The sequence below is a fragment of the Diabrotica virgifera genome, chromosome 6 (assembly GCF_917563875.1).
Source record: "Diabrotica virgifera virgifera chromosome 6, PGI_DIABVI_V3a".
Lineage (NCBI taxonomy): Eukaryota > Metazoa > Arthropoda > Insecta > Coleoptera > Chrysomelidae > Diabrotica > Diabrotica virgifera.
Window position 1 is genome coordinate 200,472,984 of NC_065448.1, and position 144,179 is coordinate 200,617,162.

The following is a 144,179-nucleotide window of genomic DNA, read 5'->3' on the forward strand; positions in this document are numbered from 1 at the left end:
GTAAACATTACTAGAATGTCATTCTACTTGAAAATATCATCATTAATTTAAAGAGATGGCTTTTGAATGTTCTTGAATAACTGTTATTTTTATAATTGCAAATTATTAATTCAGTTAATAAATGTGATAATTTTTTCACTAACTATGTATTCAGTGATTGTAATAATTTATATGTACAACAAAAACTAATACTCAATCGAGAAAAGAGGAAAAGTGTTAAAGTGATTTTTTAATAATATATTGTTAATTACTATGGAACGCTTACAATTTTGAACATCTTTAACAACAAAATACTTGGATCACAGAATATATTATCCTGATGTATTCTCTGCTTGGATCTTTCACAAATAATACACAATAAATAACTTTTTATTAAGTTCACGTCTTAAATCAATTATTTATCAAATACACTATATATCAATATTATTTAATCAACAACTCAAAATATTCCCGATGCCATGTCAAATATTTAAAATTGTCACTGATTGTCACTGTCTGACTGACAGTATGCTGACAATATTCCATTCGACTGAGTGGGTTGTATGACAAAGATAGATTTGGAAATATTACCACGAACATTGTGTTCATTTTTTCGAATCCTGAAAAAAACCAATAAATATTTTTGAAAAATTTAAACGCAGAATGAAAGACTATATTATTACCGAGAGCCGAAAGTCCCTTCGAATAAATAAAAAGTTTATTTTGAATGAAATATTTTAAATTGAATATCACACTAAATTTTCTCTTAGTTTTTCACCCCTGTAACTTATTAAAATAAACATTATAGAAGTTCTCAGGGACTTTCGGCCCTCGCCAATAACGTAATCTTTCATTCTGCGTTTAAATTTTTCAAAAATACTTATTAGTTTTTTTCAGGATTCGAAAAAAAATGAATCCCCATTTGAATAGCATTGCAGCCGAAAATACGTACCCATCCTCTTAATCTGCACTTTTTATGAAAAGTTTAACTCACTTTTAGTCTAAAACAAAGTCTAATACAAATTATTGTTAAAACAAGACTATTATTAGCTTACATAACAACTGTCACTGTCAAACAAGGTCCACAGGCAACTTTTCGTACAGTAAATTATCAATAAATAAAGATTGTTGAGAAAAATATGAGTGGTGCGTTAATTTTGTCCAGGAGTTTATATATACTTTTTATAGTATTTGGTAACGTAATCTTAAGGGAAAAAATAGGTTAAAAACATCATTACTCACAGGCACAGAAAATTGTTTGGCCGCCAAGGCTACTGCATGTATTCCACTAGCTGCTCGTAGTCCTCCGTTTGCTAAAACTGTGTGCGTTCCTATAATTACTTTGTTAACTCTGGACATCATGGCAAAAACTGCAGAATCTGGTATGACGGTAGTTTGAATGTTGCTTTTTGCCAAACGGGTTGCCATTATGTGGCCCTAAAAATAATTTACATATATTACTCTATAAAGATTGTCACTAGTTTTACGAGAATTATCAGATTTTATTGTAATAACATCATTGTCAATAGTGTGTATTAAAATTATAAAAATTCCGTAACATGCAAATTAAAAGTGGTTGACAAAATATTCAGCAAGAAGCTGGGAGAATTTTAACTATCCGGTGGGAGGGTTGACATGGTGGGGATGTGACATTTCGACAGTGCTTCTTATGGTGGCATAATTTGTAAGCCGTAGGGGACGGGCGATAAAGTCAGTTCTTTTTCTTTACTATATTTTCTTACCTTAGTAATGAAATCTACCTCTTTTCTTCGACCAGATTCTTTGGAAACACAAAGAATCTACATATCCCTCTTTCACTATAGTGTTTATTTTTATTATACAAAATACAATGGTTCACAAAAGTTCCTAACCTTTGCTTTGTGAATATCACTAAAAATTATATTATCTTAAAAGCACAATTTCAATTTTATAGGAATTAAAAAGGCTTGTGAGTGAGCCTTGAGTGAGCTATGAGTGAAAAGAGTGAGCAAGTTCTGGCTTTTCAACCTTTGTTTACAAAGTGATAATAACAATATGACAGTCGTGACGTCACACTTCGGCTGTCAGCCTTAAAATCTCTTCATACTTTTCTATATTTAAACCATATTAATACCTTAGCACAAAATTATAGTGAAATTTTAAATGTTCTCTTGTTTTTGTAAATCACACATAAAGCATACACATAATTATCCCCTTGTTGTCAGAATGTACCACGTGACCTATACAATAATCATAATTAACGCTCCCAGCGGATATCTGGATAATCTGGACATCCAGTAAGAAGGCATCCGAAGATAGAACAGATGCAATCCTATCCGTAAGGTAGTTTGCTAAACTTGTACTAAATTGTCAATACGGGTATGAGTGAATTTAGGTTTTGCAGCACTTATGTGATCTAACGAGAAGGGACTGTGAGTTACCTACCAAAACTAATTATAATATAAGGCAACATACAAGAAAAAAGGTGTCCACGAATCTTTACTTTGGAAGGAAAAACATACAGTACTTACATCATAAAATGGCGCCGCTTCAACAACAACCACTTTAAAATGTCGTTCTTTTGCGGCAGATTTTAAAAACTTTTCTACCGTATTAGATTTCCCCACTGTCATAATCATCTCATCCATGTGAATATGCTCTGATGCTTGTGCTGCTATATTCTCGGAACTAAAAAAATAAATAATAAAATAAAAAAATGCCAAAATATCGGACGTGTATATAAATATCTTGAAACTTTAATAAATGAGAAACATTTTTCAAAGGAACTAACAACCAAAACTCAAATTGCACGAAACTCATTTATGAAAATGAAACAATTTTTTGCAATAGAACTTTCGAGTGTCAATATAAACATGTGCATGCGTAGATGTTACATATTTAGTATCCTACTGTACGGTATAGACGCAGCTACTCTGAAAAAAGCGATGATGAGAAAAGTGGAAGTTTTCTAGATGAGACTGAAAAAATCTTGAGAATATCTTACATAGACAGAGTCACGAATGAAGAGGTCTTATGAAGACTTTCAAAAGAAACAAAACTGAATAATGAAATAAAGATACAAAACTACATACTTTGGGTACATGAGGAGATGAACAAGGAAACAGCTTGCAAGGAAAGATTTAAGTGTAACATTGGAAGGCAATGAAAGTCATGGCTACGCAATCTTAAAAGAGTGGTTTAATTGGTCGTCTAACCAGCTTTTTAGGATAGGTAATAATGAACGTACATAGGTCAAGTAATCATGATGATCTCTAACATTAAGACGGTACTTTAAGTAGAAGAAAAAGAAATGCTGGTCATAGTGAGTAAGCTTAGTTGGTATGCAGCTGGGCTAACCTAATGGTAGGGGAGCCCAAGTGGGAATTTTTGAAGTTACTCGAACGCGTCAAAAAATTACATGGTGACAAAAACCTTGTTCCCTGTAAATGTACCATATCTACCATATATGGACTCTTAATACAGGGAAGTGCGGTAAGGGGGACCCAAAAAAAATCTATTCTTATAAAAACTCGAAATCTTCAGATTAAGGTAAGGTAAGTCAAGTACATACAGAACAGTGTATATGGGGGCGTTTAAGTATTACGTAACGAGAATTTTTAAGATTTTTGCCACCCCCCTCCCCTTTATGTAACGCACCGTAATGGGGCGTTCAAGTATTACGTAATGCAATTTTTGAAGATTTTTGACCCCCCCTCCCCCCAACCTGCGTTACGTAATACTTGAACGGCCCCTATTTCAAAAATCTGACGATTTGAACGGGGCGAAATGGGAAATGGGAGACTGAAAACATATTGAAAAACTGAAAAACACATGTTGAATATTTTCAAAAAGCTATTGAATGATACCAAACAAGACCCTCCACGAAGAGGGGTGGGGATAACTTTAAAATTTTAAATAGAAACCCGGCGATATTTTGTAAAACTGAACATCAGATCAAAAAACTGAAAAATATGTGTTCAATATTTTTCAAAAATCTATAGAATGACATCGAACACGATCACCCACGGGGATCGGGTGGGGGTTACTTTAAAATCTTAAATGGGAGCCCCCATTTTTTAGTGCAGATTTGGATTCCTTACGTGAAAATAAGTAACTTTTATTCGAGACATTTTTTCGAATTATGGATAGATGGTGCTATAATCTGAAAAAACGATTGTTGGAAATGGAAAATTACATTAAAAAATGGAAAGTCCCCACTAAAACGGAAACCTTTTTTTGGTTTTAGGACCTAATCTTCACAACCCAATAGGTCCCCAACTCTTGAGTAACTGCAAAGGACACCGCACTCATCTTATGGAAAATATAATGTAATGAGTATAGATTCATCTCGAAATTACGCTCGTTTTATAACATTGCGTCAACTATGTATTTTGTATGTCAAAGAGAGAAAAAAGATTTTTGGAATCGCCACTTTATAAATTTTTAAGGCACAGGATTATATATAATAAAGTAGGTATAATTTGACCAGGCGTACAAAAGTATTAGTTCCTCTAATCCTCTTAACTCAAGCACGGTAAACCCTTGTGAATAGCCATTAGACTAATATTATTTATGAATGACACTTTTATGGACTCCAAAAATGTGATTTCGCTAAACTTTAAATACAATTAACGCCCTAATTAAGCAAAATACAGAGTTGGCGCAATGTTATAAAACGAGCGTAATTTCGAGACAAATCTAGTCATGTAAATTTTATTGAATTTGAGTGTCATTATATTTTCGATAAGATGGGTGCGGTGTCGTTTAGCGTCCTTGCCTCCCCTATTATAAAATTCGACCAGATCATAGTCCTGTTGAATCCAAAAGTATCTGCGTGTCCTTCCCAGACCTTTGAAACTCTAATCCCAAAAAAAGCTAGTTTGTGATATATCACAAACACAACAAATGAATAGCTGTATTATTTTACCTTGAATCTATTTCAACTTTATACTCTCCTAAATGATCCAATAAATTTGACCTCAAACTGCTGTGAGCTTCAGAATAGTCCAATATATCACTAGGATGAGATGTCACAAGCTGATGCAAGGATTGTCCTTCTCCCTTTTTCTAAAACAAACAAAGTAATTAATTTGGGTATTTAGCAATCTGAATGGTGTGCATATTCACACTTCAAGGCACATTCCTTTTGAGAGAATGTAAAAATGCATCAATAGTAGTGAAGTATTAAAGAATATATTATAAATGAAATACTTTATTAGATACTTTATTATATTAATATTGTATAGTTTCAATTTGATAATATGATTTGTACAAAAACAAGAAAAACAGGTTTACCTACCTTTAATGCTGATTCATATTCTTCTCTAATTATTTTCAATATATGTCTCATAATATTGGTGGCTGTAGCTTCAGTAGGTACATTTTCTCTAATAAATTTAATTCTCAGTTTAATTAAATTCATTAACTCCCTTGCACTTTTCCATTGCTGCTGTGAAATAAGTTTTTCTAGTAACTCTTCTGTTTTCAACGCTATATCTAGAGAATTGTCCAGCTTTCTAAAATAATGTAGATAAAAAAACATTAAGTATATTACATAAGAGTATTGGCTTTTGTTGTCTTCATCCACACAAATCACAAACAAACAAACAAATCTATATTTATTTAAAAAAAATGTATTCAAATTTTGGATTGATCATTTTTGAGTTTTATTTAAGAGGATGGGTATGTATTTTCGGCTGCAATGCTATTCAAATGGGGATTCATTTTTTTCGAATCCTGAGAAAACTAATAAGTATTTTTGAAAAACTTAAACGCAGAATGAAAGATTACGTTATTGGCCAGGGCCGAAAGTCCCTGAGAACTTTTATAATGTTTATTTTAATAAGTTACAGGGGTGAAAATCTAAGAGAAAATTTAGTGTGATTTTTAATTTCAAATTTCTCATTCGAAATAAACTTTTTATTTATTCTAAGGGACTTTCGGCCCTCGGTAATAATATAGTCTTTCATTCTGCGTTTAAATTTTTCAAAAATATTTATTGGTTTTTTCAGGATTCGAAAAAAATGAACACAATGTCCGTGGTTATATTTCCAAATCTATCTTTGTCTTACAACTCAAAATATTCCCGATACCATGTCAAATATTTAAAATTGTCACTGTCTGACTGACAGTATACTGACAGTGGCTACGGCCACAAGGCCCACATTTTAATGCTAATGAGGCAACTACAGTGTGTCAAACAGCTGTTATTGAAAACAACATGTAACACAACAGTTGTGTCTCACGGCAGCCAACGTGTTAAATATGATGAATATTATGTTGTACTCTTTGTATTTTTTTGAAGTCTTGTTTGTTGGACTAGACAAAACAAGTTCATTACATGTTTTAAATGGGTTAACCATACTGAATTTCACTAATTAAACACATTTATTGTAATATTCCCTGGCCCTATTTGTTTTCCATAATATTTATTAGAGATGCCACATTTTAACACCTCAGTTAACAATGCATCAAACTCCTTAAAATGTTTGAAGATTTTACTAAAAAAACAAGCACAGGTATTTTCTGCATCTCTGAAATAATTCCACATATCCACATTGTTAATATACCTACTAAAGAAGGAAGAGAGTACAAATAGAACACCAAACTTATTGAGAATGAAATCTTCACTACATGATGAGTTTAAAAAACAGTTCAGATTCAATGAAAATGACAAATATCAGATTTTTTGACCTACATTTAAAACTATTTTCCTGGGATTAGTTCAAATGGAATGAGCAAGACAGCATTCCTTTAGAAGATCTAAAAATGCCTTGGTGATCAGTCAAGCAGTATCAATGATGAATTTTGCCAGTTCATAACAGAAAAAACCAATGAAACTGATAAAAAAGATTAATTGTTATTTGAAAACTGTTGGCATAGATTGGATCGCAGACAAGATTATATAAAATAATAGACATTTATGGAAAGTAGGTGAGACATATAGAGTTGGGATCTTTGAAGAAAATACTACTTGCACAGGTGGAATAATGTGAAGAAAGATACACCTATAATTGTAATTGTAACAGAGAATGAGAATAGGTAATTCCACACAACTTTATAGTCATTAAGCTGTGATATTAACGATATACCACTTTGTATCATAATGAATAAACTACACTGATATTTTGGATTAATTCTGAGGTTTTAATGTTAACATGTTCACTACCAAGCGACTCATGAGCCACATCCATTCTTCGTATAGACCAGTGTCTCACCCGTGAGCCTGGGATCCCACTGCATATACTGGTAATTTAAATAGCTATGGTCTATAAGGAAGAAACTTAAGTACTCCCTTGGTAGCGAACGTGTTAAATAGTCTTGGTGACTCTAAAATATAGTTTTGAAAGCTCCTCAGACTAACCGTTAAGTAATTAAGTTCCAATTGATTTTCTATTGTACTTTTGTGTTTATAAAGCTAAGGAAATGTTGAGGTTGAGTAGAACTCATAAACTGTTTACTCACAAAAGGGATAAAAAGTTAGAACTACCAAAATTGCATCATATGGTTTGTCATTACGATACCATATTTACTTACTTGTGCTTTATATCACTAACTAAATTGTTCACATCCAGTAAACTGTCTTTGTCGGGCATTTTGTGTTTTAAGTTACTTAATTTTCTCAAAATTTAATAATAAATGTAAATTCTAAAGTTAGGTTAGGAAAAACTGTCACTGTCACTTGCCACTTTAATGCAACTGTCACTTTAATGCAACTTCTTGTTCTTTTATTATAAACACTAAGCTAGTTTTGATTATTCAGGCACGTACATTATTTGAAAAGTCGTCGTATTAGATGTGGCAACACTGTGATGCTGTCAAATAGAAGACCTATCTATAAATAACGGAATATGTATTAATTATCACTTGAGTCGGTTTGCCTTTTGTCAAATTGTATTTTAAATCTCGAATTAATTTAGTATAATTATTATTAATATCAATAACATCTTCAGTTTGAGGTTGATTAATATCTCTTAAATAAATTTTATATAAAATTTATATTTTCTTTTAATTATTTAGTAGGTACCTATTAACTAATCATAATTATAATTACATTTAAAAAAGTTGTTTTTCAAGTCAGTGCATTCAAATTAATTGTACAGTAAACATTTGTGGAACAGGTAAACGACCCCTGTTAAAAATCTCAAAATAATTTTGTTCTTCTGTATCTTTACCCTCATTTTTAACAATAACATAGGGAATGTACATATGATAATTTTGATGAAACTTTACAACTGACATAATATGTCAGTTGTTCATTCAGTAGTTGAATTGATTTTCTCCTTATTGATTTTATATAATAAAATGCAAATAGATCGAGGACGTTCAAAAAAGATACGATCTATTTAATCTACACACTAAAGTTAAAGAAATGTCAGCACTAAAAAAACATAATTTCTCTGGTGCACTTCTGAATAATCACGGCATTACTATAATATAGTCCTGTCGCCAGGGGGGGGGTACAACGGCCTTCTTAATTCAGATGGACTTACCCAAGTTTTTTTTATGTATTTTGACCCGTAGAACACGAATTTTTTGGGTAACAGTTGATCCGGATGTCGATAAGATTGTTATAAACAAAGAAGTTGAGGAATTACATAACAGCGATTTCTCGCAAAACAAAACATTTTTTTGTATTTTTTGGGTCATTCTAACCAAAAAATGTTCCTACAAGTTTTTTCGTACGATGCATAGTTTTCGAGATAAACGCGGTTGAACTTTCAAAAAATGGAAAAATTGCAATTTTTGAACCCGAATAACGTTTGAACAAAAAATAAAATAGCAATCCTGCTTACCGCCTTTAAAAGTTTAAGTCAAATTATATCTGTTTTCAATATTTGCATTGCTAAAAATTTATTTTTTGATTGTTAAAAAAAGCTATAAACACATACTGTTTCCCGTGCCTAATACATGCGTTTTAATGCATGCTACTTACAAATAGCCCCGCTTGCACTTTTATCTCCTCTACGTACTCGTTCGATTTTAAATGAGAAATCATTGAAACAACACTCAAGCACTAGGTGTTTATAGCTTTGTTTTAACAATAAAATAATATATTTTTGGCCATACAAATAATTAAAACCGATATAATTTGACTTGAACTTTCAAATGCGGTAAGCAAAATTGCTATTTTATTTTTTTAATCAAAAGTTTTTCGGGTTCAAAAATTCCAATTTTTCGATTTTTTGAAAGTTCAACCGCGTTTATCTCGAAAACTATGCATCCTACGAAAAAATTTGAAGGAACATTTTTTGGTTAAAATGGCCCAAAAAATACAAAAAAATGTTTTGTTTTGCGAGAAATTGCTGTTATGTGATTCCTCAACTTCTTGGTTTATAACAATCTTATCGACATCCGGATCAACTGTTACCCAAAAAATTCGTGTTCTACAGGTCAAAATACATAAAAAAAACTTGGGTAAGTCCATCTGAATACAGGAGGCCGTTGTACCCCCCCTGGCGACAGGACTAAATACAGACATTATGAGAAAGTACAAGGCTGGGCAGAATAACTACATCGACGAACTGTTTGATGACGCAAGGAGGGGACCTGGACAATATCTATAGAATTTACTTCAGACGAAATAGGTATAGATATTACAAAATAATGAATATTACAAGCATTAATACAATGAAGAGTGGTAATTATAAATGCCCTGGACCTGACATGATCCCTATCGAAATACTAAAAAGTATATAAAAGAAGTACATTGATGTTTTAGTGACACTTCTGAACCAATGTTATAGCTCAGGCGAATTACCTAATGATGAGAAGGTAGATCTTTATTTTCTGTAAAAAAAAAACGCAAGATAATGCGGCGATTACAGCACTATTAGCTTGATGCTTGATGTCCCATGTGCTAAATTTACTAATAAAAGTCATCCAGAACCAAGTATATCATAAGCTGGACATAGATCGGAAGTCAATCAAGATAGGTTTATTGACCATACTCAAGCATTCGATATAGTACGGTACGAGCAAATAAGAAGATAGACTACAATGACCTCATACCAGGATCATATCGAATTCATAATATAAGCAGTGAGCAAAAATACGTGTTAAAAATCAGCTGAAAGAGGAAATTAAAATTAGATGTGGGGTGAGACAGGGATGCGTACTGTTGCCATTCCCATGGAATCAGCTGGAATAAAGGTAAATGAAGTTTCCATTAACATCATTAAATATGCGGATGACGTTGTCATTTTATCCGAAAATATTGAAGATCTTCAGAGATTGGTGCCCAGAATAGCGAAGTATGGGAAAAATATAGTCTAGCAATCAACGTCAAGATAACAAAATTTATGAGAATACTTATCGAAAATTCAAAAAAATGATCTAGAATCTTCTAATAAACGGAATATGGAACTAATATCGAACGAGTGGACAAATATGCATATATTGGGACCATGATTAACTCCACAAATTATTACTTCCAAGAAACAAAAAGCAGAATAGAACAGAAGAGAAAAATTCTACAAAACGAGAAAAGTGTTCCGTAAAAGAGATTTAGAGTTAAGACAGATTACAACTTGTTTCAATTATTATTATGCAGAGAAAGATCCAAGGAAAGGGAAGCATACGGAGACGTAGACTTGGCTACGGAACCTGAGAGAATGGTATGGATATGCACCACATGAACTTTTTAGAGCAGCCGTCTTTAAAATCAGAATAGCTATGATTTGCCACCTTCGTGACAGAAGATGTGGCAACAAGGTTCTTTGTATTCTTGACGTGAACGTCAAGAAGACAAAGTTTATGAGAATATCGAAAACTCAAAGAAATAACGAGAATTTCACGAGAATTCAATTATTACACGTGGAGAGAGATACAACTTGCTGCGTGATTATGCAGGGAAAGATTCAAGGAAAAAAAAGCATATGGACACGCAGAATATCGTGGCTGCGCAACCTGAGATAATGGTATGGCTGTATATCAAATGAAGTTTTCAGAGTAGCCGTCTCTAAAATCCGAATAGCTCTGATAATTTCCGACATCCGTCGCGGAGATGGCACTTAAAGAAGAAGTCGCGGAGGTGACATTTAAACAAGATTTAAAAACTTATTCGTAAACTTTTCAAAAGCGAAAAATATTAGTATTTTATAATATTTTCTGCATACAATTTACTACTACTAATCTTATTTTTAATTTCCACTGCGATGTATAAAGAAAAATAAAAAAATATGAAAAAAAATTTCTAAGTAACGCTTTTCTTTAGTTACGAATGACTAAAATTAAAAATGTTATAAAAAAATCAACCAAAAAACGAAAAAAATAGTCAAACTCGAAGGATTATTCGAAAAACAACTGTTAAGACATATTAAATAAACAAAAATCTCACATATTCGTTAAAAAATTGAAAAAATCTAACACATTCGTAAAAGAAAAGGTGGGGCGCATCTTCATCGAATAAACGGTTTGAGGATAGCGCTCCACGCTTTTCTTTAACGAATGTGTTATATTTTTTCAATTTCTTAACGAATGTGTGAGATTTTTGTATACAGTGAACTCTCCCTTGAACGGACAGTAGTCGTTTCTCAAAAAGTGTCCGTTTAAAGGAGGTGTCTGTTGAAGAAAAAAAAATATGTTAACTTAAATGTTTTAAAAATAAGTGCATGTATGTTTGTATATTATAAAAAGAGATACTAGGTTTAATATTACGTAACACAAGTTGTGGATGACCACGCATCATTGTCTATGAAGAATGAATATTGAACTTTTCGATTTTCTCTCTGCATTCGTCTATCAAATGTAAAGACTGAAATAGTTTACCTGTATTTTTCTATCAAAATATTATATTGGTACAAAATAGAATTGTGATACTATTATCTTTAGAAGCCTTGCCTCCAATGCCCCTTTCTCCTTTCAGGGTATAAGTTTTCTTGGGTAATGCTCTAAACTCTAAAAAATAATCCCGTCTCATCTGCGTTAATAATAGGTTTGTTCCAACACAACGAAAACCGTCCATGTAACGATCATCGTCCTGCTCAGTGAACAAAATAACCCATGGAACGCACGATATACAGACACAGAATGCATGGAACGTATTATTTTATAGTAACCTGATCGTTACATGATGGTTCTTCGTTGTGTTGGAACAAAATTCAACGCTTAGTTCCCTTGCAACTTCTAATGCCTTTTCTTGAATACTTTTACCAGAAACAGGAATATTTTTAGACCGCACTTCACAAAACCAATCGAAAACAATTATTTATAGGTCTAATGCAGTACCATCGGTTTTCAAAAATTTTCTTTTCACTTCCAGGTGACCGTTCTCAGAAAACTGATTGATTAAATCACTTTTATGTTTCAAAATTTCACTGGCTTGAGGATTTCCAATTCCAAATTTTCAGCTAACTGTTTAACATTTAACTTATGCTTCTCTCCATAATGAACCACATCGACTTTTTCTTTCAAATTTAAAAAAATCTAATAGACACAAAATTTATTATGAAATTTAATCCAAAAATAATTTTTATAAGGAAACATAAAAATAGACCGACATCTATTGCATATGCTTAATCAGACATTCCGGTTAAAATTCTTAAATCCTTGTTCAAAAATTTCCTGGTATATTGCATTTCGTTCACCGACCAACAAAAACATTACATTTTTATTACTTTGTAGTAATATTTACTACTTTTTACATAAATATCGTGTTGATAACGTGAACAGTATCAAATATCATTTCGTGGACATCTCTATTGATTTGAAATAATAAATGTATTATATACTGAAGTTTTATATTGTAAAATATTTGGAAAAACATTTTAATTTTTTTCATTTACTGTCCGCATTTTCACATCATTTACTGTCCGCGTCCGTTGTTAAGAGTGTCCGTCGAAGGGAGTTAAAGGGTACAGATTCATATATGGCCGAATAATTTTTGTTTTAAAAATCGTCCGTATAGAGGAGGTGTCCGGCGAAGAGAGGTGTCCGTTAAGAGAGAGTTTACTGTATTTAATCTATCTTAACAGTTTTTTTTCGAATAGTCCTTCGAATTTGAATTTTTTTATTTTTTGCTTTTTAGTTGATTTTTTTATATTCTTAATTTTAGTCACTCGTAACTAGAGAAAAGCGTTCCTTAATATTTTTTACATCTTAGTCTTACACTTTTCAAACACTAAAATATATCATCGTCATGCTTAAAAGAAGCATGTATATGATAGACACATTTTTTGCATTTATTTCATCATTTGATACATACATTGTACATTTTCTGTAATTTCTGCAAACATTTCTTAAGTCAAAATTATTATTTACACCTATTACAGTTTTCGCAGTCGTTCCATCTCTTCTAATGTTTTACTATTGTAAACACAATGTACAAACATGAAAAGTAATCGGAATCGGCAAAAAGTTTGAAACTTTATTGTCCTGTCGCCAGGGGGGTACAACGGCCTCGTTAATTCAGATGGACTTACCCAAGTTTTTTTTATGTATTTTGACCCGTAGAACCCGAATTTTTTGGGTAACAGTTGATCCGGATGTCGATAAGATTGTTATAGACCAAGAACTTGAGGAATCAAATAACAGCGATTTTTGGCAAAACAAAACAATATTTTGTATTTTTTGGGTCATTTTAAGCAAAAAATATTTCTACAAGTTTTTTAGTAGGATGCACAGTTTTCGAGATAAACGCGGTTGAACTTTCAAAAAATCGAAAAACTGCAATTTTTAAACCCGAATAACTTTTGATTAAAAAATAAAATAGCAATTCTGCTTAGCGCCTTTGAAAGTTCAAGTCAAATTATGTCGGTTTTGATTATTTGCATTGCTAAAAATTTATTGTGTTATTGTTAAACAAAGCTACAAACAACTAGTGCGTGAGTGATGTTTCTATGATTTCTCATTTAAAATCGAACGAGTAGGTAGAATAGGTACTAGTGCAATCAAGACTATTTCTACGTTACATGCGTTAAAACGCATGTAAAAGCACGGGAAACCCTACGTGTTTATAGCTTTGTTAAACAATAAAAAAATAAATTTTTACCAACGCAAATAATCAAAACCGATATAATTTGACTTAAACTTTCAAATGCGGTAAGCAGACTTGCTATTTTATTTTTTAATCAAAAGTTATTCGGGTTCAAAAATTGCAATTTTTCGATTTTTTTAAAGTTCAACCGCGTTTATCTCGAAAACTGTGCATCCTACGAAAAAACTTGTAGAAATATTTTTTACTTAAAATGGCCCAAAAAATACAAAATATTGTTTTGTTTTGCCAAAAATCGCTGTTATTTGATTCCTCAAGTTCTTGGTCTATAACAATCTTATCGACATCCGGATCAACTGTTACCCAAAAAATTCGTGTTCTACGGGTCAAAATACATAAAAAAAACTTGAGTAAGTCCATCTGAATTAACGAGGCCGTTGTACCCCCCTGGCGACAGGACTAGTTTATTTATGAAGCATAACGTAAACAATTAATGTATAAAGTGAAATTATGTATAGTCAGAGGCGGCTCTAGCCTATGTAGCGCCCGTGTGCAGTCGATGCCCTGGCGCCCTTTGGTAGACGCGCAGTCAAAATTAATGGAATAGTTGAATAGGTATTACCTACCTAGTACTAGTACATAGAGTATTAGAGGGTATTAGGTACGCTTATAATGCAAACAAAAATCCAGATGCAAATAATGCAATATTAAATGATGTCGGGAGCCAATATGTATTCACGGCATCAGAACAACCTACCCAAATCTGTTAAAAATATTTAATTAAAAAAGAACTTTTTAAAATGAACCTTTAAAAATATGATCGGCTAAAAAAGTGCTTACATGAAGCTGCATTCGAAGCGTTAGGAGAAAAATCCTCAAATAACACTCATCACCCTTGGTTTACAGATTCTTTAAAACAAAAGACGAGGGAAAAAAGAAGTATATCAAAAATGGCTCAATACCAATTGCTCAGAAGACCGAAAAACCTATGCAAGAATAAGAATGGAAACAAAAAAAGAAGTGATTAAAACCAAAGAATATATGTGGCTGAAGAAATGTCAAGAATTAGACACTCTTATGGGAGGAAAAAAAGCGGAGAAGCTTAGAGAACAATATCAAATACAAGACAAAACGTATAAGACAGATGCCAGATATCCCTTATAAATATAAACGAGTGGGAAACATACTTTAAAAACCTATTGCAAGAGAATAGACAGGAATATGTAAGGCAAACTATCATCGACCCAAACAACCTGGAATGAAAAAACTGGAACAACTAGAAGATATAACAATTGAAGAACTAGAACTAACGTTAAGAGAAATGAAAAACGATAAAACTCCTGGTCCCGAAGGTATTCCAATTGAACTCATCAAGCACAGCACGACACAAGCAAAAGAAATTTTAGTTGAAATATTCAACTCATGCTTTTCAGGCAATAGTGACCTGCCCTCTGAGTGGAAAAAGTCCATAACTACCTTTACATACAAAAAGGGTGGTAGAAAAAATTGTAGTAATTACAAAGGCATTGGTGTGACCAGTTCAGTTGGAAGACAGTACGGACGTATAATAAAGAAACGGATAGAAAAGGAGTCGCAAGAGTCCGGAGATCAAAGTGGATTTAGGGCAGGAAGATCATGCACAGATAACATTTTCTGCATAAGGCAACTACTAGAAAAACGTTCTGCTAGAAATCTGGAAGCTCACATGGTATTTGTAGACTTAAAAAAAGCATACGATACCGTTCCCAGAGAAAAAAATGTTTAAGGTATTACAAATAACCACTTTAAATAGAAAATAGATCCAAACAATAAAAGATCTCTATGCTAATGCAACAACAGGAATTGGAACGGAACTTTCAAATACCTTTAAAACTTCGAAAGACCTTTTACAGGGATACTGTCTGTCGCCCACTTTATTTACAATTTACCTTACACATGTGTTAGAATATTGGACTAGGAAATGCCACACAATGGGCATACCAGTAGGAGATTCTTATTTGTATACATTGATATTTGCTGACGACCAAGTTGTGATTGCTGCTGATAAAGAAGACGCCAGTTACATGATTAGAAAATTGAAAGAGGAGTAACGAAAGTGGGGTTTGGAAATGAGCATTGAGAAAACTAAATACCTTGTAGTCGGAAGTGATACTGAAGACTTAGAATTAGAAGGGGAATACATAAAAGGATGTGAAAAATTTAAATATCTAGGTTCTATTTTTGACAAAAACTCCACATGCGATCAAGATATAGAATATCGAATAAGTCAAGAAAGAAAAGCTATAAAACAGCTGATTGGCATTTGGTGGAGTAAAGGATTGCAAAATCAGACAAAGAAAAGAATCTACCAAACTATCGTGGAAGGAATTGTCCTGTACAACTCGGAAGTGTGGGAAGTAAAAGACCGACAAAATAAAAGACTTCAAGCTTTAGGAATGGACGGCAATCTTTAATCTGGACGGGCGAGTGGCAATCTATAAATCGCGCTTAAGTGTCAATGTAATTTTTCATTAATCGTTTTAAAGCATATTTTATGTTGAAACAAAGTAAAGGACCCGCTCTTTGGCGCTCGGCGCCCCCCAACATCCCGGCGCCCGTGTGCACCGCACACCCTGCACAATAGGTAAAGCCGCCTCTGTGTATAGTTCATATAATTAGCTACAACCTGTAACAGTTTCAAGTTTCTATATTGTAAAAAACAAGAGAATTTAAGCATTTTCCATTAAAATCGTTTTTTTATTTAAACAATTAATAAACATAAAAAAATTATTGGCTATTTGTGTATTGTTCCCGCGAATGCACATGTCTGCAAATTTTCATTCATTTGAATTTAAGAAACGGCAGTCTAAAGATTTGACCCAAACCATTGAACTAAAGAAAAGCGTTTAATAATAAAAGGATATCTAAAAAAAAAAAAAAATATGGAAAAAATTTTTTTTAAGAAACGCTTTTCTTTAGTTACGAGTGACTAAAATTAAAAATATTAAAAAAAATCAACGAAAAAGCAAAAAATAAAAAAAGAAATTGAAAAAATCTAACACATTCGTCAAAGAAAAGCGTGGCGCGTCTTCATCGAATAAACTGTTTTCGCCCCACGCTTTTCTTTAACGAATGTGTTAGATTTTTTCAATTTCTTTTTTTTATTTTTTGCTTTTTGGTTAATTTTTTTTAATATTTTTAATTTTAGTCACTCGTAACTAAAGAAAAGCGTTTCTTAAAAATTTTTTTTTCATACTTCTTTAGTTTTCACTTTTTAGTCTTACACTTTGCAAACATTAAAATATATCGTCATGTTTCTTAAAATATGTATAAAACATATATGTACTAACATGAAAAGTAGTCGGAATCGGCAAAAAATTTGAAACTGTATTGTTTATTTATGAAGCATAACGTAAACAATTAGGTAACGTAAAAAGTGAAATTATGTATAGTTCATATCATTAGCTACAACACGTAAAAGTTTCAAGTTTTTACATTGTAAAAAACAAGAGAATTAAGCAAATTCCATTAAAATCGTTTTTTTTTATTTAAACAATTAATAAACATAAAAAAATTGTTTTATTGATTATTCGTGTATTGTTCCCGCGAATGCATATGTATGCAAATTTTCATTCATTTGCATTGGAGGCACTCAAATTAACATCTAAAGATTTGACGCAAACTATTGAACTAAATAAAAGCGTTTAAAAATTGACTTCAATTTATGATCTGAAAAATATTTTATTTCGTAAATAACACAAAAAAGAATAATTAACTAGTTATTGTACTTATTAAACACAGCTAGATATTTCCATTCCAATTATAACTCGAATAATTTCAAGGGTCCTTTAGGCAAGCTAGGTAATTGTAAATTAAGTCTGCTGCAAAAGCAAGAGTCTTTTGTATTCTGTAGAATCCAAGGCAGGTGGTCGACAACACTCGCATAAGTCGCCAAATTTATTTCCTCGCATTCATTTTTATCCCCAAGTACACCTAAAATTAGATTAAACGTTAAAAAAAATTAAATTACAATAAAAATATAATTCAATACTGTACAGTGTAGAGAGTCATTGCGTCATTCATACAAAGTGTATTGAAATCAAGTGTCCGTTGAAGGAAATAGCTATTTGTATAACAAGGGAGGAAAGTGCTACTTTTCCTCCCGAGAATGAAGTTTACTGCCTGACGCGTAGCGGAGGGCAGTTATCATTCAAGGGAGGAAAAGGCACTTCGATATCGATATTTTAGATAATATATATTTTAATGGCGCGCTATGAGGCTTAAGATCGGCTCACAGTCAAGTAAGTGACGAAATTCGTAGCCAAAATATTGATATCTTGGCCAAAAATAAACTTACGAACATTTTCGTAAGCTCAAATTGTTCCATTTGAGTTCTTATATCATTATTGTTAATTAAAGTATAAATGTTAAAGCTCAAATTTGCTTGAAACCCTTGTAAACAAATTAATGTATAATTTTTTAAGCAAATTATAACTTCAAACGGGTATAAATTTAAAACAAATAAAGATAAAATAATTTAACAAACTTTGTTTGGAAGCCTATTAAATAAGCTTTAAAATGAGATTTCCTAAGGCTCATTTGCATTTGTAGAAGCTAAGTTGCGATTGATAAAGCTTCGAAAAATACTTATTTTGCAATCTGCAATTTGTATTGAGAAATGATATTACAATATCCTGAGTAATAATTAATGGATTTAAGTTTAATAAACGCTTTTTTCTTCGTTTTTTAATAAGGAACAAATTTTTTTAAATCTTTTCTCTTTCTCTTTTAGTTTACGAGCCAGAGCCTTATAAACAATTAAATTGTTTATAACAATTTTTTGACCACTCGGACCGAAATCCACCCTCGAAATTCGTAATCAGCAGCCAAAAATCCATAAGAGACCATTAAGATTGACCATCAGAATTGAAAAAGACACGGTGACCTCTATTTGGCACCTAGACTATCTGTACTCTCTGAGTTGTAGAGCTTCATATTGTCAGTTTTTGGTCCACGTTTCAAAATCATGAATTTGGAAACGTACCGTCTTCTTCTTCTTTATGTGCCTTATCCTCCCAGAACATTGGCGATCCGCGCATAATATTTACTTTGTCCACAATCTCCACAGCTGACCTAAATAGTGTCGTGGTGCTCACTTCATACCAGTGGCGGAGGTTCCTAGCCAGGATGTTTTTCTGCAACCGGGGCTGCGCTTTTCCTCTATCTTTTCTTGGAAACAGTCCCGGATTAAGAATCTTGAGGCTGATAGGCACCCAAGCTAGGGGTCCCTAGGCCCCTTAAGAAACCTCGGAAAAACCTATCCATCTCCTTAAAATATCTTCAAATTCCAAATTTTCGAGCAAAACATTCTCAATAGAAACAAGTAAAAGAAATGCTAGTCTATTTTGCGCCATTGTCGAATGGTGACAGTTTTTAATAATTTTTATATTCGCCTGTTGCATTTGTAATCATTAGCGGAAGATATTAAAAGCTACTGACATATTTGCAAATGTCGATTCGAGTTCTCAGAAATAACCCAAAATGACTGCGAAGCAGGAATAAATTGTTTTCCCTGCAAGTCTTGAAGCTGGGCTATAAAATATTTGAACTGTATTAGTTTATCTTCAATTTCAGGTTCAATATCAGCTGTATTGTTTTCATGTAGTTTTGAAGCATAACCCTTTATTTGAGTATCACTCAGTTTTGAAAAATACACAAAAACACCAAATAGTGAGTTGACTGACTCGTGCGTTCTCAATCGACGACTCTGGTCAGTAATCAGCTTATCAAAAATTAGTACATACGTTTCAACTCGTAACTTTTCTCTTACCCTATGAAGATTTTGATGATGCTATTTCCAATGAAGTTTTTCTTGTTCGCTTTCGTTTACTCTCGTCGAAATATTCAGATTGTAGATCGCAGGTCTGCTCGTAATAAGCAAAATGATCTCTTTGGGATTTCAAGAACTCCAAATGCAAATTTGGAAGCTGAACTGGAGTTGGAAGGTCAAGCTCTTCTCTCTTTAATGATTTACTAAGAGTATTGATGCGTTCTAAAATTGTTGCCCAAAATTCGTTCATTATGAATATTTATTTTTTTGATATTTCTTTCAACAAACACTTATCATGAACTGTTTCAGCTTTTTGATTAGTATCTTCAGCAAGAGTACGAAGAGCAGATTTGAAAGCACTGTAACCTTTAGACAAAGCTCTAGTTGCATCATTACTTGCACTTCATCTAGTGCTGCCTGTACCAATAAGGACTAGATCGTGGCGAATGGGATCACTTAGTGGAGTTTCATTTAAGAATTTGATCATAACTTCCCAACGGTGGGTAGAGGCTGAAAAAAATATGTACACGGACTGAAAAAACCCAAAATACGATATTGCTCTAACTCAACTTTTCGCAACACGTGTGGCACAAGGAATGTAAATTGCAAGTTTGTTAATCTTAGATAAATGAGCCTGGAGCCCAACGTATTTGCCTGATATGTTTGCTATATTGTCGTATAATTCGCCTTCATGTCATTTAAATCAATGCCACAGTCGTTTAAAAAGGTTAAAACAACAGAAGAACCGTCATTCTTTTCCAAAAAACAAAACCAAACTAAGAAGAAATAAGAGACTATAAATAAGAATGATAAATTCTGCGGGAAACTAGAGCGACAGGCAAGGATAGTGTTGGAGAGGGTAGAGAGGGGGCCCTGACTCATTTGTTCCTCTTACTTTTAGTATTTTTCTAAGAAACGGTGCAGACTCACAGGCAGTACTGTTCCTTCTACCTGTTCCTTCTACCAAACAGTATTCATTAGCGACTTATTGTCACAATATAGGCTTTCTATGTGAACAAAAGTATGCAGTTTTATAATATAAATACTACATAAATGTAGTTTTGTAAGTCCACCATCACTGTTATGGTATTGCGCGATATTTGAATTTTTCGACAAATTACAATTTTTATTTAATTCTGATTATTTTTGAGTTTTGGTCCCTGCGAGGCCCCCATTGGGGTCGAGGCTCCTAGGCAACTAACTACTTTGCCTAATGGTTAATCTGGAACTGCTTGGAAATACGTTCCGTCCTACACATTTGATATACAACATCTGAATTTCAATAAACACGAACATGGGACGTGAACGACTTTTTTTTGACAAAGAAACAATAAGAAATGTTATTCCAATATTCTATTATTATCATAACAGTAAATTAACTAAAATTTTAGTTGAAATCACGATTATTTTGATGCTCCTATTTTCACTTCGGAAATCTTTTCTAATTATAGCAATATTTTCCCTAGTTTTTACACCAAAATAACTAAGCAAGCTTACCTACTACATCGTAGCTCCCGTGTTTTGATCTGTACATTACCGGAGAACCTGAGTCACCCTAAAAATATTTCAAATTAATTTTTTAATATTAAGACCAAAACCATACAATTACTATGTAGAAATGTAAGTATTAGTTTGTAGAATGGTAATTTTTCTGATTTATGCGTTTTATTCACTTTGTAAAGATTTTCATTATAGTATGCAAACCCTTCTGAGAAAAGATGAAAAATATTATGGTATTGTTTAGTCACACTGGTAGGTATACAGTGCAAGCAAAAGATATCTTTACAAAGTGAATAAGAAGCATAAATCAGAAGAATTATTATTTTAATTTTACAAATTTACACTTTGTCACATCAATTTACTATTTTATTTGTGAAGAAGACACACAATTGCCTTATTTTGCACACTACAATAGATAAAGACAGGTAGACCGCATACTATAGTAGCACCTTATATTCTTCTCAAATCTTCCGTATTTCTGGAAATCTAATGAACTTTCTTATTTCAAATGGAACACCCTATATATTTTTACGTTTTGAAGTTCTTGAAGTTCTCAACTGAACTTACAACTAAGTTCCTAAAATGTTATGTATATCCTGTATAATAGTCTAAGAGCTAGAGCTGAAAAATCATCGTCATAAGTAATATGGAGTTTGGCATGTGAAATGTGTCTATTGTATATTGATAATTATGACCCGTTTCAGGCTGACACCTCAGTGGATACAGGAAGTAGCAATAAGGGATGAAAGGGGAAAGTTAGTGTAGTCTTTAAAGGTTTTCACCTCCTATTTTGTTAAACCTCCATCGATTTGCATGAAAATTGGTGACTAGTTAGAGCATACCCCAAGAAATAAAAATGATTTGGTGCCAACTTGCACTTTTACCCTGGGAGTGGATACCACCCCTTCTCGGTGGTGAAAACTATTTTATTAAAAATAACCCCACAAATCGATAGAGGGACAAATTATAAGTAAAATTTATAAAAAAGTCATTAAAATAAATCAATAATTTTTGAGTTATTAAAGATCAAAGATTTGTCTGTTTAAGAGCACATGCGTGAAGTTACGGATGATAAAAAGAACATATTAATTAATTTTATGTTACTAAAATATTATTTTTATATTATTTCGATATTATAAATTTCGCAAAAGTGTATTCGAATATGTCAAATGTACCCATTATTGGACACCCCAGTTTCTGGACATATTCAGTTTATATTGATAGAAAAAATTCAATTAAATATCGAAATAATATAAAAATAACATTTTACTAACATATAATTAATTAATATGTTCTTTTTATCATCCGTAACTTCACGCATATGCTCTTAAATAGACAAATCTTTGATCTTTAATAACTCAAAAAGTATTGATTTATTTTAATAACATGATATGTATAACAAATTTTACTTAAAATTTGTCCCTCTATCGATTTGTGGGGTTATTTTTAATAAAATTGTTTTCACCCGCGGGAAGTGGTGGTATTCACCATCAGGGTAAAAGTGCAAGTTGGCACCAAATCAGTTTTATTTCTTGAGGTATGCTCTAACTAGTCACCAATTTTCATGCAAATCGATGGGGGTTTAACAAAATAGGAGGTGAAAACCTTTAATGACTGCACTAATTTTCCCCTTTCATCCCTTATTGCTACTTCCTATATCCACTGAGGTGTCAGCCTGAAAGGAGTCATAATTGGCAATATACAATGGACACATTTCACAGGAAAAACTACATATTACTTATGACTAAAGCTCGGATAGGCAAAATGTCTTTTTTTTGCCTATTTTGCCTATTATAATTGTTTTTTGCACTTTTTGCCTTTTTTCGTAAATACCGCCTATTTGTGCCTTTTTTAAAATTTCATGGTACTACCCATGATATTATTCTATTACTAAACCATTCTATAATAAAATTTTGGGTCAATAATAAAATATCAATGGTTTGTTTATATAACAGATTTCTAGGAAAATGTACCTGATCGAGACTTGAGGGTTAACTATTTGGAAATCCCTAAGCTTTATTAGTTTATTATCAGTTGTACAGTCGGTTACTGTATCAGAGTTTAGTCACAAATTGCTATATCCTCGTTTAGTTTTGTTGCGTATACCGAAAAGCAAAGAACACGTTTTAAAACGTTTTAGACATTTGTGTGAAAAGATGACATCTAAATTAAGGCTATGGATCGCACCTTATTCGGAACTTTCTCTAGAAGGAGATGGAGCATTTTGTAAACCATGCGGCAAATCGGTAAGTTTTATTTTTTCTTTTTTTTTCTCGTCCCACAACATAACTAAATTCTAAAGCGGTTTTAGAATTCCAATTATTTTTTTTTAAATTCTCAGATTTCAAGTAGAAAAAAGTATTTTATTGACCAGCATTGTGGAACCCCACTTCATAAACGTAATTTGGAAAAATTAAATTCCTCTAAGTTAGCCCAAATATTTCTGCGGGATAGTTTAAGCAGTTCAAAAAAAGGAGGAAGTCGCATTTAAATTTGACTTATGCCAGATGATGATTGCATCCAACATTCCTCTATATAAAGTTAATAACCCTAGTTTTAAATGCTTTTTCGAAAAATATCTTAATAAATTCTTACCGGACGAGAGTACATTGAGAAAACATACTGTGGAAAAATGTTATGTGGAATGTATTTCAAAAATTAAGCGGGAGTTAGAGGGCAATTTTTTGTATATTATCGTGGATGAAACGACAGATGTATGCGGCAGGTATATAGCTAATTTAATGATTGGAATTTTGAACGAAAATTTTGCGAGAAAACCTTATTTAGTTGCCGTTAAAGAATTGGAAAAACAAACAATTTAACAATAAGTCGATTCATACAAGATAGTTTAACAAACCTCTTTTTATCCAACCCTATATCAGTGAATAAAATAGTTTTAATGCTTTCAGATGCTGCGGCATATATGTTAAAAGCTGCTGTTAATTTAAAGATTTTTATCCTAATTTAATTCATTGCACTTGTGTAGCCCACGGAGTAAATAGAATTGCTGAAGAAATAAGAAATCTGTTTCCGTTGGTAAATAATTTTATAAATTTTATGAAAAAAGTTTTTGTAAAGGCTCCGTTGAGGGTGCAAATATATAAAGAAAGACTTCCCAGTGTCCCTTTGCCACCTAAACCAGTAATTACAAGGTGGGGAACCTGGCTCGAAGCAGTTTTTTTTACTTAGAACACTGCAATGAAATATAATTAGTTATGTCAGAATATGATGATGATATTTCCGAAGCCATTCGAGAAGCAAAAAAAAATATTAAAAAATCCCAAATTGAAACAGGAACTCGCTTATATCAATGACAATTATAAATTAATAGTTATCACAATTACCTTATTAGAAAAACAAGAGATAAATTTATGTGTCAGTAAAATTAATAGATAATTTAAAGACGAAAATTAAATCGGCACCTGGAAGTAACGGTCAATTAATTAAAAAAAAAAATGAAATATGTTTTCGACAAGAATGAAGGTTTTTCGTTTTTATCTAATGTTGCTAAAATTTTGAATGGGACATTTTCCGAGGAATTACAAATTATGCCAGATTTATTATCCGCTCTGAAATATGCTCCAATTACATCTGTCGATGTCGAACGTTCGTTTTTAATGTACAAATTAATTTTAAGTGATCGAAGACATAGTTTTAAGACCGAAAATATTGAAAAATATTTAGTTGTTTCTATTAATGATAAAATTTTAAGTGGTTACAATGTTTAGTTATTAATTAACAGTTATTTAGTTACTAGTTTATTTATACTAATGTGTAAATATAAATACCTGCCTTAAGTTAATATTACGTTAATTCACTTTGTACAATAAATAATAAGTTATATTCCTTTATTGCCTATATTTTGCCTAAATGTTAATATTCCTGCCTTTTTTAATAAAATCTTTGCCTATATAGGCGCCTTTTTCTTCAATTTTTGTTGCCTATAAATCCGAGCTTTATGTATGACGATGATCTTTCGGCTCTAGCTCTCAATCTGTAAGAATGTGAAACCTGAATCATAAAGGTTAATGTGATAAACAAATTAGAAGCCTTCGAGATGTGGTCATATCGTAGGATGCCAAAATATCATGGGTTCAACGTATTTCAAACATAAAGGTCTTAAACAGAATAGGTCAAGGCGAAGGTGACTTGATGTAGATCATTAAAAAGAAAAACTTGAATATCTGGGGCATCGAGGAAAAAACAAAAAAAGAATGTGTGTGTACTTTGTATGCACGTAAGAAGTTATACTTCTATTATATGATTTCTTAAAAATAAATATACTTTAAACAGCTTGTTTTAATTTTGTTTTAAACACCAAACTAATTTTGTGCTTACCGCTTTCAAAAAAAATAAAAAAAAAGTATAGGATTGCACTGGATTCGAACTCACGACCTCTCGCTCTCTGGCCGAATTAGTCGAGGCATTGAAGCACAAAAAAAAGGACTTACTCTCGATTTTTGGCGCAGTAAGACGGATTTTAATGCAGTTTGGTGCGTTGGATTCGTGAGAATGTCAGGAAATTTTGTCAACTATTGTAATGAATAAGAAATCTGAAATTGCATTTGTGCATAAGAAAAATTCATTTCAAAAGTGCATTTTGAAATAGGCAATTATTATAAATTTGCAACCCGGTAAATAGTTGGGCAACATCCCGATTAATTATTTTAATTATTTTTAATCATTTATAATAGGTCTGGCTCCCGCGTATGAAAAAAAGTTGATTAATAGCAAGCTGAAAATTTGTTAATAGTTTAAGGGTGTCTAGTCGGATAAACTTTGATATATGGGAACACTGGAACAGGGGCAGTTTTAATTGTGGAAGAGGTTAAAAATTTGGAACGGTCAGACCACGAAAACGGCACATTTATTTTGTCCGACAGAACAGACTTAAACTCTTCGAACAGAGATTAAACTCTCATGGAAAAATCAGACTGGTATTTATCACCAAATGGACGTTTTAATGAGTGGAACATGTAGAATATGTCAAATGACAGGAATTATGATAGGTGATAAATAGCAGTCTGATTTTTGCATGAGAGTTTAATCTCTGTACGGAGAGTTTGAGTCTATTCTGTCGGACAAAATAAATGTGCCGTTTTCGTGGTCTGCCCGTTCCAAATTTTTAACCTGTTCCACAATTAAAACTGCCCCTGTTCCAGTGTTCCCATATATCAAAGTTTGTCTGACTAGACACCCTTAAGCTATTAACAAATTTTCAGCTTGCTATTAATCAACTTTTTTTTCATACGCGGGATCCAGACCTATAAGTCCATATAATAATAGTCTAAGATGTCAATAACCATTAATAATAAACAAAAAAAATTTCCTTATGTGGGAATCGAACCAAGTACTAACGGGTCCGTAGCTAAATACACATACAGCTATTCTACGCAGACACTTGGTAGACAACGGCGATATTAGGTATAAACGAAACAAGTTGGTAAGTAAAAATTGTAAAGAAAATTATTACATACTTAAATGTATTATAAAATTAATATATTCCTAAATTTTAGAAGAAACATTCGTAAATAGGTATTATTAATATCTATTAATGTTACTATATCGGAACCTATATTGGAACCTTTTGTACCTATATCGGAAAGAATACTCCTCCTTCAACTTAATACCTACCCAATTACAACTAACATTATCCAGGTATATGCCCCTACAGCTGACAAACCGGACGAGGTAATTGAAGCATTTTATAATGAACTATCCAACACCTTAAAATGCCTCCCCAAAAAGGATTTAACTTTGATTATGGGTGATCTAAATGCTAAGATTGGTAGGGGACAATCGGGAGAATTCATAGGGCAATTTGGACTTGGAGAAAGAAATGAGCGAGGAGACCGACTGGGTGAATTTGTGGCAGAAGAAGAGTTTGTGATTACTAACACTTACTTCAAACTCCCTTACAGAAGATTATATACATGGAAATCACCTCAAGACACTCCAGGCCGCATAGTGAGAAATCAAATAGATTACATCATGATTAATAAAAGATTCCGTAACAGCATAACATCAGTCAAGACATACCCAGGAGCTGATATCAAGTCAGACCATAACCCACTGATTGGCAAAATTAAGCTCAGGCTAAAGAAGGTTAGACGTAGTGTCAATCCAAAATTCGACATAAGGCTATTAAAAGACCAAAACACAGAACAGAGTGTAAAACGGTATATACAGAACAACTTGAATACCGTTATTCAATCGGATGTAATGGACCAGGAGATAGAAAAGTTGCATACAGTTTCACAAGACATACGTGAGAAATTCCTCAAACCACCAAAAATAAAGAAGAAATCGTGGATGACAAACGAGATTTTAGATATGATGGAAGAGAGGCGAAAGTCCAAAGATCAGGACATGTCATTATACAAAAGAATAGATAAAGATATCAAAAAAGCAATTAGAATAGCTAAGGATACACGACTAAGAGAACAGTGTGCGGAAATCCAGCAATTGCAACATAAACACGATTCATTCAATATGCACAAAAAAGTTAAAGAAGCTGCAGGCTTATACAAACCTAGAAGAGTTGGGTGTTTGGCAGATAACCAAGGCAAACCACTGTTAAGTGTGGAAGAAAAACTAGACACGTGGAAGAAATATGTGGAAGTAACTTTTGCAGATGAAAGGCAGAATACCATTGAAGACATTGAATGCCAAACAGGACCCCCGATTACCATTGAAGAAGTCACGTCAGCTATTAAAACAACTAAAGATGGTAAAGCTGTAGGGCCTGACCAGTTTTATGTAGAATTCCTAAAACTTATGGATGAACAAGGAATAAAATGGATAACAACCGTATTCAACAAAATATACGTAACTGGAAAAATACCCCAAAGCTGGTTAAAGTCGACCTTCGTAACTTTACCCAAAAAAGTAAATGCCAAAACATGTGAAGACTACAGAACAATTAGCCTAATGAGCCACTTACTCAAAACGTTTCTGAAGGTGATACATGGCAGAATATATAAAAAATGCGAACAACAGATATCATGGACGCAGTTTGGATTCCGCGATGCCTTAGGCACCCGAGAGGCTCTATTCGCTGTCCAAGTGCTTATGCAAAGATGCAGGGATGTTGACTGTGAAGTGTATATTTGTTTTATCGACTACAAAAAGGCGTTTGATAGAGTAAAACATGATAAACTCATAAACATCTTGAAAGAAGCGGGAGTAGATGATAGAGACTTGAGAATCATATATAATTTGTATTACAACCAAACTGCCAATATTAAAGTGGAAGACCAATTAACAGAGGCAGTCTCCATAGATAGAGGAGTGAGGCAAGGATGCATCCTGTCCCCGGTGCTGTTTAATATATACTCTGAATGTATCTTCGAGCAAGCGCTGGGAGAACTACAGGAAGGCGTATTAGTCAACGGAGTGCGTCTGAACAACATTAGATATGCCGACGACGCTGTAGTTTTTGCAGACAGTCTAGATGGTTTGCAAAGAATAATGTCGCGCATATCAGATATAAGTAGAGAATACGGACTTGATCTCAATACGAAAAAAACAAAGTATATGGTAGTCAGTAAGCGCGAAATATTAAATACACAGCTTTTGGTTAACCAACAACTAATTGACAGGGTCGACAGCTACGCATACCTTGGTACCAACATAAACAGCCAGTGGGACCACTCAAGTGAAATAAAACAACGCATAGGAAAAGCGAGATCAGCGTTCATAATGATGAAGTCTCTTTTCAGAAGCCACGATTTACCTCTTGCTACCAAAATCTCTATCATCAGATGCTATGTATTTTCTACGTTATTATACGGAGTAGAGGCCTGGACACTTTCCGAGGCTTCTTTGAGAAAACTCGAGGCATTTGAGATGTGGTGTTACAGGCGCATTTTGAGAATTTCGTGGGTGGATCGTGTGACTAATATTGAGGTTCTACGTAGAATAGGCAAGGAATGCGAGATTATTAACATAATCAAAGAGCGCAAACTAGAATATCTTGGCCATGTTATGAGGAATGAACAGAGATATGGCTTGTTGCAACTCATTCTTCAAGGCAAGGTATTTGGAAAGAGAGGACCAGGGAGAAGAAGAATATCTTGGCTTCAAAACCTGAGAAAGTGGTTTAATACATCGACAACCGGACTATTCAGAATAGCAGCAAGCAAAGTTAGGATAGCCATGCTGGTCGCCAACATCCGGAACGGATAGGCACCTTAAGAAGAAGAAGAATGTTACTAAATGAAATATAAATATTTTGACGTTTCATAATTTGACAATTCACTTTTAACTGCAGTGCCTTAAAATTTTTAAAGCACCGGTGCTTTAAAGTAGCATTTTTAACGCTCCTATGGAATGCTATAAATTTCATTTTTAACACGTTTGTAGAAAAACATATTTAAAAACACTAATATATTCTTTCCACACCTTTTCTGGACTGATAAATACATAAATTAAAACATTTAGTAACGAACTCCATACGGCCTGTGTGCGCAGATTACTAAAATTTCACCCTCAATGAATTCGCACCTAAAGAAGTATAACTTCAAAAAGGCAGTATAACTATTAACTAACCTTTGTTGTTTCTCTTCCCACAAATTTTAAAACGCAACAACCATACATTACATAACCAAACCGTCAACCGTCCACACCACAGCTGTGCTACAGCTACCATATTGTGCTGTTATAGGTGCTGTTATAAGTTATAATGCGCATGCGCCCAGATAATAGGTTTTAACATATAAAAATTCACCCTCAAATCGCGCGTAAAGAAGTATAACTTCAAAAATTGGTAGGAAGAAATATTCATGGCTCCGAAACTTTCGACAATGGACTTTTTTATCAGCAGATCAATTGTTACATGCCCTCAAGATCGAAAAAGACATACACGGTACTCAAAAAAGAAGTTCCCTATATCTAAATGCCATAAGTTTGGGCTTCAGACTTATTCAAAATTATAAACAATTTTTTGGCTTAAATAGAGTATCTCAGTACCTAAGTATTAGTTTAAATTAAATTTAGAAAAGACTCGGGGAAAGACGCTTCCTTTAAAAGAAAAATGTTCAATTAGGAGAAGTGGAAGTAGGATGGTAATCTTTAGAGCCTTACTTTTCTCTTTCGAAGCTCTTTCTCGATAATTCTTATTTATGTACCAAGTCAGTAAAGTTACTCTTTATCGAACGAGTCTGATATTATGAGCAGAGCGAGTATAGCGAGCGAGGGGAATAACAGACGAGTTCGATAAAGGATCTTTACTGACGTGGTGCATACAAAATTTTATCGCCAACAATTTGATGTACTTACAATTTAAAATTTAAGAATTTTTTAAATTTTAGACGTAACAAAATTTTTATGACAGTGATGACAGATGACTTTTGCATGATGGCCGCTTTCGATTTTTAATCGATAGTTATCAATATTGAATAATTACTAAATCGGTCAAGTTTTGATTTATTTTATATGAATATAATTACAAAATACTACAGAATTTCACTTTTTGGCATAAATTTAATTATCAATGTCGTAAATTTTGAACAATATTTTTAGTAATTAAAGTACCTACATAAATTGTAAGTTAACTTAAATGAATAATCGATTTCTGCCATCGACCACTTACATTCAATCTCGATTAATCGCGGCAGACAAAGTAAAATTCTTCTTTAAGTATGTACAGTAAAGTGTTACTTTACTGCCACAAATGAGGGCAAATGAGTACAATAATGAATGACTTTAGTGACGGTTGGCGATAATAGTTTTTTATGTACCAAGTCAGTAAAGTTACTCTTTATCGAACGAGTCTGATATTATGAGCAGAGCGAGTGTAGCGAGCGAGGCGAACAACAGACGAGTTCGATGAAGAGTCTTTACTGACGTGGTACATACAAAATTTTATCGCCAACAATTTGATATTGGTTTTAACACTTACTTGTAATTTACAATTTAAGAACTTTTTAAATTTTAGACGTCATGTCATAATAATATCATGACAGTGATGACAGATGACTTTTGCATGATGACCGCTTTCGATTTTTAATCGATGGTTATCAATATTGAATAATTACTAAATCGGTAAAGTTTTGATTTCTTTATATATACTTCAAAATACTACAGAATTTCACTTTTTGACATACATTTAATTAGCAATGTCGTAAATTTGGTACAATATTTTTAATAATTAAAGTAAATAAATTATGAGTTAACTCAAATAAATAATCGATTACTGCCATCGACCACTTATATTCAATCTCGATTAATCGCGGCAGGTAAAGTAAAATTCTTCTTTCAGTACAATAAAGTGTTACTTTACTGCCGCAAATGAGGGCAAATGAGTACAATAATGAATGACTTTAGTGACGGTTGGCGATAAAAATAATTATCATATCGTTAAGGTATTTATAACCTATTATAAAAAATAATAAAACTATTATGATACCTATATTAAATTGCCAGAAGAAATAGCTTAAAAAATATTTGTAAAATAATACCAATAAAAAAACTCTTAATAGTGGAGTCACTGAAGGTTTTCACCTCCGATTTCGTTGAACCTTCATCGATTTTCATGAAAATTGGTAAGTAGTTAGAAGATACTTCAAGGAACAAAGGTGACATGATGTTAACTTGCGCTTTTACCCTGGGGGTGGTTGCCACCCCTTCTCGGTGGTGAAATTTTTTTATTAAAAATAATACCAGAAATCGATAGAGGGGCAACTTCTAAGCAAAATTTGTTATATAAAGTTATTAACATAAATCAATACTTTTTGAGTTATTAAATATCAAAGATTTTATTTTTTCTTAAAAAAATGCATGTTTTAAAGCTGTTTTTCACGTATTACTCAAAAACTCTAAGCTTTTGTAAAAAAAGCTATTATTACCAAAATGAAAGATAATAAAAAATTTAATACACTCCCTACTTAAATAACTAAACTAATGTTATTTTAAAGTAAGTTATGGGTAATTGCATGTATATTTTTTTCGACGAGTACTCAAATCTAAGTATTCAAGCTTACATAACGGGAAAACGATGCATTTTATAGAATAAACTTGTAAAACACTTGTCAAAGTACTTCGGAATACCTATCAAATGAGCTTCAGTAGAAGTTAATAGCATCAAAATTAAGCAAGTTATGAAGAAAATAAAAGAACCCTTTCGATTTTTTTAGCAAAAAGTTAAAAACTAAACATACGCCATTTCCGCAAAAATTAAAATTTGTAGTAATCCTCACAAGAATTTTTTTATGTTATCATAGTTAATTATTTCAACAAATTTGACCGGTTTAGAATGCATATTTTTGAAAAAAAGGTATGATTTAAAAAAATCAGAATTTTTAGAATTATCGTACTTTTCATTTTCTTTCGATAATAACTCCAAAAATACTCAATATACGTAAAAAATGATAAATAACTAAATTTTAGTTTTTTCTGTAGCAAATACTTTACCCATTTTACTATTTTCGTAGAGTAAAAAATAACCGAGATAGAAACGTTTAAAATTTAAATTTTGCTGCGAGAACCATGTAACAGGGGCCATTTAACCTTTTATTTTTAAAAAAGTAAGAGGCATAAATGACTATTTTGACGTTTGTTAATAGCTCTTGGAATAAAATTTTAACCAGTTATTAGATGAACTTGCTACTTTAAAATTTAACGGAGTTATTTACAAAAAAACAATAACATTTTTTAGAAAAATTTTTAAAAGATACATTTTGAAACATTTTTGGTGCATAAACTTTAATGCTATCAACCTGTTCGAGCACTTATTTGATAGATATTTCAATGAGCTTTGACAAATGTTTAATAAGTTTATGTTATAAAATGCATCATTTTCCCGGTATTTAAGCTTGAATACTTAGATTTGGGTACTCGACGAAAGAAATATACATTCAATTACCTATAACTCACTTTCAGTTAACATTGAAAGGTTTTTCTAGTAAGGAATTTATTTAATTTTTTATTAGCCTCAATTTTGACAATAATAACTTTTTTGTAAAAACTTATAGTTTTTGAGTTATTTATGAAAAATCGGTGAAAAACATGTATTTTTCTCACGAAAAATTAAAATCTTTGATCTTTAATAACTCAAAAAGTTTTGATTTATTTTAATAACTTTATATAACAAATTTTGCTTATAATTTGTCGCTCTATCGAATTGTGGGGTTATTTTTTATAAAATAATTTTCACCCCCGAGGAGGGGTGGCATCCACCCCCAGGGTAAAAGCGCAAGTTGGCACCATGTCACCTTTGTTCCTTGAGATATCCTCTAATCACTCACCAATTTTCGTGCAAATCGATGGAGGTTCAACGAAATCGGAGGTAATAGCTCATATTCACCTTCAGTGACTGCACTATAATGAAAACAATAATTTTCTTATTAGACTAGGGCATTTAGCACTAAAAACACCCGAATAAATAAATTTTTAAATAGAGGGCCCAGAGCACGCCAAATAGAATTCTATTTTGCTGACGTCACAAAATGAAATTTCATAATGGGAGAATCGACGGTTGCTAGGCAACGTGACGTCACTAAAATAGAATTCTATTTAGCGTGCTCCCGCACCTAGAGACTTGCAGTTTTTTGCATTATGTTCAGGATGACGTCAGGAAAAAGTCTACTATTAAAAAATGGGTGGAAATGCATAATTGCACTGTAAAGTGCATAAAATGCATCCAAAATTGCATAAATATAAAAATAAAGTCAAAATCAGTATACTAACGAACAAAATTTATTATTTGGAGAGTTTTTGCGGTCACTGAATACGATTACGCCATCAGAACTGATTCTCGGATCACGTGCTGCCCAAGGTCACGGTAAGAGACGTCATCTTCTGGAGTTTCGATGGGTTTCGGCATTAAATCGATGCAAACGGATTACTCAAAAGGCTTTTAGGGGTCGCTAGATACGAATATGATATTAGAATTGACCTCCGGAGTACCTGGTGCCCAGGGTCGCTATTAAGGCACGTCATCTTCTGGAGTTTCGAGGGATTTCGGCACTAAATTAATGTAACTGGACTACTCGGGGGGTTTTTGAGGTAGTTAAACACGAAGATGCCATCAGGATAGACCTTAGGATCACCTGGTGCCCAAGGCCACTATAAGGGACGTCATCTTCTGGAGTTTCGAGGGCTTTCGGTATCAAATTGATGCAAACGGATTACTTACGGGTTTTTGAGGTCGCTAAACACGAATATTCCATCAACACCGACTCCCTCTGCACCTGGAGCCCAAGCTCAGTGCAAGGGGCGTCCTCTTCTGGAATTTGAGAGATTTCGGCAGCAAATTGATAAAAATGGATTACTCGGGGGTTTTTGAGTCATTAAACATGAATATGCTATCAGAACAGACCTCTCGATCACCTGGTGCCCAAGGTCACTGCAAGGCACGTCATCTTCTGGAGCTTTGAGGGCTTTCGGTATTAAATTGATGCAAACGGATTACTTACGTGTTTTTGGGGTTGCTAAACACGAATATGATATCAGAATTGAACTCCGGAGTATCTGGTGACCAGGATCGCTACTAGGTCACGTCATCTTATGGAGTTACGAGGGTTTTCGGCATAAAATGAATGCAAATGGATTACTCGGGGAGTTTTTGAGGTCGCTAAACACGAATATGCCATTAGAACAGACCCACCGAGTACCTGGGGCCCAGGGTCACTGCAAGCGACGTCATCTTCTGGAGTTTCGAGAAATTTCAGCATTAAATTGTTGCAAATGGATTACTGAGGGGTTCTTGAGGTCTCTAAATACGAATATAACATCAGAACCGAATCCCGGAGAACCTCGTGCCCAAGGTTATTGCTAGGGGCGTCATCTTCTGGAGCTTCGAGAGTCTTCGGTACTAAATTGATCCAAACGGATTACTCATACGTTTTTGGGTTTGATGAACGCGAATACGCCATCAGATCTCACCCTCATAGCACCTGGTGCCTAATGCAGGTCATCTTCTGTATAGTTCCGAGGATTTTCGGCATTCAATTGATGTAAACGGATTACTTACTAATCGAATTTTGTCGTTGTTGAACACGATTGCGTCATCAGAACAGACACCAGAGCACCTGGTAACTGGGACACGTCATCTTCTGGAGTTTCGAGGGTTTTCTGTGCTTAATTAATGCAAATGTATTACTCACGGATTTTTGGGTTTTCTAAACATAAATACGCCATCAGAACAGACACCGGAGCACCTGGTGCCTAAGGCACGTTATTTTCTCTAGTTTCGATAGTTTTCGGTACTAAATTAGTGCAAACGGATTATTCTTGAGTTTTTGGGGTTGCTGAACATGAATATGCCATCAGACCCAACTCACGCAGCATCTGGTGCTTAAGGCAGGTCATCTTCAGGAGTTTCGAGTGTTTTCGGTGCTAAATTGATGAAAACGCATTACTCATGGGTTTCTCAGGTACCTGAACACGAAAACGCCATCAGAACAGACAACGAAGCACCTGGTGCCTAAAGCACGTTATCTTTTGGAATTTCGAGAGTTTTCGGTACTAAATTGATGAAAAATGGATTACTTTTTGGTTTTGGGGTTGTTGAACAGGAATATGGCTTACATGAGGAGTTCTGGAGTATCTAGTGATTACGGTAATCACTAATAATGTCAACACATAATAAAACTCATGTAAAAAATTAAATAGATCAACATAGTAGAGTTCGTATTCCGTAAACCCAAAAACCAATGAGCAATTCGTTTATATCAATTTAATACCAAAATTTTTCTAAACTCCATAAGATGATATACCTTAGGAACCAGGTGCTTCGGTGTTTGTTCTGACGGCGTATTTGTCTTTAACAACCCCAAAAACCCATGAGTAATCCGTTTGAATCTATTTAATGCCGAAAACCCTCGAAACTCCAGAGGATAACATGCCTTAGGCCCAGATGCTCTGGTGTCTCTTCTGATGGCGTATTTGTGTTTAGCAACCCCAAAAACCCGTGAGTAATCTGTTTGCCTCAATTAAGTACCTAAAACTTTCGAAACTCCAGAAGATGACGTGCCTTAAGCACCAAGTCCTCTGGTGTTTGTTCTCATGGGGTATTCGTGTTCAGCATCCCCAATAACCTATAAGTAATCTGTTTGCATCAATATAGTACCGAAAACCTCGCCTGGCGGATGACGCCCCTTGCTGTGACCCTGGGCACCAGGTTCTACGATGGTCAGTTTTGATGGCATGTTATGTTTACCGACCTCAAAACCCCCGAGTAATTTATTTTCATCAATTTAATGCCGAAATTCCTTAAAACTTCAGAAGATGCCGTCCCTTGTAGTCACCTTGGGCACCAGGTGCACAGGGGTTGTTTGTGATAGTATATTCGTGTTTGGTGACCTCAAAAACCCGTAAGTATTCCGTTTGAATCAATTTAATACCGAAATCCCTCGAAACTCCAGAAGATGACATTCCTTGCAGTGACATTGGGTACCAGGTGATCCGGTGGTCTATTCTGATGGCATTTTCGTGTCTAACACCACAAAAACCTCCGAGTAATCCATTTTTATCAATTTAATGCCAAAATTCCTCAAAACTCCAGAAGAGGACGTCCCTTGCAGTGACTTTGGGCTCCAGGTGCACAGGGGGTCGGTTCTGATGGCATATTCGTGTTTAGCGACCTCAAAATCCCTCCAGTAATCCATTTGCATCAATTAAATGCCGAAAACCTTCGAAACCCCAGAAGATGACGTGCCCTAGTAGCGACTCTGGGCACCAGGTACTCCGGAGTTCAGTTCTGATATCATATTCGTGTTTACCGACCCCAAAAAACCCGTGAGTAATCCGTTTACATCAATTTAATGCCGAAAACATTCGAAACTCCAGAAGATGACATTCCTTGCTGTAACCTTAGGCATTAGGTAATCCGGTGGTCTATTCTGATAGAATATTAGTGTTTGGCGACCTCAAAAACCCCCGAGTAATCCGTTTGCACCAATTTAATACCGAAACTCTCGAAAGTGCAGAAGATGACGTCCCTTGCAGTGACTTTGGGCACCAGGTGATCCAGAGGTCTGCTCTGATGACATATTAGTGTTTAATCTCCTCAAAAACCCCCTAATACTCCAGTTGGATCAATTTAGTGCCGAAATCCCTCAAAACTCCAGATGATGACGTCCGTTCAGTGGCCTTGGGCACCAGGTGATCCGAAGGTCAATTCTGATGGCATAGTAGTACTTAGTGACCCCTAAAAACCGTGAGTGATCCGTTTGCATCGATTTAATGCCGAAAACCATTGAAACTCCAGAAGATGATGTCTCTTGCACTGACTTTGGACACCAGGTGATCCGGGGATCAGTTCTGATTGCGTAATCGTATTCAGTGACCCCAAAAACCCCACAAATAATAAATTTTGTTCCTTAGTATACTGATTTTGACTTTATTTTTATATTTATGCAATTTTGGATGCATTTTATGCACTTCACAGTGCAATTATGCATTTACACCCATTTTTGAATAGTAGACTTTTTTTTCTGACGTCATCTTGAACATAATGCAAAAAACCGCAAGTCTCTATGTGCTGTATTTAAAAATTTATTTATTTTGTGCTAAATGCCCTCGTCTTAAAATCTGCTGTATAAGTTTCAAACGCACAACGCCTACCCTGCGATATTTGGATAAAAAACTTGTTTACGTCTGTGTACAGAAAATTTTTTGTTAGGTTCGGTCAAGATTCCTATGACTTTTTGAATGTGCATTAACACAAAGACAATAGATAAGTAAACAGGTAAATGTCATTTTAGATTCGCCATTTAGAGTAATGTACAAATAAGTCGGGCGTGGGTTATAAAAATTTGCAAAATCGTGAAAATAACTGTGTAAAAGTGTAGAAATTACTGATCTAATGGGTGGAATGCATAAAACGTAGTAGATGCTATTGCTTCAGCAAATAGTATCTAATTTGTAGCATTTTCTTTTACATAAAAGTAGGTGCTTTGTTGAGAAGACCCTATTATACAACCGAAGTACCTGCTACTGACCTGAAGGATCTACTACTAAACGTAGCGCCAGCCGTAGTGCCCTTGTGCGCATCAGACCAATGGTATTAGAACTATTTATATAGTTTTTCATGTGCTTTTGTGTTTTGTGAATTCACATTTTTACATACCTAATTATTATTAGAATAAGTGAATAGTGAGTAAAAATGAGTGGTTCAGATCCCGAAGCAACAAAAGGGTTAGGCGAAGATAAAAATGAACAAGTATTGTTTGCTAATCTTCTTGAAAACTTTCAAATTTTATTTGATAAAAAAATGATCCCAAAAATTAAAAATGAAAAGGAAGCTGCATTGAATAAACTAACTGCTGCCTTTAATGAAATAATTGAAAAAAACCTAGATTTAAAACAGATTTTGAAGAAATTCAACAACATGAAAACAAAGGTTAAAAAAATTGTTGAAGTAAAAAAAACTGGTAACCAAAAAATCGTACTGACTGGCAAAGAAAATTCTATGAGTTATGGAACGTTGGAGAAAATCAAGTCTTCCACAGGATACCAGGTGCTTGTCAGGCCGATGTAACAGAGGAGATTGGGGTTTCATTATAAAAAAATAATGATGAAAACGTTCTTTTTAGCTCCAATTCTGGTTGCCAAAAGCTAACAGGCAGAGCTCCCAAATATCCTAGTGCGAAAGAGGAGTCGCTGATTGAACTACAGAAACAGAAGACCTGCTTCCGAAAACAAATTGAAGCAGCCGAAGCTCAAACTGAAGGGCCAACCATTCACTTTCCCCCGTCGTACGCCTCTGGTAACAGCCAAAAACGTTTGTTTAACATAATTTAGTAGTTTGTACAGTACTTATACTTCCTGCCAAGTATGAAAAGGATACGTCGAATAGTTTTAAAATGCTGAGCAAAAATAGTTTTTAAATGTTTTAGGTTAAATCTTCGTATTTTGTGCTAAGTTTTCTTCAGTTACTATATGGACAATTAGTAATGAAATACCCTGTATATACCTACATATACAGTGTGCTGAAATAAGTATTACCCCCAGGTTAACTTTTTTATTTTTAGCACATAATCAAAACGCTCGGACATGTCGATTTTTAAAATAATCATAGTATATTATAGCATCAATGTTTCGAACTTTACGCGATCCCTCTTCAGATGCCAGTCATAATTTTGATTTTTTTAAATGGGAAAGTAGGTACATCATGTGACAGATCATTTAAAAGCTTTTGAAATACTGATTACAAAAATTTATAATGTGCAAAATTTCGGTCCAATGATTGTTAAATGCATTAATTTTTTTTTAATCCTGAAAAACTAATAAGGAATTTTTGAAAATTTTAGACGCAAAATGAAAGATTACATTATTACCGAGGGTCGAAAGTCCCTAAATATTGTTTATTTAAATAAGTTATAGGGGTGAAAACGAAGAGAAAATTTAGTATGACTTTGAATTTCAAATATATCATTCAAAAGAAACATTTTGTTTATTCTAAGGGACTTTGGGCCCTCGGTAATAATGTAATATTTCATTCTGCGTTTAAATTTTTCAAAAATACTCATTAGTTTTCTCAAGATTCGAAAAAAGTGAATACATTTAAAAAGCATTTGACCGAAATTTTGCCCAAGTATTATACATTTTTGTAATCAGTATTTCAGAAGCTTTTAAATGGGGTGTCACATGATGTACTTTCCCATTTAAAAAATCAAAGTTACGACTGTCATCTGAAGAGGGATTGCGTAAAGTTCGAAACATTGATGATATAATATATTATAATTATTTTAAAAATTGACCTCTCTGAGCGTTTTGCTTATATACTAAAAATAAATGAGTTAATATGGGGGGTAACACTTATTCCAGCGCACTGTATGAATAAAACTGCACGACTCATGATAATTACCTAAATATTTTACGATGAATATCGTTATTGTATCTTCTTCCTGGTTTGTAGATTTTTCTACGACGAACATTCATAAATGCTGCCATTTTTTAACAAAAAACACCTACGCCGAAGTCGTTCATCCACCAACTTCACCTAAACTGAAGCAAATTCTACTAAACTAGCAAATACTTCAAAAGCGTAGTACCTCCTTCTATGTATCTGGTAAATAGTAGCAGGTGCTACGGAGGAAAGCAAATGCTTTGTAAGTGTAGCAAATTCTTCAAAAATGTAGTACGTACTTGAAGCATTAGCAGGTACTACGTTTTATGCATTCCACCCAATGTGTAATCTACTGTTTTGTGTGGAAGTTTTCTTCAGGTATGAATATTTTTGCTAGTAGGTAAGTAAGTCTTATTTTTGTATATCTAACATGCTTATTGCTTATATGAAATCCCTATTATCTGGGTTACTAAAGGATCATTAAGTATAACAATGTGTGTTTAATATAATACATTACATCCAGAAGATATTTAATTGTAATTTGTTGAATTACTATCATTTGATTGCAAATTTATTATGCTCTTGTAGAGGTTTTTTTTATTTTTCGTTCATACAAAGAGTTAGCTTCAATATAGTCTATCCTTTCACGGTTTTTGCTCTAAATTTTGAAGAACCGCTTGGATTGACATGAAATTTGGCATGCTTATAGCTTACATGTCAAAGCAAAAAAGTGATATTGTGCCGATGTGTGCTTTTGCCCTGGGGGTGACTTTCACCCCCTTTTGGGGGTGAAAAAATATATGTCCAAAATAAGTCCAGAAATGGGTAAACTGACTAATTTTAAGTAACTTTTGTTCTATGGAGTTTTTTTGCGAAGTCAACACTTTTCGAGATATTTGCGAGTGAATATGTTCATTTTTCAACAAAATAACCACGCTTTTAGACGGTTTTGCGCAAATAACTCAAAAAGTAAGTATTTTGTCGAAAAAAATGTTCTTAGCAAAAATATAGCTTACAAAAAATTTTAAAAAATGGTGGACGCGTTAGGTCTCTGGATCTCGTAGAACCAGAGTTATAGCCAATGAAAAATAGATTCATATTCACCAAATTTCAAATAGAATATTTCGACGTGAAATATCCAAAAAATTAAGCACTTTTTGGGGAAAACCCATTATAACTTTTTTAAATTGTTTTAAAAAAGCTTTATTTCTGTTTTTACAAAAAGTTTTTAGCATTAAATTTAAGCAAGTTACGCTCAAAATAAAGTTGGTCCCTTTTGTTTTTGCAAAAAAAATCGGGAAGACCAACCCCTAATTAGCAACTGAAATGAAATTAATCGTTACCGCTCCACAAATTATTTTACTTATGTTGTGTTTATAAGATCTGTAAGTGTCATCGATTCAAAGTGCTTATTTTTGAAAAAATTTGGTTTCAAAATAAAATTTTTAAAAATATAAATTTTGAAAAATATGCTTTTTTCAAAATAACTTAAAAATTGTTAGAGATACCAAAAACCTTAAAAACAAAAAAAGTCAGATTTGCTTTTCTTAATATCATGTATTTTTTTGTTTTTCTGTTAGACAAAAATTGATTAAGATTTGGTGTTTCTAAATTTGCATACATTCGTGATCAGTGACTCGTTCAACCCCTTTTAACTACAGCCCTTTCAATAATAAGGACTTTGAACCGATTAAACTTACAGACCATATAAACAATATATACACGAGTCAAGAAACTTGTGAAGTCGTATTAAGTTCATTTAAGATACTAATTAGGGGGTGATTTTCTCGATTCTTTTACCAAAACCAAAAGGGACTAACTTTATTTTGAGCGTAACTTGTTTAATTTTGATGCTAGAAATTTTTTTTATAAAACAAAAATGAAGCTTTTTTTAGTCACTTTAAATAAGTTGTAATGAGTTTTCCCCGAAATGTGCTTCATTTTGGTTATTTCAAGTCAAAGTATTCCATTTGGAATTTGACGAATATGAGCCTATTTTTCATTAGCTATGACTCTGCTTCTACTAGGTATAGAGACGTGATAGGTATAGAGACGTGATGACCATTTTTTCAAATTTTTTGCAGGCTATATTTTTGCTAAGAATGTTTTTTCGACAAAATACTTCCTATTTGAGTTATTTGCGAAAAACCGTCTAAAAGCGTGGATATTTTGTTAACAAAATGAACATATTCACTGCCAAATAACTCGAAAAGTATTGACTTAGTGAAAAAACTCTATAGAACAAAAGTTACTTAAAATTAGCCAGTTTATCCATTTCCTGACTTTCTTCGGACGAATATTTTTTCACCCCCAAGAGGGGGTGAAAACCACCCCCAGGGCAAAAGTACATATCGGCACAATATCACTTTTTTTCTTTGACTTGTTAGCTATATGTATGCCAAATTTCATGTCAATCCAAGCGGTTCTTTAAAATTTAGAGGTTTTGCAATATTTTACCGTTAAAGAACGGACTAATAAGCGTCTATGTTTTCTGAGATTCTGAGAGATTTAAAAATGCTATTAACTTGACAAAATTATGTATTTTCAAACATATAAATGCTACTGCTAAATAAAAATAATAATAAGCATTGCTAATTAAAAATGCCTTTAACACAAAGGAGAATTAAAAAAATATGCAAGAGTGATTACAACTAATAAACTGCTCGTCAAAAGTTAGGGATATATAAAATTATGCTCAATTTCATAGTTTGTTTTTCCTTAACAGATCAGGGATTCCGCAAATTTTTTTTATTATTTTAGATTTTTCTTTAGTATTTACACGGTTGTGCAAAGCAGTGGCGACGCGTGAGTTTTTCTAAAGTGTTACCAAAACCAGATGTAAAAAAATCTTATTTAAAAAAATATTTTGAACCGCCCAAATATAAGTTTTTGTCTTCAATCCTGTGGGATAAAATTAAACAAATCACTATTCCCAAATTATATGTATGTAATTATGTATATGTAACAGGTATAACAATAAATAATAAACAAACTAAACATCTTATTCTACCATAAAATTAACATAAAAAAATGAACAAGTAGGAAAAAGAACAGATTTTGAAAACTATTGTTTATATTTTAATTCTTCCATTTTCAATAATATCATTTTTTTCTTTAAAATAATATATAAAAAAATATACAAGTAGAATGAGTTTTTAAGTAGTTGATCAATTACGCAATACGTAGCGACAATCTTCCATGTTTAAATGCACGCACACTGTAATCTGTAATAGGTACTAAACTAATGTTACCAATCTTCAAAATGGTGACACTACTGATATGCACAGCGTGCCCGCGCGCCGTCTCTAGACCCGTCGCTCCTTCAAAATTTTCACAGCTAGTCCCGACCGATAGCGAGGTTTCTCCTGCGTACCGTTTACCAGTGCCAGTATTGGTAACAGCATAATAATATATGATAACGTGCCATGGATTCACATATCTCGCCAATATTTTCGTGCGTCTAGTTGGCTATTTACTGAATTAGGTACTATTAACAAGTATTTCTGTTGGTAAAAAATATAAATGGAATTATTTTGTAGTAGTCATAAAATATTTTATTTGTAAGATTTGTAACTGTTACCAATGGTAACAGTGGTTACATGGACGCTTTGCCACTGGTGCAAAGGTTAACTCAAACTTTTTTTTTTGTACTTATACCGGGCGGAAGAAAATAAATGTTTTCTTATGTTAAGTTTGAGACACCCTGTAGGGAGGACGAGGTACAAATGTGAGCATATATTAGAATTGTATTGTAGTCTTATGTTTTGTGAATATTTCGTTTTTTGAATCTCCCTGATATCTTTAGAAACAAAGAAAATATAGTCTAAGAGCTAGTGAAATCTCCGACTAACGGTCGTCCTGTAAGGCTAGAAATTTGCTAGTGATAATTCATAGCACACCAAGGCTAAAAACCATGACCTGGCAGGCATCAGCCGTGCACGTGTATCTACCAGGTGAATCGAAAAGTGCAAATTTAGGGGGTAAAATAAATTTTCTCCTGTTGTTCTGAAGCTATTTTCTTGTGGCATTTTTATAATCAAGTATATTCAAATGGGAAATAAGCCACAATCTTACCTAAAAATGATTTTATTAACGTTTCGACGCCCAAGTCGGGTGTCGTTGTCAAAATACAAAATAATACTAAATAAACAAAAATGTTGTTGCTTAGTAAAAAATTATTCTAATAATTTATTTAATCTGACTCATTTATATCGGCAATTCAGACACGTATTATACATTTTAAACTAGACGACTTTAAAATGATATTGCCAATATTGATGTGTTGCGTTCCTGGGACGACTTTACTAAAAGATAGTTCATTCGATTACATGAAATCAATCCCAACTCAAGAATATCCGCCACAAAAAATCATAGCATGTGATCTGTCTTTGAAAAGACAACCAAATGCAACGGTGGCACTGAAATTCTCGCGTTAGAGATTCCATAGTAAATCCAAATACTTACGATGTCGGGATAGTATCACGAGGTTTTTCCTGGTTTTCCCTCGTGATTTACTATGGAATCTCTAACGCGAGAATTTCAGTGCCACCGTTGCATTTGGTTGTCTTTTTAAAGACAGATCACATGCTATGATTTTTTGTGGCGGATATTCTTGAGTTGGGATTGATTTCATGTAATCGAATGAACTATCTTTTAGTAAAGTCGTCCCAGGAACGCAACTCATCAATATTGGCAATATCATTTTAAAGTCGTCTACTTTAAAATGTATAATACGTGTCTGAATTGCCGATATAAATGAGTCAGATTATATAAATTATTAGAAGAATTTTTTACTAAACAACAACATTTTTGTTTATTTAGTATTATTTTATATTTTGACAACGACACCCGACTTGGGCGTCGAAACGTTAATAAAATCATTTTTAGGTAAGATTGTGGCTTATTTCCCATTTGAATATACTAAATTTTCTCCTGTAAAGTTTAAATTTAAGTATGTGTTTGAGTAAGTCATTTAGAAGAAATGTGTACAATGACAAGCGATTCTGAAGAGCATAAGACGCCAGGCGAGGGGAAAGATTAGGGGTTTTTACTAAAATTATCTTTTTTGCATCGAACAAAGTTTTTTTAGGTTTTTTGAATTATTCCAAACAGAAAAGGTCTTAGTGACTTTTCTCTTAGGTTAATAGTTTTTATTATATAAGCGATTAAAAATTGCGAAATCGGCCATTTTTAACCACAAATCGGACATTTAACTAAAAATTTCAATGTTGCCAAGGTAGGTAGATATTCCTTAAACATTGATTGATGAAATCCAAAAGAGTTTTTTGCAATACAATATCGAAAACCCCTTTGTTTTTAATTGCTAATCAAGCGGGCGCGACATTGTAGTATAAATGAGGACGTTTGAGTTTGCATAAATTCATTATCTCGAGAATGGGCAAATTTGAAGAGAAATCCTCAGACAGGTCGATTTTTATTTTTATATTAGGACTTTCTGGCATATATATAATACTAGTGACGTCATCCATCTGGGAGTGATGACGTAATCGATGATTTTTTTTAATGAGAGTGGGGTTGTGTGATTACTCATTTGAAAGGTTATTTAATTCTCTATTCAGTAATATAAAGCTTAATATAATTATTTATACAGGGTGTACAAACAATTTTTTTCTTCTTTTTGTCTAAATTAATTTAATAAAATTTTTTTTTGTACACCCTGTATAAATAATTATGTTAGTGTTTATATTACTGAATAGAAAATTAAATAACCTTTCTAATGAGGTATCACAAAACCCCTACTCTCATTTAAAAAATCATCGATTACGTTATCACGCCCAGACGGATGACGTCACTAGTATTATATGTATGCCAAAAAGTCCTAATTTAAGAATAAAAATCGACCTGTCTGAGGATTTCTCTTTAAATTTGCCCTTTCTCGAGAAAATGAATTTATGCAAACTCAAACGTCCTCACTTATACTACAGTGTCGTGCCCGCTTGATTAGCAGTTAAAAAACAATTTTTCGATATTGTACTGCAAAAGATTCTTCGGGATTTCATCAATCAATGTTTAAAGAATATCTACCTGTCTTGGCAACATTGAAATTTTTTGTTAAATGTCCGATTTAGGGTTAAAAATGGCCGATTTCGCAATTTTCAAAATTTTTAATCGCTTATATAACAATAACTATTAACTTAAGAGAAAAATCACCTAAGACCTTTTCTGTTTGGAGTGATTCAAAAAATCTAAAAAAACTTTGTTCGATGCAAAAAAAATAATTTTAGGAAAACCCATAATTTTTCTCCTCGCCTGGCAAGGTCTTATGCTCTTCAGAATCGCCTGTCATTGTACACATTTCTTCTAAATGACTTACTCAAACACATACTTAAATTTAAACTTTACAGGAGAAAGTTTATTTTACCCCCTAAATTTGCACTTTTCGATTCACCTGGTAGATACACGTGCACGACTGATGCCTGCCAGGTCATGGTTTTTAGCCTTGGTGTGCTATGAATTATCACTAGACAAATTTCTAGCCTTACAGGACGACCGTTAGTCGGAGGGTTCACTAGCTCTTAGACTAATAGACTATTTGGTAGTTTAACATGTGTTTTAACCGAACCAAAAGTTTGAGATACCTTGTAGGAAGGAAAAGGCACAAAGATGGGTATACATTGATATTATGTTGGAGGTTCATATTTTGCGAATATTTAGTTTTTTTAATTTCTCTGATATCTTTAATAACAATAAAACTAGACGGTTTTACTCTTTAATATGTGTTTTAACTAACTACATGCGATAAGTGCGGAAGCCATGTCTTATCATACCACTAAGATGAAATGATATTCTACATATAGTGCGAAAGGAACAGAGTGTTTAAAGAAAAAAATCTGTGTAATGTACAGTTACGGTCACTGAATAGTTTACACTTTAATTTTTACATTGTAATACTGAAAAAATAGCAGTGTCGTACGGATTTGATAAATGTCAAAGTCAAAAAATTTGAAAAAGTCAATGCTTGTCAAAAATTTCAGAAATGTTGAAAAATAAAATAAAACGATATCAAACTCCTCCAAAATGATTCGAATTCATTTGAGTGATGCGCAAAAAGCAGGAGCAGTTGCCAATCTCGAAGAAGGTTGTTCACTAAGGCAAGTTGCTGCAGATTTAAACGTGAGGCATATGTGCATATGGAAAATCAAACAAAGATGTGTTTATCAATATTTAATATAAAATAGATTTAAAATAAAAGGGTACTTTAAAACCAGACTTCCTTATTTTCGTTATTAATACCATAATCAAGTTTATTCAAAAAGACTTCTTTCTATACTTTTCATTTTGTTAAATTTTGTAAAATATATTATTTATATTATTTTGATTTTTTAATTGTAATCAACCTATTCTAGGTACACCAGTGGTAACATCACTTTGACGTAAAAGGTGCGTTTACACGGGGTAAAAATTTAAAAATTCGGCTCCTAGGTACGTAATCCTGTAAACTATTTAATGACCGCAACTGTACCTCTCGCTATTTAAAAGAGCCTCACGTAGACATCAAATCCGTACTTATTCTCAAGGAGATTCCACCCCAAAACGTCACAGAGCCTCCATTAAACAATCTCGTCTCTCTTAAGTTGCACTGTGCATACTGCTTACCTGGTCGACAAATAACTCTTATAGGTGCCAAATCAGAACTGTTTACCTTATGTGTCCTTCTCTGGTCTGTCACTCCTGGACAGGAGTATAAGCCGCCTATTAAGGGCATAGGCGCAACATGTCGCTCCAATGTGTTTTAAATGCATTCATTTTTTTCGAATCCTGAGAAAACTAATAAGTATTTTTGAAAAATTTAAACGCAGAATAAAATATTGCATTATTATCGAGGGCCGAAAGTCCCTTAAAACTTCTATAATGTTTATTTTATTAAGATACAGGAGTGACAAAAAAGAGAAAATTTAGTGTGATTTTTAATTTTAAATATATCATTAAAAAAAACTTTTTGGTTATTGCGAGGAACTTTCGGTCCTCGGTAATTGTAATCTTTCATTCTGCTTTTAAATTGCATCATTACTGAGGGCCGAAAGTCCCTGAAAACTTCTATAATATTTATTTTATTAAGTTACAGGGGTGGACAAAAAAGAGAAAATTTAGTGTGTTTTAATTTTAAATACCTATCTCATTCAAAGAACCTTTTTGGTTATTCTAAGGGACTTTCGGTCCTCGGTAATTTTAATCTTTCATTCTGCGTTTAAATTTTTTAAAAATACTTATTTTTTATCTCAGGTTTCGAAAAAAAATATTGCATTTAAAAGACATTGGAGCGACATTTTGCACCTATGCCCTTAATATGAGCTTTTCTGATCTGTTTTGAGCCCGATTGGTGATTAAGCTCCATTCATATCTATTTGCTATTTTCATAGTCAGAGGTGTCATAATCTTCACTTCAATTTTGCTATTTGGTATTTGTTTGGCCATCTTTAAATTTTTTAGGATTTTAAATTCTGTGACATCAAACAGCATTTATTTATTTTATTTGATAACGAAAATGTTTAATTTTGTCACTTTTTTTGTATCTTCTCTCTGTGTAATAAACCCCCGTTATTAGAAAGGCTTTCCACCTAATTCGCAAGCTCAAGCGAAAGTGCTGCCGCTTATTTGGAACTAGAAGATTTGGGATGAAAATATAAACAAATCATCCGTTAACCTATGTATCAACGTCGTTTGAAAGCTTGTCGGATGTGTTAATTTAATGAATAATTTATTTATATTAATTAATTACATCAATAACAATGTTAATTATACCAAAATACGTTATCTCAATTACATCGGCCATTTTCACGCAACTACACTGCCACCTATAGTCGATTGAGTTTGGGAATATCCTCAGTTTTGTCTGTCGCAATCGATACTTAGTTTTAGATGGCAACGCGCAGTCTAGGTATTATATGTCTATGTATGTACACAAAAAGTTTAAAATTTTTAAGGTTATATTGTTTTTTTTATTTGTTCTATTCTTCTCATGTATTTTTTTGTATATATGGCGACTGTTTTACAGCATCCTAGGCTATTTATCGCAATTTGAACGCCATTGTTTTCTGTTTTGCCATGAGTCTACTTTTATATTTCTTCTGTTCATGGCTATATTGATCCCTTTTTCCCAAGACTTCTTTGGTCTTCCTTTTTTCCTTCTTTTTGGGACCCATTTCCAAGTTCTAATCGTTAATCTTTCATCATTCATTCTTCTTATGGGTCCGTACCAGGAAAGTTGTTTTCTCCCTATCGTATCCGTTAATGTTGTCTCTACCTTCATGATTTCTTTTATTATATCTGTTCTTATATGATCGTGTAATGTCAATCTACAGCATCTTCCTCAAAAATTGTTCTCTACTGCGTTTATTCGATTCTGCATTTTCTTACTTATTATTCAGATTTCTAAGCCATATATGTAACTGTACTTTCAATCACTGTTTTATATAGTTGTTTTTTGTATTTTCTCGTGTGTCTTTACTTCACAGTACTGAGTTTATCTGACTTGTGATGGCTCTTCCTCTACCTAATTTTTGTTGTAAGTATATCTGTTTCGTCGTTTTCATCTCTCTTGTCAATGTAACTCCCAGGTATTTATATTCTTTAGTGCTTATTATTATTTTCCTTCTAAGTCTAGGCCTTCGCCTCTGCGAATACCTAGACTTAAAAGGAAATTTGTTTGTTATTGTTATTATTCTCAACTTTTATTTCTTTGTAATATATTGGTAATAGTGTAATCTTCTCCGAGAATAAAATAAACTAAAATATTTTCCTTTTAATACTTACTTTGCATACAGGAGAAACTGAACCAGGTACGCCTAAGCAGCCTTTATCACTTGTAACGTATTCTGGATCATTAAATCCTTTTAGACATTCTTCTGAGGTTAAAATAGGCAATCCGACCTTTTTAGCTCGGCACGTTACGTTACCGTTATCGGACCATCCATATACTATACCCACTTGATTTACATAGCGATAGTCTAAAAAATTTAAAAGAAAAAACATGACAAAATTGTTTCTACCAGAATAATACAATAAGATTCTAAAATAATACTAAATAAGGAACGTTATAAAGTATATCAGTATAAATTATATTCTAATTTAGAAGAATTTATACGAACAAAGAAATATCGCTAATTTAAAATAGCTAAAAACCGCTAAAATAGCTGCCAATCCATTTACACAAATCTCAAGTTATTAAATGTAAAATGTAAGACATTAAATAATGGCGAAGGTGCAAGTAATATGTCGGTGCACCGTACCATCAGAATACATTATGTATGTATTATTCTTTTTCTCATGATCATCTTTCAGTGCGTCACAGTTTTTCGATTTCTCTCTAACGCATTAAATTGTATGTGACAGAAAAAAAGGCACGTCTGGGAATAGTTCGGTGATTATTCTAGTTGTCGATAGATGGCGCCATAATCAAAAAAGAATTATTTATTAAATAAAATAATAATATTATCAATATAATCTGTACAATTTATAAGACTATACAAATGAAAGAAAATACCATTTTATAAATGCAATAGACACAATTGATTTGGTTTTATTCCAAATTGAAAATAAAATTTGACAACTGTCAGATTTAACTAAAATGTCACGTTAGAATAAATGTCATAAATGTGTATTATCACGGACTTACCTTTTTTTCTATAATTTGTGACGCACTGAAAAATGTTCATGAAAAGGAGAATACCTACATATATGTACATTGTACCGGATGTCCCAATAAGAATGGCTCTCGGCCATATCTCAGGAACGGTTTATAGTAGAGCTTTGAAATAAAAAATTTTATAACAAAAGTTGCCTCAGGAAAAGCCTGGAAATTATTTTCATAATTGTGAGTCCACCGCTAGAGGGCGTAATTGAATATCAAAAATAAAAAAATCTAAATTTTACCAAATTTTCCTAATGAAGGGGCACTGGAAATCCGATTATTGTATTCTTCATCAAATTCTGCGCATATTTGATTTAACAAGTTTAACTCTACCTTTGCAAATAAGAGGTGGGGGTGAGTGGGAACCTTGTTATGAAAAAATGGCTGTAAGTCCGGTTCTGCTAAATCAAATTTTGAAAACTGGGTCTTGTTGAAGACAGATCTTTTTCTTCAATGTAAGCGTGATAATTTTGAACCATCCTAATAAGTAATAAGCCAGCTGGGAGGCGTTATTTAATTTTTTTCAGAAATCTAGTTTTCTTTGGAAAATATTAAACACAAGTATGCATTTTTAATCATACTTTATAAAATTAGATTAAATTAGCAATAGAATAGCGAAAACCGCATGTCGATACCTTTTGTCTATCTCAAGATATCTCGAGAAACGTGTAAATTTTATACATAACTGTTACTATCATCGGTAAACTAAGTTAATGAAAAGTAGTGTGCTGTGGAAAAAAACAAAATAACATTTTTCAGATGTCAACGTATAAAAATATAATTAATTAAAACAACAATATAAAGAGAAACAATACTATTAAAATTAAATATAACACAGAACAAAAAGAACTACTTAGTGACGACCTAAATATTCAAATTGTTGCCCATCATACACTACTCTAGAATACATTATCCAGAGAATACTAAACGCCATTCAAAGCATATCGAGAGCAGAAATTGAGACTGCTGTTCAATCTACTCTTGAAAGAGTAAATGTTTGCAACGAAAATGATAGGCAAAAATTTGAACGTTTATGTCATCACTAAATAGTTGTTTTTATTTCTTTGTAATAGGGCTTTTCAACGCTTCTCATTTGTTTCGAGCCTCTGTCATATGCCGTATAATCCGTGTATAATATTAATATACGAGATATGAACGAGGCTCGAAACAAATGAGAAGCGTTGAAAAGACCTAATATACGTTGACAGCTGGAAAATGTTTCTTTGTTGTCTCCATAGCACACTACTTTTAATGAATTATTTCGTTTACCGGTGACAGTAACAGTTATGTTTTTAAATTTTCACGTTTTGTAAGATATCTCGAGATAGAAAAAAGGTATTAACATGCGGTTTTCGCTATTCTGTTGCTAATTTTGTCTAATTTTGTAATATGGTATTAAAAATGCATGTTTGTATTTAATATTTTCCAAGGAACACTAGATTTCTGCAAAAAATTAAATAACGCCTTCTAGCTGGCATATTACTCAGTAAGTTGGTTCGAAATCATAACTTTTACATTGACGAAAAAGATCTGTCTTCAACAAGACCAAGTTTGCAAAATTTGATTAAGCAGAACCGGACTCACAGCCAGTTTTTCATAACAAGGTTCCCACTCACCCCCACCTCTTATTTCCAAAGGTAGACCTAAACTTGTCAAATCAAATATGCGTAGAATTTTATGAAGAATACGACGATCGGATTTCCAGTGCCCCTTCATTAGGAAAATTTTGTAAAATTTAGATTTTTGAATTTTTGATATTCAATTACGCCCTCTAGCGGTGGTCCCACAATTATGAAAATAATTTCCAGGCTTTTCCTGTGGCAACTTTTGTTATAAAATTTTTTATTTCGAAGCTCTACTATAAACGGTTCCTGAGATATGGCCGAGAGCCATTATTATTGGGACACCCGGTACAGTGACCGCAGGTCACTAAATATTTTACGCCTTTATTTTTACATTTATTTTGATTTATTTTTTGATTTATTTATTTACCTTTTATTGTGATTTTTAAATTTTACCAAACCTATGACCAATTTTGACGTAAAAAGTGCGTTTAAACGAGGCAAAAATTAAAAAAAACCGGCTACTAATTATGCAAGCTGCCATCCATCCGCCTCTTGGCAATTCAATAAATAAATTACATACATTCTTCTTTTTGTGCCAATTAATTTAATTCAAAAAAATTTTTGGACACCTGGTATTAATAATTATGTTAACGTTTATATTGCTGAATAGAGAATTGAATGACCTTTCAAATAAGCTAGCACACGAACCCTATTCCCATTAAAAAAGTGTTGGCTTATAGTAAAAAAGACAGTTGGATGACGACAGTAGTGAGAGTAGTATGAATATGATATACAGGGTGTCCAGAAAATCTACCGACAAACGAAGACAGGAGAATCTTCAGATAATTTTAGGTCAATTTAGCTCAATTCACCAAGTCTGAAAATGCTAAGAATATATCCGAAAATAAGGGAGCTAGAGTTCTTTGAAGATGGCGTCTTGTAATTAGTTTTTCTTAAATACCTCCAGAAAGCTTTAATTTAGAAAAACGAAAGTCGGTGCATATATTTATCTTCCAGAGATAAATAGATTCCATCTATTGAGAATTTCTAGTATCGATCATAGGCGTCCGTTTTGGGTAGAGCAATGGGTATTTTATCACATAACTTTTTTGTCTGTAACTTTTCAGCATTTTTGCCACTGGATTATGAAATTGTGAGGTATTCTACTACTAAAAAATACTCTTGCTTAAAGCCGGTAAAGTAATTTTTCGTTTTTTGAATTTAAAAAAAAGTTGAAAAAAGTTTCAAGAAAAAACGGTGTATTTTACCAACTTAAAGCAAGAGTAACTTTTAGTACTAGAATACCTCATAACTTAATATTCTAGGGTCAACAATGCCTAAAAATTAACGACAAAAATGCTAAGCAATAAAATAACCGTTGACCTACCCAAAACGGACGCATATGAACCGTACTATAAATTCGCAATATGAAATCGATTCATCTCTGAAATATAAATAAACGTACCAGTTTTCGGATTTCTAAATAGTTTTTTTTTTAATTTTTTTTTGAAAATTCAAAAAAAGAAAAATTTTCAAATCGATTTTTCTACAAAATGGTGTATCCTATCGACTTAAACCAAGAGTACCTTTAAGTTGTAAAATACCTTACAATTTAATAATCCAGAGTCAGAAATGCTTAAAAATTAAAGATCAAAAAGTTATGCGATAAAATACGTGTTTCCCTACCCAAAACGGACGCCTATGACCGGTACTAAAAATTTGCAATGCACGGAATTAATTTATCTTTGGAAGACAAATATGTGTACTGTGTACCAATTTTTGTTTTTCTCAATGGAAGCGTTCTGGGGTTATTTAAGAAAATCTAATTACAAGACGCCATCTTCAAAGAACTCTAGCTCCCTTAGGAAGCATTTTCGGACTAGGTGAATTGGGTTAAAATATCTTAAAATTATTTGAAGAATCTCCTGTCTTCGTTTGTCGGTAGAGTTTCTGGACACCCTGTATATGTCAAAAAAATATAATAAAAAAAAAAAATAAAAATCGACCTGTTTCAGGATCTTTCCTTTAAGTCGCCGACTGACGAAATAACGAACTTATTCCTTTCATTTGCACCATACTGTATAATATTGTACACAATATTAACGTTAATATTGAATGTCTAGGGGCCGCTTTATATAGCGGTTAATGGTAGGAGAGCCCAAGCGGGGATTTTTGTAGTTACTCGAGGGCGTCAGATCATCATATCGGGAGAAACCTTGTATCCTGTAAATGTACCTCTACCATATATTGGCCCTTAATACAGGGGAGTGTTCGTTAAGGGGGAGCCAAAAAAAATCTATCCTTAGAAAAACTCGAAATCGTCAGATTAAGATAAGGTAAGTTAAGTAAATGGGTGAGTCCCAAAGTTTCACAAAAAAAGCGAATATTTTGCGAAATGAATGACAGATTGAAAAACTAAAAAATACATGCTTAATATTTTTCAAAAATCTATCGAATGATAGATTTTTGGATGAACACGGCTTCCCAGAGGGGGGAGGGGCAAATTTAATATTTTAAATACGAATCCCGCGATATTTCGCGAAATGAACATCAGATCGAAGAACTGCAAAATACATACACTTATTCAATATTTTTGAAAAATCTATCGAACTCTACCAAACGGCTCCCGTATGAAAAAAAATCTGATTCGGTTTCTTTCCGGATTATTGCTCAAAAATGTCCCCTTTAAACAAATTAGAAAGGTGTTGGGCAAAATTTTTTGGCAGAAATTGTTTGAATAATTTTTTGAAACAAGTTTATGTTTAGGAATATATTTTTTAGGTTTTTTGAAAAATGTGAAAATACGCATTTCGAGGCTTGAAAATTCATATTATGTAAGTTAATATTTTTGAGGTTGCTAAGTGTCTAAATTGAAGTTTAAACATTCAAAAGATTCTGATAAGTAATCGGGGTTTAGGTCAATATAAAACTTTGTTTTTTATTTGTTAATTATACGCGCCCAGTCGACTTTTAAGACACCGGCCGCACCTAGGCGACGCGCCCCCCGTCACACTATATGGCGAGTCTCTGTCGAACTATTCAATTAGCATATTGGCAATAATTAATTGAATAAATTAATACATTATTAAAAACAAAATATATTTACGATAAATTATAAAATTTTAATGTCAAGTCAAGTATTCGTTGGCCATTTTTTGTATAAGTACATATAATCGTAATATGCATAAGCGCGACAGAGCCGCACCGGATAGTGCGACGAGTATAATTAACCCCCGATTACTCATCAGACTCTTGAAATTGAATGTTTAAACTTCAATTTAGACACTTGGCAAGCTCAAAAATAATAACATACATATACTCTGGGCTAATTAGCAAAATACAAGGAAAAGTTATTTACCAGCAATTTTATTGCTGGAATCGAATCTTATGAGTGTATATATTAATAATATAGGTATGCAAAGTCCGCACATAGTGTGCTACTTTTTTTATAAACAAAATGGCGCCGGAAAATCGTGTCTTTTTCAATTTTTGCTTTATATCTCCAAAGATTTTAACTTTGCACCAAAAAGCCCCAAATAAAAATTCACCGTAATTAAATTCTGCATAGAGACGTGTTTTTCCCGATTTACTTCGATGAAAAATTTTCCCGGAAAATACGAGTTTTTCCAACAAAATCTTTAATTTTCAACTAAAATTTTAGATAAGTAATTGTTTATCAATAATTAAATACCTTGGTAGTATAAAAGTACTTTCCGTATAGATTATAATTCCAGAAGCCGATGGAAATTGAATAAACAGATTAGCAAAACTGAATTGTTAATTAAAAATTTACGGTTGCTATAATAACCACAATGATTATGAGAGATAAGAATAGCTATGATTTTTGTATAAAAAGACACTATACGTATCTAACGTACTTTAACAGAATTGAAATTGGACTATATAAGTGGCCTCAGGAATATTTTAAAATTACAAACAATTTTTTGGGTTATAAACAAATAAAATATCTCGGGAAATATTAAATTAAATTAAATCATTAAACCGGTATTGGAAAAAAAGCGCCAGGACGCTTCTTTTAAAAGAAAAAACGTTTAATTATGATGAGTGGTTGCTGAGATACAACCGGTCAAAGTTGACCAGCATTTACTGCAAATATATAAACAATAGGATTATATTTTTCGAACCATCGGCTTTTCATTTCGGTTCTCTTACTCCACACAAATTTTCATATCTTTAAAATAGTCATAACATATATTATTATAATAAAAACTATCGATATTACGGGTGAAAATTGCCAAAAATAGCAAAATTCCAATCAAAAATTAGGTTGGAGAAAATGTAATCTCAAAGTAAAAAAATGCATTTTCTCGGCTTCCCATGGAAAAATTTTTTTCATTATTTTTTTGTTTCCAAGTAACTCGAGTAGAGCCATCTAACAACGCATTATTAAATGTCAAAGTTGCTTTTGTTTTGTTATAATAGATTAATTTATTTATAAGGAAAGAGAACTACATATTTTTTCCAGTTGTAGACTATTTTTAGATAAATTTACTACAAGTGTACCTTTTAACGTTAAAAACACAAATATTCTCATCTGAAAGCTGTATAATTATTTAAACAATCTTTATTTAAACAAATTAAAATTTTTTGTTATAATAAATAAATTAATTTATTATAACAAAACAAAAGCAACTTTGACATTTAATAATGCGTTAGTTAGATGGCTCTACTCGAGTTACTTGGGAACAAAAAAAGAAAGAAGAAAATTGCTCCATGGGAAGCCGAGAAAATACATTTTTTAACGTATACCAATTTTGAAGTTTGAGATAACATTTTCTCCAACCTAATTTTTTATTGAAATTTTGCTATTTTTGGCAATTTTCACCCGTAATATGGATAGTTTTTATTATCATAATATATGTTATGAGTATTTTAAAGACATGAAAATTGGTGTGGAGAAAGAGGACCGAAACGAAAAGGTGCTGATTTGAGAATTATGATCCTATTGTTTATATCTTTGTAGCAAATGCTGGTCAACTTTGACCGATCGTAACTCAGCAACCACTTATCACAATTAAATGTATTTTCTGTTAAAAGAAGTGTCCTGGCGCTTCTTTTCCAATACTGTTTTAATGATTTAATTTAATTTAATATTTCGCGAGATATTCTATTTGTTCATAAGCCAAAAAATTGTTTATAATTTTAAAATATTCCTGAGTCCACTTAAATAGACTAATTTTAATCCTGTAAAATACATTAGATAAGTACAGTATCTTTTTATACAAAAATCACAGTTATTCTTATGTATCGTAAATATTGTGGTTATTATAGAGACCGTAAATTTTTAATTAACAATTTAATTGTTGCTAAACTGTTCACTCAATTTCCATCGGGTTCTGGAATTACAATCTATGCAGAAAGTACTTTTATATTACCAAGTTATTTAATTATTGATAAACAATTACTTATCTAAAATTTTAGTTGAAAATTAAAGATTTTGTTGGAAAAACCCGCATTTCCGGGGAAAGTTTTCATCAAAGTCAACCAGGAAAAACACGTCTCTATGCAGAATTTGATTACGGTGAATTATTATTTGGGCCTTTTGGTGCAAAGTTAAAATATTTGGAGTTAGAAAGCAAAAATTGAAAAAAACACGATTTTTCGGCGCCATTTTGTTTATAAAAAAAGTAGCACACTATCTGCGGACTTTGCATACCTATATTATTAATATATACAATCATAAGATTCGATTCCAGCAATAAAATTGCTGGTAAATAACTTTTCCCAAAAATGGCCTATTTTCCAATAATCTGCCCAGAATAATATAAGTTGTCAAACCTCGAAAATGCGTATTTTCGCATTTCTCAGATAGTAAATCGGTTATAACTCAAAAACTATAAACTTTTGTGAAAAATAAAAATCTTCTTTGTTTAAATTGAACCAAAAAACCTAAAAATATTTTTAGGGGCAAAAAAGGTGATCTTTTGAGTTTGTTAAAAGAAATGTTTAAACAATTTCTGCCTAAAAATATCGCCTGGCACCCTTCTGATTTGCTTAAAGGGGTCATTGTTGCAAGGGAATCCGCAAAGAAACCGAATCAGAAAATTTTTCATACGGGAGCGGATACAGCATGGACTAACTAGAAAAACTTAAATATGTTACAGATGTTTTTGTATGTTGTATACGCGTAAAATTACGAAATTAAAAAATATGGAAATAAAAAAATAAAAAAATTACATAAAATCTTGGAAACATACATAAAAATTTTTGTGAATAAAAATATTACTTATTTTTTTAATTTTTGATGTAAAAAATAGCCAACAATTTTTTATGGAAAATACTTTGAATACCAGCAATATCCTCAAATTTGAAATTTTTAACAAGTTTATATTATACTGAAATACTTATCTAATTTTAATCTACTTCAAAAGCTAGGGTAAAACAAGGTTTTATAGTTTTAATTTCATACTTATACAGGGTGAGTCATGAGGAACTGTACATACTCCTACCTCGTATAGAGGCCCCTATGGGGAATAACAAATGACCATTAAAAAGTGTCTGCTCCCATTGTTTAATAATATACAGGGCGAGTTTCGCATTTTGACAGAAATTTGTATTCGTCATAATTTTTGAACGGTCAGATCGATGTGTCTCTTATTTTGGTCAATCGTTACACTATTGCCACCTAATCAACTGATTTATTCAAACTAGAAAAAAATCAGGTCCGGCTTAAAAAAATTAGTTCGTTTGGGTCTTAGAAAAAATTTCACCCTGTATAAGCTTTTTGAAAACTCTAATATGAATTTTACAAATTAGACAAATAGGCAATTAAAATTACATATTTATTTTTTTCCGCACACGATTGCTTAATTTTTTATAAAAAAATCTTTGATTATGAATTAAAAGTTTGGTAAAGTGAACCATAGATTTAACAAAATTAACTTTTATTACCAAAATTAATTTTTTTTGAACAAATATTTAATTTATGTTAGCACCAATCGACTGATTTATTCAAACAAGAAAAAAATCAGGCCCGGATTTAAAAAATAAGTTCGTTTTGGTCTTAGAAAAAATTTCACCCTGTATACACTTTTTGAAAACTCTAATATGATTTTTACAAATTAGACAAATAGTCAATTAAAATGGCATATTCATTTTTTCCCCACACGATGACTTAATTTAAAAAAAATCAAATTTGACTATGAATAATTAAAAGCTTGGTAAAGTGAACCATAGATTTAAAAAAAAATAACTTTTATTACAAAAATAAATTTTTTTTGAACAAATATTTAATTTATGTTATCACCCAATCAACTGATTTATTCAAACTAGATAAAAATCAGGCCCGGATTTAAAAAATTAGTTTGTTTGGGTCTTAGAAAAAATTTCACCCTGTATACGTTTTTTGAAAACTCTAATATGAATTTTACAAATAAGACAAATAGGCAATTAAAATGGCATATTTACTTTTTCCCCACACGATTACTTATTTTTTTATTAAAAAATCAAATTTGACTATGCATAAAAAGTTTGGCAAAGTTTTTGCATAGATTTAAAAAAATTAACTTTTTACAAAAATTAATTTACAAAAACAACGTTTTTCTTAAAACTTAAAGTTTTACCATTTTTTTTTTCTATAACACGTCTAGATCTAAAACTTCCCATAACACTTCTTTTGGACTCTATAGTTTAACACAGACGTGATCAAATTGATAAATAAATTTTTCCACCTAATTTTTGCGATTTACAAGTTTGCAGCTTTTACAAGAAGAAGACTGAAAGTCTACAACAATTTTCATAGTCTTCACAATGGTAAGAGGTATGTGCTGTAAAAATTTCAAAAAAAAAATTAAAATGGAACAGAGTTGTAGCGAGTTAAACCGTGAGTTCATTTTTTCTTCATTTTTAGGTTAAAATTCCGATTTTAACAAATTTGATTTTTTAATAAAAAAAAAGAATGTGTGTGTACTATGTACGCACGTAAGAAGATATTCTTCTATTATATAATAGGTAATTTAAACGAAGTAAATATACTTAAAAGGTTATTTGTATTTTATTTAAAAATCAAACTAACTTTCTTATCTACCACTTTCAAAAAATTTTTATTAAAACAACCAAAAATACAAAAAGAATATGAATCGCCCGGGAATTGAACCCGCAACCTTCCAATCTCAGTGCTAACGCATTTCTAACTACTCCATCGAGGCTCTAGAAATAGATATGTAAGTTTCGGATATAATTACACAACACGGCGACATATAGTGTAAAGATGTTATGCTTACATAATATTTTATTAATCCAAAAACACAAGAATTATAATAAATAATACATTTCCTAAAACCACTAATATATTCTTTAATGACTTATTTGCACGGTTACAGATACATACATACCTATCTTGTAAGATTAGCAATGAACTACATAGGTACTGTCAGAATTACATACTGTCAGTGTGCGCAGGCGCGCGGTAAATGTACAATTTTATCCTCAATCGATTCGCCGCTAAAGAAGAATATCTTCAAAAATTAAGTAATCGTGTGGGGAAAAAAATAAATATGCCATTTTAATTGCTTATTTGTCTTATTTGTAAAATTTACATTAGAGTTTTCAAAAAGTGTATACAGGGTGAAATTTTTTCTAAGACCAAAACGAACTAATTTTTTAAATCCGGACCTGATTCTTCTCTAGTTTGAATAAATCAGTTGATTGGATGGTAACATAAATTACTTATTTGTTCAAAAAAATTAATTTTTGTAATAAAAGTAATTTTTTTTTTAAATCTATGGTTCACTTTACCAAACTTTTAATTCATAGTGAAATTTTATTTTTTCATAAAAAATTAAGTAATCGTGTGCGGAAAAAAATAAATATGCCATTTTAATTGCCTATTTGTCTAATTTGTAAAATTCATATTAGAGTTTTCAAAAAGCGTATACAGGGTGAAATTTTTTCTAAGACCCAAACGAACTAATTTTTTTAAAGCCGGACCTGATTTTTTTCTAGTTTGAATAAATTAGTTGATTAGGTGGTAATAGTGTAACGATTGGCCAAAATAAGAGACACATCGATCTGACCGTTCAAAAATTATGACGAATACAAATTTCTGTCAAAATGCGAAACTCACCCTGTATATTATTAAACAATGGGAGCAGACACTTTTTAATGGTCATTTGTTATTCCCCATATGAGCCTCTATACGAGGTAGGAGTATGTACAGTTCCTCATGACTCACCCTATATAAATATACCAACTTCTTCTTATTACGTTTTTGAATTTTAATAGTTTAGTAAAATCAAATAAATATGTCAAAGCCCTCTCAAACACAGAAGTAAATTAATCTTGAAAGATCGTTTCCAATGTCTAGTTTATATTTTAATCTACTTACTTGCGGAAGGTAGACAAATAGGCAGAATCCTTTTATCCAACTTGGCAGGTGTATTTAACCTGATGAGAGCAATGTCGTGAGCTCTTGATCCGGGATTGTACTCTGGATGTATCATAATTCTGTCAACACTCATATTCACTGAAGTAGTGTCCGGGTGGCATCTATCTGTTTGACCAAGCGTGACTTTGATGTCCCGGGGAGTTATGCTTAAATACAAAAGTGGTGTTAGTCTGGGCAGCTTATCGAAAAAAGGGGCATTTTTGGGAAAAATTATTTATCAGCTATTTTTTTTGCTGGAGTCGAATCTTAAGATTGCATATATTAGTAATATAGGTATGCAAGGCCGCAGAAAGTGTTCTATTTTTTTTATAAACATAGCGCTCCGATTTCCTCTTTTTTCTTTCAATTATTACTCTGTAACTCCAAGGATTTTAATTTTAAACCAAAAATACCGCAATAAAAATTCGCCGCTATTTAATTCTGCATAGAGATATTTTTACTTCGATTTCTTTTGACGAAAATTTTCCTCGGAAGATCCGGGTTTTAACAACACAAACAATCTTTATTTTTCAAGTAAAATTTTAGGGAAGTAGTTATTTTTCAATTATTAAATAGCTTGGGTGGTAGCGCGTAGGTACCTCTCTATGATCCCGATAGAGTGTAGACTTAGTTCTTAGGGGAAACGAGGTCCAAACCCCAGTATTATCCTACCCAAAACCTAAATTCCTTCCCTATGTCCCCCCCACATAACCGAGACATTTTCTTTGCCTTATCCCTATGCGGGGTCGGCTTCCCTAATTGCATTTCTCCACACAATTTTATCTTGGGTCATATCAATGTTAATCCCCTTTACCAACATGTCCTGCCTTATCGTCTCCCCCAGGTCTTCTTTGGTCTTCCTCTCCTACTCCTTCCAGGAATCTGCACTTCAGCTATTCTTCGTATTGGGCGATTAACGTCTCGACGTTGAACATGACCAAACCATCTTTACCTATGCTCTCTCATTTTGGCATCAATTGGTGCCACACCTAGACTTCCCCTAATATACTCATTTCTAATTTTATCCTTCTTTGTCACTCCACTCATCCATCTAAGCATTCTCATTTCCGCCACATGCATTCGTTGTTACTCTTTTTTTTTTTCACTGCCCAACATTCAGTTCCGTACATCATAGCCGGTCCTATGGCTGTTTTATAGAATTTTTCCTTCAGCTTCATTGGAATTTTTCTGTCACACAACACACTACTCGCTTCTTTCCACTTCATCCATCCAGCCCTAATTCTACTGCATGCATCTCTATCTATTTCTCCATTACTCTGTAATACCGATCCTAGGTACTTAAAACTATTGCTTTTCACAATCACTTCACCATCCAAAAATACCATTTTATTTGTAGTAATTCCATCTTTAAATGAACATTCCAAATACTCTGCTTTTGTCCTACTAAGTTTTAAACCTTTTTCCTCCAGAGCTGGTCTCCACTGTTCCAGTTTTTGTTATAAGTCTCTTTCACTATTTCCTATTAACACTACATCATCAGCATACATTAGGCACCAGGGAATGCTACCCTGTAGTTTCGCTGTTATCTGGTCCAAAACTAATGAGAATAAATAGATAAGGACTAAGCACCCAGCCTTGGTGCAATCCTACTTTCACCTGAAATTTATCAGTCTCTCCCACACCTGTCCTAACACTAGTCTTTACTCCCTCATACATATCTCTCACAATCTTTACCTATTCGCCAGGGACTCCTTTCTTATTTAGTGCCCACCACAGAATCTCTCGAGGAACTCTATCATATGCTTTCTCAAGATCAATGAATACCATATGAGCGTTGGTCTCTTTATTCTTGTATTTTTTCATCAGTTGCCTTACAATGAAAATTGCATCTGTTGTTGATCTGCCCTGCAAAAAGCCAAATTGATTATCGGATATTTTGGTTTCTTCACGTATCCGTCTATCAATTACTCTCTCCCATATTTTCATGGTGTGGCTAAATAGTTTTATAGCCCTGTAGTTTGTACATTGTTGTATGTCTCCCTTGTTTTTGTAGACAGGTACTAATATACTGCTTCTCCATTCGTCTGGCATTTGTCCAACTTCCATAGTTCTATTAAATAGACCTGCTAGCCAACTTATTCCTGTCTCTCCCAACTTATTCCTGTCTCTCCCCCCACATGACCGAGTATAGGCGGTACAACCTTAACATCTCGCACGAAGGAAATGTCGTTGCAAACTCCAGGACCACTATCCTCTGATGCTTGTCTGGAAGCTACAGTCGGCAGCCCTGGCACCAGACTCGGGTGCGGAAGGTCAATAACATACCCATCTTAAATTTCATCTTATTACTGAAACTTTGTTAGAAGCAAACCGGATGGATCAAATGTTAATGACTCTGGCATCACCGAAAAGACGAACACGATTTGGTTGCTGGAATTTTAAAACTCTGTATGAGGTTTTTAAACTGGCACAAGCAGTAAAAGAAATAGATGTAAATTGAGGCCATGAGAGCCATAGTGGCCTAACTGATAAGAACATTACTTTACATAATAAAAGAAAATGATCAGAACCTAACAATGTTCGATTGATTTAATAATCGTATGTGGACCAAGAATGATTCTTAGTCAGCTTACAATTAATAAAACAATCGGACATTGTTAGCTTCTGATCACTTTCTTTGATTATGTAAAGTAATGTTCTTATCAGTTAGGCCACTATGGCTCTCATGGCCTCAACTAAGCTTTGTTGGTCTATCGGAAGTAAGATGATTGGGCAGTGGTGAACACCATACCCAAACAGGAGAACTTCTATTATATAGTGGTAAAGAAAATGGAATTTACGAGAACGGAGTGGGTCTTCTACTCAGAAAACAAGCCAAGAAAGCCTCATTTCTTGGAAGCCCATTAAAAATAGAATTATGACTGCCAGATTTAATACCAGATACCGTAAGATAACAGTTATTCAGTGCTATGCTCCTACGAACACATCTCTCCACGAAGATAAACACATTTTCTACGAACAACTAGAACAAACCACCCAATAAGTAAACCAAGGCGATATCCTAATAGTGATGGGCGATATGAACCTAAAGTTGGACAATATTAATTTAGAAACCGTAATGGGCAAATTTCTCCTGGGAGTAGGGATTGCAATCCAGCAGAATTTTCAATCCAGCTGGATTTTTGCAAGATTGACCTAAATCCAGCTGGATCCAGCGCGGATCCAACAAAATGTGGAATCAAATAAAAACATAGTTTTTATAACAGAAATTATTTTTTTTTAAGTGAGAAAACATTTTATCTATCGTCTAACCTACTTCGCACAGAACTGCACATATAGCCGGTTGCAGAGAAAGTCCTTTCGGCCTCTATGCTGGTCGATTTTAAGGTCAGCAAATAGTCATAGACCATGAACAAATGATCGCGTTTCATTTCTTCTATCTCATAAATGGTCATTTCCTTTTTCAAAATATTTTAGTTATAAAAGTTGTTTAAGTTGCTCAAGTCCTTGTTCCAAATTAAAATTCACGGGCTCCGGATTAGCTGGCCCATCTCCTTTTATTATCTACTCTTGCACTGGTTCCACAATCACTTGTGTATTTATACGACTCAACAAATTTTTCATCTCTTGTCGCATTGCATTCTTTTTTGGCATGGGGAAATACCAGGCTTGTTTAGTCATTCGTTATACCCTTCGTAAGTACTTACACTAATGTAAATTTCAGAGAGGCACCGTTCCGCGATTCTGTTGCGTCATGCTTCCGAAGGATCGGAACTAAGGCTAGACTCCTGGCTATTTAGTTTGTCTAAGACAAATTTCATGGTTGTGTCATCGGCAGTTATCAAAGTTGACTCTTTTCTGCAAAAGAGCTTCTACAGCCAATTTCACCGGTTAAAAAGTGGCGATCAACTCATTGATTATTGACCACTCGTCAGTACAGAGTATTATCGCAGAATCAATGTCTATCAACGCTTTATCGATGCAAACTTTTAGGCTGTTGAAGCTCTTCAGCATACTGAGCTACTGGGATCTAATGGTAGCTGCCGACTCACGACTTTGGATAAAGAGGCTAACGATGACATTAAGTAGTAACTTATCTCGAATTTAACACGTTTGCGGATCCGCGCTGCTGGATTCAGCACGCTTTGCTGGATCCAGCATGTAAAAAAGCGCTGGATCCAGCTGGACGGCTGGATGCTGGATGCAGCAATTGCAATCTCTACCTGGGAGTGATGAATGAAAACGGAGAGCGCTTTACAAATTTTTGTTCCAATTATCGTTTAGTTATTGGTGGAACCATCTTCCCACATAAAAATATTTACAAGGTAACAAGGACTGCACCTGGTCATACAAGAAAAAATCAAATAGACCACATCGCCATATCAAAAAGATGGAGATCAATCTCTTCTTGATGTACGTAATAAAAGAGAAGCAAACATATCAAGTGAGCACCATCTAGTAATTGGTACAAGTAACATCAAGATGGCAAAAAAGAAAATCACAAGAAAGACCAACAACCAATATATCTACTATAATCTAGACAAATTAAAAATGGTCCCAGGAAAACACATGTTTAGGGAGGAGCTTCAACTAAAAACAAGAGAACGTGAAGTAAATATCTGGTCAGCTGAGAAGATTTTTCAGTTGTTTTGACAGAAAAAGCTGAAGACAAACTGGGTAAAAAAGAGAAAGACAGAAAGGAATGGACATCAGATGAAACTTGGAATCTTGTCGAAGAAAAAAAAAACGAAAAAAAGATATCTAGCAACAACAACTGTGTAACGAAGAGTGGACCAACAACAAGAATATGAAACACCAAAGAACGCAGTTGAAAGGAATGCAAGAAGAGACAAAAGTAGGTGGGCTAAAGAACTGTCAAAACAAGCAGAAACAGCTGCCCAACACAACAGAACTAGAGAGCTATACCAAATTACTGGACGACTAAAAAAAATGGGCCTAACTGTTCGAATATTGTAAGATCCAACACAGGTGAATTACTTACTACAACAGATGACCAAGTGGACAGATGGAAAGAGCATTTTCAGGAGATCCAAGGCACGCCCAATGATAATGCAGATTAAATTGTCAAAAATCTGCAGAATATAGATATGCATATATCTTGCGAGTTCCCTTCCAAAACGGAGATAATAACAGCTATCAAATCTCTGAGAAATAACAGGTTCCCGGAATCGATAACATTGCTGCTAAATTAATTAAAATTGATCCGGATCTAGACCCCTCCGTGGCTCAGTGGTAAGAGCGCCTGCCTTTGGATCGAAAGAATCCGAAATGTTGTGGGTTCGAATCTCACCAGGGTCAGAGATTTTTCATTTATTATAAATTAATGAATGAATATAGTTTCTGTCCTTGTGGGATCGGTACTCACCGGAGGGACCGCAGACGTTCGGATACAATTAGCGTCTCTTTGCAAAGACAATGACGTCGACTTTGCAAAGTAACAAGACACTTACTCAACATACACACTACACATGACACTAATACTCATGTTGTGACTGGCCGAATGACATAAAGTCCATGCCAGTATAAACAAAAAAAAAAAAGATCCGGATCTAACCGATAAACTTTTTCTCCCCATAATCCGAGATGGGTGGGAAACAAACAGCATTCCAGCGGGCTGAAAAAAAATGTAACATTATTAAGTTTCCAAAAAAGGGCAACCTCACACTGTGCAAAAATTTAAGAGGAATAACCTTACTTACCGTCATAAATAAAATTTTCACGACTATCATACATAAAAGATTAACAAACAAGGTTGAATTTCAGCTAATTAAGCAAGGTTTAGACCAGAATCCTCCTGCTTTTAGACCACATTATACTTGTGAGGCAAGTTTTAGACCACATTATAACTGTGAGGGTAATAATAGAACAATCGGTTGAATGGAACACACCCCTATACATGGTTTTTGTTGATTTCGAACGTGCCTTTGACAGCTTATCTCATGCTGCTATATGGAAAATTTTAGAGCTAAGAAACATTCCGCATAAAATAATTTCCATTATACAGGGTGAGTCATGAGGAACTGTACATACTCCTACCTCGTATGCAGGCCTCTATGGGGAATAACAAATGACTATTAAAAAGTGTCTGTTCCCATTGTTTAATAATATACAGGGAGAGTTGTTAATTTTTACAGAAATTTTTATTCGTCATAATTTTTGAACAGTAAAGATGTGTCTCTTATTTTGGTCAATCGTTACACTATTCCCACCCAATCAACTGATTTGTTCAAACTAGAAATAAATCAGGCCCGGCTTTAAAAACTAGTTCGTTTTAGTCTTAGAAAAAAATTTCACCCTGTATACAGTTTTTGAAAACTCTAATAAGAATTTTACAAATTAGACAAATAGGCAATTAAAATGACATATTTATTTTCCCCCACACAATTACTTAATTTTTTATAAAAAAATCAAATTTGACTATGAATTAAAAGTGTGGTAAAGTGAACCAAAGATTTCAAAAAAATAACTTTTATTAGAAAAATTAATTTTTTTTGAACAAATTTTTAATTTATATCATTTATTCAAACTAGAAAAGAATCAGGTTCGGCTTTAAAAATTTAGATCGTTTTGGTCTTGGAAAAAAATTTCACCATGTATACGGTTTTTGAAAACTCTGATAAGAATTTTACAAATTAGACAAATGAGTAATTAAAATGGCATATTTATTTTTTTCCCCACACGATTACTTAATTTTTTATAAAAAAAATATCAAAGACTAAGAATAATTAAAAGTTTGGTGAAGTGAACCATCGATTAAAAAAAATTAACTTTTATTACAAAAATTAATTTTTTTGAACAAATTTATAAGTAATTATACTACCACTGCAGGCTCGTGCTATACGTTTTAAATAATACAATAGTCCGTTCTTTAACGGTAAAATATTGCAAAATCTCTTAATTTTAAAGAACCGCTTGGATTGACATGAAATTTGGCATACACATAGCTAACAAGTCAAAGAAAAAAAGTGATATTGTGCCGATATGTGCTTCTGCCCTGGGGCTGGTTTTCACCCCCTCTTGGGGGTGAAAAAATATTCGTCCAAAGAATGTCAGGAAATGGATAAACTGGCTAATTTTAAGTAGCTTTTGTTCTATAGAGTTTTTTCACTAAGTCAATACTTTTCGAGTTATTTGGCAGTGAATATGCTCATTTTTGCAACAAAATAACCACGCTTTAAGACGGTTTCTCGCAAATAACTCAAATAGTAAGTATTTTGTCGAAAAAACATTCTTAGCAAAAATATAGCAAAAATATAGCCTGTAAAAATTTTTAAAAAATGGTGTACATATCACGTCTCTACACCTAGTAGAAGCAGAGTTATAGCTAATGAAAAATAGGTTCATATTTGTCAAATTCCAAATGGAATACTTTAACGTGAAATAACCAAAAATGAAGCACATTTCGGGGAAAACTCATTAAAAATTATTTAAAGTGTTTAAAAAAAGCTTCATTTTTGTTTTATAAAAAAAATTTCTAGCATCAAAATTAAACAAGTTACGCTCAAAATAAAGTTAGTCCCTTTTGGTTTTGGTAAAAAATCGAGAAAATCACCCCCTAATTAGTATCTTAAATGAACTTATTCGTTACGACTTCACAAGTTTCTTGACTCGTGTATATATTGTTTATATAATCTGTAAGTTTCATCGGTTCAAAGTCCTTATTATTGAAAGGGCTGTAGTTAAAAGGGGTTGAACGAGTCATTGATCACGAATGTATGCAAATTTAGAAACACCAAATCTTAATCAATTTTTGTCTAACAGAAAAACAAAAAAATACATGATATTCAGAAAAGCAAATCTGACTTTTTTTGTTTTTCGAGATTTTTGGTATCTCTAACAATTTTTAAGTTATTTTGAAAAAAAGCATATTTTTCAAAATTAAAATTTTTAAAAATTTTACTTTCAAATCAAATTTTTTCAAAAATAAGCACTTTGAATAGATAAAACTTACAGATCATATAAAGACAACATAAGTAAAATAATTTGTGGAGAGGTAACGATTAATTTCATTTAAGTTGCTAATAAGGGGGTGGTCTTCCCGATTTTTTTTTTTGCAAAAACAAAAGGGGCCAACTTAATTTTGAGCGTAACTTGCTTAAATTTAATGCTAGAAACTTTTTGTAAAAACAGAAATAAAGCTTTCTTTAAACACTTTAAAAAAGTTATAATAGGTTTTCCCCAAAAAGTGCTTAATTTTTTGGATATTTCACGTCGAAATATTCTATTTGAAATTTGGTGAATATGAATCTATTTTTCATTGGCTATAACTCTGGTTCTACGAAATCCAGAGACCTAAAGCGTACATTTTTTTTTTACTTTTTTATAAGCTATATTTTTGCTAAGAACGTTTTTTCGACAAAATACTTACTTTTTGGGTTATTTGCGAAAAACCGTCTAAAAATGTGGTTATTTTGTTGAAAAATGAACATATTCACTCGCAAATAACTCGAAAAGTGTTGACTTGGCGAAAAAGCTCTATAGAACAAAAGTTACTTAAAATTAGTCAGTTTACCCATTTCCGGACTTACTTTGGACATATATTTTTTACCACCAAGAGGGGGTGAAAGTCACCCCCAAGGCAAAAGCACACATCGGCACAATATCACTTATTTTCTTTGATATGTAAGCTATACGTATGCCAAATTTCATCTCAATCCAAGCTATTCTTTAAAATTTAGAGCAAAAACCGTGAAAGAATGGACTACAACCTTTTTAGCCAATTTTCAGAATTTTAAAAGGAACAAGTTGTTTTGGATAATACTAAAACATCATCCTGTATAGTATTTGTTTGTCAAAAAGGAGATAAACAAATAAACCTAAATTAAACAAAAAGCAAATATTTTTCCCGTCGTTTTTTGCATCACTACCTTCTCACCATGTATTAAATGTATATGTATAAAAATGGTAATTTGACATTTTCGTTGTTTGAGTACATAACTTGACTTTTCGTCCGCCATCGTTATTATTTTTATTTGTGTTTCTTACACTGTTTGTACTTTTTTGCATTATGATATTTTACAAAATATTTTGCCGAATCTACTTGCCAATGTAGGCGCTCGAGGTATGTACTTTATGCACGATGGGGCATCACCACATTTCTCAGTTGCTGTTCGTCAACCTGTAGCTTATGGAAATAGGTGGATAGGACGCGGAGGGCCTCATGCATGACCACCTAGATCACCTGATTTTAACCTTGTCGACTATTCCCTATGGGGTCGATTAAAAGAAATGGTTTATCGAGAAAATATCAATACGCGACAAGAACTAAGTAATTGGTAAAATTATTGATTCTCGTAACAATATTAGAAATGATCCCTTAACTCTCAGGAGGTCTATTAGACAGTTGATGGTCCGACAAAGATGGATTTCATTTCGAAAATCTGCTATAAATCTCAAAAAAAATTGTTTTATTGTTTTATTTGGTTCTTAAGTTCTTTTATGTATGTATGTATACAATAATTATTGTACATACATACATATTGTTAAATTTACTTAAACATGCAAATAAATCCGTTTATGTTCAATGTTCTACATAATATTATGTATTCTCTTTTCGTTAATTTAAAAAATAAATTTACTGTATTTAGTCCTGTCGCCAGGGGGGGTACAACGGCCTCCTGTATTCAGATGGACTTATCCAAGTTTTTTTTATGTATTTTGACCCGTAGAACACGAATTTTTTGGGTAACAGTTGATCCGGATGTCGATAAGATTGTTATAAACAAAGAAGTTGAGGAATTACATAACAGCGATTTCTCGCAAAACAAAACATGTTTTTGTATTTTTTGGGCCATTCTAACCAAAAAGTGTTCTTAAAAATTTTTTCGTAGGATGCATAGTTTTCGAGATAAACGCGGTGGAACTTTCAAAAAATCGAAAAATTGCAATTTTTGTACCCGAATAACTTTTGATTAAAAAATAAAATAGCAATTCTGCTTACCGTATTTGAAAGTTCAAGTCAAAGTATATCGATTTTAGTTATTTGCATTGCTAAAAATTTATTATTTTATTGTTAAACAAAAGTATAAACACCTAGTGCTGGAGTGATGTTTTCAATGATTTCTCATTTAAAGTCGAACGAGTAGGTAGAGTAGGTACAAGTGCAAGCGAGGCTATTTCTACGTAGCATGCATATAAACGCATGTATTAGGCACGGGAAACACTATGTGTTTTTAGCTTTTTTTAGCAATAAACACATAAATTTTTAGCAATGTATATATTCGAAACCGATAGAATTTGACTTGAACTTTCAAATGCGGTAAGCAAAATTGCTATTTTATTTTTTAATCAAAAGTTATTCGGGTTCAAAAATTGCAATTTTTCGATTTTTTGAAAGTTCAACCGCGTTTATCTCGAAAACTATGCATCCTACGAAAAAACTTGTAGGAACATTTTTTGGTTAGAATGGCCCAAAAAATACAAAAACAGGTTTTGTTTTGCGAGAAACCGCTGTTATGTAATTCCTCAACTTCTTTGTTTATAACAATCTTATCGACATCCGGATCAACTGTTACCCAAAAAATTCGTGTTGTACGGGCCAAAATACATAATAAAAACTTGGGTAAGTCCATCTGAATACAGGAGACCGTTGTACCCCCCCTGGCGACAGGACTAATTTTGCCTTTTGAAATAAATCTCTGAGAATTCAATAAAACGACACTACCTATGCATCACTAAACAAATACTATACAGGTAGACCGATCTAGTTAGTCTCAAAAATAGGAATGAGGCTACAATAATTACCGTCATGCTGAAAATTGGCAGGATTGTTCAAAATACCATCATAAATGAAATCTAAAAAGTCCTCATAAATCCGACCCGAGCTAAAAAATTTACGCGGGGTCAAAGGTCAGCAAATATGGTTTTTAGCGATTTTTAGCGAAACGGTAAGTTTTATCGTAAAATTAGTTCTAAAAAAAATGTAGATTAAATAATCATCTATAAAAAATATTTTAATATTTTTTTTCTAAGAGCCACCGGTTTTGAGATACAACGATTCAAAGAGTTGAAAAACTTCTAATCGTCATAATATATGTATTAGTACACCAGGTATACAGTGATGAGCACGCTAATAACGGGCAAAATAGCACAAAAGATGGAAAACGTATTAAGTTGTGAATGAAACTAGTCGAGCTGGGAAATTTAACGATATTATACATTTACATTATATTGATTATGTCCCACCTTCAGACGTATCAGACGAGTTTGGAAACTACCACTGTCACAGTGACAGTTTTAGTTGACCTACTCCTCTGATATGTGTAAAGGTGGGAAACAATCAATATAATGTAAATTTAAAGGTTAATATCGCTAAATTTCCCAGCTCGACTAGTTTCATTTCTCTTTATCTCACAACCTAATATGCAGCCCCGGCCCCAGGGGTGGGCGAAATGGGCGGCTGTCCAGGGCGGCAAATTTAGGGGCGGCAAATTTTAGAACACAGCAATTTTTTTAAATTAAAGAAATAATAAATTATGGTTTTAATATTATAAAACATCAATATTATGAACATGAGCGGCAAAAATGCAACTGTAAATACGAGAATTAAATAAGTCAAACAATAACAATTGCAAGTTTCATTCGACGGGAAATCGACAACACCGCCTTCTTCTTCCTCGCATAAGAATTGTGGGCTCAGAACTACCCCTCCCAGAGGGGTGTTATAATGTTAGAAGTGTTTAGTGTTATTAAAAATAATTGTGTACGTGCAGTAATGGATGGTAGAAAACGTCTTTCTGGTAGTCAGTACAGAAAAAGAGGGCAGAGAAGGAGATTGAAACAAAAGGCTTAAAATTTTTATAGGTAAATTTTTAAAACCGTTACACACCGATGCTGACAATATTGCTCAACCTAGAGAACATACAGCGGTTGTCGCTCCTTTTGAGTCTGTCAATATTCACCCAGACCTAGGCCTATCATCTGCATCCACGTCTGCTGCCGTTCCTCCCAGTCCAACGACAGTCACCTAGGAAATCATCAGCATCAACTTCTGATGCCGCCCCCTCTCAGTCCAACGACAGTCATCTAGCTAGGACAATCATCAGCATACACGTCTGCTGCCGCTCCCTCTCAGTCCAACGACAAACATTTGGGACAATCATCAGCATCTATGTCAGCTACTGATGACACTACTACTGTGACAGGTAACAATGTTATTATTGATGTGATGCTTTAACTTTTGATGAGTCAAAAGGTCTAAATTATGCTGACCTAAAAGATGAACTCAAAGTACTTTCCACGATTGTGAAGCCCAAGAGTACACCTCTAGAGACCCTGAAAATGATTAGAGACTATGATTTTGATTTCGCACCCAACGTTAGTGTTGCGTTGAGGCTTTTATTAACCCTACCAGTGACAGTAGCCTCTGGAGAGAGAAGCTTTTCAAACCTGAAACTAATAAAAAATTACTTAAGATCAAATACGTCCCAGGAACGTTTGAGTACTCTAGCGACAATATCTATTAAACACGAAATAGCTGAATCCTTGGACCTTGGAGAATTATTAAATGATTTTTTCCCGTGCCAAGGAACGAAGAGTTCTACTTACTTACTTAAAAAAGTAAGTGTGTAATTATTGATATGGATGGTGAGTTTTTGGATATTAAAAGATGTTCATTTATAGTAATGTATTAAAATTTCATGAAAATATTGCAAATAGATGTGTTTTTAAGCGTGTATCGTTCAAATAAAGTGGAAAATGGCGTATTAAATAATTTAGCACAAAGCACACATCAATAAAAATACAATCGTGGTTTAAGTTGGCGATCGCTGAAGGAAGGTGGTGAGTCATGGATCTACCAAGGGGAGGGGGCGGTGGTCGCCAATCTTGCCCAGGGCGGTAAAATCCCTAGGGCCGGGCCTGTTAATACGTTTTCCATCTTTTGCGCTATTTTGCCGGTTAATAGCGCGCTAATCACTGTATATATCACTGAAGCTGGACCGTGCAAGTTCGGCAAAGCGACCCCTATTTCTACGCTCTATACTAAAATTCGCACTTTTAATTATATTGGCCAATTATATTAGTCCTGGTTACTGGATAATTGTCAACGCCATAGTCCAAAAAAATAATAAGAAGAAAAAATAAGATTCAGGTTATGTTATGAAAACGTCAACAATTGTATGTAGGAAATAAAATTAGTTATTAAAATGCAGTACTGCAAGCAAAATAAAATTAATTAAATTTACCTTTATATAATAATTGCATATCATATCAATATTCTGGAGCAATATATAATTTTTCTGCTTCACTGACAGAAGGTATGAAATATACGTCAATTTGACAATTTCAATTGACAATATAAATTATTTAAGATAGTTGCAATATTTCCCCGCGACTCGCGCAGCGTCGTTTCTCGTTTCCCCTTCCAAGTACTTGCACACCGCGATTCGGTCAACTTAACTTATATTACATATAATAATATAAGATTATAAATATGATAATGTTTCTACTATACAGTTTGCGGTCTACCGAGGGATGCAATGTATACGCTGTATTAGGCATATTACAGTGCCAACAAAAAAATCTTTACAAAGTGAATGTAACGCGAAAATAATAAAAATTATTCGGATTTTACGGCTTACTCCCAGAAAAAATAGTAAATTGATATGACAAAGTATTAATATGTAATCATTATTTTTATTTATGCGCCTTAATTCAATTTGTAAACATGGGTTTTGTCGGAATAAACACGTTCGTTGGCTAATCTAATCACCCTACCTATTCTTTTCTCAGAAGGGTTTGAACATAATAATGAAGGACAACTTTCTAGGCAAAATGTTTATTGCTAAGTACTAATAAATATTTCAATACGCAATAAACTTTATGTAAGTTTAGTTAGTTTACTATTATGCAAATTACACCGTAATCTTCTTGGGTGGCGAAATTCTTCACGTAGATGACATCCTCGAGGTATTAATTAGTCTTGAGTACTACTCCGGAGTGAAAATACGTGTTAAACCTATATTTTTTTTTAACCTATAGGGTGTAATGCTAGTTCGCCTCCATGTGGTGCACCCTGGGTAACGCTAAATGAACTAGCAAAAATTTGGCGGCAGACGAACGAAAAACAAAAACAATATCCTGCCAACATCACAGATCACAAACAGAAATCTTATCTATACGTAAACATACGATGGGAACAAATAAAGGTTCTTCTCAGAACCAACTGACTAGAGATCTCGGACCGTGTATCCGAGTCTGTCACCTTAACATCGAGGGCATAAGCCAGGCAAAATGCCAAGTGTTGCAAAAAATCCTACACGATAACGACATTGACCTGGTTGCCATACAAGAGACCCATACTGAAGACAAAGTCCAGCTTGATTTAAGGGGAAAGATACCTGGCTACGATTTACTGGGAGCCACCTATGATAAACATTACGGCGTCGCAACCTACATTCGCTGCAATATAGAAAATGGTTTCCTACTTTCTGCTTCCAATGAAAATAATATACATGAAGTAGTCACCAAGATTGGAGATATTACCGTAGTTAACATATACAAACCTCCAGCCACTACATGGAACCCAGAAGTGCTAAAGACTCATCCACATCCTACTATATACATCGGCGACTTCAACAGCCACCACGAAATGTGGAAGTACACCACGAATGATGAAAATGGGGAGGCACTAGTAGAATGGTCCGAAGAGCAAAACACATACCTAGTTTTTGATGCCAAAGACAGAGGAACATTTAAATCAGCTGCATGGAGAAAAGAATATAACCCAGACCTATGTTTTGTCTCAAAAGATACCAATGACAGACCACTAACAACTGCGAGAAGTGTCCTTGCAGACTTCCCACATACTCAACATCGTCCGGTGCTTATCACCATCGGAATATCAATTCCAATAATTAGATCATATCCTCGACCCAGGTGGAATCTTAGAAAAGCAAACTGGAAGAAGTTCTCTGAACAACTAGACGGGACCTTGAGCTGGGTCCCTCTAACCAGCAAACATTATGAGAGGTTTGTGGGCGCAGTAATAAGAACTGCCAAGAAAACCATCCCTAGGGGGTATCGCAAAGAATATGTGCCTGGATGGACTGAAACATGTGAAGACTTATACACGAAGTTTCTCGAAAGTGGTGACCGAGAAATAGCCGATGAGCTTTTACACAACATCGATACAGCTAGACGCCAAAAATGGATAAAGACTGTCGAAAACCTTGACTTCAAAAAATCAAGCCGGCAGGCATGGTCCTTGTTGCGGAAAATTGAAGGAGCTAACCAGCTGGAATCCAGAGAGTCTAAAATGTCTCCTAACAAGGTTGCCTCCCATATAGTATCTCTATCCAGAGCTCCACGAGATCGAACACATACTACCAACGTGAAAAGAGACTTAAAGGCATTAAAACAAATGAACAGAACGAACTCCGAATATTCAGCAAGAATACTTATTTCTGAAATCACACATGCGCTGAAAGAAATGAAATCAGGTAAAGCACCTGGCTTTGATGGTATCCATCCAGAGTTCTTGATACACAGTGGTGCATACACGAAACAGTGGCTTGCAATGTTCTTTAATGATATACTTCAGTCAGGTAACATTCCTTTCTCACTTAAGCGAACAAAGATAATTGCAATTCCGAAACCGGGCAAATCAAACGATAAGCCAGAAAACTACCGCCACATAGCTCTACTCAGCATGGTATATAAACTATTAGAAAAGCTTCTCCTCAACAGAATTAGTCACAGGATACTAGAAAATGTCCCCATTGAACAAGCTGGCTTCCGCCCTCATCGAAGCTGTACGGACCAAGTGCTGTCATTAACAACTTTTATAGAAGCTAGTTTTCAAAAGAAACAAAAGACAGCAACAGTATTTATAGATCTAACAGCAGCATATGATACTGTTTGGAGACAGGGATTAATATATAAACTGGCCCGCATTATCCCCTGCAGAAAGATAATTAACCTTATTGACAACATGCTGACCAACAGAGCCTTCCAAGTTATAATGGGAAAGGAGACGAGTAGACAGATGAAACTTAACAATGGTCTTCCACAGGGTTCTGTCCTTGCCCCTTTACTTTTCAGCCTCTATATTGCTGACATGCCTGAAACCGAATCTCGGAAGTTTGGATATGCTGACGACTGGACCCTTGCAACAAGCCACCAATCTTTAGAAACTACAGAAATCACTCTCACGAATGACTTATCCATCCTCAGCGAATACCTTAAGAAATGGAGACTACAGCCAAGTACTACACAAACTGAAGTATCAGCTTTTCATCTAAACAACAAGTTGGCAAACAGAGAATTGCGAGTGTATTTTAATAACAAGCTGTTAAAACACAATAAATACCCGAAATACCTTGGGGTTACTCTAGACAGAACGCTCACATTCAGAGAACACCTGACTAAAACAGCAGCAAAATTGAAAACACGCAACAATATAATACAGAAACTCTGCGGCACTACATGGGGGTCCACAGCATCAACATTAAGATCCTCTGCTCTTGGCCTGATATATCCGGTGGCAGAATACTGTGCTCCAGTCTGGCTAAATAGCAGGCATACCCACCTGGTCGACACCCAACTAAACCGTACTATGCGTATGATAACAGGCACAATTAAGCCCACCCCTACAATGTGGCTACCTACCCTTAGTAATATAGCACCACCCAACCTACGCCGCGAACATGCATTGGTTAAAAAATATAACAAAATAATGGACAGTCGCCAGCTTCTAGTCCACAACGACATCCCCGATATTCTTGGAAACCGTCTCCGATCCCCCCTCTACAATCTGCTCAAGCGCTGCAGCAATCCAACTTTGACTTAAATACCCGATGGAGAGAAGATTGGGAAAGTAGGACAGATCCGCATTACCATAGTCTACCGGACATCATAGGGAAACCTGGCGAATTTGAACGTCCCCGTAAGATTTGGGCAGCCCATAATCGAATTCGAACAAACTGTGGAAGATGCGCCGACTCCCTCCACAGATGGGGTAAACTCCCCTCGCCTTCTTGTGACTGCGGCGCTGCAAGACAGACGATCAGTCACATTGTTCAGGACTGCCCACGCAGAGCATACACAGGCGACCCTATAGACTTTGTAATGGCAACCGAAGGGTCAATCGAATATATAAAAAAATTGGACATCTGTTTGTGATGCATTGTATAATGCATAAATCTAAATATATTCTGTGATATACTTAAGCCATACGCTAAATAAATAAATTTTAACCTATTTCGTGTTATTTTCATTGTTATAACAAAAATGGCAGAAAATTGTTTTATTTAAGCTAAAATTTTAACTGAAGGTGAAATTATTACCGTTGAAAGTGGTATAAAAACATTAATCAATGCAAGTACTGAAAGAGCTGATGAATTTTTAGAATTTCTTAAAGAGCAGAAATCTGTGACCATACATGTGGAGTGTCGTAAAAGTTATACTCGAAAGTGTTCTATTGCTGCAGCTATTAAAAGACAACATGAAAAACAAGAAGCCAGTACATCGACTAAAAGTCCTCCTCTTACTAGAGCACGTGTAAGTGAACCAGCTTTTTGTTTTAAACAACAATGCTTAATGTTTATTTTGCGGCCAGGAATGTAATGAAGAGCGTGAAAAAAGCCGTTGTTAAAAAACCACGTTAAAAAAACGCGCTAAGTACACTACCTCAAAGGTGGTGTGGAAATGTGTGCGAATATTAGGACCACTTTTTGAATCGTTATATCTCAAAAACGGTGGCTCTCAGGAAAAAAAAATGTAATAAGACATTTTTTATAGATAATTATCTAATCTATATTTTTTGTTAGAACTAATTTTATGATAAAACTTACCGTTTCGCTGAAAATCGTTAAAAACTATATTTGTTGACCTTTGACCCCGCGTAAATTTTTTAGCTCGGGTTGGATTTATGAGGACCTTTTAGATTTCATTTATGATGTTATTTTGAACAATCCTGCCAATTTTCAACTTGATGGTAATTTTTGTAGCCTCGGATGTGTAAGTTGACCGGAGTAAGGGCGATGTTTTAGTATTATTCAAAACAACCTCTTCCTTTTGAAATTCTGGAAATTATCTAAAAGGTTTTTATTATTTACAACGTATAACACCAGATGTGGAAGTATTAATACATATGTATAAATTAAATATTTGTTAAAAAAATAGATTTTGCAAATTTTTTTTTAAATCTATGGTTCACTTCACCAAACTTTTAATTCATAGTCAAATTAAGTAATCGTGTGGGGAACGAAATAAATATGCCATTTTAATTGTATGTTTGTGTAATTTGTAAAATTCTTATTAGAGTTTTCAAAAACCATATAAAGAGTGAAATTTTTTTTAAGACTAAAACGAACTAATTTTTTAAGTCCGAGCCTGATTTTTTCTAGTTTGAATAAATCAGTTGATTGGATGGTAACTTATAAATTAAATTTTTGTTCAAAAAATATTAGATTTTGTAAAAAAAGTTAATTTTTTTAAATTTATGGTTCACTTTACCAAACTTTTAATTCATAGTCAAATTTGATTTTTTTTATAAAAAAATTAAGTAATCTTGTTGGGAAAAAAGTAAATATGTCATTTTAATTGCCTATTTGTCTAATTTGTAAAATTATTATAGAGTTTTGAAAAACCGTATACAGAGTTAAATTTTTTCTAAGACCACAACGAACTAATTTTTTAAAGCCGGACCTGATTTTTTTTCTAGTTTGAATAAATCAGTTGATTGGGTGGTAACAGTGTAACAATTTACCAAAATAAGAGACACATCGATCTTACCGTTCAAAAATTATGACGAATACAAATTTCTGTAAAAATTAACAACTCGCCTTGTATATTATTAAACAATGGGAGCAGACCCTTTTTATTGGTCATTTGTTATTCTCCATAGGGGCCTCCATACGAGGTAGGAGTATGTACAGTTCCTTATGACTCACCCTGTATAGTCACTGTTTACCAAGGTGAAATGCAGCGTGACACACAATGGGATCAACAGTGACGAATTTGACGTACTTACTGGAGTCAGACAGCGATGCGTGTTTTCTCCGTTTCTTTTTAACATAGCTATAGACTATGTTCTCTCCAAACTAGACTCCGACACAAGAGGGATAAAATGGACGTTAACCACACGCCTAAGCGATCTAGAATACGCCGACGATATCTGCCTCTTAGGACAGAGGTTCCAAGACGTGACTGACCAATTGGAAACACTTTGCACTGAAGCCAATAAAATAGATTTGAAAAATAATATGTATTAGTAAAAGCAAATCCATGAGAATAAATGCAAGGAACAACACGCTATTTACTATCGACAACATGCAGATTGAAAATGTGGAAAACTTTACGCACCTATCTTGGAAGTTTCATAACAGAAAATGGAGGTAAAGAAGACGATATTCATATGATGATAGGAAAAGCTCAACAAGCATTCAGCATGCTCATTGCTCAACCCTGTTTGGAGGTCTGGTGAATATACTACAAGGACAAAGATTCGAATATTCCAGTCAAATGTCGTGTATGTTCTACTCTATGGATGTAAAACCTGGAAAGTGACAAAAACGTGGTTAAGTCCTAACTTTTAACGGAAAATCGTCATGGAAAAACTACATGAAACAGTTCGAATCAGCTGCAAGAGCGAACGGATGGTCCAAGTGTCTTTGAAAACACTATGTTGAGTTTTTAATAACTGCTACTGATTCGTTGTCCATTAGTTTGAGTAGTTCTGCTTGTACATTATAGGGACCTGTTAGTTTTCGATCCTCTCCTAATATAGGTACTGATTTTTGATTAGAATTAAAATTTAATATTAATTTATTTTAAGCTAAAATATTTAAAAGTAGTTTTTCGTTCATTGTAAACTTCTACTTTTGTTTGTGTTGTGGGGGATATTTATTTTTAAAGACCGAGAGCTCACATGATTCATTACTACCTCTCTTTTCGTTTCCATCGGACAATAAAAATAAATAACATATAACATAACTACCAAAAAATTGATATACTCACCCAATAACATTACTGGCAGAAGTAAGCAAATACTTAGGAGTGATGAGGGTCGCGGCAAGGGAAGAAACATTGCTATTGCCGTCGTTCACCTGTATAGAGGCGGCCCAAGGAAATTCATGGCCTGTTAAATATTCACCGCCCACAAGACGTGCTTCTCTATTGGGAACACCGCATTCTGCAAAAACATAATAAAAAAGCAAAAATAGGAGAAGTGAGGAGAAACAATGATACACTTGAAAAATTTAAAATGTTGAAAAATTCATCATAGAAGTTGAACTATAAAAAACATTCGCGTAGGTTTTATATTTTTCTATTACAAGGGACAAACATTATGTTGTTGTTTATTTGGGTTTATATGATTACGGACACTAAATCCATTCGCCAATTTTACTATTTTTTATTTTATTAGTAATTTTTTCGTATCTTATCCTAAAACTAATACTAATATTAATCTCTAATAAACAATTCTACTTTCTACTAATAAATAATTATTTTTGTATTTATTTTTTTAAATAATTTTTTATATATTTTTTAATTTTTTTTTATTTTTTTTTCTAAATGATGTTCTCAGAGTTCCACAGCAAAAACTGCAACATTCTTATTTGGCCCTCTACTTAATTCGAAAGCTATTTACTATGGACTGTCCAAGTTCGTCATTCATTTTTATCTACATATTTTTTTATTATATATTTTTTTCTTTTATTTTTTTTTATATTTTTTTTTTATATATTTTTTTATATTTTTTTTCTTCTTTTTTTATTTTTTTTATTTATATTTTTTTCTTTTCTTTTTTCTTTTAAACATAACAATTTACAAGAAAAATTCTTACTGATATTCTAACACACATATTATAGTCGGAGAGACAAAAGCGGATTTTGCTCGTGATAAGTAATATGAACACACTATATGGAGATCTGTTGAATGAGTTGTGCACATGATTTTCCCCTACGGGCGGAAACCAGAGTGGGGGACGAGAGTAGTTATAAGGGGTCAAAGTCGCGTTTGTTTTATTTTTTTGTGACGCTAATGGTCGAGATAGTACACCAAAATTTGGGACTAAGTAGATCATGACGTAACTAAGCAAAATCTCCAGGGGTGGGGGGTGGAACGCTGCGTGTGGGACAAAGGGGTGGCGGGCAGGGGTGAATATAAAAATTATAAGAGGTTTTTTTTTGTGACGCTCATGATGAAGATAGTGCACCAAAATTTGGGAATAAGTAGATCATGACTTAACTAAGCAAAATCTCCAGAGGCGGAGCGCTAAGTCAGAGATAAAAGGGTGGCGGGCAGGGGTGAATCTAAAAATTATAATGGGTTTTTGTGACGCTCGTCCTTATAATTTTTATATTCACTCCAGCCCACCACCACTTTGTTCCCCACGCAGCGTTCCCATTTTTGTACACCATATTGATCACGAACGTCATAAAATCCTTATAATAGTTATGTTCACCCCTGATCACCACCCCTTTGTCTCCCATGCTGCGTTCCGTCCCTGGAGCTTTTGCTTAGTTGCCTGGTTGCAAAAAATAATAAAAACCGCGACTTTGACGCCCTATAACTACTCTCGTCCCCTACTCTGGTTTCCGCCCATGGAGATTTTGCTTAGTTACGTCATGATCTACTTATTGTCAAATTTTGGTGCACTATCTCTATCATAAGCGTCACAAAAAACCTCTTATAACCTCTAATAATTTTTATATTCACCCCTGCACGACACCCCTTTGCCCCCTACGCAGCGTTTCGCCCCTGGAGATTTTGCTTAGTTACGTGACGATCTACTTATTCCCAAATTTTGGTGCATTATCTTGATCATGAGCGTCACAAAAAAATAAAAACCGCGATTTTGGCCCCTTATAACTAACCTCGTCCCCCACTATGATTTCCGCCCGTAGGGGAAAGTTATGTACACAACTCATTTAACATATTCCCATATAGTTTGTCCATATTAGTTATCACGAGCAAAATCCGCTATCAACACTTGGACTATTACGAGCCACATATTGTTCGTCCGCTGTAACTTTTCGCATGCGTCACCATTCATTTTCAAACAAATTAAGTCAAAAGATAAAGGTGAAACGAACGTCGATGTGTATACATATATACTTTATACTATATACTACACACATCGGCGTACGTTTCACTTTATGTTTTGACTTAATTTGTTTGAAAATGAATCGTGACGCATGGGAAAAGTTATAGCCGACGAACTATATATTATACTACTACCGGTAATGATTTCCTTGTTTAACAAAATTATACTTTTACATGAAAAAATGACTTTTGTAGACCAATCGAGAACTGACTCTAGTACTTCTATATTGGAAGAAATCTGTTGTAACTACATAACAATAGAAACCAATTTCCCGAGGAAACCAACAGTCAACTTCTGGACTATGTTAAAGAAAAAATTCTTCCAAAATTTGTCCCCGAATATACCTGAATGACACTAGCAAGCGTTCGTCCCATTCAGCCAAAAATCAGGATCAGATGATTCCCGAAACCACGTCAAATAGGGAAAGCAAATAACTTATGAGTGTTAGCTTCAATTTAACTGTCTTCAAAATATATCTCCGGAAACGTAAGACTCATTTCCACTGAACACTTCCACTCACAAATTTTTTTCCTTTTTAACTATCTATTTAACTTTTTTTACCAATTCAGGGCTTCTCCCACTGATGCACTCACTTTTTCAAAAATTTATTCTAAAATCCCGACTTTCGCTGGTTTCTATCTTTCTATCTCTTTTTTTTTCTTATCTCCTACCTACCACAATTATTTCTTCTCCAGTTTCTTCCCGCCAGACCTTTTGCAGACAACGAAACCTGTCTTTGTAATCATAGCAGACCAAACAACCAAATTTCCATGTAAATCATAAAATTACTTATGCTAGTTGCTATTTAATACTAAACTAATAGACCTGGATCCCGCGTACCAAAAAAAGTTTATTAATAGCAAGCTGAAAATTTGTTAATAGTTTAACGGTGTCTAGTCGGACAAATTTTGATATACGGGAACACTGGAACAAGGAAAGTTTTAATTATGGAACATGATTTTAATTGTGAAACGTGTTATCCTGACAAGTTTATGATTGTGAAAACTAGCAGGTTGTTTTTAAGTTTACTCAATAGCAAACTTTAAATAATATATGAAAAAATGTTAGTCCGAAAAATATGTTGGGCATTTTAATAAGTGACAAGTAGAACATGTTAAATGACAGGAATTATGTTGATGGTAAATAGCAGTCTGATTTTTGCATGAGAGTTTAATGAAAGGGTAACAAATCAATTGGAAGTTCTGTCCGACAAAATACATGGGACGTTTTCGTAGTCTGACGTTCAAAACCTGTAACTTGTGCCACAATTAAAACCTCCCCTGTTCCAGTGTTCCCGTACATCAAAGTTTGTCCGACTAGACACCGTTAAGCTATGAACAAATTTTCAGCTTGCTATTAATAAACTTTTTTTGGTACGCGTGATCCAGGCCAATGTCTTCTACGAAATTATCGAAAAATGTATGTTCTTTTCTTTACAAACTTGATGTGAAGTAAATTTTAAACAAAATAAACTTTCAAGTACGGTTGATTCTACAGTATCATTCTCAGTCAGAGGAAAAAGTATATTGGGCATTTTATGTATTATTATTTAATTTAGTAAACACTTACTGCATACGCATGGATTAAATATTGCATCCCACACACGTGCACCAAATGCTGCATCGGTATGTAAGGTCTGAAAACAATAAAAGCTAAATAAAAGTAATCTTTTACATTTAGTAGTTTTGTTTACAACATAACAATGCTTAGAAATCGTTTATACATCAATTTTAATGTAGTTGTATACGCTCTGAGCTTCGCTGGTGTCGCTCCTAGCGGATTACTAATGCAACTTTCACCGGTAATTTTTAAATTTATTATTTAATTGTTATCGCTTAATATTTACAAAGCAAAAAAGTAATTAAATTGTAATCGGTTTTTTAAAGATTTTTCTAATCATTTTAACGTTCTATCAATAAAATATTAATTTCTTACTTCGGATACTTTCACAATTATCGTGTAGATGGCGATTAGATTAATTTATAATTACATATTACGAAATATTAAAAAAAACTTAAATTTAGTATTGAAAACGTAAGTATGTTTAAGGTAAAAATATACACCACAGCTTTGACCAACTAATATTATTTCCTATTAATGTTTTTAATTTCAATGTTTTAAATTAATCACTTTGATATTTATGTCAAATTTCCAGTAAAAGCTTACAGACTTATGACTACTGGCGCTCGCAAATTTTTAATTATCCCGTCTACCTACGAGCTCAGAGCGTATAACGCTCTGACCTTCGCTGGTGTCGCTCCTAGCGGATTACTAGTGCAACTTTCACCGGTAATTTTTAAATTTATTACTTAATTATTATCGCTTAATATTTACAACGCAACAATTATTTAAATTGTAATCGGTTTTTTAAAGATTTTGCTAATCATGTTAACGTTCTATTAATGAAATATTAATTTCTTACTTCGGATACTTTCACAATTATCGTGTAGATGGCGCTTAGATTAATTTATTACGATTTGAAAAAACTTCAATTCAGTATTTGAAAGGTAAGTATATTTAAGGTAAAAATATACACCACAGCTTTGACCACCTAATATTATTTCCTATTAATGTTTTCAATTTCAATGTTTTAAATTAATCACTTTGACATTTATGTCAAATTTCCAGTAAAATCTTACACACTTGTCACTACTGGCGCTCGCGGATTTTTAATTATCCCCTCTACCTACGAGCTCACAGCGTATAGCACGATTGGGCGGTTCAAGAGGGCAGAAGATATCCACAGATCAACAGAATGAGATGTTAGTAGATTATTTGAGGGAATCTCCCTTTGTCACAGCTCAAAAAGCTAGCGAAGAGACAGCGTTTCCGGGCAAAATTTGCACTGTACATAGAAGAATTAAAGCAAGTGGAGTGATAAATGGTGCAGCTGCAAGGAAACCTTTTTTGACTGAGGATCATAAGAGGGGACGAGTTGCATTTTGTAATGAATTTATAAACCATAAAGAGAACTTTTGATCGAGGGTTGAATTTTCTGATGAAAAAGTATTTCAGTCATATAGAAATGGTCGATTATATGGTGGTAAGAGTTTATAGGCCGAGAAGTCATAGGTATGATGAACAATCTACGCATCATTTAAGAAATAGTGGAGGGTTCTCGGTCAACGTATGGGGATAAATAAGTGCTGAAGGACCGGACGTTTGTTATCATATAGAAAAAAAATTAACAGGATTACATTACAAACATATTCTTCAGAACACAATGTTGCCATCGGTGATCCAGAGATTCTCCAACAACGACTTCATCTTCCAACATGACAATTGCCCTGTGCATATGAGTAGAATTGTTTGAGAATGGCTGGAAGAAATTCATGTTAATGTTCTTCATACTATTGTTTCTAATCCAAGAAACCTTGTGGAATAGAATTGAATGATGGGAAGCAATTGAGCATGCATGAGAAGAGCTTCTTGACTATAACATGAGGGGATTGGTGCTATCTATGAACAGAATTCTGCAAAGTTGTATTGACAATAATCGGGCTTCCACCAAATATTAATTATTGTTTATTATTTATCATTGTTTATCATTATTTAATAAAAAAATAGACAGATTTAAAATAAAATGGATATCTTAAAACCAGACTTCCTTATTTTCGATCTTAAGACCATAATCCATTTTGTTCAAAAAAACTTCTTTCTATACTTTCCATTTTGTTAAATTTTGTAGAATATAATTACAGTCGAACCCGCTTATTAGAATACCTCTTAAAGGAATATCCCGGTTTAAGGAATAGAAATTTGAGGTCCCGAAACATTTATAGTAGCAACCAATGATCGGTTGTTAGAATATCCCGGTTATAGGAATACTTATACTTGGCACAAAGGCTATTCCAATAAGCGGTTTGACTGTATATTATTTTAATTTTTTAATTTGAATCAACCTATTCTAGGTACACTATTTGTAACGTCACTTTGACGTAAAAGTTGCGTTTAAACGAGGTAAAAGTTTTAAAAACTAGTTCCTAGTGGTAGGGGAGCCCAAGCGGGGATTTTTGCAGTTACTCGAGCGCGTCAGATTATCATATGGGGAGAAACCTGGTACCCTGCAGATGTACCTCTACCATATATTGGCTCTTAACACAGGGGAGTTCGTTAAGGGGGGGCCCGAAATAAAAAATCTATCCTTAAAAAAACTCGAAATTGTTAGATTAAGATAAGGTAAATTAAGTACATGCAAAAGAGTGTATATTTTAAAAATCTGACGATTTGGGCGGGGCGTAAGGAAATGGGTGAGTCCCAAAGTTTCACAAGAAAAAAGCGAATATTTCGCGAAATGAATGACAGATCGAAAAACTAAAAATATGTGCTCAATATTTTTTAAAAATCTATCGAATGATACCAAACACGACTTCCCACGGAGAGGGGTGGGGGGTAAATTTAATATTTTAAATACGAATCCCGCGATATTTCGCGAAAGGAACATCAGATCGAAAAACTGTAAAATATACTTGTTCAATATTTTTTAAAAATCTATCGAATGGCACCAAACACGACCCCCCGCGGAGGTGGGGTGGGGGGTTACTTTAAAATCTTAAATAGGGGCCCTCATTTTTTATTGCTGATTTGGATTTCTTACGTAAAAATAAGTAACTTTTATTCGAAACAATTTTTCGAATTATGGATAAATGGCGTTATAATCGGAAAAAATGATTGTTGAAAATGGGAAATTAAATTAAAAAATGGCAAGCGCCCACTAAAATGGAAAACTTTACTTAACTTTTTTTGGTTTTAGGACCTATTCTTTACAACCCAATAGGTCACCAAAGCGCTCGAGTGACTGCACATTTAGCATACTTTGCTCCCCTACCATAGATACATAAGCTTGTAAACTATTCAATGACCGTAACTGTACATGTCTTAATTTAGATTTTATTTTTAGCAGCTTAAATCTTAGTAATGATGATAGGGATACTGCTCTGTTGCCCATAAGACCGCAGGGATTCAGGACCAGACAAAGAAAAACAACTTTGGGGAAGCATTACAGAGAACTAAAAAGACAACGATAAGACACGATAGAAAATTTTTAAATAAATAAAGTACAGAACATGGAATAGTACATTCAAACTAACGATCTAGAAAAAACTATAAATAGTTCAGAATTTTAATGATTTCTAAAACACCCCGAACCGTAACATTGAATAGAAAGCAAAAGAGACAAACAACAAGAGAACCAACAATAAGTTTGTATAATATTTCACTTTTAAGCTTCTGTAGGATCACCATAAAATAACTACCATGAACACGTAAGTGAAAGAGAATGAAGATGTAGGACCATAGAGCTTTTGTATACGAGTTGGACCTAAAATTAATTTTTCCAAAACAAAATAAATGACCAACCTTGTACTGGCGAAAAACATCTCAACACTAATGGCGTGCAAATTAAACAGGTTTATAGTTAGAAATATCTGGGCTACAAGATTAAAAATTAGGAAGAGATAATCAAACAACAGAGCTAAACAGGAGAATAGGACTGCCATGGGCGGCTTACGGAAATCTGAGAGAAATCTTTAGATCAGATATTCCCATGTGCCTGAAAAGGAAGGTCTTTGATCAATGTGTACTCCCAGTTCTAAGGTATGGAGCAGAAACATTAACCCTTACCAGAAGAGTAATCAAATAAAATACAAGTGGCACAGAGAGCGATGAAGAAGTCAATTCTGAATATAACCCTCATAGTCTGGGCAGATTATCGAAGAATAGGCCATTTTTGGGAAAAGTTATTTACCAGCTGGAATTTTATCTTATGATTGTATATATTAATAATATAAGTATGCAAAGTCTGCAGATAGTGTGCTACTTTTTTTATAAACAAAATGGAATCCGAACATCGTGTTTTCTTCAATTTTTGCTCTATAACTCCAAGGATTTTAACTTTACACCAAAAACACCCAAATAAAAATTCACCGTAATTAAATTCTGCATAGAGATGTGTTTTCCCGAATAACTTCGACGAAAATTTTCCCCGGAAAATGCGGGTTTTTCCAACAAAATCTTTAATTTTTAACTAAAATTTTAGATAAGTAATTGTTTATCAATAATTAAATAACTTGGTAATATAAAAGCTCTTTCGTATAGATTATAATTCCAAAAGCCGATGGAAATTGAATGGACAGTTTAACATCAATTGAATTGTTAATTAAACATTTACGGTTAATATAATAACCAAAATAATTGTGATACATAAGAATAACTATGTAGTCCAGAAAGCCACTGCGCCTTCGCTAGGAAAAGTATTCCATTCGGATTTTTTGCAAGACAAGTGGCATTCATAAGGTAGAAAAATCTAAAAAAAATTATAGTGAAATTTTTGCACCCCATAAAAATTTTATGGGGGTTTTGTTCCTTTAACCCCCCCCAAACTTTTGCGTAGGTTTCAACTAAATTATTATTGGGGTACCATTAGTTAAACACAATATTTTTAAAACTTTTTTGCCTCTTGAGTATTTTTTCGATTATTTCATTCATAGGAGATTCTGACCAATAGAATACTACAGAAATCTGAATTAAATCGATAATTTTTGATAATCTCCCGTCGTTAAGTATATTACGTCAGATCCCCTTCGTTGCTACGAAAAAATACATTCAGTGACATTAATGATAATTAATGTTTTAAAAATTATAAAAGTGATGACTTTCAATCGTCAAATATTTATAAAAACTGTGTGTTTAATGGTACTTACATAAATAAATTACAATAAAATTTTGGTTTTGAACAGTTTTATTCATGAAATAATCGCAACAAATTGCACTCGACCTCTGAAATTAATATAGAATTTTTGCTCCCGTGACACTTTGACATAATTTCACTCGCCTTCGGCTCGTGAAATTAAAACTGTCAAAGTGTCACTCGGGAAAAATTCAATAATTTCAGAGCTCTTGTGCAATTACTACTGATAATCTAGTTTTTATCGAGACGCGGCTTCTTTTTTAATAGGTTTACATAAAAATTGTATGGGAGTTTTGTTCCTTTAGACCCCCCAAATATTTGTATACATTCCAATTAAACTATTATTGTGGTACCATTAGTTAAACACAGTGTTTTTAAATTTTTTTGCCTCTTACTATTTTTCCGATAAGGCATCTTTTATCGAGATGTGGCTTCTTTTATAAATTGGTTCAAAACATACCTAAACATGTAAATTTTCGTGTTACTACCAGGTCTCTATTACAGTCATACGTAACCATATAAAAAATTTGGTGAATTTGAAAAATATTCAAAATATCTCAATAAAAACTGTCTTTACGAAAAAGTACTGAGAGGCAACAAAGTTTTAAAAATATTGTGTTTAACTAATGGTATCACAATATTAATTTAATTGGAACGTACGCAAAAGTTTGGGGGGTTTGAGGGAACAAAACCCCCATAAAAATTTTATGGCGTGCACAAATTTCACTATAATTTTTTTTAAGATTTTTCTGTCATAAGACTACCATATGTCTATTTTCAATAAAAAATCTCAAATAGTTTTCGATATATTGGAAAAAATCGATTTTCGTTTTGTAACTTTAACGAGCTGTAACTTTTTTTTGTGCACATTTGTACTAAAATAAGTTAGGTTCAATCGAACTATTTTTGGTCCCAGAATATGTGATACAATTTATGACCTGTATTTTTGTTACACCCTGTATTATGTATGTACTTACCAAAACACCAGACACAATCACAAAAATAAACAAATGTCTACTAATAATTTTTGCTCCCATCGTAACTCACGAGCGACTAAAAAATTATTTTTGCAAATTCAGTTTTATTTCCTCTTCTAATTTGCATCTTATCTTTCATGCAGGCCTAATCGTAGAATTTTTTGGTTTTCTCTATATTTGTATCGCTTCTTACATAAAATAATAACATTTATCTATTTATCTCAAGCATTAATATTCAAAATATTTACGAGAAAGCTTTTCTGTTATTTGTATGGGTATAATATCAGAGCCGTACCGAGAAGTAATATGAAGAAAAGCCATAATCTGCTATTTTGTGGCAACGTATCTTTTGAAATATTTCACACTTTATCAAACTATTATACAGTGCGTCCATAAAGTGACGCATACATTCATTATTTCGTAAACCGGTGTCTTTAAGGAAAAATCCTGCAACAGGTCGATTTTTATTTTTAAATTACGATTTTTTAGCATTATATACCATACTAGTGACGTCATCCATCTAGGCGTGATCGATGACTTTTTTAAATGAGAATAGAGGTCATGTAATAGCTCGTTTGAAAGGGTATTTTGTTTTATTTAAAAAAATAAACACTGATTTTTGCTTAAAAGAAATGTTAAAATTGCCAAGAGGTAGGTGGGTGGCATTTTAACATTGAATTTAAGTATGAAAAGCAATATTTATTTGTCAAATAAACATGTTTTTCCTGTTCTCTGGCAACAGTAAAAAAACGTATTTTGAATTAAATAAATTACATACATTCTTCTTTTTGTCTCAATTAATTTAATTAAATTTTTTTTAAACACCCTGTATAAACAATTATGCATGTTACTGTTTATATTAATGAATAGCGAATTGAATACCCTTTCAAATGAGCTATCACATGACCCCCATTCTCATTTAAAAAATCACCGAATGCGTCATCAAGCCCAGATGGATGACGTCACTAGTATGATATATATATGCCAAAAAATTGTAGGTTAAATATAAAAATCGACATGTTTCGGGATTTTTCGGTAAAGTCGCCGGTTTACATAATAATGGATTTATGCTTTACTTTATGGACGCACTGTAGTAATTCTTCTTCTTACGGTACATTTCTGCGCAGGCGTCCACCGTACATTGTCTTCTCAGGTGAGATGTTAGTGTGGATTCAATTATTCTGGTTTTAGCAGCATTGCTAAGCATTTCGTAGCTGGGTATTCATGCCCATTGGAAAATATTTCGCAGCTATGACATTTTTTTAGGTCCTAGATCTCTCTCTTACCCTCTATCTTCCCTTCGAGTAACAATTTCTGAAAAGTGTATCGTTCTCCTTCTAATATGTGTCTCAACTATGCAGCCTTCTTACTTATTACATAATCAAAAATGTTCATTATCCTGGAAGCCTGCTCTGCATGATATTTAAGCATTCGGCTCAGGCGCCTTCAGAGACTTTAAGTTTATTAATGGAGATGGTCTTTAACGTCTATGCTTCTATTCCATACAAAAAAACAGACCAAACCAGACCAAGTAACACTTTAATCTAGTAATTAAAAATGAACAAAGTGTTTTTCAATTCTTCAAATAAATATTTATTTCAGCTAGATGCATTCATTGAGAAAACTTTAAATGAGAAAGAATACAAATAAGAATAGAAGAAAAATAAATAGAATTGACATATACAAAGAGAAAGGTATTGTAACGGTTTGACACGTTACGAAATAATTTTTGAAACTTTTAATTATTTTTATAATTATTTTCCCTTAATCTCATTTAAATTCTCTAATTTTCTCGCAATCAACTATTTACGTGACGTCATACTTCGGTGTACGGAACGTACTCTACGCCACCTAGTGGCGAATATGACCTCGCGTTCTGAGAGTTTGACGTTTACCTTGTCGGAGAAGCACATTTCGCTCGTCACTTGACTCGTGAGTAGGAATCACGGTTCTTAGACATTACTACGGTTGCCTAAATCGACTAACCAATGAACATTAAGGGTGAGATTACGTCACGAGAGTTTACTGTCATTTGAATCGTAATATGATTTTTTAGAATCCTGAGAAAACCAAGTATTTTAGAAAAATTTAAACGCAGGATGCAAGATTACATTATTACCGAGGGCGGAGAGCCCCTTAGAATAAACAAGCAGATTCTATTGAATGAAATATTTGAAATTAAATATCACACGTCTCTTTTATTTTCAGCCCTGTAACTTATTAAAATAAACATTATAGAAGTTTTCAGGGACTTTCAGCCCTCAGTAATAATGTAGTCTTTCATTCTGAGTTTAAATTTTTCAAAAATATTTATTAGTTTTCTCAGGATTCGAAAAAAATGAATGCAATTAAAACACATTGAGAATTTTGACATGCGTCAAAATTTTGCATTAACTCAATGTAAAATTCTGAACTGTTGAATTCCAGCTTCCCTAATAATTATTGTACATCAAAAGACATTAGAAACTATTTGTAGAGGATTGAAATCTGTATTGGAAATAACTGTTAAAATTGGTCTACGTAATTAAACATATTCCAAAATTTTGTAAAAATGTAATATATTTTAGTTTTCAGCCCAAACTTAGGCCACACACAATGCAATAATGTTCACATTTTTGAACTGTCAATATTTTTATTTTATCATCTATTGTTTAAAAACAATACAGTTGATAAGATATCCTCAGTTGCGGAGAAAGGATTAATAATAAAGATTTTTCTATTCAGTCAATGGTGTGAGCACTGTCAGTTAAATAGTAACGTGTGGGTGTGGCCTTACTTTTACACGCATACCTATTGTGGCAAATGTATCATATTTTTCAAAATTTTGGAATGCATTTAAATCGTAGAACAATTTTAACTTTTTATTTTAATACAGATTTTAATTCTCTACAAGTATTCTCTCATGACTTTTGATGTAAAATAATTAGGGAAGCAGGAATTCAACAATTCAGAATTTTACATTGAGTTTCCTATGGCCCTTTTTACGATTCACCACCCGGTATAAGATAAAATGTGTACTATTTGTCTAATTATTTCATAATAACACAAATAATACACATATATACACAAAAACACACATTCAATGATCGAAAATCATTTAAAAATATGGGAATGTAAACTCTTGTGACTAAAAGTCAAAAATATAAGTCTCCCCACCACCGTCGGACAAGACAACCGTAATAAAGTCTAATAACCGTGAGTAGGAATAGTGTAGTACCAGTACCCAAAATGGCGGAGAATATCTCCAGAAATTAATTAAGTTTTGTCTAAAGTTCCCAGTTTGTCTTGAAAATAATATTATAGTACCCAGCTGTGTCTGGAACCAGGGAAAATGGCAGTCCACTAGGAGTTTATTCCCGGTAATTATTCACTTTTTATATAGTCAGGTTTTTATATGACTGCTTCTATTGCTTTTGTAAAATATTGGATTCTCATTGTTGGATTCAAATCAATTTCTATTTGGATTTTATATAGATTAATTTATGTTTATTTAAGATTCTGTCCAGGAAAATTCTATATTCTTTTTCTAATATTTTTTTTAACATAACCAAACTTATGAATTTCTAAATTAATGTTGGAAATAATCCAATTTGCACATTCAATAGGTATGTAGATAATATTCACTTAGAGAAAATTCTAATAGTTTTAATTTTTTGGTTATACATACTAAGGTCACTTATAATAAGTAACTATACCTAATTATTTTAAAGAAGTCATATCTATTCTGTATTTAAATTCCACACTGTGTCTTTACTTTGAAATTGTCACATAAATTCTTGTCAAGGTCAAGACTATTTAATAATGAGAGATTTTTTTTGTGGGATTAATGGCTTTTCTTTTTTACAATTACTATCTATACTAAAAACACTTCTCTAGTTTCTCTTTTTTCTCCCTTGACTTTTTCCTAGACTTTTACATTGAAACTAAGGCTGGGTAAATATTTGTTTTAGCCTTTTGGGGAAGTAATATAAAACGATCATGAGAAGTCATAGACCCTCGCCTACCTGAAAGGAACCTATTCCGGCTAGTCAGTCATTTGGGAAACAAACTATGGAGCGTTCCAGCTCCATTTTTGGTCGATGTTATCTGTGCTTGCAGGAAGCATGGTTTTGCACCATCCTAGTGCTCATTTTGTTGTTGTTGTTGTTGATTTCTGTATCAATGAGGAACTCATAATTTCAAATACATTGTTCAAACTTCCTAAACGTAGACTATATACATGGAAGTCACCAGCTGACAATAACAACAAAATAGAAATCAAATAGATTATATTATCGTCAACAGAAGATATATAAATTCTATAATATCATCTAAAACTTATCCAGGAGCGGACATATCTTCCGATCACAACCCGGTTGTTTTGTCTATGAGAGTGAAACTAAAGAAGGTAAAGAGCCCTAGCTCCAATAAAATCATGGATACAAGGCGGCTCAAACAAGACAAGACCTATGCGGAAACGAAATTTAAAATAAACGAGAACTTAAGGAAAGTCAAAGAAGATAGTGCGGAAACTCTGACTGTTGACCAAAAATGGGGAAAAATTCAACATGCCTTAGTATCAGTTGGAAAAGAAACACTCAAACCACTTGGAGAAAAAACAAAATCTTGGATGACAGTAGAAATTCTTGAACTTATGGAAGACCGAAGAAAACATAAAACAAAAGACCCGAATAAATACAAAGAAATTCAGAGAAACATCAGAAATAAAATTCGAGAGGCAAAAGAGAAGTGGCTCTCCGACAGATGCAAAGAAATAGAAGACCTGGATAAAAAGTATGACAGCTTTAATTTACACAAAAAAATCAAAGAAATGACAGGTTCTAGAAAAAGCACAAGAACGAATACCCTTAAAAATGATAAAGGGGATATTATTACTGACGTGAAGGAGAGATTGTGTCAATGGACCAATTACATCCAACAACTCTTTAATGATGAAAGAGGAGAACTGTCATTAGAAATCACAGAGGATACCGGACCACCAATATTAAGAGACGAAGTCATCTATACCATTAAAAACACGAAAGAGGGTAAAGCTACTGGACCAGATGATGTGCCCATCGAATTATTAAAACTTATTGATGACGATTGTATTGATGTAATGGTTGAACTCTTTAATCTAATATATCAGACTGCCACAATCCCCAAACAATGGCTGCAATCGACCTTTGTAGCAATTCCCAAAAAGTCAAGTGCATTAACCTGCTCGGATCACAGAACAATATCTTTAATGAGTCACACACTTAAAACATTTTTGAAAATAATACACAGTAGAATTGTTAAAACTCTCGAATATGAAATCAGTGACACACAATTTGGCTTTAGAAATGGTATGAGCACACGAGATGCTTTGTTCGGCTTGAATGTGCTGGCCCAGAGATGCATGGACATGAATCAGGATATGTACTTATGTTTTGTAGACTTTGAAAAGGCATTTGATAAAGTTCAACATAAAAAGCTTGTAGATATATTAAAAAGCAAAAATATTGACAGTCGTGACATGAAAATTATATCTAATATATATTGAAATCAAACTGCCAAGATAAGAGTTGACAACCAGGACACCCAAGATATCAAAATACAGAGAGGAGTCCGTCAGGGTTGCGTGCTGTCTCCACTACTTTTCAATGTCTACAGTGAAGCGGTATTTCAAGAAGCGCTCTCAAATTCAATAGAAGGTATATCTATCAATGGAGAAGTTTTGAACAACTTACGTTTTGCAGACGATACAGTAATAATAACAGATAACAACAATGATTTACAGAACGTAATGCAACGCCTTAATGAACGCTGTCATGAGTACGGACTGAAGATGAATTTAAAGAAAACTAAATGCATGATCATAACTAAATCGGCACACGTAAACATCCAATTAACTATTGAAGATACTGTGATTGAGAGTGTGGATAACTACAAATACTTAGGAACATGGATAACATCAAATGTAGACCAAACCAAAGAAATTAAGACACGTATTGAAATAGCACGTGCATCATTCATTAAACTTAAAAAGTTTCTTTGTTGTCGGGATATAAGGTTAGAATTACGCCTAAGGATGCTTCGATGTTACGTGTTCTCTACTCTTCTTTATGGCTTGGAAGCATGGACGTTGAAACAAGTCCATTTGAATAAGTTGGCCGCCTTTGAATTTTGGTGTTACAGAAGAATCCTACGAATATCATGGATTCAAAGAATGTCGAACGTGGAAGTAACTAGAAGGATAGGAAATCAACCGGAAATAATAGGTACTAACTATCAAAAGACGAAAACTTGAGTACTTGGGACATGTGATGAGAGGGCAAAAATACTCATTATTACAACTTATTATGCAAGGCAAAATCCGAGGAAAGCGAAATGTGGGAAGACGAAGAACATCCTGGCTTAAGAACTTACGGGAATGGTTCGAATGCAGTAGTGCAGAGATATTTAGAGCGGCAGTCAACAGGGTCCGCATTGCCATGATGATTTCCAACCTTCGATAGAAGATGGAACTTAAAGAAGAAGTGCTCAATTTCTAGCAACCTTATTAGAAGTCGTTTGGGTTTGTTTGGAAACATTTAAGTTTTGTGACTACTTTGTAATTTTTGTAACTATGAAGTTCATGTCACAGTCATTTGGTTGATGTACTACGTTATTAATTACTTTTTTAAGATTTAGCTTACTTTTTTTATATAACATTGAAATATTAGGGTGTTTAGTTCCCAAACTGTTGTATCGACGGTAAGTTCTTGTGCACAAGAAATGAGCCCAGAAAATTAGGTACATTAGGTTTTTATATTTCATTGTTTATTTAGGTCGATTTCATGTCATTATATATATTTAGGTTGTATTAGTTACTTGTTTCCCAGATATTTCGTTGTTCATTTGCTTTTCTTCATTTGTTCGGTTAATTCAGGTCGTTGTATAGGTATTTACCTTAACTTAAGGAAAACTGGAAGTCTTTGACCGAAAAGTCCGAAGGAAGATAATACGAAAACGAAAAGTAGATTGAAAAGTAGATAACGAAAAACGAAGACAAAAACATTACGAAAACGGAGTATGGAGATCCAGATACAACCATGAACTCTAATAAATGTTCAAATAGACACCGATATCATAATTAGTAAAAACTTCAGATAATTCGATGAGCAGCTCATGTAACGAGAAAGAAGATCGAAAGATTGTCGAAAAGAACCCTAGAGAATAAAATACAGGGTGAAAGACCAAAAGGAAGGCTACGGAGAAGTGACAGCGGACGCGCAAGATTTGCTAGACGATAGAATCTGAAAAAGATCGGCGCGGAATGGGCAAGATTGGAGGCACAGCTTGAAGGGGGCCAATGCTTGACTTGAGCTGCAGCGACATTGGAAGAAGAGATGGATTATGTTGGCTTTGAGGGTCGCTGTGGTTTATGGCGAATTCGCATAGACTTACTACTTAAGACACAAAAAAGTCTAACAGGGTCAAATCGCCCGATCTGGTTGGCCAGCTCAACCTGAGATAACCATGTCCTCAAATTAATGTTGTTGGTATCCATGCTGACTAAAAGAAGTTGATAATCATTCACCTCTAGCTGTGGCATTATCTCAATTAGATTAAATATTTATTAAATTTTTAAATTATTTTTAGGATTAAATCCATTCAATATTTGTGTCAATGGCCATTGCAGCCAAGACACATAAATTTAAATAAAAAAAATCAATATTTTTATGTGTGTAAGAATTATTTTAAAAATAGCATGTGTAATGTTTGCAAATATTATTATTATTAATCTTGTCGAGGTAGCAGAAGTTTCCGACCTAAGGCACGTTTGACACTAAACGAACTAAATAAAAACAGGTGATGTAAACATACAAATGATTCCCTAAGATTGTACATAAAAATATTATAATTATTATTAAGTATGTTATCTTCTGAATATTATAACTGGAAAATATGTAGGGATGAATAAACCCACGCTCAGTTTATTTATTTATAATAATTCCAGCCTAAAGTTAAATAAGATCCTCTCATACATTATCATACAGCATTCCAGAGGCGTAGCTACTGCCGTATCAGCCGTATCAATTATCCGGGGCTCCCGACATTCAGTGGCGCATATTGAAAAAAAAGTTCCATTTAAAAAAATGGACAAAATTGAAACACTTAAAACGCTTTGAAACAGTGTGTATTATTTGGATATCGACATTTTCGCGTAATTGATTCTTTATCTATCTTCTTAAAAATTGTATATAGTATATACCTATGTATATCTATTTGGCGCCGCTCACCGTTATTACATAATAATAGAGCTTTTATTGTTTCAATTTATTTTCATTATATATTGTCCATTCACCGTTGGCTGTGTGTGAGACACTGTATAATGCCAAATTGCAATTTTTGTAATCGCTATATCTTTGAATATGTTTGAAACAGTGTGTATTGTTTGGGTATATTTTACTGTAATCCATTCTTTATCTATATATTGTATTTATTTATATAAATTTCTACGGAATTCGAGGTATTTCTTCTTCCAGGTAACAACTGGTTAGAGCAAATAATACTGACTTTATTCTCACATACATTGTATGTGGGGTACCACAGGGTTCAATATTAGGTCCTCTACTTTTTCTTATATTTATAAATGATATAAGTAATGCTGATGATACGAGTATCATTTGGAGTAACTCAAATTTTGCAACTCTTCATGAAACTGTAGTTTCTGATCTACTTACAATAAAAACCTGGTCCGACCCTAATTTACTCTCTTTTAAGGTGAATAAGACAGTAGCATTATTCAACCCTTGTTTCTTAATAACAGCCAGATTAGTACCATTGATCCTGTAAAATTTCTTGGTATTTTTTTAGACATCAAACATAAATGGTCCCTTTTTATCGGTTTGTTAAGTAAGAAACTAGCCTCAGCTTTCTATGCAGTAATATCTGTTTCGAAGGAAATCAATTATTTAGTATCTACCAAAATAACATATTTTTCTTTGTTCGAGTCTCATCTTCAATATGGTCTTCTTTTTGGGGTTCTAGCACAGCTGCCGGATCCGATATTATTTTTAAATTACATAAACAGAGCAATAAGGTATCTGTATGGATACCTTATTGCAGCTCAATACAACAACGCATTGCAGAAGCTACTTCAAAGATCACGGAATTTTAACACTACAATCAAGTTAATGATTTAAAAATAATTTTATTTTATTAAGTGATTGTAGAAAAAATTTTGTATGTATTACAAGCGCAAAGTGACATTATTGCTTTCGAGTAATTACCGCTCTACGCAACGCGTAGAGCGGTAACTTTTACTCTCAAGCAAAATAATGTATCACTTTTCGCTCTTAATACATAAATAACTATTATTTAAAAAAATTTTTAGCAATTAAACAATTTGTGCATATTTATGTGGATGAACAGTTTACTTTAATTGTTATCGACACTCACTTCATATTTCCTCGTTAGAGGTCGGTGAAAGCCTACGGTAGAATATTTAAATATATTTACCAACCACTCGGTGCATTTTGATTTAGTTCACTCTTCTTACCAAGCCTCTTTGATAACGGGTAAACCTATAAACACGTGTCAGAGGATGATAAGAAACTCGAATTAAATCAAAACGAAACCGTCCATTATTTAATTTTGATTAAAAAAGGTTTAATTTCCAGCAACTGGGAGGAATTATATAAAATTCATAAAATCTGTCGTATATCCCTGTATTATATGTGACATAATATGTACAAGCATGTGAGAGAAATGTTATACGTGGTAATTATTGTTAAACTAAACTTAAGTACATAAGGGTATTCAACATATTGAATAAAAAAAGAATGTGTGTGTACTTGGTACGCACGTTAGAAGTTATACTTCTATTAAACTTAAAATTAAACATTTCTGTAGAAAATCTGATGTTTTTTTAGATTGTCTACAATTCCTCAAGGGAAAAGAAATTGCGCGGAAGTTACAGTTCATAAAAAATTACGTATAAACGTTATTTTTAATTTTTGGTATTATTTTAAGTATTAAAATTAATTTAATATGCATTTAAATAAAATACAATTTAACTGTTTAAAATATTTGTTTCGTTGAAATCATAATAATAGAAGTATAACTTCTTCGTTGCGTACAAAGTACCTACACTTTTTCCTCTTCTACATTAACTAGTCCAAAATATATAAAAAACTATTTAAAAAGTCAGTACAACTATAAACTTACTTTTGTCTCTGTTCTCACAACTTTTAAAACAAAACTTAACAATCATAACCATAAATAAAAATGACAATAACACATTATTTAACACAGCCTCTATCTTGAATAATTTTTGACATGTCATTAGAATACCCAATAAGAGCGAACGTATAACGTATCTGCACGTAGGGCTAACAATTTTTGATGAATTCGCGCGCATTTACATTTACTCCCAATCCCAACATTTTCCCAATCTGGCCTAAAGAAGTATAACTTCAATGGTGCTCTGAAGCTATTTCCTTGTGGCATTTTTATAATAACTATTTAGATGGGAAATAAGCCACAATTAAATTGAAAAAATCAATAATATTAAAATAAATATCATTGAAATAAATAATAAATACTTCAATAATCAATAATATTGAAACCGTGATAACCAGGGAGCGGATTTATATGCGAGCAATTTTGATGAAATATGCGCATATATATGCAGTAAAAAATTACGAAATATGCGCAAGATATGCACAATAATTTAAAAAAATGCGCATTGTGAGAAACCACATAATTTATCTAAAATAAAATAAATGTATCGATTTTCCACTTTCTTCTTGATTTTTTTATGGTATCGTTGTAAAGGGTACGTAATTTTTTCTCAATGTACTTTCATTGGGAACACTTTTCTTGGAATATATTTCCAAAAACTTTTAAACATAGGATTATCCAATTTTTTCAAAGGTATGTTTGCACAAATCATCACCTCGGATAAATGCGAATTAAATTTATATTGCTCATTAGATGAAGTCATCAACGATTGTCTACTGTCAAAGTATAACATCAATAATTATTATCAACTTTCGACTCGCTCATCTACTTGCATTTTGACTTATGTAGTTCTGTTCCGACGTTCTTTGTAACCGAAAATTTTCGCTAAGACGTTATCTACGACAATAACACATACTTTTTGAAACTGTTTAAACTTAAAATGTTGAGGAAGCAGCCAAATATAATTTATTAAAGATAAAAGATGAAGAAAGCAATCTTAAACTCACCATTTTCCTACATCTTTTGCAGAATTGCCAAATTCTGCCAAATACATCCATTGGTTTAAGAAGCTGGGGATAGGTTCTGATCCGGGAATAAACCAAGCTAGAATTTTTCGGTATATTGCACTATTCACAAACAGAAGTACTTTTACACAAAAACTCGCATTGAGAGACTAAAGATGACTAATTTTACTGATTTACGGGATCTGATTTAAATCAAATTTAAATTTCCGTTAGAGAATCGTGAAACGGTGTTAAGACGTGTAAATACTCTCTTAACAATAGGGTATTTAACATCCTACAATCATTTTATGACGGCGCGGCGTACTATACGCACTTTGTGGGTAAAGATCGGGTGATTTCTAAAAAAACCGAAAAGGTAGTGATTGATTTTAGGTAGTTTTCGAAAAGATATTCGGTATATCATATCCGCATGTGCGGAGGAATATTTTGTGACGAATTAAAAAATTTTAGAATTTTTTCGTTTGGACAAAAATGTTTTTAAATAGACACATAATATGCACATTTCTTTAAAAATATGCAAAATTTGGTAAAGTTTTCAAATATGCGAAATATGCAAGCAATATGCATTTAGCATAAAATCCGCTCCCTAGTGATAACTATCTAATGTTTACGAATACAAAGACTGAGAAGTTTAATATAAAAACTGAGAAACCGTTTGTGCTATCTTGCATAAATTTAAGCCAAACAAAGCCATTCTAGAAGATTTCACATAAGTGATATTATTAGTTATAATATGTATTTAAAAAAAATTATAATCGTTATTATGAAGAAAATTACTATTCGATGGGATCACCTTTTTTTAGTTAAACACCATTCTGCGAGGCATGAAATTCACGAGACGAGCCAAACCCTTTCAGTCTTGACCATAGATTTTCCAATAGATTTAGATCGGCACTATTTTCAAGCCAGGACACTAATTTTATCCTTTGCCAATCATTCCACGGAAGTCTTGGCCGTATAATAGGGTGCTCCATCCTGCTGGAAACAAATCTCTGATAGTCGGTAGCAGTTTGGCTTGCAGTAATTTTTTATGAATTTTTTTACATTAATATTGCCCTCTATTAATGCCTTATAACTCTGTTAGTGATCATATCCATACCATGAAACTTACAGGGTACGCTAGGTCGAACAAACTTGACTCTATTACTCCCAAAATCAAGGTTCTGGTTTAAACACTTTAAGTTTTACTTAAAACTTAAAACTTTAATTAAACCATTCTTCTGCCCACTCTCTCAACAATGCGTTGTTTATGCGTTCTTTCTAGTAGTTCCTGCTCGCAATTTATTTTCACATAACTTAGTACTTCTAATAGTGTGGTCCGATATTAATTTGTACCAGTTTGGCGAGTTGGTTTGACAGTAAGAATAATCTCTTTTGCGGATCTGCGACGATGTTCTAAAAACAGGCAGCATATTCTGGGCACAACTAACTTTCGATTTTATGCCTGTTCTTTTTGTTAATTTTGCAGTTCCAGTGTTTTGAAAAGGTTTACAAACTTTTATTACACCTACTCGCATAAACTCTCCTTCTTATGAACATACAGAGTCGGTATTTTCTTATCGATGGTATGCGCCTTTAATGAGAGCAACAAAGAGACATGCATTTATTATACATTTAAAACGGGTTAGAAGATATTGGGCGGCCGAAGTAGGAAGGGTCACCAAAAAATTTCGCGTTGTAGGTATGGCTTTGTCAGACAGCGTTGCCGAATTTGGACATTATCAAAAGAAAATATTAAAGTAGGAAAAATATTATATATTAAACTTTTTGTAAACAGATATAATAAACAAATTATTTAAAAATAACAAAATATTATTTTCACCCATTTTAAAAAAATGTGAAAACGTTGAATTATAATTCAACGTTTATTTTTTTACTTATATTTTCTTTTAAATAATTTGTTTAGTAGATGTACTTATTTGTTCACAAAAAATAATATAGGTACAGTAATGAGTGCGCTATTAAGAACCGGCAAAATAACGCAAAAGATGGAAAGCATAATACGTTGTGATATAAAAAGAGATGAAACTAATAGATATGTAAAATTATCGATAGGAACCTATAAATTTACATAACATTACATAGTTTCGCACCTTTAGACATATTATTATCTGAGGAGTATAACAAATCTAACCCTGACAGGAGAATTTTATAAAATTCTAAATGTTTTCTGTCACAGACGTCTAAAGGAGGGAAACTATGTAGGTACCTGATGTAATGTAAACTTATAGGTTCCTATCGATAATTTTACACATCTACTAGTTTCATCTTTTTTTATTTCACAACGTATTAAGTTTTCCATCTTTTGCGTTATTTTGCCGGTTATTAGCGCGCTCATCACTGTATTACTTTTTTTCTACTTTGATGGATAATTACACGAAGCGTTAATAACCGCTATGAATTCCAAGATTTTATTGGTTAGAACTACCCACGTGATATCTGTGTTCGTATTGGTCAAATGATTAAGAATGACAGAGCGGGATATTTAAATACCAATATTGTATGCAAAGTGTCGTTTCAAGAAAACAAGTCTGCTGACCGAGGATAACGGATAAATATTTCTTGTTTATCTTACAATTGACAATTTTTGTGATAGAAATAAAAGTGTGGTAGAAAATCAATATTGAAAAACAGTATTGATTAAAAAAACACTATTTATTCGTTTCTACTAGTCTGCTTTCTAGACTGTACCTAGTCTCATAAAATATTTCTTTTATCTCATAAAAAATATAAACAATTATTGTATGGTAATAATATTATTTCAATTTATTTCAGTTGTTCAATACAAACACAGCAGCACTAGAATAGATCTTATAAATTAAATTATAAATGCATGAAAATTAAAAACACATAATTTACATAAAAGTAAATATACTGGATATGGGGAAAAGTAATTTAGGGGAAATTATATGTTATATTATATAATTATGATTTTCTTCGGCATTTTGTGAAATATAGGACATGTTGTGTCTTGTGTCCTTTTAAAATGTCTGAAATTTCATATTTCATTTACATTTGGATTTTTAAACGTTTTTTTTAACACTTATAAATATGTTGCTACGATTTTTGTTTCTTTGTGGAGAAAAACCGTTTCTGTGGTTCAATGTTTTTACATATTGAAACTTTTAAAACACTTCAATTTTTTTTATGCAAATTTTGATTAAATTTTTTGTTGCATGTAGGTATATTTGACAAGACAATCTAAAAATTTCTGTCACTTAAATTATCTAAATCGGGTGTATGTATTTACAAGCATCGTCAAATCTTCATGATCTTTTTTATTGCAAATTAAATTGATGTTACTTAAATCCTTAAAGTCGTGGTTTCACTATCAAATAATTTGATCAAACAGTTTGAGCAAACTCAGGAAGTGACGCCACAACTGCAGTTTGTTCAAATTTTAAAAATCTAGTGGTCACACTATCAGTTTAGTTTGATCAAATTTTGTATTGAGAGTTGTGGTAGTATGTACATATATCAAAACCCACAAGCATTCCAACACTTTAACGAATAAGCCCCAAACTCTCTCTCTATTGTAGAAGGGAGACAGTAACTAACCAAAAAGAAATCAAGTCCTGATTAGGAAAAATCTAGAAAACAAACAAGAGTAACTATTGGCTACAAAAGCTGCTGTACAAAAATCAGTGTGCACGCTGAAGAAAGCAAAGCAGGGAATGATCAACGAAACAATTTTAATGTGTAGCTAGGCCACGATTGATAAACATATACAGGGGCTCACAGCTTAAATGATGCAGTCGCTACTCAATAAAGCTAGCTTGTGTCAGTGGCTCAATATTTATTAGAAAAAACTTACATACTTAAAGTAGGTAAGTTAGTATGAGTCTTCTAAAATAGCATAAGCTATGTTTTGGGTTTCAAATATGCAATAATTAACACTCCCAGCGCCAGGACCTGGGACCTGGGACACTCCCAGTTGTGTCACCTAAAAGGACACACTTTCTTAAGTTTTTATATGTAGAGAATAATGCTATGGACTGAGACAATTTCCTGGTATAACTGGGTTTGGCCTTACGACATGAAAAGATAGGTTGTATGTAACTAGAAATTCGTATGAAAAATGTTGCCATGTATGGGCCAAAACAATTTGCTCCAACTCAGTATGCAGGGAAAGATTCAAGGAAAATGAAGCATAGGGAGATGCTATACGCTGTACGGATGTACATCAAACGAACTTTTCAGAGCAGCCGTCTCCAAAGTCCTAATAGCTATAGTTCGTCCGCTACAACTTTTCCCATGTGTCACGATTCATTTTCAAACAAATTAAGTCAAAACATAAAGTGAAACGTACGCCGATGTGTGTAGTATATAATATACAGTATACAAAATGTATATACACATCGACATTCGTTTCACTTAATGTTTTGACTTAATTTGCTTGAAAATGAATCGTGACGCATGGGAAAAGTTATAGCGGACGAACAATAAGATGTATTGTCAGAGAAATAGCAAATAATCCCAAAAAAGTGCACCAAAATTGAGAGATGAGGTGGAAAGACAGTTTAGAAAAAGATGTAACCATGAAACAATTAGACGGATATTACAAAATAATAATCCGCATAGCTGAACTGCAAGAAATAAATATATCAGCCAAAGAAATAAGCAACAAGGAGTTTTGTTTTCTTTATTAATTTTAGCTGATATCAAAATCATACACAAAATAATTAAAGGATTATTGTTATTTAAGTATGGTATATCTGAAACCCAAAACATAGCTTATGCTATTTTAGAGGACTTATAGTTAGTAACTTACTTTCAGTATGTAATTTTTTTCTAATATTGAGTCACTGACAAAAGCTACAGTTTTATTGAGTAGCGACTGTATCATTTCAGAATTGAGGCTGTGAGTCACTGTAGGTGCAGTGCAGTACAATAATTTTGCTTATACAAATTATCAGTAATAAATATTTATTTACATCAAAATAAAAATTCCATCACATAATGATGTCTAGTCTAACAGCTGATTGTCACTCTGACCAATACGAACACAGATATCACGTGGGTAGTTCTAACCAATAAAATCGTGGAATTCATAGCGGTATTTAACGGCTCGTGATAATTACGCATGTCTGTCTCTCTCAGAGACTTTGTAAACACAACTTTTCCGTCATTAGATAAGACAGGACAAATGAGCTGTCGAATGAAAGCTCATTACCCAACGATCTTATTAAGGTGAGAAATTTGACCTTGCACTTCCAGTTTTAGAGTTGAAACTTGAAGTACTATTTTAAAGTCGCCCAATAAATATTATAAACGACTTATTATTGGACGCGCTTTAGCAAGACGAAAACCATTATATTTTTCCGGCTTTGTGCAAGTCTGTCCGTCCGTCTGTCTATCGAATATAACTCCTACGTTATTAAAACACTCATCTCCGGTAGCGAGATAATATAGCAGGAGACCTGAAAGCTACGGGCGTGGAGAACTGGACAGAGATTGTCTAAGACAGAGAAGAGTGAAAGCATGCTGTCGAGTGGGCTAAAACCCACGAAGGGTTGTAACGCCACGTTGTAAGTATGAGGTGTCGAATTAAGGATGGTATTAAAGCTGAGAAATTAGACTTCTCACTTCCGGTTGCAGAGTTGAAACTGGACGTAGTGTTTTAAAGCCGCCGAAATAGTACAAGCGACATATTATTCGATGCGCTTTAGCAATGCGAAGACAAGGTATCAAATTAGATCTTATAACCCAAAGATGGTATCAGTTGCAACCGAAAGTACTGTTTTAAAATCACCGAAATAGTACAATACATTTGTTTTCGTCTTGCTAAAGCGTGTTAAATAATACATTGCTTGTATTAATTCGGCGTCATTAAAACCGTACTCCCGGTTGTAACTCTATAAACGGAAGTCCGAGGTCAAATTTCTTACTTCTAATGCCATCTTTGGGTTATAAGCTCTCATTCGACACATCATTTGTCATTCTATTTTTTGTCGGACGGACCGACTTGAATAATACCGGAAGCATCTTGCTACGGCGCGTCGAATAATATGTCGCTTGTACTATTTCGGCGACTTTAAAATAGTACTTCCAATTTTAACGCTCAAACCGGAAGTGCGATCAAGTTTCTCACTTTAATAACATCCTTGGGTTAAGAGCTTTCACTCTTACACCTCATTTGTCCTTCTGTCTGATCTTATGACGGAAAAGTTGTGTTTGTAAAGTCTCTGGGACAGAAAACCTTGCATAATTAAAGTAGAAATCATATTATATTAATTTTTGTTAACAAATAGTGTAGGTCCTAACCAAATTATTTAAAAGAAAAAACTAATAAAAAAATAAACGTTGAAATATAATTCAACGTTTACACATTTTTTAAAATTGGCGAATACAATATTTTTTTACTTAAGTTTTTTTCTTTTAAATAATTTGTTTATTATATCTGTTTACAAAAAGTTAAATATATTATTTTTTCTATTTTAATATTTTCTTTTGATAATTTCCAACTTTGGCAACACTGTCTGACAAAGCCATTACCTACGACCCGAAATTTTTTGGTGACCCTTCCTAGTTCCGCCACGTTCGGCCGTCCCACATCTTCTAACCCGTTTTAAATGTATAATAAATACATGTCTCTTTGTTGCTCTTATTAAAAGCGTATACCATCGATAAGAAAATACCGACTCTGTATGCAATTAAATTATTTAAAACGGTCATTAAATGAAACGCCACTTTTGAAACTTTGCTTTTTTCGAGACCATCATCGCAATAATAAAAATTTACTGATACGCAAAACTTATTTGAATATGTATGTATGCTGCTAACAACCTTGGAGCTTCATACGACAAAACCATAAAAATACAACAAAGATTCATCTAAAAATCGCGATTTTGAGTGTATTCTAATTTTTCGAAATCAATCAATTTTGCATTCAATTTCAACTTAATCCTCCGTTTTATTTCATTCGTTTAATTCTCTCCCGAATTTAAAGCTTTTCAGAGTATATGCTCTAAATAATTCTCCCTTGTGTATCACACCCCTGAGATATTTTATGAACTGTTGTTATAATTTTTGTTTTACTGAAATTTGGCTCTGCTTGTTATCCCGTTCCATTGTTGTTTTTACATTGTTTTAATTTTAATTATGTTGCTACTCATTAGGACAATAATTTAGTAAACAAATTTTACATGATTGAATAAAATCAGAAAATTTGAGTTGTATGTAAAATAAAATACGGCATCTCTTCCCAAAACACGTTTTGCAACTTTTTATATTTATTATAATTAAAATATTTTTAGCATACTTCTGAAAAGTCATCTTGGGCTTTTCTTATTATTGTTTGAGGTATAGTCTTTTCCATTCCTCAATGTTACTCAGCCATGTCATATGACATTTGATATGAATGTCAATAATGAGTACAAATTATTAAAAAAGGAAGTTAGTTCAATGATTGTAAGAGAAAAAAAAGATTATTTTAGAAATAAAATCGATCACTCCAGTAACAAAAATAAAACAGTACGGAATATGTTCAATTGTATTAAGGGGAAAAATACAGATAATTCTATACCAAAAATAAAATACAAAAATCAAATTATCACTAATTCTTTTGAAAAAGCAATGGCTTTTGGTGATCATCTCTCAGTTGCCGTTGTTAATAAGCTTACGGCCCATTTTGGCTCTAATTTCTCAAGCAGTTGTACCACCGGTCCACAACTGAACAATGGTATGTTTTTTAATCCAGTTGTAGAAGATGATATTATTGAAATTATTAATAATTTGCCAAATAAAAAATGTTCTGGACCCGATGGTGTTCCTGCTTCAGTAATTAAAAGTTGTAAATCAATTATAGCACCCACATTAGCTGATATTATAAATATATCAGTTACTCAAGATAAGTTTCCATCTAGTCTGAAACTTGGGTCAGTAGTTATGCTTTTCAAAAAGGTGACCGTCTGAATATGGATAATTATCGTCCTATATCTTTATTAAGCTTGTTTTCTAAAATAATCGAAAAGGCTGTAAGTAGTAGAGTGGAAAAATTTTTATCGAGTTTCAAACTGATCTCTAATAATCAACATGGTTTTCGTCAAGGATCGTCTACTGAGACTAGCTTGGTAGAGTGTACTCAATTTATTAATGATAGAATGGATGAGAGTCATTTTGTTGTATCCTTGATGTTTGACTTGAGTAAGGCGTTCGATACAGTTGATCACGTATTCATTAGCAAAAAATTGGGTTCTTTAGGTATTAGAGGTCCCCTCAATGATTGGTTTATGTCTTTTCTTAAAAACAGGAAAATGATAGTCAAAATTGATGATATACTATCCAGTCCATACGACATAGATATGGGCACCCCACAAGGAAGTGTCTGAGATCCACTAATTTTTTTAATTTTTATTAACGATCTTCCTTCTTATATATCTGAAGGCAAGGCCCTTATGTATGCAGATGATACGTGTATAATTCCCTCTGATTCTACAGAAAAAGGTTTAAATGAGAAAATAAACATTGTTCTTAATGAATTTTTAAAATGGTGTCATAGTAACAAACTCATGATAAACTATGATAAAACAATCTCCGTCAACTTCCACACTATTCAAAGATGTCCACCGGACTGTAGTTTTTTGTTTAATAATGTTTTAGTAACACCAACCAAATCAGCAAAGTTTCTAGGAACAACCTTAGATAGCAGTCTGTCTTGGGTACCACAAATTAATATTATTTGTAAAAAATTAAACAATTACTTTTATCTTCTGTTGACATTAAAACAAATGTTAGACAGGAATACATTATTATCAATTTATTACTCTTATGCATATTCCGGTATTTCATATAATGTAATAGTATGGGGCCAATCCAGCGACGTACAGCGAGTTTTCGTTCTTTAAAAACGGCTGAATCGACTAATATTCGACTTACCATTCCGAACTTCGTGTCGAGATACTTTTAGACATTTTAAAATCTTAACAGTCCCATCTACTTACATCTATAAAATAGTTTCATATGTGTTTAAGAAGAGATTCAATTTGTTAAAATTTTCGGATGTACATTCATACAATACCAGGCATAAAGACAACTTTATTCTGAATAAAATATACTACAATTTTTCAAAAAAATCACCTTAAAACTCAGGTATTGCTTTATATAATATGCTACCAGAACAATTACAGAACTCAAACTCAACAACACTGTTTAAAAAAAAACTTAAAAAAAATTACTGGAAAATGGATGTTTTTATTCAATACAGGAATTTAAACACAGCCTTATGAACCGCGTGTAGTGTAATAGTGTTTTTGTATGTTATCTGTGTTTTGACTTTGATTACGTTGTGTATGTTAACACACTATATTTTATATTATATGTAATTGTAATTATTTTTAGATTTAGCTTATTACTTATTATTATATACTTATTATAATTTTTTTTGACACGTCCAATCTGTATATTAGTGTCAAATCAGTGTAAAGGGATTAATGTCCGGTTGCACCAACATTATCTTAAGCTTAAGTCGAGAATATCATAAGAATTAATATAATATAATTATTATAATATATTACAATAAGAATACCATAATATAATAATAGATATCATTGATAATAAGGTAAGAATCTAAAATTATGGTGCAACGTAAGTGATACTCAAGGAGGCCCTATCTATAAGTAGAGCTTAGCTAAGCTGGAGCTTAAGATCTGTTGGTGCAACCAGGCATAAATAAATTTGATTTGATATGTCCAAAACATGTCCAAGATAAGATGTTTTCTGTTTCCCAGTCATAACGAGTTAATTGTCAACGTACAGGCTTGGATATTGAACCAGATTTATCTAGTATAGACAAGCCGAAAACGGCGGGCTCGTTGGGAAAAATATTCCCATGAGATTTTTTTGCTTAATTACATTCGTGAGACATCCCAGAATAAGGTTCAAGAAGTCGCCCACGTGAAAAGTGGGCTAAAATTTTAACAATTTTTTTTAATCAAATTGCAAAATCAATATTTTTGGCCAAGACAATTTTTTTTAGATTTTATGGACCATTCTGGATAAAAAAGGTCTCTTATAATTTTTCTCTAAAGTTGATCGTTTTCGAGTTATAAGCCATTTAAAATTGAAAAAAAAAACGAAAAATGGCGATTTTCAAGGCTTAATAACTCGGTTAAAAGTTATTATTATGAAAGACAGAAAGCGACTAAATCAAAGTTTAATGCATTTAATTCCACTCCGGCAGTCTAATTGTGCATCTTCTCACATTTACGGCCGCCTACCACGTGCATGGCGCTCAATATTATTACTTAAAAATAACAGCTTAGTAATAAAATAATGACAAAAATTTCTTCTGGATCTTGTAGAGGGGGCATTAAACTTTGATTTAGTCACTTTCTGACTTTCATAATAATAATTTTTAACCGAGTTATTAAGCCTTGAAAATCGCCATTTTCCGTTTTTTTTTTCAATTTTAAATTGCTTATAACTCTAAAACGATCAACTTTAGAGAAAAATTATAAGAGACCTTTTTTATCCAGATTGGTCCAAAAAACCTACAAAAAAAATTTTCCAGGCCAAAATATTGATTTTGCAATTTGATAAAAAAAATTGTTAAAAAAAATTTGGCCCACTTTTCACGTGGGCGACTTCTTGACTTCTTGAACCTTATTCTGGGATGTCTCACGAATGTAATTATGCAAAAAAATCTCATGGGAATATGTTTCCCAACTGTTGAATAATAATTTTATTATGACTTTAATGAAGTAATAAAATATTATCTATCTTAGGAACAGATTGACTAGTGAGATGTTGAAGTGTCTCTCAAATAAAAAAACAAACAAAAGAATAGTCTTTTCTACGCGAAAGTAGTGATGTAAATAATTTCACTAACCTTTAGTTCCAAAACTTGAACGTCTTCACACCATCAACATTCTTACAAACAACCAATAGAAAAAGTTGCATCCAACAACTTCATTACTGCATTTCGGCAAACATCAAATCGGAATAAATATCCGATTTCAGCGGACAAAGGTCTCCAACTAATATTTAAAATACATATAATTCACAGCCTGTATACAAAATTCTGGAAAATCTACGCGGTGGAAACACGTGGTTTTTTTCTTCGTGCAAAAAATGTATGGCTAACGAAGGCTTTCACAGAAACTAGATTCTATAATCTCCAACAAGGAATCGGAAAACTAAGTCCATACGATGTTCCACAAACTGATGTAATCTTTAGAATAATCCAAAATATAATTTGTGATAATATATGCACATCTTGATCGAAGTCTGATCGGTTTACTTAAAAAACCATGCTTTTACTTCAAGCTATCAACGAAGACCAGCCTCAAAATTAATTATCTATTTCGCACCTGACAGAAACCTTGAACTTAGCCCAATCAAAATAAAATATAGTATTTACTATTTCCGTTACTATTTAAATGTTAAATAAGGCCTAATAGGTATACAACTTGTTATACATCTTATCAAAATTTGATATTCATTATGAATTATACAAGAACTTTGAGAAAAAGACCTTTCAACCGTAACACAACGAACCCGTCGTTTTTGCCTTGTCTAGTAGTGGAGTAAAACAATTGGAAAAGGAAGCGCAAGATCGTAGAATATGGAAGGCTATAGTGGATGCGGTGAATACTGAACCCGAGTTATAAAATTCGTAAGCGGACAAGTGGTAACGGACAACTCGTAACGGCGAGAATTTGTAACAGCGACACTTCGTAACGGCGACAGTTCGTAACTATACAAATTCGTAACGAACAATTCGTAACGTCAAAATTGAATTATTCTATAAAATAAATAAAAACGTATTATATACCATTTTTATTCAGTTGCAATGCGAAGGCAAAACAATCTTATTTTTCACTTAGAATACGGAGCGCAGTTCAGCACTCTGAATCGGCGATTTTCGACTCTTGTTGGAGTCATCCTCGGAGAGGCGTAGGCCTGCTGCTCTAGCATCTAAACATTCCGTATATGTATTTGGACCGTAGGAGTTTTCTATTGGTTCGTTGCAGCACGCGGTAATATTTTAACCAATAGGCGGCGAGGTTCCAGATGCATATACGGAATGTTAGTCGGTCCCAAATTCATATACGGAATGTTAAATATCGTACACCGAAAAAGATAAGTTTTTTTAGTCTTTTAAAAGGAGATTGATTTTAAAATACTTGTTACTGTATTATTAAATAAAAATAAAACAACTATAGTATTTCGAATGTTATTTGGTGCGAAATTCATATGCGGAATGTTAATTATTCGTAGACCAAAAATGGGACTTTTTATTCAGTTAAATCAGTTAAAAGAGACTGATTTTAGAATACCTATTTTATTGATGTATTATTAAAGAAAAATAAAACAACGATTAGGTACCTATTTTGTGCAAAATTCATAAATGGGATGGTATAGATTTGAGAGACATATTTCTTTATTTGACTAAGGTTTCGCTTTCTCAGAATTTTTAATGACTTGCACGTGTTGTTAATAGGTCTGGATCCTGCGTATGAACAAAAAGTTGATTAATAGCAAGCTGAAAATTTGTTAATAGCTTAAGGGTGTCTAGTCGGATAAACTTTGATATATGGGAACACTGGTTCCCAAAATTTGGAACGGTCACACCTCGAAAACGGCACATTTATTTTGTCCGACAGAACAGACTTAAACTCTCCGAACAGAGATTAAACTCTCATGCAAAAATCAGACTGCTATTTATCACCTGTCATAATACCTGTCATTTAACATATTCTACATGTTCCACTCATTAAAACGCCCATTTGGTGATAAATAGCAGTATGATTTTTGCATGAGAGTTTAATCTCTGTTCGAAGAGTTTTAAGTCTGTTCTGTCGGACAAAATAAATGTACCGTTTTCGTGGTGTGACCGTTCCAAATTTTTAACCTGTTCCACAATTAAAACTGCCCTTGTTCCAGTGTTCCCATATATCAAAGTTTATCCGACTAGACACCCTTAAGCTATTAACAAATTTTCAGCTTGCTATTAATCAACTTTTTTTTCATACGCGGGATCCAGACCTATAAGTATGTTTAGATCTGTTTCAGCTATTCAATTCAATTCTGTTGAAGTTTAGGGCTGTGTGCTATAATACGAAAATAAATGTTAACTTGGTTATAACATTTGCGGTTGTGTTTTAAATATAATTTATTCTGGTTTATATATTTATTTTGGTCTACGAATAATTAACATTCCGCTTATGAATTTCGCACCAAATAATATTCGAAATACTATAATTGTTTTATTTTTATTTAATAATACAGTAACAAGTATTTTAAAATCAATCTCCTTTTAAACGACTCTAAAAAAAATTATCTTTTTCGGTGTACGATATTTAACATTCCGTATATGAATTTGGGACCGACTAACATTCCGTATATACATCTGGAACCTCGCCGCCTATTGATTAAAATATTACCGCGTGCTGCAACGAACCAATAGAAAACTCCTATGGTCCAAATACATATACGGAATGTTTAGATGCGCTGCTCTATACTCGAAGTAACCAACCATGAAAGCTTATCCCCACATTACAACTGACGTGTATGGATTAGGTGACTAGCGTCATCTGGCAGTTGAAAGGTAAAGTTTTCAATCCTAATAGCAACATTACCAATATTGAAAAATATTAAACATATTACTAAAAGATTTTTAAATTAAAAACTTATTGGACCATTTGCCTGGTGACACCTCCAAGGCTTCTACAATATGCGAGCCAGATGGATGGTACCTTTTACCTTTGAATTATTCTGTTTATTTTTGTTAACGTGGAAAGTACTGATACTACAGTTATAATATAAATTATGTTTAGCAATTTAACGAATCAGTACCGGGATAAACATGTTTAACACATTTTATATTACGTGTTTCAGAATATATTAAAAGTCTTTAAACACAGACCAATATTTAAATACATACAAACTTTTAACAATATTTTTAAAAGTTTTTCACTTTTATTGTTCCTTAAATTTGCATATACCTAGACAAAGGAATAATGAAATAATTCGTGAAATCTTAAGTTCTGAGTAATTCTGAAGTAAGTCCATAGCGTATTATCAAAAACACGTAATATCTCAGAGCTCTTATTCTTAGTTCAAATCTAAGCTGTTTACTGCAGAGAATTGCTTTCATTTTTACAAACGCGTTTCTTTATATTTCTATCCTGTTCCTTATTTCTGTTGCTTGATAATTAGTTTCTGAAATCCAGATCCCTAGGTATTTGTATTTATCTACCCTTTCTATCGGTATATCTCCCAAATATACATATTTATATATTTGTTTGTATATTTGTTTTCATTGTTATTATCATATATTTAGTCTTTTTTTATTCATTTTTAGTCCATATTTTTCACAAAAAATGATTGTCTTTTTTTAGTATTAGTTGCAGTAATTCAGCAGAGCTTGCCGTAATTACGGTGTCATCTGCATTCTTATGGTGTTCTTCCGTTAATTATCATTCCTTCATTTTAGATAGTAGCGCTTTTTCAAAAAACACTGTCTAATAGTTATACTGAAATCAATTAAACTTATAGTCTTTTCTTTCACGGTTTTTGCTCTAAATTTTAAAGAACCGCTTGGATTGACATGAAATTTGGCATACGCATAGCTTACATGTCATAGAAAAAAAGTGATATTGTGCCGATGTGTGCTTTTGCCTTGGGGATGACTTTCACCCCCTCTTGGGGGTGAAAAAATATAAGTCTAAAATAAGTCCAGAAATGGATAAAATGACTAATTTTAAGTAACTTTTGTTCTATAGAGCTTCTTCGCCAAGTCAACACTTCGAGTTATTTGCGAGTGAATATGTTCAATTTTCAACAAAATAACTACATTTTTAGACGGTTTTTCGCAAATAACTCAAAAAGTAAGTATTTTGTCAAAAAAACGTTCTTAGCAAAAATATAGCCTGTAAAAAAGTAAAAAAAAAATGGTGTACGCGTTATGTCTCTGGACCTCGCAAAACCAGAGTTATAGCCAATGAAAAATAGATTCATATTCACCAAATTTCAAATAGAATACTTGGAAGTGAAATATCAAAAAAATTAAGCATTTTTTGGGGAAAATGCATTATAACTTTTTTAAAGTGTTTAAAAAAAGCTTTATTTCTGTTTTTATAAAAAGTTTCAAGCATTAAATTTAACCAAGTTACGCTCAAAATAAAGTTGGTCGCTTTTGTTTTGGCAAAAAAATCGGGAAGACCACCCCGTAATTAGCAACTTAAATGAAATTAATCGTTACCGCTCCACAAATTATTTTACTTATGTTGTGTTTATATGATCTGTAAGTTTTATCGATTCAAAGTGCTTATTTTGGAAAAAAAATTGGTTTTAAAGTAGAATTTTTAAAAATTTTAATTTTGAAAAATATGCTTTTTTTCAAAATAACTTAAAAATTTTTAGAGATACCAAAAATCTCGAAAAACAAAAAAAGTCAGCATTGATTTTCTGAATATCGTGTATTTTTTTGTTTTTCTGTTAGACACAAGTTGATTGGGATTTGGTGTTTCTAAATTTGCATACATTCGTGATCAGTGACTCGTTCAACCCCTTTTAACTACAGCCCTTTCAAAAATAAGGACTTTGAACCGATGAAACTTACAGATCATATAAACAATACATACACGAGTCAACAAACTTGTGAAGTCGTAACGATTAAGTTCATTTGAGATACTAATTAGGGGGTGATTTTCCCGATTTTTTTACCAAAAAAAAGGGACTAACTTTATTTTGAGCGTAACTTGTTTACTTTTGATGCTAGAAATTTTTTTTATAAAACAAAAATGAAACTTTTTTTAAACACTTTAAATAAGTTGTAATGAGTTTTCCCCGAAATGTGCTTCATTTTTGGTTATTTCACGTTAAAGTATTCCATTTGGAATTTGACGAATATGAACCTATTTTTAATTAGCTATAACTCTGCTTCTACTAGGTATAGAAACGTGATATATACACAATTTTTTTTTAATTTTTTACAGGCTATATCTTTGCTACGAATGATTTTTCGACAAAATACGTACTATTTGAGTTATTTTTACCGTCTAAAAGTGTGGTTATTTTGTTGAAAAAATGAACATATCCACTGGCAAATAACTCGAAAAGTATTGACTTAGTGGAAAAATTCTTATAGAACAAAAGTTACTTAAAATTAGTCAGTTTATCAATTTCCGGACTTACTTTGGAAAACCACCCCCGGTGCAAAAGCACATATTGGCACAATATCACTTTTTTTCTTTGACTTGTTAGATATGTGTATGCCAAATTTCATGTCAATCTAAGCGGTTCTTTAAAATTTCGAGGTATTAACTATAATTCTATAATTACGAGGTATAACTAAATATTCGAGTTAAAGAACGTACTATTAACCTATTATGCTAGGGGAGCCCAAGCGGGGATTTTTTCAGTTACTCGAGCGCGTCAGATTATCATATGGGGAGAAACCTGGTGACCTGCAGATGTACTTCTACTATATATTAGATATTAACACAGGGGAGTTCGTTAAGGGGGCCCGAAAAAAAAATCTATCCTTAAAAATACTTGAAATTGTAAGATTAAGATAAGTTAAGGACATGCAAAACAGTGTATATTTAAAAAATCTGACCATTTGAGGAAATGGGAGAGTTAAGAAGTTTTACAAAAAAATCGAATAATTCGCGAAATGAACTTTAGATCGAAAAACTAAAAAATACGTGTTCAATATTTTTCAAAAATCTATCGAATGATACCAAACATGTCCCCCCACGGAGAGGGGTGGTGGGTAAATTTAAAATTTTAATTACAAATCCCGCGATATTTCGCAAAATAAACATTAAATCGAAAAACTGCAAAATACACTTAATCAATATTTTTTAAAAATCTATCGAATGGTACCAAACACGACCCACCACGGAGGTGGGGTGAGGGGTTACTTTAAATCTTAAATAGGAGCTCCAAATTTTTATCGTAAAACTAAGCAACTTTTATTCGAAACATTTTTTCAAATTATGAATAGATGACACTATAATCAGAAAAAACGATTGTTGGAAATGGAAACTCAAATTAAAAATGGAAAATCCCCACTAAAATGGAAAATTTTACTAAACTTTTTTTGGTTTTAGGACCTACTCTTCACAACCCAATAGGTCCCAAAGCGCTCGAGAGACTGCACATTTAGCATACTTCGCTCCCCTACTATTACTAATAATTGTGGGATCTCCAATGTATTGAAGCAATTTAAATATTTAAGTAATGTTTAGGTCACCAATTATAATAGTAGGTATTGCCGTATGTACCTAACTCTTCTCTAACATTGTGTATTACGTGGAATATTCATCTGTTTTCCGTCAGATTTTGTGTACATTGTCTTCGATTAATTTCTAACACCATCTTCACTACTTAATGTGACAATTTTTGAAGAGCTTATTACATATTATCATAATTTTATCTTTTATCCTTATATTATGTTAAATTGTTTCGGGTTTGTTTTCTTACCTCCCTATTGAAATCAATGTATTTAGATATAATTCTGACTTTTTATTAATAGGTAGAGCCATAGGCAGCTACTCTTCTGCAAAAATGATTTTAAAGCCTTAGTTGTAGAACCTAAAACAATTAATAAATACTGTCTTGATAAATTGTCGTTTCCCTGGTTGTCTAAGGTCCGAATATAAGTCGACCTGCACCCATCTGCCTTCCGGATGAAACATTTTTTTTATTAAATTTCATACATAGACAAATATTACTCGAATGGGTTGCCTATCAAAATCGTGTCATAGCTATCCTTAAGGGAGGGGGGGGGGCTTAGGGTTTGAAATCAACATTTCAAGCTTATTTTTGTGAATTTTTTTTAAAGTATGATATAATTATTTTATTTACACGTATAAATTAAATAAGCATATTTAGTATACTTACCTAATTCAAAGAATATTAAAAACATTTTAAGCAAAAATATTGAAAAATAAGCGAAAGGTGGCAAGTTTTTAAAGATACCTAAAAAAATGGTTTTTACGGTCATCAGTGGATCATGTGAAACAAAAAGATCAAAAATATTTTATTAGCTTATGAGTTTATTGAGATAACTCTCTTGAGTTTTTTTAGTTATAATGATTTTTGACTTTTTGGACAAAAAGGGTGAAAACCAACATATTTATTATTGCTAAATAAAAATTAAGCATAAAATAAAAAATATCTCGACAGCGTTTATCTACGGAATGTCTAATGAAAATAAATACAAAATTCCGGGTGGGTCGGTGAAGTAATTTTTGAGTTATAATGTCTACCGCATTTGCAAAAAGCTGTTTTGAGGAAAACGCGCTTAAAATATTTCAGCGTTTATTTTCAACTTCTTTTTGGTCTGTAAAGTCGTGAATCGCGGAGTATTTAATTGGCTCCAAAGCGAGTCGAAGGTAGGAAGGTAAGGAGATAGTGTTGAATATCCCTACCTTCGACTCGCTTTGCAGCAGGTTCGCGCCAACGCGCTTGAACGTAGTAAACAACGGTCAACAGCGGTTCTCATTTTCTTTTGTAAATTACTCCACGATTTAAAAACACATTCCTGTGAGCATCACTTTACGATTTGACAGACAAAAACGAAATTGAAAATAAAAGTTGAAAATACTTTAAATGCGTTTTCCTCAAAACTCTTTTTTTCAAATGCGGTAGCATTGACCAACCAACACTCAAAACTCAAATCATCTACTACGCAAATTCTTGCGACGAACGATTAGTTCAGTACCTACTCACGAAAAATTTACCAATGCGAAAGCGCCATTAAAGTTTACGTGCTAATTTCGAATAGCATATATGCATATTTCGACTAGCTAATCCTACCACATATCGATTCTATCTAGGGGTAGTTGCATGTTTACGACCTCAATGACTTTCAGCGACATTCGCAAATTGTTCATATCGTTAACATCAGCTTGTGAAAGACCAGCCTCAATCACATTCACAACACTTACCATTTGAACATGGTGTTAAATACCGTTTCTCCATGACTATCGTTGCATTTAAAATCTTGGTTTAATAAAATTTTAAAGTGAGTACAGACTATCTTCAAAGTTTGAAGCACTTTTTCTTGACAAAATAATGGAACTGAAAGATTAATTTTCATGGTACCTTGACTTATAGAGAACAAGTTTTTAAATCGAATGGTCTTATTATGCAGCCTCAAAAGCCCACTGCTGAATATAGGCCTCTTCGTCCTCTTTCCAACCCTGTCTATCTTGCGCCGCGCCGCTCTCATCCATCTTGTAGTCGGTCGACCGATGCTTCACTTGTCTTTTCTTGGTCTCCATACCAATAACCTCTTTGTCCTTCTTCCATCGCTCAATGGTCGAATTTTCTGCATTAACAAAAAAGTTATTATTCAATAAAGTGGAATAATAGTCGTGTTCCTTAGACATTTTCGATGTGTGTATTTATACTCATAAACAATGGGGTGCCGACTTCAAGACTCTTATGACTGTATAGTGTGTGTGTGTGTGAGAAAAAATGGCTTGGATGTGGGTCCGTTAGCCACATATTTTTATTTTATTTTTACCTCAATTTATTAGTTTTGTTATATTTATACATATTTCAATTAAATGACTATATTTGTTTCTTTCAAGTAGTTTATGAGTAATTTAAATATTTCCTTTTTATGACAACTTATTAGATACTCTATACTAATTGGAAAATGAACTTGTGTTTGTCGTAAATTGTAATATAATTGATTTATTTATATATCTCTCGTAAATTTTGCATTCAAAGAAAATATGGTTCAAACCTCTAATCGAAACATTATCATTATGACTGTATACAAAACCCTAATTCGTTTAAAACTAGATTATGCTGCTGTTGCCTACAACTCAGCCAAAGGTTCACTGAGTGCTAGACACAGTTCATAATTCGGCAATTAGAATTGAACTGGGACCACAGTACACAAGCTCAGTTGAATCAGGCGAACCATCTCTTCAATTCAGGAGAGAATACCTTAGCCCCATGTATGCCTCAAGAGTATCAACTAACCCACAGCTACCTGTTTATAAAAACACATTTACAGATAGATTTCCATCGACATTTAATATTGGGAAAATATTGAATCCTCCGTTTTATCATCGAGTGAGAGCAACGTTACAAAGCTTAGACACAATAATTCCACCCACTTACAATATTTTTAAAGTCAGCCAACACATGCCACCATGGACAATTGCTTTTCCTGATTGTAATACAAACTTATCTGCATTTAAGAAATGTGACACACCAGCAAGAATATTCAATCAGAGATTATTAGAGATATTAAATGCATATCATGCATATTAGATACATCCAGATCTGCAAATGAAGTAGGAGCGGCTTTCACATCAGATAACTATAACAGCTCCTACCAGCTCCCTCCACAAACCTCCATATTCTCAGCTGAACTCGTTGCTATCCTTCAGTCATTAACGTTTGTTAACACATGACATCAAATTCTCAATAATCATTAGCGATGCCCTAAGTGCATTAACAGCCTTAAAGCAAGTATACCCCAAACATCCTGTCCTGCTTTTAATTAAAGCGGAACTCTTGATATGCCAACAAAATCAAAGATTAGTTCAGTTCCTCTGGATACCTTCACATTGCGAGATAAGTGGAAATGATAACGCTGACATGTTAGCAAAAAATGCAAGTGAGAATCCGTTAACAGACATCATAACTACTTGCGTTCATACTAATCTAAAGCAATATTTTAAGAATAAGATCATGACAAAATGGCAAACAAATTGGAACAAATCAAACTCTACATTAAGAACAATCAAACAAAGTGTACTGCCGTCGAAACATCCTACTAAGAGAAGAGACCAAGTGCTCATTTCCAGATTTCGAATTGGTCATAAGAAGATCACCCACGACTTTATGTTAAAGAAGGAAGCCCCTCCGATGTGTTATGTGGGTGATAGTGAACTAACAGTGCAACGTATAATAATAGACGGTCCCCTCTATGTTATAGAATGACAACATCAACAGTTACCAAATACATTTAAAGATTGTTTAAGTGAAAATAATTCATCTAAGACTCTTAATTTTTTACGTACTATATAGGACTCATTAACCAAATTTAATATAAACTTAATAATAATTATTACTTAATTACTTAATAGTGATTTGATGTCAATACAGTTCATTGCTAATAACCCTTTGTGGTTGAAGCAAATTGTAAATAAAAAAAAGTTTTTATTCAATAAAGTGGAATAATAGTGGTGTTCTTTAGATATTTTCGATGTGTGTATTTTGTTAAACAATGAGTACATACATATAAATAAATAAGTTCTAACTGTTCACTTTATGTAATACATACGGCAACGCTGTAAATTATTACGAGGGTTACTTGCACAGGAGTGGGAGTAGACGTTTTTTAACTCTTCACGGTTTTTGGGGTTGACCACTGCTGACGTCAGTCCTGAGGGATTTACTCTTGCTTATTATATGAATCTATATCTCGTTTGGATGCATGAAAGAATTGAAATTTACATATTTTAACTGAGGGGCTCTGTCGGTTACCGCTAATTTTTAGATGATTGTAAATTGGATTTCTTTTATGATAAATGCGAAAGGGGATTTTCTCAATGCGAATTATGATAAATTTACCTAATGTGAAATGTAATTTTGCAATATGACATGAATGAATAGAACGTTGATTATTATTGGTTAAGGTCCTTATTTACAATTTAAAGAGGGGTTTTCAGTATATACGAAGGCTTTAAAAAAACATATTTTTAATCAAATTAAGTGATTGGCGCTACTTTTATTCCATCTGCCAAGTAAAATAGGTACACCAAAGTAGGTAAAAAAGGAGCCACTAACTTAATTTAATGTAAATTGTTTGTTGCATTAGATAGGAGCTTAAATATGTACGTCTACCCAGTAGATCCATATAGTCTTTATAAATAAAAAAAAAACAATATAAAAAAAAGTTTTAAGAAACGCTTTTATTTAGTTATGAGTGACTAAAAGTTAAAATATAAAAAAAATCAACTAAAAAGCAAAAAATAAAAAAATCAGACTCGACGGATTATTCGAAAAAAAAACGTTCGTTAAAAAAATGAAAAAATCTAACACATTTGTTAAAGAAAAGCGTGCGGCGAAAACCGTTTATTCGATGAAGACGCACCCCACGTTTTTTCTTTAACGAATGTGTTAGATTTTTTCATTTTTTTAACGAATGTTTTTTTCGAATAATCCGTCGAGTGTGATTTTTTTATTTTTTGCTTTTTAGTTGATTTTTTTATATTTTAACTTTTAGCCACTCATAACTAAATAAAAGCGTTTCTTAAAAATTTTTTTTCATATTGTTTTATTTTTTACATTTTAGTCTTACACTTTTCAAACATTAAAATATATCGTCATGTTTAAAAAAAGATGTAGGTATATGACAGATACCTTTTTTGCATTTATTTTAACTTTTGATACATACATTGTACATTTTATGTAATTTCTTCATACATTTTTTAAATCAAAATCATTATTTACGACTATTACAGTTTTCGCAGTATTTCCATCTCTTGTAATACTTTACTATTGCACGGTGTAGACGCTGTTAATTTCTCGCAATGCAGTTCTTCGATGCGCAAGCCGTCTAAAGGTACGTATCCATACAAGGGTAAACCTCGCTCGGTGTAGTAGCTCCACTTAGTGGATACGTCGTTGATCGCCGCTTGGCGCGTACACTCTTCGTTTCAACCGGTTTGCGGTTTATATGTAAGGGAGCGCATGCTGTATCCATTTGAGCAGCTACACCGAGCGGGGTTCACCCTTGTATGGGTACGTACCTTAATGATCGCACTCGGCTCAATGAAACGCAAGCTTTACAGGCTCAATGCAAGCTTTTAAGCCTGTCCTTACGCAAACACTTTTGGGCCCAAGTTCACGACAGCGCAGCGTAGTCAACAGTCGAACCTTGCGTTTTATGGACAGTCGAAGCCCACGACAATACTAAGGGCAGCATTCGTCCCTCTGCGGTGTCATAACTTTTTTTCGCTGAAAACTGGATAGAAATCGGACAGAAACTGGATAAATTTGAAACTTTATTGTTTATATATGAAGCATAACGTAAACAAATAACGTAAAAAGTGAAATTATGTATAGTTCATATAACTAGCTACAATCTGTAAAAGTTTCAAGTTTCTACATTGTAAAAAACAAGAGAATTTAAGCATTTTCCATTAAAATCGTTTTTTTTTATTTAAACAATTCACAAACATAAACAAATTTTGATCCACTATTGGTGTAATGTTCCCGCGAATCCATATGTCTGCAAAATTTCGTTCCTTTCCATTGAAGAAAAGGCAGTCAAATTAACGTCTAAAGATTTGACGCAAACGATTGAACTAAATAAAAGCGTTTAATAGTTATTTTCCTAACAAGTGCAGAAAGTCATTCTTTTCCGCAAGCGACTGCAGTTTGCCGAACGACGCGAAGCGGGAGTTCGGCAAGCAGTCGAGTACGGAAAAGAGACTTTCTGCAAGAGTTAGGAACAATATTTTTTCTAAGAGTTTTTAAAAAATTACCAAATCTTAATCAATTAATTTTATTAATATGAAAATACATACACAAATTAATTCTTTGACAAGGTTGTCAAAACCAAAATTTCAATATAATTAGTTAGCATGACGACGATCTTGGTTTCCATGACGATGATTCAAAACGACTGTTATTGTCTACCGATTTGACTTTCGAATACTATGTCAAAATAATTTTTTCTTCAAACGTCAAATAATGATGACATTACTTATCTAACTTGATCCTGTCAAAGTTTGATGTCTCCGCCGGCAGCAGTTTTTTTTTCATTTCTTTACGGCGGAGGGAAAAATGTTGTCATGGCAATAATATGAAACATGTCACAAAGCAACAATACAAATGTCATTAACAACAATTAAACATCATTTTTATTTATAGTAATATTAAAAGTACAATTAGTTAATGAGGCATTTTCAAAATTGAAACCGTGCAAAAATGTTCCCGACTCTTGATACGCATTGGTAATTGTTGATGATACTGATGGTCGAGCACAACTTTCAGCAATCATTCCCGATGTTGGCGAATCATGAGGGTTTAAAATTTTTTGAGCATTATCGTTCTTATTTCTTATTGAATCGTCTATATATTATTCGGCAACCGTGCTTGATTTCCAGCCCCCATGTCGTTTGAGGCATTCTAGATTTCCGCCTCCATCAATTAAAAGTGTTGCTGAAGTTCGTCGTAAAGAGTGACCCGTGTATGCGCTTGCATCGTTTAAATTTAAATAACTAGCTACTTTTTGGGCTACTGCGCTGATCGAATGTATTCCCATGACGCTTCGGTAACACTTTCCATTTTGGTACTTGATAAAAAATCGGTTTTCTGTGAAATTTTCAGGCCGCAGTGATGCATACTTTTTATACAGTTTAATGTAGTTTTGACCAATTATCGTAAAAGATCTAATTTGTCGTGTTTTACTGCCTGGGATTTTGATAATTATTACATTTTCTTTATCCTCAATGTCCACAGTCTTCATTTTTACCATTTCGTCGCATCGACAGGCGCCGGTAACCCCAATTAACAAAACAATCTGAAATATTTTTATAATTTAGTAGAGTATACTACATGCTTTGCAATATAATTTTTTTTACCTTTAATCCTAAATACAACTTATCTGGCGCTTCAAACAAAACTTTATCAAACTCGTCTTTAGTGAAAACTTTAGACTTCTTTGCAGTATATCCTTCGCTTGTCTTTTTCAGAAAGGCACGTAACTTTAAAAATTTGCTTATATCCACATTTTTTCTAATAACTAACTCGGATTTTATCATAGAGTATCGTGACCACATTGTAGAAGATTTCCATTTATTTTCATTTCCCATTATATTAAAATATGCCAGTAAAACGTCTTCGGTAACTTGCCGTACTCCTCTTGTATCGCACCACTCTTGGAAGTGCTTGTACGCTAACCGATACTTTATTCCGGACTTGGAGGGCCCCAAACGTGCTACTGCATCATTAGCCGCGGACTCAATTTCGTTTAGGTTTTCCATTTTCGCACTAAATTTGCGCTTGCGGTTGCAACAACAATAAGCTGTCTTTAATAATTGCAAACAACTGTCAAACAACTGTAACCAGGGAGACGCAAATCCCACCACCGACTTAATTATTTTAATTTCTAACATCTAGACGACTTTGATAGTTGTCACAGTTAATTTCGAGTAAAAATAGCGTATGCATTGTACTATTTATGGTTGAAAATTGCTACGTTTGAAGAAAAAATAGTATACTTTATTCGGCAAAGAAGCGACTTTTCTTGACTTGCCCTCTATTACGCGCCTCACTTCGTTCGGCGCGTAATATCGGGCGCGTCAAGAAAAGTCATGCTTCTCCGCCTCATAAAGTAATATACTATTATTTCATCGAATTGTCGCGTTAGTTTCATTAAAACAGGAACACAATAAGATATATTTGAAATAAATTAGTAAATAATATCTAAATATTAGTTTATTGCATGTATTATAATTACTTTAAGGCCATATTAACATATCTAAATTAACACGCGTGCGGAAAAGTAACACGCGTACGGAAAAGTGAAACTTTCTAAACTAAAATGCGTGCGCGAAAGTAGACATTTTTGCACGCTCGTAGGAAAAAACAGTTTCTATCTCCGTTTTTCTTGTATTCATAAAAAAGCACAACTTGATAACATTTTGGAATCACACTTATTTCGTTCTTGAATTTCTGTCGATGATATTTACGTTAAAGTTGTTAAGAATTAATGATGGATTTTGATGTGATTAGAAGGCCCCGAATGCGCAGAGTTTATTCCATGAGATTAAAATTGCTAGGATAATAATTTTAATTCGAGGAGGTTACTCAAGATGCCGTACAGCAGAAATGGTAAATGTTAGTCGTGCTGTAATAAATAGAGCCTGGACCAAACATAAAATGTATGGGATTATTAGAAGACAACCTTATACGCATCGTGCATCGATACAGATAGACTGTATCGACTTTAACAATTATGGGCCGTCAGAAATCTTCGAAGTACTGCTTGAACACTACAAAATGAGTTGGTAGAAGCTACGGTTACAAAAGTAAATACTCAAAGTATACGTAATCAACTTCACGAACTTGGTTTGAATTCAAGGAGGTCAGCTAGAGTACCTCCTTGACCCCTGCGCACCGTAGAGCCAGACGCTTGTTTGCAGAAGAATATGGCACAATAGAGTACATGATGTTTACTGACGAGTACAGATTTCTTTTAAATCATGTTGGTGGACGTGTTAGAGTCTGGAAAAGACTAGGCGAACGTTTTTTGAATTCCACAATTCAAGAAACTCAGGCTTTTGACAGATGTATAATAATTATGGTTTGGGGTGGGATAAATTTAAATAGTCGTTTTGATTTAGTATTTACTCGGAAAGGGCCAATGTTGGACATTAACGAAGTTCTTGAACCAAATGTCCTATTTGCTAAAAATATGGGTTCATAATTTATCCATCAGCAAGGTAATGCAAGACCGCACATGGCTAGGATAGTACAAAATTATTTGACTAGCCACAATATTCAGGTTATGAAGTTGCCAGCGATGAGTCCAGATTTAAATCCAATCGAACACATTTGGTATATACTCGGGAAGCGCTTGAAGGATGGTCAGCCAATAAGAAACCTACAGCATGTGAGGAAGTTCTCATGGAAAAATAGGAAAAACTACATCAAGAAACTATTCGAAATGTGATTGGAAGTACTACGTATAGAAGTTTGGCGAGTTAGAGGAGCTCATCATATACGCTAGTAGCTTTGTTTTAAAATAATTTTTAGCAACGCTGTCATCATCAAAAAATAATAGAATTTTTCAGATTTATAAATTTTTTTTTTAACAAGAAAATTTACTGTTCAGTAACAAAATCTTTTCTATATTTATAGTGTAGGAAACAGAGGTTGAACCTTGCAAAATGGACACAAGTCCGGTTTTATTTTTTTTCTGGCATATCAAGGGGTGCTTATTATAAGACTAACTTTTTCTGAAAAAATTTCGCCCCGGAACCCCCCTTTTCACCCCTTTAAAGGGGGTAATTTATGGTTTTTGCAGAACGTAGCCCTTCCTGTACCTTTTACAAAAAATTTCTTTTATAGAAATATGAAGAGGACTATATTTTCTACGATTTATTTTCGACAGCATCTCTCTATCATCCACCGTTTAGTAAGGGTGGCGCCCCAAAGTTGACAAGTTTTTAAAAAAAGATGTTTTTAAAAAAAATATATTTTTCCCCAACTGTAACGGAAATTAAAAAGAAATGCTGCGGAAATTATTCACAAATAGATGATTGATTTTTTGGTATAGGTTTCACTTAAGGGTAATTGCCCTTTTTTTAATTACAGGGTGTTACATTTTAAAAAACCCCTTTTTATACCACCTGAACTGTTTATGCTAGAGTAAAAAGACTTTCAGCGATTACCCATGTACTGGTGTTATTTACAAATTTTGTATAATGCGCCCCTGATTTTTTCCCCGGAACTACCCAAAAAAAAAAGAAGAATTAATAAATAAAGTGATTTTCTTGGAATCCTTTACACACAATGCCCTTCATTAATATGCTTCATATATCATTTTGTGCAAGTTATTATTACCCATGCATGGACACTAAAAGCGATTTCCTAGTGCAACCCCTGTAGCCAAAAGCAATAAATATAATGGGGGGTTGAAATTTTTTTTTTGTTTTTTGCTTTTTGATCCACATGGGCATATGCTTCATCAATAGTGCTTTTCAAAAATATATATGGTTATTGCAAAATCCCTGCGCAAACCACCCCTATCCTTGAAAATATACTGCAGAAACTACCCCTATACCTTATCCAGCATGTTTTTACGATTTTCTCATTACCTATTCATTTTTTTTTAAACAAAATTTATACAAGGTTAAAGACCACTATTTACTCTAAAAATTAGGTCGTATTCATTTTTTTCGTTTAAGCAACCGTTACGGCACAGTGGCGCCGTAAACCTCATATATGCTTTGACGGGCTCCAGTTTTTGTTTATTTTTTCGTCATCTGTTTGTTTTATTGATAAAGTACTTATGTAAAATAAAACAACACAGTGTAACCTACAAATCATGACCTATGCACATTTTACATTCTTTGCTCCCCAAAGCTACAGTGGTGGCCCAAAATAAATTTTTTCATATTTTCGTCACCTACACGCATTTTATTGCGTTAATGCTACCTTAATAGCACACTATTCACCCCTAAGTGGTCGCTAAGCAGTGGCGGATCCAGGGAGGGGTGATGGGGACGATCACCCCCACCCCTCTCAAACCAAGTGATATTATATTTGAAGATTATAAAAATATTCATTTATTTTTATAGAAATACTTATATTATATTAATATTATTTTTATAAGAATGACTTTAATGCTTTAGCGACAGTGGCGGATCCAGCATCGTTAAGATGGGGGTGCCAATTTGTTAAATTTCTATAAAAATAAATGAATATTTTTATAATCTTTGAATATAATATCACTTGCTTTGGGAGGGGGGGGGAGATGATCACCCCCATCACCCCTCCCTGGATCCGCCACTGCGTAGCGACCACCCAGGGGTAAATATTGTGCTGTTAAGGTAGCATTAATGCAATAAAATGCATGTAGGTGGCGAAAATATGCAAAAATTTATTTTGGGCCACCACTGTGGCTTTGGGGAGCAAAGAATGTAAAATGTGCATAAGTCATAATTTGTAGGTTACACTGTGTTGTTTTATTTTGCATACGTACTTTATCAATAAAACGAACAGATGACGAAAAAAAAAACAAAAACTGGAGCCCGCCAAAGCATATATGAGGTTTACGGCGCCACTGTGCCGTAACGGTTGCTTATACGAAAAAATGAATAGGACATAATTTTTAGAGTAAATAGTGGTCTTTAACCTTGTATAAGTTTTGTTTAAAAAGAATACATAGGTAATGAGAAAATCGTAAACACATGCTCGCCAAGGGATAGGGGTAGTTTCTGCAGTATATTTTCAAGGATAGGGGTGGTTTTCGCAGAGATGTTGCAATAACCATATATATTTTTGACAAGCACTATTGATGAAGCATATGCCCATATGGATCAAAAAGCAAAAAACAAAAAAAAATTTCAACCCCCTATTTTATTTATTTTTTTTGCTACAGGGATTGCACTAGGAAATTGCTTTTGGTGTCCATGCATGGGTAATAATAACGTGCACAAAATGATATATAAAGCATATTAATAAAGGGCATTGTGTGTGAAGGATTCCAAGAAAATCAATTTATTTATTAATTCTTCTTTTTTTTGGGTGGTTCCGGGGAAAAATGGGGGTGCATTATACAAATTTGTAAATAGCACCAGTACATGGGTAATCGCTGAAAGTCTTTTTATTCTAGCATAAACGGTTCAGATGGTATAAAAAGAGGTTTTTTAAAATGTAACACCCTGTAATTAAAAAAAGGGCAATTACCCTTAAGTGAAACCTATACCAAAAAATCAGTCAATTATTTGTGAATAATCGCCGCAGGATTTCTTCTTAATTTCCGTTACAGTTAGGGAAAAATATATATTTTTTAAAAACATCTTTTTTAAAAACTTGTCAACTTTAGGGCGCCACCCCCGCTAAACGGTGGATGATAGAGAGATGGTGTTGGAAGTAAATCGTAGAAAATATAGTCCTCTTCATATTTCTATAAAATAAATTTTTTGTAAAAGTTACAGGAAGGGCTAGGTTCCGCAAAAACTACAAATTACCCCCTTTAAAGGGTTGAAAAGGGAGGTTCCGGGGCGAAATTTTTTCAGAAAAAGTTAGTCTTATAATAAGCACCCCTTGATATACCAGAAAAAAAAAATAAAACCGGACTTGTGTCCATTTTGCAAGGTTCAACCTTTGTTTCCTACACTATTATTAGTCCAAGTAATGGAGCTTAAAATAAGACAAAACCTCGCAATTTTTACAGAATGGATCGATTTGCTTGAAAATTTGAGAATAAGTAGTGGATAGTCCAAGGATCAAAATATATATCATGCCGAAAGGCGCTTTTACCATGAGGGTGGCTGCCACCCCATCTCGGGGGTGGAAATTTTTTATTATATTTTAATTGCAAAAGTTGGTAAAACGTTTATTCTAAGTAAAAAACGTCGTCTACATTTTTTTGTTAAAATTGATAGTTTTCGATTTATTCGCTATCGAAAGTGTTAGTTTTATATCGAAAAAATCAATGTCTTTAATAGGTTTTCTGCTAATAACTCAAAGAGTTTTCGTTTTATCAAAACAACTTTACTTAACAAAAATGTACCTTTTGAAAAAATAAACAAATCCGTTTTTTTTAATATTTCCATAAGACTAATAGTAATCGAGCTATACTTTGTTATATGTTGGCTCTTTTTCCTCAAATGCTAAATATTGTAGTTTCAAAGTCAAAAGACGGGAAAATTATGCATTTTTCGAGGACAACTTGTTTAAATTAATTATTTAAAGTACTTAAAAATGTATATCTCCAGAAATAAAAAAAAAGTTTTAGCTCAAACATTAAGTGACTTATAATGAAAAGAATGTCAGTCCCTATTTTTTTTTTCAGCGAAAAAGTGATCGCCAGCAGCCGCCTAATCACCACCCTAATTAAAATTAGTCATTGACCTTATTTGGTCTTTTTTTGTTAAGTATTATTAATAGGTTCCAGAAGTTTCACCTGCTTAGAATGATTAGTTTAAAAAAAATGGAGGTAAAAGCGAATAACGAATTTTTGTAGTTTGGAAAAAAAAATGAATTTTCTTCAGAATAGCAAGATTAGCATCAGAGATACGAAAAAATGTTTAAATATGAAATTGTAGCTTATTTGATTCCCAAGAACCTGGTTTGCAAAACTTTTTTCTACGGCAAAAACTGAGTGACCTATTGACAATTAAAACTTGTAATAACATGCAAAAACCACCTTTACCAACCCTTTCAAAGTCACCTCTTTTTGCGACTGAGGATTTTAAAAAAAAATTAATATTAATAGGCTTATAGATCTTGTAGAAACCTACAAAATTTTCTTTAACAAACTTTCTAAGATAAAAAATAAAAAAGTTACGGTTAAAAAATCAATATATTTTTTTGAAAAAAAAAAAGGAGAAATCCAATTGGAAGCATAATAATGTAAGTTAGCGGTGTTTTAGTCATTGACCTTATTGATTCCTACTTATTTATATATTATTGATAGATTCTAGAAGTTTGACTGGCTTATAATGATTAGTTTTAAAAAACTGTAGTTAAAAGAGAATGACGAATTTCTGTAGTTTGGTAAAAAATGCCATTTTCTTCAGAATAGAAAGATTAGCAGCAGAGATACGAAAAAATGTTTCAATATAAAATTGTAGTTTATTTAATTCCCAAGAATTTGGATGTGAAAAAATTTTTCTACGGCAAAAGTTGAGTGAATCGTAAATGAGTATATCGAAAAACATTGATTTTTTCTATACAAAATTAACACTTTCGATAACGAATAAATCGAAAACTATTAATTTTATCAAAAAAATGTATAAAACATTTTTTTCTTAGAATGAATGTTTTTATCAACTTTTGTGGTCAAAATATAATAAAAAATTTCCACCCCCCGAGATGGTGTGGCAACCACCCCCATGGTAAAAGCGCCTTTCGGAATCATATAGATTTTGATCCTTGAACTATCCACTACTTATTCTCAAATTTTCAAGCAAATGGATTCATTCTGTAAAAAATGAGAGGTGAAAAGCTTCGGTTCTTGGCCTATATAGCGAAAAGCCTCAGATGTAATTAAATAGAAATAATATAAGCATTAAAAGAATTACTAATATTTTTGTGTCTCCTTTTTGTCTTGGTCAGTGTATAAAATTCTCGGTTTAAACTATTTATTTAGACAAAATCACTTTATTTTATAAAAACACACTTTATAGGAGAAGTATTACTTTCACAGAAATTTCGGAATATTTGACAACGTTGTATGGACTCAGAGAGTATGCAAATCACTCAGTCCTAACCGCATAGTGTGCAACTTTTTCAGAAGTTGCGGCCAACTCGGTGGCAGAGATCTTTTAGCCGATCAGTGCAGAATTGAAAAAAAAAATTAAGAGGGTTGAAGAAAATTATTGGAGAATCACAGAAATTCTGATTGGAGCTAAATGAAGATAAAATCGAATATAAGATCATGAGACAAACAGAAGAAAAGGAGAAGAAGAAGATATAAACCAGTAATTAGACTCAAAATAACATAATATGCTTTCGAGGCGTGGACATTGAATAAGAAGGAAGAGGATATTCCGGAAAGATGGGAAAGAAAAATATTGAAATGCGTATTTGGGGGAAGGAAGACAGAAGACGGATGGGAGAGGAAAACCAATAACCCAAACAGTTTGTAAAAGAACTAACCATCACCAGGTTTGTCAGAACGCAAAAGATCAGCAGGTCAGAAAATGCAGAAAGAATGACAGCGAACATAATGCCTTAGCTAATTCTGACCAGAAAACTAATTGGTCGCAGATAAGGCAGACCCAGAACGAGCTGGACTAATAAAGATGAGGAAGACCTTCACGTGAAGGTAAAAGACTGAAGAAGAAAAGTAGAAAATAGAAGTGAATGAAGAAATACTGTTAATTAGCAATCTTATGATTGCATTTTATAAAAATGCCCAAGGTCTTAACAGCCTGTTGTGTGTATCAATAAAATAAACTATTGTATATATTATTAAGTTGTAAGATTTTTTTTAGATAATACAGTGGCACAGTCACAACTACTGTAGCTTCTGTGACTAGTTTTGAAGTGATTATTATTATTCTCAAGGACTACAAAATTTAACCCCAAAGTGTTTAATAACATTTCGTCCGGAAATTAGAATATATACAATTCTCGGTTTCAACTATTTATTTAGACAAAATCACTTTATTTTATAAAAGCACACTTTATTGGAGAAGTATTGCTTTCACAGAAATTTCGGAATATTTGGCAACGTTGTATGGACTCAGAGAGTATGCAAATCGCTCAGTCCTAACCGCAAAGTGTGCAACTGTTTCAGAAGTCGCGGCAAACTCGGTGGTAGAGATCTTTTGGCCAATTAGTGCATAATTGGAAAAGAATTAAAAGTGGCGAAGAAAATTATTGAAGAATCACAGAAATTCTAATTGGAGCTAAATAAAGATAAAATCGAATATAAGATCATGAGACAAACAGAAGAAAAGGAGAAGAAGAAGATATAAAACAGTAATTAGACTCAAAATAACATATGCTTTCGAGGCGTGGACATTGAATAAGAAGGGAGAGGATATTCCGGAAAGATGAGAAAGAAAAATATTGAAATGCATCGGAAGAAGGATGGGAGAGGAGAACCAATAACCCAAACAGCTTTGTAAAAGAGCTAACCATCACCAGGTTTGTCAGGTCGCAAAAGATCAGCAGGTCAGAAAATACAGAAAGAATGACAGCGAACATAATGCCTAAACTAATTATGACCAGAAAACTAATTGGTCGCAGGTGAGGCAGATCCAGAACGAGGTGGACAAATAAAGTGAAAGACGACCTGCAGGTGAAGGTGAAAGACTGGAAAAGAAAAGTACAAAATAGAAGTGAATGAAGAAATACTGTTAATTAGTTAATCTTATGATTGCATTTTATAAAAATGCCCAAGGTCTTAACAGCCTGTTGTGCGTATCAATAAAATAAACTATTGTATATATTATTAAGTTGTAAGATTTTTTTTAGATAATACAGTTGCACAGTCACAACTACTGTAGCTTTTGTGACTAGTTTTGAAGTGATTATTATTATCCTCAGGGACGACAAAATTTAACCCCAAAGTGTTTAATAACAAAAAAACAGTAAAATCCTGTATAAAAGGTATATTTAAAAACCCTCAAAAGGGCCACATCAAATTCACATAACTAGTTTTCGATGATGACTGGTAAACCAGTCAAAAACTAGTTATGTGAATTTGATGTGGCCCTTTTGAGGGTTTTTAAATATACCTTTTATACAGGATTTTACTGTTTTTTTGTATCACATGGTATACAGCCAACTACAGGAAAACTTTTTCCTTGTGGATGTTTAATAACATTTAGTCCGGAAATTAGAATATATACAATTCTCGGTTTAAACTATTTATTTAGACAAAATCACTTTATTTTATAAAAGCACTCTTTTTTGGAGAAGTATTGCTTTCACAGAAATGTCGGTATATTTGGCAACGTTGTATGGACTCAGAGAGTATGCAAATCGCTCAGTCCTAACCGCAAAGTGTGCAACTGTTTCAGAAGTCGCGGCCAACTCGGTGGCAGAGAGCTTTTGGCCGATCAGTGCAGAATCGCGAAAGCACAGCATCGCATGAGGCTTTTCGCATCACGTTAAACTCCACGCGGTCTTTGACGTATCGGGTGAATTGGCGGGAAAGTTTTATCTCAAACAATTTGTACTATAATAACAATAAAAATAACTATGATGGAATATTTTTCTTTTAAATTTAAGGTTTTTGAAGGATTTTAAATATGTATGTGTCATTTTGCTGTCGGTATTTAGTGAATGAGAGACATCGAAAGTTATGAAGTTTTTGTATTATTCAATTTGCTAGGAGTTGAGCAAAATGAATTTGTTGTTAGTGCTTTTTTATTATCTTTCGAGCTTTTTTGGCTGCTCGTCCGGTATACTCAGTGGAGGTAAGCGTACGAGTGGTTCTAATATTTTTCTTTTATTATTTTATAAAATATTCGTGATTGTTGGTACATTATTTTCTGCCAAAATTAGCCAATTTGGCAAAGCTCCTTTTTGTACGTTTACAAAATATAAAATCTTACCCATCATGAAACGAGATTCCTAATAGTATAAATATGTTTGTTCAAACATTGTTCTTTTACACATACTATTCAATATACCAAACATGTTTTCCTATGGATGCTATACAATGTGCAACTTCTCTCACTACTTACATACATTCAAAACGAACAATTTCTCAGGCTGTGAGAAAAGTCGGCCATTGCAGTGAGAAATATTTTTTCTCACGGGTTCCATACGTAGAATCGCGGTTTCCGGTTACATGCACACAAACACAAATATTTTTGTTAAATACAATGTGTCAAATCAAAACTTACCAGGAATTACCTTTCAAAACTGTTCAAATATAACTGGTAACTATAATTTTAAATAAATAAAAGTAATAAATATGAAGAATATTAAATACCTACATAATATGTGTATAATATGTATTTTATTTCAATTTTGGCATATAATGTGCATAAAAGCACCTACATTATTTAATTTTGAAGTTTGAACTCTTGACAAAAACGCATCCATAGGAAAAGTACAGTGTACAACACGTGAGAAAACGACATATTTCTCCCTCGCTTGATTTGCGGCACTCGCCTCGTACCTCGGCTCGTGTCAACAAACTTCTGCGCTCGTGAGAAATATGTCTTTTTCTCTCTTGTTGTACAATATACTATTAATTTACTATTTTATTTGGGAAATAAGCCACAATTTAAGTTTGGAATTTTTATTTGACGTTTCGACTTTCACTTCGGAAATCGTTATCAAAATATAAAACATTAATAAACAAATTTTGTTTTTTTTGTTTGGTAAAAGAAATTCTTCGAATAATTTAATTTTATCTGACTCATTCATATTCACAATTCGTGCATATATTATACATTTTAAAGAAGATGATTTTAAAATGATTTTTAAATGATAATATTTATGAGTTTCGCTCCTGGGACGACTTTATTGGAAGATAGTTCATTCGATTACATGAATCAACTTTAACTTCAGAATCAATCAGAAAAATCATAGCAAGTGATTTGTCTAAAAGACAACCACATGCAATGATGACAGTACAATTCTCTTCAAAATCATAAAATCAGAGTTTGGTGATAATTTTGAGGGTAAACTGAATTTAAGACCAAATATTTACCATGTCGTGATAGTATAATTAGTTTTTTTCCTGTTTTTTTACTCGTGATTTACGATGGAATCACTAACACAAGAATTTTATTGTCATCGTTTCATGTGGTTGTCTTTTTAAAGACAGATCACATGCTATTATTTTTCTGACGGATTTTTTTAAGTTTAAGTTGATTTCGTGTAATCGAATGAACCATCTTTGAATAAAATCGCCCAAGTAACGCAACTCATATAAATCTTGGCAATATCATTTTGAAGTCATCTACTTTAAAGTGTTGTAGTATATGTCCGAATTGTCAATATGAAAGAGTTAGATAAAATTAAATTAGTAGAAGAATTTCTTATTAGTAGAAGAATTAGAATTTCAAAATTTGTTTAATTTATTAATATGTTATATTTTAAGAGCGATTTCCGAAATTGAAATTGAAACGTCAAATAAATCTAATTTCAAACTTAAATTGAAGCTTATTCCAAAAAAAATAGTACTTAAATTGCAAAAGATGGCAGAAGGAAATAGCTTCAGAACAAAATTAAGAAATATTTACCCTAAACGAAAGCCGATCTCCTGTTTGACAAAGTTAGATAAATTGCATATTTTAAAAAGTAATGAGGTCGGTATCAATGGAGAACAGCATAGCATCTATTATTTTTTGATGTCATCATGGATGAAATATCCTGTAAGTGAAACGGTAATACCTGGCTGACACAAGACAAACATTATTAGCTTTGCGGCTGATTCTGGCGATGGCGAGAAAGACGATGATTTTCAGAGGCTGGTACAATATTCCTTATTTAGAAACAACGAAGAAATTTATAAACGCTTGATTTACAGCCAAAAAAGTTACTAACTTCTTTAGATTATTCTTTATCCACTTTTAATTTGATGGGCATTACCAATAGGAAACTTACATAAAATTTTAAATTCGAAAAAAATGTTATAAATCACAACAACAGGACATAATTTAAAACATGTATCAAAGATAAAAAAGTTGTTTTTGTGTTCCGTTTGGCCCCTAAAGACGATTCTAAACTCAAATTATTGCAGCTAGCCCAAAACTCGTCGTGACGTCATATGGTTGAGTGTTTACATTATGCAGCAACAAAGTAAACAAAATTGTACATAATTTTAAATTAAACATTATAAACGTCAGTAGAAAATACGTTTGATCGTTTGAACTATTTTAATTATATAGAAAACTTGTACTTTTACAAAATGGCACTAAATAACACTTATAGTGTTTTCCTTTTATTTTTCATAGTAAACCTTCTTTCCTTTCCTTCAAAAACTGTATCAAATATCAATATCAACAAACTGGTATATATTAATACAATGACATAGGATAAATGTCATTAGAATATAAATATTTTTCCCTTATTCCGCGACGATGGGCTGGCCAAATACCCAAGTAGATGGAGGCCAATAAACTAAAGAATAAGAAGAAGAATATACCTACAGTCCATTCACTTTACAAATTCCCAACTGTAAACAAACGCACGTGGAAGCTAAACAGGGCCGTACTGAGGTGTATCATATGATTTTTAAAAATATTTACTTTTGAAACTAATACCGTAAGAATTGCTTGAAATTTAATTGCAAACAAAATTTTATGTTCTTTTTAAGGGGAAAGGCGCAAAATATCGGCTGTCAAAATTTTTAATGTGTTTTAAATTGTATTAATTTTTTTCGATTCCTGAGAAAACTAATAAGTATTTTTGAAAAATTTAAACGCAGAATAAAATATTACCTTATTACCGAGGGTCAAGAGTCCCTTAGAATAAATAAAAAGTTTCTTTTTAGTGAAATATTTTCAATTAAAAATCACCCTAAATTTTCTCCTTTATTTTCACCCCTGTAACTTATTAAAATAAACATTATAGAAGTTTTCAGGGACTTTCGGCCCTCAACAATAATGTAATCTTTCATTCTGCCTTTAAATTTTTCAAAAATCTTTATTAGTTTTCACAGGACTCGAAAAAAATGAATACATTTAAAACACATTGAACATTTTGACAGGCGAAATTTTGCGCCTATCTCTTTAATAAAAATGTGGTAAAATAAAATATTCATTAACTGAGATGATAACTGTAATAATGATAAAATATAAGTTTCTCTTGCCTTTATAAAAGTGATTACCACAAGCTATTTTTACTTTTGATAAATAAATACTTTGTTTATGGATACTAAACGTTCACTACACAGACTACACACTATAAAACTTATAACTAACTATAAAACACGACCAGTCTTAATTAATAACTCAACAATAACTACTGTAAAGTACATAACATAACACAAAATAATATTATCTTAAAAACCAACACGCTAAAAAATACTATTTGAATTTGCAGACGCAGACTAACAAGTTAGGACCTGTAAAATGAGAAACCGCCTCGTTTAGGGCGATAAATTATATTTAATAGCTTCTTGACGAATGAGTGGACGAATCGTTAACACGTGCGTTTGTTTATGTTGGGAATTTGCTATGTGAATGTGGTGTAAACATAACCATAAGTATAACCATAAAGTTCAACTTTGTGACGTCACGGGTCGTTTGAACTAATTTAAATCACAGAAGACTTTAAATTTGTACTTCTAAGTTATTATGAGTTTTTGAAGCGTGAAATTTTGTAAATCTCATTTTTAAACAAAACTGAGTATTATTACGTAATAAAAAAATGTGCAAGTTCCCCATTAAATGTATTACTTAAATAAAAAGATAAAAATCGAATATCCCTGTTAGTTTTTTGTTTAATATAATTTGGGTATTTGATCTAAGTGATAAATTTTTAATAGTTTATTCTTGAGCGACGTAAAACAATCTTCTTATTTGTTGGGAATGATTTAAAACCTTTGTCAAAACTCAAAACAACTTAAATGAAGAGAATTAAGGATTTGAAAGATTATTGTGTTCATTTGTGTAGAAATTTTAGGAGCGATATAATTTTTTAGTATTACTTTTAGCTAATTTATTTAAAAATAAATTAGAAGAATTTTACAGCGGCTCATTTTCCGATATCGATATATTTTTATGCAGCCAATCACTCTCAACTACATTGTCAGGGAAAACTTTAAATTCGTTATATTTATAATTGTGACCAATTTCTATAACACTAGATCACACCACCCCCCTAGATTTCCCAATCCATCAATCCTGAAAATTAAAAAATGGAAATTGACGATTTTACCAATCCGATATCAATCAAAAAAATTTCTGTTTACGAAATGATGCAAGCTATGATATTACCTCTTTAAATAACATTATTATAGAAGCAGCATTAAAAATATAGGAGTAACAAAACCTTGTAGAAGGTAACCTGTACTTTGATAGAATAGAGCAATTGCACAAGCATCGTCATCTTGTAAACATAATACTGACAAATTTACTTAACTTTAAGTTATTTGGTCGACTTTGCAAAGTAACAAGACACTTACTCAACACACACTACACATTACACCTGAGTTAGTGATAAGTTATACAATTACGTGGCTAAAGGTTCTAGTTCTAAACCAAGGCCAGAATCAGAGAGAAAAAAAAGTTATTTTGTTCAAAATTCGTAAAATTGAAAGTACCAACTCTTTTAGGCATGTACAGCTGGTTCCTAAAAAAACTGATACGACTCTTAAGAGGCTACAGTAGCGATCAACAGGTAGCAACAAACGCGTTCCAAGATTGCGGCTGTAATTTTGAATATTTTGTCGAGATATTTGGCACACATATTCCTAATATAATAAAGAATGGCGGTACAGAGCCCAAATTGAGAAATATATTAGTGTGTGGAAATTACTCTGTAATTAAATACAATATTAAAAAAACGAGCCTGTACCGACATTAAGAAGAACAAAAAAAATAATCTTTCTTCAAATAAACTTTTTTATCCCATGCCTAGATTTTGTGTAATCTTGGACCTGCTAAAAATTTTTATTTCTAACAAAAAATCGAACGTATTATAACTAATAAGTAATTAGGCAACATAGAGAAATTATAGCTGTCATTTTGACAAATATGCGTCAGATTTTCTCTAATCTGTTCTGTCATCTTTATCGATACCTGTTCAGTGCAGTAGTGTTTATTGATAGTTAATTTATTATATTTTTGTTGTTGTTGTATAAGTTGTTGACCTCTTTGAAAGAATAGATTGTTGTTAATTGTGAGTTTTAGTTATAGGTATGTAGGTAGGTAAGTATATTTTACGTAAAAATATTTCGAATTCTAATGCGAGTATATAAAGTTTTAGGAGAATTTTTTATTCTAAAATATTATCAATAACAAAATGGGAAAAGTAAATCAAACGAAAAACAAAGTGAAACCGTCCAAGAAAAAGTCCATTAAAAACTGTGTCAAAATTATGCGAAAATCGAAATTTGTTTCGCTTCACAACGAAAAAAGATTATTTATTATTGTTTTATTACAGATATTTCATGCAAATACCTATCTTAACATAAAATTTTCACGCATTTTGGTTTAATTTTATAAATATTTATTTACTAATAATAAAATCGTTTTTTATTGCTTCCATTTAGCGCGACTATGATATTGTCAAACTTATTAATCTTAGATAATGTCAAAGATTATCACTGTTGCCAAAGTTTATGATACTATATCCCGAAGTTATATTTTGTTGCTACCTGTTGATCGCTACTGTTTACTCTTAAAGCGTATTTTGTAGAAAATTGAGCAGTGTATTTTGAAGGATAAATACTTATTATTTATATACTGTCACTGTCACTGCCAAATCTTAAAATTTGTCAGATAACTTATTCTGTTCAACCTCAAAAAATGTCTCCACATGCTAGCAAAGAACTAAATAGTATAGTATAGTTGATTCAAAAGATGGCATAACCCAGACATCCAAAGTGAAAGTTATCCTTCAACACCAAATTGTTCTATATGGTCCACACAATGTCCAGAAAAAAGTCACACCATTTTGAGCGTCGGGTTTGGGGGGGAGAGGGGGGAGAAATCGGTAAATTCGTAGTTTTTTAAGTGTTTCGCCAATATTTCTAAAACTATGCGGTTTAGCATGAACAACCTTCTATACAAAATTGCTCTACATTAAATTTGAAATAAAAAAGGCCCTACGCATAATCGTTCTAAAATGAATGGTTCCAAAGTTACGGAGGTAGTATAGTATAACTGGTCCAAAAAAAGGCCTAACTCAAATATCCAAAGTAAAAGTTTTCCTCCAACACCAAAATGTTCTATATGGTCCACATATTGTTCAGTAAAAAGCTACACCATTTTGAGCGTCCGGTTTGGGAGGGAGATGGGAGAGAAGCCGGTAAATTAGTAGTTTTTTACGTTTTTCGTCAATATTTCGAAAACTATACTTTAGCGTAAACAATATTATACACAAAAATGTTCTACATGAAATTTAAAACAAAAAATGTTCTATACATAATTGTTATAAAATCAAGGGTTCCAGAGTTACGGAGGGTGAAAAGTTGAGGTTTTCGATACTTTTTATATTTTTTGGGCAATATTTATGATATAACTATACCAAAAACCCAGACATCCAAAGTGAAAGTTATCCTCCAACACCAAATTGTTCTATATGGTCCACGTAATGTTCAGAAAAAAGTCACACCATTTTGAGCGTCGAGTTTGGGGGGCAGAGCGGGGAGAAATTGGTAAATATAAAAAGTATCGAAAACCTCCACTTTTCACCCTCCTTAACTCTGGAACCGTTGATTTTATAACAATTATGTATAGAACCTTTTTTGTTTTAAATTTTATATAGAACATTTTTCTATAGAACATTCCTTACTCTAAAGCATAGTTTTAGAAATAGTGACGAAAAACGTAAAAAAACTACTAATTTACCGACTTCTCCCCCA

The 144,179-nt window shown here is 32.9% G+C and overlaps 2 protein-coding genes across 2 annotated transcripts in view; both read right to left on the reverse strand.

Moving 5' to 3' along the window:
• The window catches only part of LOC126886633 (translation initiation factor eIF-2B subunit beta), a 12,633-nt gene extending 4,969 nt beyond the window's left edge, over positions 1–7,664 (reverse strand). Inside the window, exons 1-5 of the mRNA XM_050653624.1 lie at positions 7,495–7,664; positions 5,258–5,474; positions 4,886–5,025; positions 2,490–2,646; positions 1,222–1,416 (exon numbers count right to left, since the gene is read on the reverse strand). Of these exons, the coding sequence (XP_050509581.1) occupies positions 1,222–1,416; positions 2,490–2,646; positions 4,886–5,025; positions 5,258–5,474; positions 7,495–7,553 (768 nt within the window). The 5' untranslated portion in view covers positions 7,554–7,664. The remainder of the gene's footprint in view (positions 1–1,221; positions 1,417–2,489; positions 2,647–4,885; positions 5,026–5,257; positions 5,475–7,494) is intronic.
• Positions 7,665–17,597: 9,933 nt separating this feature from the next.
• Positions 17,598–91,352, reverse strand: LOC126886634 (clotting factor G beta subunit-like). Its single transcript, XM_050653625.1, has 7 exons — positions 91,293–91,352; positions 85,197–85,263; positions 81,536–81,710; positions 61,556–61,761; positions 49,768–49,961; positions 21,198–21,255; positions 17,598–17,863 (listed from the first exon to the last, which is right to left on the reverse strand). The coding sequence occupies exons 1-7, from the start codon at positions 91,350–91,352 to the stop codon at positions 17,691–17,693; spliced, it is 933 nt and encodes a 310-aa protein (XP_050509582.1). The 3' UTR covers positions 17,598–17,690.
• Between the last annotated feature and the right edge of the window lie 52,827 nt (positions 91,353–144,179).

Excerpts from the sequence above, each read along its gene's own strand:
- LOC126886634 (XM_050653625.1), bottom strand. The coding sequence starts at position 91,352 with ATGGGAGCAAAAATTATTAGTAGACATTTGTTTATTTTTGTGATTGTG. Across the intron at positions 85,264-91,292 it reads TGATTGTGTCTGGTGTTTTG|ACCTTACATACCGATGCAGC; the intron begins GTAAGTACATAC and ends TATTGTTTTCAG. Across the intron at positions 17,864-21,197 it reads CGGGAGCTACGATGTAGTAG|GTGTACTTGGGGATAAAAAT; the intron begins GTAAGCTTGCTT and ends ATCTAATTTTAG.